This window comes from Pelodiscus sinensis, chromosome 20, assembly GCF_052426305.1.
Source record: "Pelodiscus sinensis isolate ZL-2025 chromosome 20, ASM5242630v1, whole genome shotgun sequence".
NCBI classification, from domain to species: Eukaryota; Metazoa; Chordata; order Testudines; family Trionychidae; genus Pelodiscus; species Pelodiscus sinensis.
This window is the reverse complement of record NC_143071.1, coordinates 17705104-17831048: the sequence shown is the minus strand read 5'-3', so window position 1 is coordinate 17831048 and position 125945 is coordinate 17705104. Positions and strand designations below refer to the sequence as shown.

The window sequence follows — 125945 nt, the reverse complement described above, 5'->3', positions numbered from 1 at the left end:
GTTTAAAACTAATAAGCGAAAGTTCTTCTTCACACAGCACATAGTCAACCTGTGGAACTCCTTGCCACAGGAGGCTGTGAAGGCTAGAACTATAACAGAGTTTAAAGAGAAGTTAGATACATTCATGGAGGTTGGGTCCATGGAGTGCTATTAGCCAGGGGGTAGGAATGGTGTCCCTGGCCTCTGTGGAAGGCTGGAGATGGATGGCACGAGACAAATCTCTTGGTCATTGTCTTCGGTCCATCCCCTCTGGGGTTCCTGGTGTTGGCCGCTGTCGGCAGTCAGGCTACTGGGCTAGATGGACCTTTGGTCTGACTCAGTGTGGCCATTCTTATGTTCTTATGTTCTAAGCTCAGGGCTCAGGGTCGGGGGTCTCACTGGACCAACTTGATTTTCATGCAAACCTGCTCCTGGGTTCGCATGTGGCTTTTGGTGGCCAGGTTGGCAGCTATCCTGCCCTAGATGGCTGCATTCCTGTGCCTAGTGCGGAGATCATGGACGTTGGAGGCCTCCACCCAAACCTCGATGAGGTCCACGAACTTGCCAGCTGTCTACACTGGCCGCTTGAATTTCCACAAGAACACTGACGATCTCATGTAAGAAATCAGTGCTTCTTGCGAAAATACTATGTGGCTCCCGTTCGGGCAAACGTCCTTTTGCGCAAAAGGGCCAGTGTAGACAGCTCAGATTTGTTTTGCGCAAAAAAGCCCCGATGGCAAAAATGGCGATCGGGGCTTTTTTGCGCAAAAGTGCATCTAGATTGGCACGGACGCTTTTCCGCAAAAAGTGCTTTTGCAGAAAAGCGTCCGTGCCAATCTAGACGCTCTTTTCCGCAAATGCTTTTAACGGAAAACTTTTCCGTTAAAAGCATTTGCGGAAAATCATGCCTGTCTAGACGTAGCCCCCTAATTTAGGTGCCTCGTTCCCACTGAAATCAGAACAACTAACTCTGCTGGGCCAGAGAAATGCAAATTCTCAGAAAGCTGCCCAGTGATTTTCAAGACAATGTGGGAAATCCTGTGGATTTCAGAACTCTTAGAATAACCAGCTGTTATACCGTAAGCAAGTTACAGTCCTCACTCTATGGGGGTTACCAATTCCAGTGTAACAACCAGCTTGGAGATACAAATCCATCTCTTGCTTGATGAGTTGTGGTTCCAAAGAGTGCAGCTTCTGAGGAGGGGAAGAGCCATTGCTTCATGCTGGTCAGCAATGCAGAAGTAGGGACCCTGTGAAGTGGTTTGGGACACATCTGAAAGATGGTTAAATCAAGTTCTGCCAGTACCAAATCTGGGGTTGATGTTAAAAATCAAAAGTTACTGCACAACATGGCTGTAAATGTCCCGGTAAGAAAGAAGGCTGAGTTCAGGCTAATGGATGTGTAAGAAGCACAATGAAACTCCAAGCAGAAAAATTACTAGCCTGAGAATAAAATATTAAAGGACAAATTAGGGGCATCATGGAGGCAAAGGAGAAGGTACAAGGAGTCTCATCCTCACTGGTGCTTCTGCTCACAAGGCAACCATAATTTCCCAACCTGCCCCTGTTGAGAATGGGAGTATGGTGCTAGTGCTGGAAGCACTTAGTAGCCCAGAGGGGAACAGGGCAATAGCAGAGGGGGCAGGAGCCTGTTCTCTTTCTGCACCCACAGGCCTATGGATGATGGTACTGGAGGGAGGGCCTGGGCAGCTAGTGGGTATGCTCTGCTCTGCGTCCTTGGTCCTGTTATGGATGCAGTACTTCTTTGCAACACTGCTTGTGTAGTAGTGTCCCTCCTCCCCGCTCCCAAATGCAGGTCAGGCTTAGTTGGCTCCTTACTTGGCAATTAAACACCAAAGGATTTAGAGAAAAGAACTGAGGGAAATTTTTCCCAAGATCTGAAATGACTTCGGTTCCTAAGTCCCATTTTTAAAAATGACTGAAAGGCTCAGGAGCCTGAGTCTTACTGGAAAGTCTTTGAAATTGAAAGACGTTAGATACATCAGTGCTTTTCAAAATCCCACAAGGCACTTATCTGCTTCATTAGGGGCCTAAATTACCTTTAAACGCCTGTCCCTTATTGAAAATGTTACCCCGTTGCTCTGGTGCTATTGTAAAATTGATTGTTCCCCACAGCATGCTCTCCGGTGTTTTGTCCTGGGAGCTTAAATTCATAACTCTGCTATACACTAAAAATCATGGCTGAATAGAGACACTGATTTATGGCTTTTTACAACAATCTGTAACCTGCTGACCCCTATTTTTGTCCTATGACTGCAGAGTTATTAATGAGCCACTCTGCCTTGAACGGTCCCTTCCAATGCATGCACATAATCTGTTCCATTTTGCATTTTGTTGTGATGTGGGGTGCACCTTTCTAAGACCTGAAAAAGAGCTCTGTGTTGCAGAAGCTGCACTACACTGCATACAACTCCTGTTCCAGAATGTACAAAAAGAGGAAGATACTCACCTTGGTGCAGTAACAATGGTTCTTTGAGATGTGTGTCCCTGTGGGTGCTCCACTGCAAGTGTTGTGCTTGTCTTGGCACCACAGATCGGAGACTTTTAACGCATGCACAGTCAGCATCTTGCAACATTCACACCCTTTTCCTCATGTGCGCGGTCCAGCTCCCACCAGTTCCTCTCATCTGCTTGAGTATCTGAAACGAGAAATTTACTAACAGAGATTCCGGGGCAGAGAGGAGGGCGGGTAGTGGAGCATCCCCGGGGACATACATCTCGAAGAACTGTTGTTACTGCACCAAGGTGACTAACTTCCTCTTCTTCTTCAAGCGATGTCCCCTTGGGTGCTCCACTGTAGGTGACTGTGTAGCAGTACTCAGAAATGTCTGGATGGTGGGCTCTGGAATCAAGGTTTGTTTGATGTTGAAAGTCCTGCTGAGGTCAGCATGGAGTCTGCAGCCAAATGCTGCACGATTGCATAGTGCTTTATGAACGTGTGGCTGCCCGACAAATGTTGTGAAGGGGAACTCCCTGTAAAAAGGCCATGGATGTGGCCACAGCTCTTGTAGAGTGAGCCTTTGGTTGTGATGGAAGTGGTCTATAGCGGATGGAGTAGCAAGTGGTGATGCACGAAACTATGAGTTTAGCGATACGCTGGGATGACAGTGTCTCGCCCTTGGATCGATCAGTGAGAGAAACTATCAAACGGTCTGTTTTACAAAAATCTCAGGACCTATCAATGTAGAAGGCGAGCGCCCTGCATACGTTGAGAGTGTGGAGGATTGCCTCCTGTGGTGAAGTGTGTGACTTAAGGTAAAAGGAAGGGAGTATGATTGGCTTGTTAATATGGAATTCAGAGCAGACTTTGGGGATAAAGTCTGGGTGAGGTCGTAATACCACAATATCCCTGTTGAAAGTCATGTACATTAGCACTGACACTGGGGCGCAAGCTCACTGACTCTGTGGGCAGATGTTATAGCAAGCAAGAAGACCACCTTCAGTGTCAACATTTGGAGCGACGTAGTGGCTTGGGTTCTGAGTGATGCACTTGAGGTGGTGGGCTTTGTGGTGGTGGCAGGGTGGTGGTATGGAGGCAAGTGGGTATCTGGGTGACCTATGGCAACACAGGGACCCTCTCCTTGAATGTGACTGATGGTGATGATAATAGGACAAGTAGTGAGGTGTGTGGTCGTGATGGTAGATGTGCTAATGATGTGGTCGCCCAGGCGAGGACCGTCTAGAAGAAAATGCACTCCTGTGCTCCCCCAGTACGCAGCATGTGGTGACAGTATTGGGGAGTGAGGAAGGATTCCAGATCCTCTCGATGAGGGGGGTGGAGAGAGAGGGGTCTCACGTGGTAGCAAGAGTCTCTCTGCAGTGCCTCAGGGTACGGGGATGGAGACCTTCCTGATTATGAAAACTCCTCCGGTTCCATATGGGGAATGCGCAGCACCAGCGACCTCAGTGCCGGTAAAGAAGGTGCTGATGTCGGAGAGAACGTTCGGGAGACAGAAATAGGGCTCGGGCTCCGATGCATGTTGTTCTTTGCAGACACTTTTCTTGGTGCCGAGAAAGCGTCGGCCCTTTCCAGTGCCGGATTGGATTGCGGCACAGATTCTGCAGCAGCAGGTGCCAGCGGTGCTGCTGGAGTCGGCGTTGATACTGGTGCAGGTGTCTTACACGATGAGGCTATCGGTGCCAATGTTGATCTTGGTGCCATCAGTGCCCGTGCAGTTGGCACCGAGGGTGCCATCTTTTTAGGTCTTGTATGCAAAGAGGCGGTACCGGACATTCCAGGTTTATCTCCCGTGCTCACCCTGCTCAGCAGGATCGGCGGCAGAGAATGTGCTGGTGGAGCCTGCATCTGTTTTGCAGGAGCTGCCCTTGGAGAGGACGCTTTCTGTTTCTGTATAGTAGCAGGGTCTATTGTAGCCACGGACGCCAAGTCAAACAGGATCATCTGAAGGCTCATTTCACTATCTCACTGGGCTCTCGCCGTTATCCTTGATCAATGGGTGCATTTCTGAGGCGCATCAGCCTTGCCCAAACAGCAGACACATGACGAATGGCCATCTGAGGCTGGTGTGGACTCACAACAAATGTCACATTTTTTAAAACCCAGAGAACCTGGCATCATCTGTTTGAGGGATGGTCTTTTTTGGGTCAGCATCCTAAAGGCTGATGGAACAAAGAAGTTTTTTCTTTTTTGAACTATGAACTATAAACTCTAACTATTAACTATAAATTGGCTATTAACAACAACAATTAACTAATAACTATCTATGCTTCTCTGACTAGACGAAGTTGGAGAGAAAGAGAAAGCTCCGTCTGCAACCGAGGGCGGTTGGGAGGAACTGGCGGGAGCTGGACCGCGCTCATGAGAAAAAGGGCATGAATGTCACGAGACGCTGGCCGCACATGCTGGTCCGGCTGACTACGTCTGTTAAAAGTCTCTGATCTATAGTGCCGGGACAAGCCTGATACCTACAGTGGAGCACCCATGGGGACATCACTCGAAGAAGAATTACCTGTTACTGATAACAAGTGTGAGTAGCAGATGCTGAACACAGCACAATTTGCAAGCATAGCCAGGCAGTACCCATGCTCAGTACTGTGACAGCTTTGACTGGGACCATCATCATCACAAAGAGCAGCGAGGGCTTGAATATGGAGGTTTCTGAGTAGCAGTGGTGATGCTCAAAATCACACTCTTTAAAAACATTTTGTCTGGTAGTTGTGCTTAAGCGACAATAGGAGTTGTCTGGTTTGTGGTGAGGCAGACAATGTAAATATACTTACTATTCAATGCAAATACATCCCACAGGGTAATAAAGGACACAAAGCTCCATATTCCTATGCCCCAGCCACATAAATTGTCTAGCCTTGGGGTGTTTATCTCTGGGTCGGAGGACATTCTTATCTGTCAGGCCTTCTTTAGAGAACATATTCTGGGAACGTATTCTGGGCCTCAAGGCTATTTTTCTGTTAGAAGTAGCCTCACAAAGGACTAACTTGTGTTTCTGTAGATAAAGAAAACTCAAATAGCAGCAGCTGTCATGGGTAGGACATTGGGGCAAGTATGAGAGCTAGCTGGCTGATGCTCAATCCAGATAAGACTGAGGGGATACTGGTAGGCTAAGTGACATGGTGTCAAGGCTGTTCCCCACTTTGGCAGGATAAATGCAGAAGTGGAGGCCCCCTAAAGTACCCCAAAACTTTCTCTCTCCAGGCTTTGGTATAAAACTTCTCCCCCAAATCCTAAAAACCTAAATTTTGGGGATAAAAATCTGCTGCCACCATCATGTGCTTTTGAACCCACAAACAGGGATGGATACTTGAAACCAACCCCCGGGTTACCCCAAGCTCTCTTCCCAAAAGAGCTTGAAAAAGAGAAAAGAGAAAAACAACCTTCAGTCTGTGTGGCTGCCCCTCTGTCGGGCAGGTACAGATATACAGTAATTCCTCATTTAACACTATAGATATTTTCATAAAATGATCATGGTAAGTGAAAACGTGTTATGCGGGGTCAATTTTCCCATTGAAGCGGTGGTGACTGTTGGGACCGGGACATAAGGTTGGGGGAGAAAGGGGACTGGGTTACAGCAGGGAGGGGAGGTGTTTAGCTCTGAGGAAGGGAAGGGGAGGAGAGGGGAGGAGGATTGGGTTGGGTGTATGCCCCTGTGACGGGTCTGCTGGGACCCGCACTGCGTCCGGCAAGCGGGGGGTCGTCGGGGAACGGCGCGGCAAGCGGCGAACCTTCCGCCGCTTTGCAGGGAGGCGGGGGAAGCCCCGCGCAGCCACCAGCAGTGGGCCGGCTGGGGAAATCGTGTTATACCAGGGATGGTTGTGTAATTCAAAAAATGTTCCCTAAAAAAAAAATTGTGCTATCTCGAAAATGTGTTAAGCGGGCACGTGTTAAATGAGGAATTACTGTACACACAGACCTTCTAGGACACAAAAAAGAACCAATACCGGTTACTTAGAAAAAGAAAATAACCTTTTATTACCAAAACAAGATTACAGTTGCAAACATGATTAAGGTGACTGTACGGTAAGAGTCACAAATTAATAAACTCATCGGGGAGTCCCATGGGCTCAGGACTTAGTTACAGAAGGGAGAAAAAAACATTTCTAACAGAACAGATCTTAGATCAGTGGTCTCCAACCTTTTTACACACCCAAGATCACTTTTTAAATGACAGACCAAGCCAAGATTTACCGCCCTGCCCCTTCCTTGAAGCTCCGCCCCTTCCTTGAAGCCCAGCCCTCTCTATTCTTCTCCTCTCCATCACTTGCTATCCCCAATCCTTATACTGCTGCTTTTTTAAAAAGGTTTTTCAACATTTGGAAGTGGTGCTCAGCCAGGGTGCACCACGCTCCAAGGTGCACCACGCTCCAGCACAGCTGGAGCTAGACACAGCCTCCCTGGGCTGAGCGCAGGGCAGCCAGGCTGGAGGGAAGAGAAGCGGCTGCCCGGCCAGCTGGCCATGGCACTCAGCCAGGGTGCACCAAGCTCCACGTGGGCAGGTGCAGAGGAGAAGCCGCCGATCAGCTGGAGTGCGGGGCAGCCTCTTTCAGCTGAAAGCCACAGTCAGCTGGCTGGGGTGTTTCAGCCCTCCCGACCTCCCAGCTCCCACCATTCCTCACAACTACTCACCTGTGTTGTTGCTCGGAGAGTAGCTGCTCCTCAAATAAGGAAATCTAATGTAAATGTACTGCACAAGCGCGCAGTTCAGAGAGGGCTCAAGAGCTACTCTTAGAGCCCCTGAGATCTACTGGTAGATCGTGATCTACCGGTTGGTGACCACGGTCTTAGATCCAAATTCTCAAACCAGAAAACAATAAAACCTGATGGATTTATCTAGACTTTTCCCTACTTACAGATGCTGAAGAGTCTTTTCTTGGAGAGAGACAAGTCCTCTGTCCCCCCTCAGAGAGTCAACTGGCTCAGAGACAAAGGAGGGGAAAATTAAAAATTCCTTTGTCTCGGTTTGAAATCCCTATCTGCATTTCTATTGGCTGAGCAGATACCTGGCTAGGTACAGGGACATAGTTAACCTCTTAATCCCCAAGCTACTGGCCATCTCTCATGGTCATGACACACCCCACAAATCGCAGATGGTGCTGGACAGCTTGGCTACGTCTAGACTGGCATGATTTTCCGGAAATGCTTTTAACGGAAAAGTTTTCCATTAAAAGCATTTTCGGAAAAGAGCGTCTAGATTGGCATGGACACTTTTCCGCAAAAGCACTTTTCCGCAAAAGCGTCCGTGGCCAATCTAGACGCGCTTTTGTGCAAAAAAAGCCCCAATTGCCATTTTCACGATCAGGGCTTTTTTGCGCAAAACAAATCTCAGCTGTCCACACTGACACCAGGGTCCTCTAGAAGATTATTTCGAATTTACTAAATTTAACTTCTGGACTCACGATTTTACAAATTCGAACTTGTGTATCCTCAAGATGGGGAAGAATCAAATGTAGTCCAAGGTAGGCTCTGTTAATGTGGATGCGCTACCTCAGACTTAGAGCCTAAGGAAGCACTCTGGGGAGCTGCAGAAGGCCTCCTGGAGGCCAATTAATTTGAAATAGTGGCACCGGAATGTCCACACTAACATTATTGCAGACTTACAAGTTCAGAATTAGTGTTATTCCTCATGAAACACAGGAGTACAGAGTTTGAATTCCACAACCCCTTATTCCAGAATAACGGGCTAGGTAATGTGGATGCCACTTACAAATTTGAACTTGGGGGCGTATTTCGGACTAAGGTATTTCCTAGTGCAGACCAGGCCTTAGAGAGCTGGTCCAAAATAGCCCAGGTCTGTAGATGACCTTCAAAGCCTGGTGCAAGGCACATGTGTTTATATGGGCTGCTGTGGCAGTGAGCCATTGAGAGAAATCAGATGTGAAGGAGAGAGGTTTGAGGATCTGCAAATATTATGTGTCCCCCCTGTAAATCTGGCAGGTGTGCCTAGAGTTTGGTTTTGTAAATAAATACATAATAATAATAATAATAATAATAATAAAATATCCTAAAGGCCAGTGGAGTTTTGCCATTTACTTCAATAGGAACAGGACTAAAATAAGGACCTTAAATAATTATATGGACTGATTAATCATGGTATATTGCTTTGAAGATGGAACATTCTATCCTTAAAGTCCCTGGGAAAGAGATCACAACCAAGTCATATTTGTTACTGAAGAAAAAGTCTTATGTTCTACACCTGCGGTGTCCAACATGCTAGCTATTAGCCACATGTGACTATTTGGTTGGTTGAGTGTGGCTATTTGTCTGGCTGAGTGCCTTCGGCATGTCAGCATTGCAGTAATAATGTAGGACTCTGCATTTCTATAGCACTGTCAGTCTAAGGCCGTGGTCACCAACCAGTAGATCACGATCTACCGGTAGATCTCAGGGGCTCTAAGAGTAGCTCTTGAGCCCTCTCTGAACTGTGCACCTGCGCAGTACATTTACATTAGATTTCCTCATGTAATGTAGACGGGGCTTCAAGGAAGGGGCGGGGCAGTAGATCGCCTGTTCTGAGACTTAAAAAGTGATCTTGGGTGTAAAAAGGTTGGAGACCACTGGTCTAAGGATCTCAAAGCCTTTTACAATAATAATGAATTAATCCCTGGGGGCCTGAGGTACACTGTTATCCCCATTGTACACATTAGAAAATAGAGGAACACAGAAGTTAATAGACATGGTCAGTTATGGAACACAACCCAGACCCCAGAGGCGCTGCATTACACAGCTAGGAGGCTTGCCCAAGGTCAGACAGGAAGTCAGTGGCAGAGACAGAACCTCAGTCTAACTCCCAGCCCATGCAGAGGATTCAGGGACTGTGTGATAGGAGCTGTGCTGGGACCATCCAGATGACCCTTCCCACGGGGTGGGGGGAGGAGGAGGTAACAGCCTGTTTGGGACCAGTGGCCTCTGGCTCCTTCTCCTCCCAATGTGCCTGGCCTCCCGCCTCTATGGTTCTTCCTAGCAGGGATTGGTTTGCAGACACTGGCCCCCTCGCGCTCCAGGCTAGGGGCGCGCCTAGCTGTGCGCGCGGGAGGATAAACCATAGAGACGGAATGCACAGGCCGGGAAGGGGCGCTTCCTCTCTATGCTGTGGGCGGTGTTCTGACTGGGCGTGGTTAGGCTAATTACACGATCGCCTTAGACTTGGTGCTTGAGTACGCGGGGGGCGGGAGCTGTGCGCCAGGGGCCGGGCTATGCTAATAAAAGGGGACGTTCTGCCATGTGATTGGTTACGACTGAAGCGGGGCGGAGCCTCGGCCTGGAGGGTGGGAGTGTGGAGGAGGCAGAGCGTGTCCGGCGGGCGGGGGTGTTCCCTGCGCGCTCTCAGCATGGGGCTGAGCTGCGGCCTCGTCTGCTGGAAGTGGGGGTCCCCTCTCCGCCGCTGGCGGCCTGACGGCGGCCTCGCGGGTAAGGAGGCCGCCCGCTGGCGCGGACCAATAGGGGGCGGGGATCTGGGGGGGACCGGACCAATGTGGGGGCTGGGAGCCGGGCTGTGCGGGGACCGGGCCAATGGGGGGTGGGGATCTGGGGGGGACCGGGCCAATGGGGGGGCTGGGGACCGTGCCAATGGGGGGCGGGGATCTGGGGGGGACCGGACCAATGGGGGGGCTGGGGACCGTACCAGTGGGGGGCGGGGCTCTGGGGGGGACCGGACCAATGTGGGGGCTGGGAGCCGGGCTGTGCGGGGACCGGGCCAATGGGGGGCGGGGATCTGGGGGGGACCGGGCTAATGGGGGGGCTGGGAGCAGGCCTGTGGGGGGACCGGGCCAATGGGGGGTGGGGATCTGGGGGGAACCGGGCCAATGGGGGGGCTGGGAGCAGGGCTGTGCGGGGACCGGGCCAATGGGGGGGCGGGGATCTGGGGGGGACCGGGCCAATGGGGGGGCGGGGATCTGGGGGGGACCAGGCCAATAGGGGCGGGGATCTGGGGGGGACCGGGCCAATGTGGGGGCTAGGAGCCGGGCTGTGGGGGGACCGGGCCAATGTGGGGGCGGGGATCTGGGGGGGACCGGACCAATGGGGAGGGCCGGAAGCCGGCTGTGGGGGGGGATCGGACCAGGGAAAGGGCGGTGGGGAAGGAGAGCTCGCTCATAGGGTGAGTGGAGTTGGCTAGAGGGAGCTTGACTGGGGGGTACCAGAGAGCTGGGCATGGGAGCCAGGCTATAGAGCTGTGTCCCTCAGCCTGTCCTCTACTGTGCTCCTTTCATGTCTGCTATGCCTTGGGTACCCCTAATTACACCCCACTTAAAAACTGCTAGTTTGTAAACTCAAACAAAGTGTCACAGCACACTTCTACTGATACATGGCTCCCTTGCTTATTGCTACCATTACAGCTATAAAATAAATCAATTGGAATATAACTGTACTTACATTTCGGTGTGTTATCTATAGTGCAATATAAACAATTCAGTGCTGTATGAAGTGTTAGTTTGTACTGACTTATCTGGTGCTTTTTATGTAGCCTGCTATGAAACTAGGCAAATCTATAGATGAGTTGGTGTACCCCAGTTGAGAACCACTGCAATAGATGGTCGGGAGAGGGCAGGGAAATGGGAACTTGGCCTCAGTGGTGCTGGAGAGCCTTAGGGCAGGGGTTCTCAAACTTTGTGATACCATGACCCCCTAAAATGCTAATGTGTATGACCCCGCCCCACCCTCACTGCTCTGGGTCACTTCCTCCCCCCTTCTGACCAGACTCCTTGCCCTCCTGGGGTTCCTTTAAGGTGTTTGTGGTCCTCAGCTCCCCCCCCCCTTTCTCCTCTGTGCCTCTTTTCTACTCGGTGTCCCTTTAGTTCCTTCTCTCTCTCCTCGCCTCCATCCTCCACTCCTTTCCTGTGTCTCCTCCTCTGACCCCCATGTGCCCTTATTTACCTCCGGGTCCTCTGCCCCAACCCAATCCCCCAGCCCGCTGCCTGAGGGACCCTGCCCTCTCCCAGCTGGGGAAGCATTCGGTTGCCCGGCAACCATGCCCCAGCCAGCCCCTCTTGCATCCACTCCTGCGCTGGCCTCACTCTCTTGCCGCCTTGCCTCCTGCTGCAGCTGAGCCGTGGTCCTGGAGTCCCGCGGCCCCAGCCATGCTGCGTGGCTTGCCGGTGGCTGCCTTAAACTGCCCTGCTGCTCATCGCAGCCCAGGAGAGAGGGGTCGCAAATGGAAAAACTGAATCCCCTCTAAGTTGCTCACGACTGGTTGCGACCCACAGTTTGAGAAACGTTGCCTTAGGGAATGAAAAATGAAGTGGTAGGAGGTGTGCTGTGGAGGCAGTGGTTGGGGTGTAGAGGAATGGGAGCTGTGTCACTGAGGAAATGCAGGGAGCAATATGATAATGAGATGGGAATGAGGTGAAGGAGCCAGCTGATTCTTCAATGTCCACATGCTTAAGAACAGTAACTGGCCATGAAGCCTGTGCTCACAAAAAGAGCTTGGCTGTTTGCAAGGATCCAGAGTCTTCACTCACAGAAGTGATAGCCCAAAGGAAGGACTATGCTACCTTGGAATAGGCCTACCCTGAAATGGCCAAAACACCGTTCCTGTCCCACAGATGTTGTGCCCTGGAATCTGCATTGCAAGGGCTTCTTCTGGAAGCTGCTTTCTGAAAGAGTGAATAAAACAGAGACCCCTAGGAATCTTTGGGCCTGATGTTTTTGGAAGATGAACACCTGTGTGGATGCTTTATTCTGAAGCACCATGTGTCTCAAATTGAGTTGAGACAATCTCTCATGGAAGTGTGATGCTAGGTGATGTAGAAGTGATTGGTGAGACAGCTGATGACATTAAATTGGTTTGGCTGATTTAAAAATAAAGCAACTAAAACCACTGCAGGTGAGAGAGATTTGGATGCAACAAGGGAAAAGACCAATGAGAGAGCAGAGCAAGTTCATCTGGCTACATATATAGCAATGCAAGTTGGTAAAACTACTTTAAACTTTTAATCTGCTGTTAGGCTCTGAACTTGCAAGATTTTTTTTCCAGAAAAAGAGTTGGAAGTAAGCGGCAAGAATGCCATGAAAATATCTGTCCTGTATTTAGTGTCAGTCTGAGATGCTTGGTGGCCTCTGGAAGGGAGGAGAAATATTAAAAAAGATGAAATTTTTATCAAATGGTGCAGCCTATGGAGTTAGCCTTAAAATAGAGGCATTTGAGTGAATATGACTCACTTTCAAACTGATCAACTTTTCCTTTTATTCTTGTCATGTAACTTGAGTGCCTAGGTTCATTTTCTTCAAGTAACACTGTTCAATACAATACAGTGTTGTAAATAAACCACTGATTTCCTGATGTTAGTAACTTCTAGGGTGACTAGAAGTAAAAGTACCCTGCAGCAATGCCTGTTTGGAAGACTCCACCATATCAAAATGCAGGACAATGTAGCACTTTAAAGACTAACAAGATGGTTTATTAGATGATGAGCTTTCATGGGCCAGACCCACTTCCTCAGATCCACTTGCTTCAGCTACCCCAGACTAACACGGCTACATTTCTATCACTATTCCACCATGTCAGTTAGCATTTCAAGAGCTAGAGCCCCTCTCTTTGTTAAATACATGTACATTTGGATGTAGGATTGTGTGCCTGGGAGTGTTGTTTGTTAGTGTCTTCAGAGACCTGTTGGGTTGCTGGTTTAAGCACAAATCAGTAGCGACTTTATTGTTGCCTGCTGACAGGCCTCAGAAGAATGAGCTGGTTTAGTCCAGTATGTGATGAACAAATTTCCATGTCTAAAAAATTGCCCTCATGGTTAATGCTATTTTGGGGGCTTGGTTGGCAGCCTCAGTAGAGGCCTAAAGTCTGAATGAACCATGGAAACTCAACTATTTTCTGTCCTCCGAGGTCAGGGTAAGTCAACTTTTTGGAGTGGGAAGGGGAGGACTCTTGCATTGCTATTGCCTGTACCATAGCTGTTCTGGGAAGAGAGAATTTCAGTCTCCGAGGATGTCCAGCTGCCACCGTTCACCAAGTGTAGAGTCACTAAAAATTATCCCCCACCCCATGCGCACATATCCTCTCCCTTTCAGAGGAGGGAGGAAAATCTGTTCCTGACTTGTACTTCTATCATGTCTTTCCTTTGGAGTCAAAGTGCTTTAATTAACATATTAATTAATGAAGCCCCAATTTCCTTGTGAGGTAGGTAGGAATTTCTGTACCTGATTTACAGGTGTAATGGTGGCATCAAGAGGTGACTTCCCAAGGCCAGCTACCTTCGGAGTCTGGAATGGAATCATGACTCCTACTCCTCAGTGCCTTCCCCAGACACGCTCCATTTCTAAGAGTCCAATTGACTCTACAGGGACAGTGGAAGTGGAGCTGGGTAGCTGCTTCTAAAATACACATATCAAGGACACTTCAGAAAAATATCAGGGTTTGACAGGGAGGGGTTGTTCCTGGCATTTGACCCCCATGCATTTTTCTTTGAATGCCTTTGTACTTAGAGGAATAAAACTTCTCAGCTGACTGGCAAGGTCGTGCTGGGCTATGGCTGAAATTGCTCTTTTGTCTCTGGCCCTTCCGATTGCTGTTTAATCGGATCACATTAAAGTTTATTGATGGCCTGTTCTCTGAATAGCCTGCACTGTGGGGAACATGAAACACTAGATTACCATTGCAGCAAGGTCTCTGGTTGGGCTTGTGTCTCAGGAGAAAAGTTTCAAGTGGGAGGGGGGCAAGAGAGTAGCACAGAAAGGGACTTAAAAAGTAATCCACAAGGAAGGTTGTCTTATGCCGTGTTTCAGCAAAGATTCCCTTCCAAAGGGGAAGTCTGTTACCTGGCAGAATCCCTGGGTATTTCAGAATCCCTGATATTTTCCTGTTGGTGGCTTGGCTATCCTTTCCTTTCCATGGTATGTACACATGTTCCTGAGGGTAACATCCATCCCTCTGTTTCAAAGTCCTGTGCTTCTCAAATACAGAAGAACTAGCTCTTAGAAGCCATTAGCATCCCTCCCAATTTCGAGGGCCAGCCAGCATGCGTGGGAAATCCTAGCAGGAGAAAAGGTATTTGTGTCAAGGGTAGTATTTTCTCTGCTCACTGACTGCTTTTGTGCTCTTTGCTCAGGCTTCAGCAAACTGCTTTCTACGGCTGCCCTTGCTCCTCAGATATGTATCGTGGGGAGTGGACCTGCTGGGTTTTACACTGCCCAGCACCTCCTGAAGGTAATTGGTTTTCCTTCAACACGAGGGGAGATTTTTCAGCCTCTTGCTTGCTGACATATGGGCTGTAGCCATCCTGCAACAATTCTGGGGGGATTCTTCTGGTGCCTGTATTGTGCTGGGTTGCCATAGTGGTTCTGTGCTGTCCCCGTCAAGCCAGGATGAAAAGCGTGTGCAGCGATGGAGTTGTATTGCCTATTGCTGTGGCTGAGCTGGCTTGCATGGTGAAGTGCAGGCACCACTGGGGAAGCTTCAGTAAACTAGAGCAGCCTCTGATCTGCTGAAGTTCTGCATGGAGCCAACTTGGTTCCCATAGCAGTCTGGGATCAGAAGCGTGCAAAGGTGGTTTAACATTTGCATCTATTCTAGTGGACTGCCCATCTGTTAGGTGCAGCACAACCTCTAACTCAGCTTCTTATGGACAAATCATCACTATAAATTAGGACAAAATTATGAGACTAGATTGCAGAACCTGCTGAGGATGCTGCTAATGAATAAATCTCATCCACAGGTGATTTATCAAGTGAGGTTACCTGCTTTTTGCTGTCTCTGAAGTACTCTTGAGCATGCTTTGGTATAATACTCTGCATTTTAGCCATTAGTGAACTACAAGGACAAATTTCAGGGCTATTTAATCTCCACAGGTAGCACAACAGAGACACTGTCTCAAAATAACTGCTGGCAAAGTACTTAAAGCAAAAAGTCTGTCTCTAAAATACATACAAGTTGCAAACCTAAAATGTCTTTAATCAGCAGCAAGATTTCAGAATCTTGGCTGGCATCATTAACTGATCTTTCACCCTATATATGTCTGCACCAATTGCTTAAATGTCCTGTGCCATACTCTCCATGATGGGCTGGTCATACATGGATTTCTGCTGGCAATGTTTTGCAGTATCTCGTATTCCTTTCACTGACCTAATGGGCATGTTCTAACATAAAACAGTTACTGCACAAAAATCAAACAGGCCATAGTCTCTAGCTCAATATGGTGCTCCTATTGGTACAAGTTAATGAATCCTCAGGTCAGAAGAGAGATCCTTGTGTAAAGTTTCTTTAAATAGTTCCTTTCCTCTTACTATTGGGGCAGGCTGGCAGAATCCACTGCATTACACTCTAGGGATGTAAGCGAGTAGTTGAGTAGTCGACTACTTGCATTTCCTTCTCCCCCATTGCCTCTGTATCAGAGACAGTAAGGGTGTGGGGGGGAGCTGGCACTCCATGTGGGTGAGGGGAGAACAGGGGACGCTGCCACGAAGCTGCCTCAGCCTGCAGCCGGCCCAGGTTCACTGTGAGCACAGGCTGCTCCGCACTGGCTGCTGGAGACGGGGGCCTCTGCCAACAGGGGCTGCAGTAGGGGTTGCTCCCGGACCCGGCATGAGCTGGGACTGGTCTGGGACCTACCCCCGCTGCAGCTCTGCAGTTTAAATGTAGTAGGAATCACGCTGTCTGTGTGCCTGGCTATTGCTACGCTTAAACTGCAGAGCTGCAGCGGGGGGTAGCTTCTGGACTCATCACGAGCTGGGACAGAGCGCCTTCTCTTATGGGCTACACGATCAGTTGATACAAATTGTGTTGACTACACGATTAGCCAATTACCTGCCTCTTAACATTCTTATTCCACCCTGATAATATGGTTTAGCTGAACGCAGGAGAGTTTTGCTATGGAAGTGCATACAAGCCTAAAATGCACAATATTGTACATTTCTAGTGCATCTGGTCCCCACATACTAATTTTTTAAAACGTTAATTGAGGATGGGAGTAGTCTGGCCAGCCTCTTTTCTTTTATTCCAAGCCAGCATTCTGCATACATCAGTTTACTTTTATTTTGGTGACTGACCAGAACATGTGAGTACTGTTAGGACAGCTAGTCTTTATAAGATCAGACAATTGTTGTCACCATTGTATGCGCCTCCTTACTATCTGAACACAACATCTTACAACCAAAATTAAATTCAGACAGCTTTGCTGATGTAAATATTCTTGCCCCAGCTGGACTTACCAGATGTTCTGCGACCTGTGCATTCAGAGGTAAAAGCAGACCCTTGATAAAGACTGTAGGGACACAGAGGATAGGCTATATCTTGCCTTCCGTTCCTGCATGATGACCCCAGTGTTCAGGAAGTTTATATGGGTCCCTGTGAACTACAGACTCCCCGCACGCCTACTCTCAGTTTTTGCTGTGCCTGCAGATTCAAGAAGTTCAGTGACTCTTGATGCACAGCCTGTTTCTGCAGCAGAAGGTTGATGCTGGTGCCTGTTAGCCGTTTAGCTTGTGTGTTTCTGTTCTGTCTTGGTTGATTATATCATAATTGTGAACTTGCTTTTCTCCTCTAGCACCACCAGCTAGCCCAGGTGGATATTTATGAGAAGCTGCCGGTTCCTTTTGGCCTTGTTCGTTTTGGAGTGGCACCAGATCATCCGGAAGTCAAAGTGAGTATTGGCTTTTCCATTGCCTCCTGGGAGGGATGGTGGAAATGGAGAGTCCGTTTCAGAAGCTTTGTCAGAGGGGTGAAATGGGTGTTCTCAGCTCAGTCGCATAAGCGGACAATGAGTTGTACATCCTCTCAGGTCTCTCCTCTTAGTATAAAAATTCTTAGGTGCAGTTCTTGTTGGTAGGGGATTCTCTGTACAATGGGGCCTGTTCTCTGTGGCCAGACCAGGTCTGGTCAGGCATTTGAGGCACTGAAGTGGTGTTTGACGAACAGAAAAAGGTACTGGAAGGCAGAGGCATTGGAGACTGACATGGGGGAGGAAAGCTTGAAAATGAGGGAGGTGCATATCAAAATTGCTGCACAGTCTGGTTTCAAGAGGAGCTTTTATTTTAAAACTTGGGAGAGGAAGGCAAGGACACTTGCTTCAGAAAGTCAGCGCTGAAATTATTCAGTCGTATTGGTGTCTCAGGATTTCTCCTTTAAGGAAAGGTGTTCTTGCTAGTACACTGCAGCAGCATGGTCTGTGATAAACCAGGGAGTGACCGGACCTGTCATGAAGGGTCAACTTATTAAAACCAGTGAGGTTCTTACTGAAAAATGAAAGAGTGCTTCTAAATGAGGCCCCCAAAATCCAGCCAGACTCTGGCCTTCTGTGCTGTGCCGGCTGGAACTTTGAGTTGCTCCTTTTCCTGCTTGTTTTGACTGTTCCAGGGACAAAAATTCAACCTAGCAAAACTTCCAGCCAGGTGTTCTCTTCAGTGGGGCAAACTCACACCAGCCGTAAATGGATCTTGTTCCTGCTTCTTGCCCTTTGCAATACCCACTAAAAATTATCTATGCTTCCTTTCGACAGAACTGACTGGTGTGGTGCCAAGCCATGGATAGCTGTGTTTATTTTAAAATGAAATATTCAAGCTTTTCTCAAAGAAGAGCAACACATCTCGGAGCAGCCAGTGTGAATTAGGGAAGGAGACGCTGACCTATAACTTCAAGGCTGTGTGGGGGCATTGAGGGCGTATTCATCCAGGGACCATGCCTCTGTCCCATCTCTGGCTGTGCTTTGCTGTTATATTTAAACCCTTTCAAATTTCTTTTGACCCAACAGAATGTAATCAACACATTTTCTCAGACGGCGCGTTCCGATCGCTGCTCCTTTTATGGGAACGTCACTATTGGGAAGGACGTGATGGTGGAGGAGCTGGAGCAGGCTTATCATGCAGTGGTTCTGGTGAGTTACTGGTTCCTGTGTCTGTGGGGAAGGGACTGGGAAAGATCCAACATGGTTTTGGGGGTATCTGCTGGATCTGTTTAGCCCGTTCTGTGACGTTTGGTTTTTAATGGGGAGGGAATCTGTCTCTCTCTTAGGTACTCCGTCACTATAATGTCTGAGCACCTCGCCAACCATTTTTAACTATTTCTCTACAGCACCCCTATATGGCAGGGCAGGGTTGATGGGAAACCAAGGCATGAAGCGGCTAAGTGACTTGCCCAAGGTCACTTGAAAGATTGTGGCAGAGCAGGGAATTGAATCCACATCTTCCCAGTCACAGATTGGTGTTCTAATCATTGAACCCGCCCTGTCTGCTGAGGATGAAGTGAGCCCTGTTGGGTATGAGTGGTAGGGGATGATTTTTGCAGCTACAGAAGATGGTGTTTGGATCTCTGAGTAATCTGTGCTCTGAGCTGGTGAATATTTGCTGTTGCCATTCAGCCTGATGTGCGCATCCCATAGCAGGTTGCTGACCTGGGGACCGTTCACCTCAGTGCTGGTTGCAGAGAAATGGCTGTTCCTTGTTTTCCATTACAGATTGGACTGGGACCCCTTCTGACTGGAATCATCATTCCAAGTCTGGTGCCTGACTCAGTTGTCAGGCTGTGGGTTGGCAGAAGGCTACAGCCTTTGACACTCAGCCAGGGGAGAACGTGTCTATGGCAAAGTCTCCCTGCTGAGCCGCTTGAGGAAATAGCTGTTGGTCTAAAAAGGGACGGGCTGTATGGTTGTTTGGGGACTGAGAGGAGATGCACAGTTACCATTTCTCCAGTTTTATGTTGCCCCTGCCCTAAAAATGCAGCTTGAAGCCCAGCTCTCCCTCCTCATGTCCTTGTGTCTGACATAGCCCAGCAGGGCCTGGACTAGTGTGGTGAGCAGGGATTCCTGCCGGCCAAGAAAGGAGAAGAGCCAGTAACTCCACAACTCACTGGGCAGCGATGAGTGACCCGGCTAGTGAGTGGGCCACATGAGCGGGCCCACTTCATCCCAATGCAGGATGGTCTCCTGGGATAGGGCAGTTTTGCTAACAGCACTGGAATCTGCAGCACCTAGAATCTGCAAGCTGTGCGGATTGAACCGTAGCAGCACTTGGACTGCAGAGAGTGCACAGATTTGTGTGCAATCAGCAGGCACCTCCCTTCACATGTCCTTGCTTTACAGGTTTGCCACTTGGGTAATCTTGGTTGGGGGGGAAAAAATGATGCAGACAGAAACCAGCAAAATCTGGTTACCCTGTGCATGGACAGTGGTAAACAATGTCTAGTGGGCCACACACAGAACCCCTGATGGGCAGCATGTAGCTCGTGGGCTGCAGGATGCCCACTGATACTTTAGGATCTTTGCTGTGCTGATCTACTACCCCGGCCAGTGCGCAGATAGTATGGTGACTGGCAGCAGTACAGTGTCCAAGAAATGCCACTGCAGAGCATTGGCTCCTCTGTGATGTGTGTAGTTGAAGACTTGCCTTGGGTCTGATATGTATACCCCCATGTAGCGACGTGTATATGACTATGGGAGTGTTGATTCTGTCTCTGCAGAGCTATGGTGCTGAAGACAACCGGATTCTGGGCATTCCAGGGGAGAACTTCTCGGGGGTTTATTCAGCCAGAGCGTTTGTGGGCTGGTACAACGGACTGCCCGAGAACAGAGATGTAAGGGTTTGTTTTTTCCTCTCTAAGACTTTGTACTCTTCATGCATCTGCATGCAGCCAGCCAGCTCCGGATTAGTGCCTGCCTGAGAGGCTTGCAATTGAAAAAGATTAGCAGATGCAAAATTAAATCCTTCTTAGATGTTAAAAATGTGAACAATTTTCACGTCAATAAGAGAGGATTAGCGAACTCTGTAGGTTGGCAGCGCTTCTTGGAGAGGACGTAAGGAAGCCCGAAAGGGACACTTTTAGGGCTGGAAAGATTACGCTGGTTTAGTAGATGTTCATAGAGCTTCCCTACAGGAGATATGGGAATCCAGGAGACCTAGAGGAGTGGGGGCCCAGGAGATACTGAAAGATTTGCCAGTTGGGAAAATAACTGAATGTATTGCTAACTAGTCTTTCTGACAAAGCCGCACTAGGCAACTGCATGAGGAGGAGTGACTGTTCGGCCTACCTGGGTCCCATTATCTGGATTGGAATGGCCACTAGATAGATACAGGAGGCTGAAGAAACTTCTGCCTTTGTATGTAAAAAATGTACAATAATAGTAATCAGGTAACTGACCAAAAATCGGTCGGTTACATGGTTAAATGTTTTACCTGAGGCTGTAGGGAGGGAAGAGTGCTAGAGGGGTGCCCCTGTGCTTAGGGTCCTAAGTGCCAGTCCCTCACTGCAGGCTTTGTCGTCGGCAGTATCCTGGCTGCAGACTCTGCTGCAGGTAGCTTCCAGGCATGCCTGAGGTCCCAGCTGCCAACCCCTCTCTGGGGACCCTAGTGGACTTTAACCATTAACCTGATGCTTATTAGTTTCTATCATCATTTAGCGGGTTGAACTCTTACATCCACAGAGAGAACTAGTCTTCAGTGGGGTAAAGATAACAGGGTCCACCAGCTGTTGAATGTGTTATTCAGTGGGTGTCTCTCTCCGTACAGCTAAAGCCCGACCTAAGCAGCGAGACAGCTGTGGTCCTGGGGCAGGGGAACGTGGCTCTGGATGTTGCCCGAATTCTGCTGTCTCCACTTGATACACTCAGGGTGAGTTGAGGCCGGTGCTGTAAAATATAGAACCCAAAGTGCAGTTTGTGTGTGAAGGGCTGGAAATTGACTTCAAATTCATTAGGGTTTGCTGGAAAGGGAAACTCAGACAAAAGAGCTAAATGAAACACCCCCCCCCGAGCCTACTGCCAGCTCTCTGGAGGATTCGGCTTTTGGGTTTTGTTTTCAAACAGCGCCTTTCTCCCTCACAGCCTGCTTCCCCCCTGCTCTTCCCGTATTTCTGTTGGCAATGCTCAGGCATTGCCAGGGGCGTGATTGGAGGAGGTGCGGATTCAGCATTACTCTTCTGCTGATGGGTGGAAAAAGCATATTTGGTGCTTTAAGAAAAGTCAAGGGCAGCACCATCCTCCAGTCTGTTCTGCCGTGTGTTAGAGCTTTCTCCAGTGTGAAATGTTCTAGGGAATACAGAAATGTTCTAGGGAATGGGGCTGGGATTCTCCCAGAGCCAGGGCGTCTCCCCTGTAAAACTCAGGGCCCATCCTGGCATTTCATTTTATCCCACACAACATCAAACTCCCTGAGTTCTTTAAAGACATTGACTAAAGCTGGGCCCTTTCTCCTTGCAAGGGCCCAAGCAGGAGCCGCTGCTTGCTGGAGCTGCTGGCAGGGCAGAAGTTTAGCATGAGTTTCTCTTTTGGAAAGGGTGCACCTCTTTCCCAAGCAGCTCTGCTTCCAAGGCTCTTAGCAGTAGCAACACCTTATGTACCTGCTCCTCAGCCTGTTAGATCTCTTCTCTGCTATGCTGGTTTGATAGCTGGGGCCTTGTTAGCAGCAGCTGCTGTCTACAGCTGCTGCCCCAGATGTTAGCACCAAGGGCCTCCCAGAGCTTACTGTTGCTCGGGAACTGAAGAGAGGCTGATTGAAACTTAACTACTACCTCCAACATTAATGGCTAAATTTAAGAGCTTGGGCTTTAGCCAGGTTTTAGAGGCCTTAAATAGTAAAACTGATTGGGAATTGAGAGCTGTGCTTCTAGCCATGTGGTCTTGGGGACCACAGGCCTTACTCAGCCAGAGCACAAAAGGGAATGGCATATGTCTGAAATGCAGTGTTCCCACAGCCAACTCTGTGCCTTAGATTTGCACCCTTTTTGTGCTGAATGTAGGTTCTTCCCTGCTTTTCTATCTCTGAAGCTAATCCAGCTACAAGCAAGTGAGCCTGGAAATGTGTTTGCACCTCGGGCATTGTTAATAAAGCTGTCAGCCAGTTCTGATTGCAGAATCTTTATCTGAAGGGGGTAGGAAGAGGCAGGACGGGGCCCTGCTGGGCTTTTCACATTGTCTAGCTTGCGATGCTGGCAGTTAGGAAAATCACCTTTTGATTTCTGAACTGAGCAAATCCGATTTGGATCCCTCTGAGGTACCGTCCAGCTGGAATCTCTTAATTAATCTCATCCCCTGAGTGAAACTGCCCTTCTCGTTTCCTTTCTGGTGTGTACTGGAGTCTCCTTATGTTTTGTTCTACTCCCCACCCCACGGCACGTTTTCAGTGGTGCCAGCATAGATCCCATCCCAGCCTGTAGGGAAGTTTCCTCAGCAACGAAGCTTCCTCTATTGTAGGGAACGGCAGAGGAGCCAACAGCCTTGTTGGGTCCCTGAGTATGGTGGTGGGGAGAGGAAGGCCTGCTCTGTGCTCCCAAAAGAATCACAGCATGCCCTCCCCCCAGCCCTCCACGCCTCCTGGAGTGTAGCACTCTGATTTAAAGGTCTCTGAGCTATGGGACCTTTTGACTCACTGGGCCCTGGAGCAGTTGTCTCCTTTGCACCGCCCCCCCCCCCACTTCCCACTGGCAGGCCTGCGGAACAGTAAAGGGACAAGTCATCAAATGCCCCCGTGTGCACCCCTACAGCAGAGGTGGTTAGAAAGGTGAGGTTGCTGTACTGGCCCCAGGATTTAAATGACTGGTTTGGGGCTGTGTGGGGCTGGGTTTCTTTTTAAGCACCATCTTCAAAGGCCTTTAAAGAAGGGAGACTTCCCTTTGAGACTGCTCCCTAAGATGTCACTGCTAAGGCTTGTAGCGCGATTTTCACTCAGTGCTTTAAGGCATTCGCTGTGAACACCACTTGTGCAAAAGGAAGGGGTGGTGCGCATGTGTGCGCGTGCGCGCAGGTGCCCCATTGTCTTCACCTTCCTCTGTCTCCCTCCATCTTGGTTCATTGTCGCATCTTTGTCTTGCAGAAGACAGACATCACTGAAGGCTCCTTGGCAGCCATTGCCTGCAGCAGGGTCAAGCGCGTGTGGCTTGTTGGGAGGAGGGGGCCCCTCCAGGTAGCTTTCACCATAAAGGTAAAACTGGCTGGCTTGATCTTAAGGATGTTGTATCGTGACAAGTTTTCCTGCGACTGTAACCCTGTGCCCCTCTTGCTATGGGTCTAGTTAGCGCGACGTGAGCTGTTGAAGCCGTTAATTGTGGCTCTAAGGGTCTGCCAGAAGGCATGGAAATGCAGGTGTCTCGGCTACTGTGCCCACCTGCTGAATGCTGCCTCCTGCCTGTAGGCATTGCCAGCTTGTGTGGTGAGGGTGGCTTCTCTTTTGGCTCTGCATTGTTCTTACAGCTTCTCTGTCTCCTCCGTACATGGGACAGCAAGGTATCACCTCTTCCTGTCTGACATTCCCAGGAGTTGCGGGAGATGATAAACCTGCCTGGAACCAGACCTCTCCTGGACTCTGCCGACTTCACAGGCCTGGGCGATGCTATTAAAGGTGAGGGAAGTGCTCAGTTGGAAATTGAGATTCCCGTGGCGGGGCGAATTCCCAAGGGTCCTGTCTGAGGGAGCTCTGAGCGGCGAAGGACGAGGTGATGGGGCCTTACCTTGTTTTTCAGTCTGGTGGCTAAACTAAAACAAAGCCAGTGGGCAAATGACTCTGCCCTCATTGCCCTTGTCTCTTGGAATCTAGTCTCTAATTCCTGCCTTCTCAGGGTTGTAATGAGACAGCTCGTTCCTTCTTCCCCTTGGCCTTCATTTGCTTGCTTGGCCGTAAGGCTCCAGAAGAAGCCCTTGCAATTCACTGATTGACTAACACATGAGTTCCACCTGGCTAAGCCACTGCTGACAGAGCAGGTAGCCCTGGTGGCAAGCCTGTAAGGATGGCTAGCAGCAGGAGAGCTGCAGCCCCTCTGGTGCCTGGAAGAAATGGACATGCTGCCAGTAAGGGCTGGATGTCCCAACCTAGCTTGCCTTCTCTGGCTTGTAACAGCATTACGTGGCTGGGTGGGGGGCTGGGATTGGGGAGAGCTCATCCAGGGCAGGATCAGTGACTTCAGTGAAGGCGAGTCCAGGTCTGAAAGCCGATGTTCCCAGCTCAATTGGAAAGAGTTTGGTTCTAAGGTGCCCTTGGACTTTCTACTCACATTGAGTTCAGAGACTGGAACAGCTTTGTCAAAAGCCACAAAATCCCATTTGTGCAGCTGTGCCAGGCACAGCTATCTGCCGTATGCATGCTTAGAGGCTTGCAAGGCTTGACTTCCTGTAACTCCTTAGCATTAACTGGATGCTGGTCCTTACTCTCCTTGTGTGGTCCCCCTCTGGAGACTGCCAGACCTTTGTTCAGGGCTCCCTGTGCTCTTGCAGTGCTCTTGTAATTCTAGATGTTCCCAGACCCAGGAAGCGTCTGACCGAGCTGATGGTCAAGTCGGCTCTGGAGACACCTGGTGAGAGAGAGGCTGGTCGCTGGGCATCCGCAACCAAAGAGTGGGGCTTGAAGTTCCGACGCAGCCCGCTGGAGGTCCTGCCTGCTGCTGACGGGAAGCAAGCAAGAGGCGTACGACTGGCCGTCACCAGACTGGAAGTATGGACTCAGAGTTCTCTTTGTAGCGGATTTGCCTTCCCCATGCTAGGCTCTCTGTGTTGCTGAGAGATGAGTAAAAGTCTGTTGCATCCACTTGGATCTGGAGATCTCTGGGGAGCCCTTCTGCGTTAATCTAAAGACAGCTTGATACTCCTGGTCTAATTAGAAGCAGCAGAACTGCCTGCTGTCTGAGCAGCTGGACTGGCAGATTCTTGGGAAGCCAGCACTGGGTCTCCCCCAGGAGCTGTTTCTGATACAAAGACAGCGTTTTCTTTCCCTTGGCATTGATCGCTGCAACTGGCGAATGCTCCCACGAGCCAGCCTCCTAAATATCCAATAACGGGATTGCCAGTGAATCCGGGCGGTAGAATGGAGATGTTGCTGCTTCTCTTGGGGTGATAAGACTTGACTGCATTTGCAGTGCAGGCTCTTTAACTATTTGCTTTCTTCCCATCACTCCCTGTGTCATGTAGGGTTCGGGCGAGTCTGCCAGAGCTGTCCCCACCGGAGAAATGGAGGAGCTTGAATGTGGATTGGTCCTCAGCAGCATTGGCTACCGGAGCCTCCCGCTTGACCCTTCCGTACCATTTGACCCCAAACTGGGGATCATCCCCAACAGCCTGGGCAGGGTCCAGGGGGTACCAGGTCAGTGTGAATGCTCAGGGTGCCATGTTTGGGTAACACCGCTTGTGTGTGGGGGACAGGCTTTTAGGAAGGTTGAAGAGGAAGTGGCCTGGAGGTTTGTGTGGAAAGGAGTGAATGGGAGAGTCTGGGCTTGTGTAAAATCGGGATCAGGAAACCAGTGTTCCATCCCTATCCAGTTCCTAGGCATTCTTTGTGACCCCTCTTGGGCAAGCCATTTATCTGTGCCTCGGTTTCCCCATCCATACAAGTGCTGTAATACTGCCTGTTTTAAAGGCGCAGTGAGGCATCATTCACCAACGTCTGGAGAATGTTTTAACATCCTTTGGCAGAAGTTGCTATCGAGGTATCAGGTAGCGTAGCAGCTGGACCATTTTGTGTCCTTGTTATTAAAAAAGTTAGTTTTAAAGATTTGTCCCACATTTTGGAACATTAACAGCTCAGGCACACAAATCAGACGACACAAACTAGCAGGTAATTATTAGTTTATTAAGGAGAAATGGAAGCCTGCGTTCATGAGGCACTGTAAACTCCTGTAGCAGCTCTGCACTGGAAAGGACAGTGCAATTAAGACAATGCGCACTCTGCTGTGGGGAGAGTAGATACTACCCTATTACGCATCACAGATCAGATGCTCCAGTGGGCCTGGTAGTGATCCATGTGATGTATCCTAGTGAAAACTCTTGTTAAATGTGGTTAACTGCATCTGAGACAGCCTGGGCATGAAACATCAGTGGGTCAGGACATGTAGATCTGTAGTTAATGCCCCCACAGGGACTCAAGCATTTGCTGGACCCTGTCCATACACGTGCACTGGGGATTGCGTAAGAGCATGTCAGTATTTGTCTAACATGCTGTCCTAGGTCTGTACTGCAGCGGCTGGGTGAAGAGAGGCCCCACCGGCGTGATTATCACCACCATGAGCGATAGCTTTGACACAGCCCAGTCCGTGCTAGAAGATCTCCAGTCGGGGGTGCTCAACCTTTCAGACACCAAGGAAGGCTTCAAGTCCTTGAGAAGCGTTCTCCACAGTCGAGGTTGGTGAATGTGCATCCATGAGTCCTTGTGTGAGAGCACCTGTAGCAATGAACAGAGGTGTGGTGTCAACCAACCTCCTTCTAGCAAACTCATGCAGAAGTTCTAGGCTGAGACGTTGGGTTAATGAATGGTCTCCTGAAATCTGGAGCCTGGGTTCTAATTTGACAAGGAAAAGGGTTTGATTTTTGTCTGTCTGTAGCAGACATTCCTCTTGCCCTCATTTCCTGGTGGGTGGTGGGAGAGGAGGAGAAAACGAATGTCACACATGCTGTTCTGTCAGTCTCTGTACAGACAGGCTCATGGTGCTGAGAGTGAGGATTGAATTGCACAGGCAAGCCTGAGTGGGCAAAACTTGCACAGTGCACTCTCTGCTGTTCCTGGTGTGTTCACTTGTGTGGACGCTACCCGAGCTAAATTCCACCCATCTTTCTAACATTTGATTTTGGAAAGCCTAGGTTACACTTTGGCTGTGTCTAGACTACATGGCTCCATCGACGGAGCCATGTAGATGAGGGTTGTAGGCAAAGGGAAATGAAGCGGCGATTTAAATAAAGCCCTTTGTCGGCAGGGGAGCGTCCAGACTAGCGCGCTGAGCCGACAAACAGCTGATCAGCTGTTTGTCGGCTCAGCGCGGCAGCCATGTAAGTTTAAATGAAGCGGCGATTATTTAAATCGCCGCTTCATTTCTCTTTGCCCAATAAATAAATCTACATGCCTCCATCGACGGAGCCATGTAGTGTCGACGTACCCTTTGTGTGCTGATTGGACACGGGAAGCCGTTCTTGCTTGTCTCTGACTTTCACTTTTTGCCAGGAACACTGTCTTTTTAAATTAAAAAAAGGGTGAAAATTATACAGTGCCTTTGGATTAGGGATGTAAAACCCTATTTAGTTAGTTAACTGGTTAAATGTAAAGTTTAATTGGCTAATCGATTAAAGGGGGGTTAGCTGGGCTAGAGCAGCTCCCCCACCGTGGACAGGGGCTGATCTGGTCTGCTGCTTCAGCCACCACCGATTAACCAGAACCAGTAAGTCTGACCTGTTGAGGGTGAGGCTTACCAGTTAACCATTCACATCCGTACTTTGGATTAGTTTGCCACAAACTCACCAAAGCAGCAATAAGGTGGAGTGCTGAATAGAGAGCGACCGAGTGCTATTTTGGGCACCTCTGCTCTGCCTAGTCTCTTAATGTTATCATGTGGAACCTTGTATACAAAGCTTTTGAGTGGTTACTGTGAACGTATTAGTGACAGGCGGCTGTCCAGGGTCTGAGATGGTTACTCGCTGCTCTGTTCAAGGACAGCATGAGCTCCTCACCAGCAGGAATTCTGAGCCCTCTCAGAAGGAGTCACAAACCAGGGCCCCCCGCCCTTACCCAGAGAAACCCTGAGCCCCAGCCCTCAACCAGGAGACCCTCTAGTGCAGTGGTTCCCAAACTTTTTGGCATCACGCCCCCCTTTTTCATTTTTGAAAAACCCTCATGCACCCACCCCCTAAAGCAGCAAAAATTGTTGAGCAAAAAAAGAACGGAACAGGGCAGCAAAACTTGATTGGGGGGGAGGCTGGGTCACCTCGCGCCCCACTGGAATTTCTTCACGTTCCCCCAGTTTGGGAACCCATGCTCTAGTGGGTCGCTGCGTCATCCACCCCACCTGCCTGGAGGTGCCCTTCCACCCTCCTTCCTTGCTCTGCCTCCCTCCCCCCCAGCAGTCCTGTGCGCCCGTCCCTCAGCTTTTCTCCCAGATGTCCCTGCCTACTCATGCTTGCACCCCTCTGCTCTTTTGCCTTCTCAGCCCGGTTCTTCTGCATGGCCCACCTCCCCATCCTCACTCCCTGTAGTCCCAGGCCTGGCTCTACCCCTAGAGCTCAGCTTCCTTCTCAGCCAGCTCTTCCCTACCCATTCACTCTGCCTCATTTCCACTGCCCTGCCGCACTGTGGACCTGCATGGGGGTTTTAAGTGACAGAGATCTCCTGCTTTCCACCCTGTGCTGCCTGCTCTGCTGATTTTAGTGCAAGGCTTAAAGGGGCAGGGAGCTCTGGGCCCACTTCTGCCCTGCTGTTCTGCAAAACTGAGCTCCGGGTTTCACCACAGCTGCTGCCTTGCTGCTACAGCACCGCTATTTAAAAGGACCAAGTCAGGGCTGCTGCTTAACTCCACCAGGCCTCTGTGCAATTTCCCCCTTTGCTCCCCTTGTTGTTGGGCCTGCCCACCAGAGCTGCACTCCCACAATGCCTCAGTCCTAACCTGGAAGAACCACCTCCAAGAATGTAAGAGACGATATTTCCATGGGCAGCTAAACCCTTGGTACTGCTGCTGAGGTAGCCACGAGGGTGCCGGTCATGCTGGTAGATTCTGTAGTGTGAACACAAGGGCTCTGTCGTCTGTGATCAAGCTCATTTAACAGATGATACTCAATAGCTCTTGCTTTCTACTAATCTGATCCATATTTAAGTCCCTGATTTAGAGAGACATTTCTACCCGGTTCACCCCTGGAGGCGGCCTGTTCTCAGAGCCTTCCCTGTGATGAATCTCTCCTTGAACTCTGCACTTATAGGCTCTCAGGAATTAGCACAGTCAGAAAACACCAAGTGGTGCAAATAATTCCCTAGTGGACAGTTATGGAACAGCCTCTCTGGATGGAAATTTTCTTCCTAACACTCTGATTTAGTGGTTAACTTATGCCCTGAAGCATGAGGGCTACTAGCCTTTAATTTTTGTATCTTGCCTCAATCTAACTGCAAACCATACTCTTAGCCCCTCTTGCCAGTGGTTTGCACAGGCTGTGGGGAGCAGAGTGTGTAGCATCCAACCGCACTTTTTGTTATGGAAAAAACCACCTTTCTGGTGGGACTGCAATTCTCCCAAATGAAATGCAATTATTAAGGTGCCTTCAAGACTGCACGGCAGGGGCTAGGCAAGGGCCATTTAAAAACTGCAGTGTCATGTCAGTTGCATAAATGGTGTGGCTACTGCTTTTGAATGGCTTTCATAGAAAATCCTTCCAGGCACGTTTGGGGACACATTAAAACGCCCAGGAGGGTCATTTGTAGCTGCTGTATTTAAAGGCTTTCAGTTAAACTGTGCTTCCCTCCAACAATTCAAAACTTTAACTGAACCAAAGCCGTTTCCCTGAAGCAAGTGCTGCACTGAATGTTGTGACTCTCAAGTGTGTCTGATCAGGCAAAGTTGACTGGCTATCTGCAATCTGCCCTCCTGCAGAGTTCTGGAGGCGCCTGCGTTTGCAGGGTTCTGGGTTTTCTGTGTGCTTACATGTTTCGTTCTTGTTCATTTGCGAAAGATGGGCCTGCACTTTCTCTTGCTGTCACACCAGGGGTCCATCCGGTCACCTTCTCCGACTGGGAGAAGATAGATGCTGCTGAAGTGGCAAGAGGCAAGTTGGCTGGCAAACCTCGGGAGAAGATAGTGGATCTTCAGGAGATGCTGCAGTTGATCGGTCACTGACGAGGCCTGTGCACAGCTCCCTGGGTGTGAGGAAAGTGACATATCCATGGTGTATCCTTTGCATTTCCTCAGCAAGTCCCACTTGCTGCTGGGAGTGTCTGCCATGGAGAAAGGGCACAGTCAGATCTGATTGCTGTGCTTGGCTGCATGGAAGAAGGTGGGTGGCCTAGGCCTAGGGACCTTTCGGGTACTGAGCTGGAATGGACTCTGGAGTCTCAAAGCAGATACGAGTTTACACAAGGCCATGTATTACTGACTCCAGCCACCTTCCCTTCCTGAACCAGTCTTATAGGTGGTCGCTGCAGAACCTGGAAACTTGCTATAGACTGGGTCACTTGGGCATAAATGTTTGGTTGGACCAGATGCCGTGTAGGGGGAGAGGCCCTGGCTTGCTGATCTCCTTTGACCATTAGAGAAGTTTTACGGCACCTGTAAAGCCAGTGAGAGAAAACGGGCAACCGTCCCCTTTCCATCTACACCAACAGCCTGAAGCCAAATGGCTTGATTCCTTTGTAACCTGTCACAGTCTGAGCAAGTTATTTTCTCTTTTAAATCCCTTTTAAATAAACCCTTTCAAGAAGAGGAAGATGAAGGGGGAGCTACAGTTTAAAACTCCAACCTTTTAATCTGTGTCTGCGTTCATCTAGGAGCTGGCGGGCCGGCCTAGGGTTGCAGCTAGCCGTGAAGCTGATAAATGCAGGGCAGTGGTTCTCACCCACTGAGTGAGTGTTGCTTTCTGTCTGTTGCCAACTTTACTAGGCAGCCTGGGTCAATAAGCCTTGGAGAGTCCCGATCAGCACTTCATGGAGGGACCCTACACCGGACTGGACTGATTCTGTTTTATTTTAGCCTGTGGAGCAGGGGGAATTGATAAATATATAATTGACTTGTCCCTGAATCATCCGTGTACTGGTACTTAGAAGCTACAGCCAGTCCTGATTGGGACTAGTGGCAGCCTCTTGGCTGTCTACTTTATTTGGTAGACTGTGTATTTTGAAGATTGTTAAACACTCTTTGATCACATCTATCATGTTTTAAATGACTCCAGATTTTGCTGATAAACTGTGAGCCCCTAGAGACTAATGTCCTCTCTTTTAGTGACAGAAGAAGTAGAGCTATAAGGGCTACCTGTCTGGCTGTGACTGCATCTGTGTCGCATGTAAACTGTTCAGATCCCTTTTCTATGTGAACACATGTTTTAATGACCACATCTGCAGAGTTCCCCCTCCCCCATCAGGTAAATGTCTACCATCCACCAGGTCTCTGGTGTTTGGGGAGTTAAATCTCTGTCCTTATGCAACCCTTGGTCCCTTTGCTGACATTGTCAGTTTGGGTGCTGTTTTGTTGCGTCGTGGACACCTGTCTGCTGGGAGGTTCCAGATTGTATTTCCATGCTCAGCATTTAGTCCGGTTGTAGACGAGACAGATCTGGGCCTCATCTCTTTTAAAATCTCATTTGCAAACTCATTAAGAAACTCAGGAAATGCGATGACTGCTGGAAACATCTATGCAAATGAGCAATAAAGCTTGCTGAACAGCTGTTTGTGCGACGTGACTCGTGTTATGTCGTAAGGATGATGCATTTGTAATGTTAAACTCTGAGCTGGAGATTACGTGGACTCTGGATTTGGAAAGGTGATTAAGCTTTTTTTGGTAATGCTGTCGACTACAAGGGAATGGAACTGTTCTGCCCTGCTTTGAGCCTGGGCATGCAGAAACCTAAGAGTAGAGGAAACTATTACAATGCATTCTGAGTGATGTATTTGCCCGCATCGTGATGTGATGGGCTGGACCTTGCTTGCTTGTAGTGGGTGGTGGTAAATGCTTTTTTGCTTCTCCCATCAACAGAATTCACCTTGAATGTTAATCCTAAAGCGCTTTGCTGGCTGTGTACATGGCATGAGGAATACACACTTACACGTTGGATGGGTTGCAATAGTCAGTTCTGTACCAACAGGTCTCCAGGCCAGGTTTTAGGAAGGGACAAATATTGGAGGGAGATTTTAGGCAGGCAGAATGCTATTACTTAGATGGCCCTGGTGGGAAGTGCCATAGGACTATTAAGGGCACACAAGAGGTCAAGATCTAGATTTTAATAGTTCAGGCAGATGAAGGACTTTTATTGAAGATTATGTCAATTCCTCTCATGTTCGCAGTGCCTTTGAACTGCCTGTTCCTAAGCTGGCTGCACATCATCTGTCCCTGACCAAGTTAATTCATTGCAAGGCGGAGAGCTGGCTCTTTCCCCTTATCCTCACGCTGCTCTTTCATCTCTAGTGACCACAAGCTTCAGAGGGGTGGCAGAGTTAGTCTGTAACTGGAAAAACTTAAAAAAGCAACGAATAGTCTAGTAGCATCTTAAAGACCTACAAAACATGTAGAGCTTTCATGGGCAAGACCCACTTCCTCAGATGACTAGTGACCAGGGCAATGAAACATGCCTGGTAAACTTTATTTCCCACTTGCGCTCTGTCCATTAGGTGGTGCTGTGGAGCCAACACTGTAACACCTAAGAAGTGCAGCAGTGTCACTTTCTGGGGCTGAGTGACAGCCTGCGTTTGGAGTGGTGCTGCCTGGCCTGAAAGAGCAAGCGGCGTATTTAGCCGCCTTTTATTTCTACTTGATTTCTGCAGAGGTTCCATTCTCCTGCAGAAATGGCCAGTCTGAGAGATGATTCACAGATTTTTCCTGTGTGTGAGGTGGCAGCATCCTTCCGTCTGAAATGATGTCCGGTCCGTTGCTTTCCGCCCCCACGTTTTTCAAGCCCTGAGCTGCACAGAGATGAGTGCTGCACTTCAAAGGGTTGTGGAATTCCTATCTCTGAAGTTGAAGAACAGCTGGGACCAACACCTGTCAGGCAGTGTTTATTGTGAGCTTGTGTGGCCACTCAAGAGAGATTCTAAAGCCATCCAGCTGATTCATTGAGTGCCCACGGCTTAGTTTGTCTCTCTCCGGGTGGTGCACATTCGCACATGCCTTGGTGCACGTAATTTATTTCGCACATGGATGGAAGAGATTAGAAGGAATGTTGCTGTCAGGAATGGTCTAGGTTCACTTGATTCTGTGGTATTATAGGGGCTGGACTTGATGACCTCTCCAGGTTCCTTTCAACCCTCCCATTCTGTTCATGTTTCAGCTGCCTCACTGCAGTGCTATTCCCAACTATGCATGATATGAGCACTAAGAAATCCTGCTGCTATGTTTGAAATGTTTGCCCAGCAGGTGGCAATGGTGAACATCACTAGACCAGTGGTCTCCAACCTTTTTACACCCAAGATCACTTTTTAAATGACAGAACAAGCCAAGATCACTGCCCCATCCTTCCCCCAAGACCCCACCCCTTCCTTGAAGCCCTGCCCCGCCCTCTCTATACTCCTTTCCATCACTTGCTGTCCCCAACTCTTACACTGCTGCTCCCCCCCCCCCCAGTTCTTCTGTAGGATGAGGTTTTTCCAACATTTGACCTGTCTAGACTGGACCAAATGTCAGAAATCCCTTCTTTTGGAAGCCCCCTTATTCCTCGTGGAAAGAGCCATATAGGGTGACCGAAAGATCATGTTTGCTCTTCCACTAAAAAGTGGAAGAACAAATGCATCCCTGGATGCAGAAGACTTTTTCTGGGTTATCTCAAGGAATCCTGAAAAACTGCAGTCTAGCTGTACCCTCACTAGGTTGAGACAGGATGTGTAGGCTCTGGGGTGGGAATGAGGGATCTGGGTGTGGGAAGGGTTGAGGTGTGCAAGCTGTAGGAGGAAATCTGGATGCAGGAGGAGGTGGAGAAGGGGACACTGGCTCGGGAAGGAGGCTCCAGGCCAGGCAGTGTTGGGGTACTAAGCAAGCCACAGACTTCTGGATATGAGGGTGCAGAAATTTGGGTTGGGGTTTGTGCGGGGCTCAGGGCAGGGTGTTCCAGTATATGATAGGCTCAGTTCTAGGGTCTAGGTGTGTGTGTGTGCTGGAGTGTTATGATGCTGCAGCCAGATGGGGGCTTGGCTCCAACTGGGGGTTTGTGGGCCAGGCTTCATTTTTTAAATAAAATACTATGTCAAACACACAGTTTCTGCATTGTCTTCATTTATGAGAAGGGCAGGGAACCTGTTTTGAGTCGGTCACTGACCCACAGAAAAATCAGTTGGGGCCACACAAGTGAGATGCTGGGGGAAAAAAAAACCCTCCTCCAAAAACCCCTCAAGCCTCACTAATGTGGCCCCAACTGTGCTGTTGGGAGCAGGGGACATGGTACTGGGGAAGGGTGCTAGTGGGTGCTGGGGCAGGGGACAGGGTGCCAGTGCAGGCAGAGTGTCCCTTGCACCTGCCTCCTCCCAGGACCTCCTCTGCCTCCTGCCCGCTCGCGGAAAAGGGAAGTCCTGTCATGCGCCCCCCTCCCCCAGGGCTGGCGCATGCCCCCCACAGAGCAGGGAAGCCCTTGTCACGTGTCCCCTCCAGGCCTGACTCCCCCTCCCACGGAGCAGGGAAGCCAGCGCACATGCCCCCCGCCCCCCGGGACCAGCGCACCCCCCTGCGGAGTAAGAAGTCCTGTCGCGTGCCTCCTCTGAGGTCTGCGTGATCCTCCCGCAGAGCAGGAAAGCCCTGGTTGCGCGCCCCCTCCGGCCTGACTCTCTTCTCTTCCGCCCCCCCCCCCCCCCAAACAGAGAAGGCAAGTCCCAGCGCGTGCCTCTGGCTACTCCCCCGGTAAGTTCCTGGCATGCCACAGACCTGGCATTCCACCAGCGCATTTCCCGAACCCCTGGAAGTCACGTGCAGCTGCAGGACTTCCGCCCACCCCATGGGAAGCTGCCACTATCTCCATTGTCGCTGGAGACAGGGAGTGAGGGTTCTTGGGGGTGAAGAAGAAATGGAGGGCCCGGAAGGCCTCGCAATCGACTGGTTGAGGCCTCGCGATTGACCAGGCGATCGATGGGTTGGTGACCATGGCACTAGAGAGTTGCCCTATCCTTGCTCCTCAGTTAAAAAGTGGCGCGGAGGATGGTAAGAGAAGTTACTGGTATGCGAAGTTTAGTTTCCTTTGTCATGGTCCTGTGTGGTGGATAAGAAATCAGGCAATGCAAAGCTGATGCAGCTGCCTTTCCTCTCACGCTTTTGATGGGAGAGAACAGAAGAGCTTAAAGACAGCACTTGACTAGCCTCTGTTAGTGCCCTGTGCTGCTGGCTTGTGTCACAGCTTAGCTTTAGTGAAACAGTATAAAGCCACCAGTGCACCCTCTAATTTTTCTATCCATGTGCAGACTAAATGTAATATGCACCCAGGCATGTGCAGATGTGCACCACCAGTAGAAATATATACTAGCAGTGGTGGGCACTTGGCTAATCAGCTGGGTGGCATCTGAATCTCCCTTGCGTGGCTGCTCAAACGTTCAGTTTACAGCGAACACTGAAAGCAACAGAGGCCAATACAAGTCTAGAATGTGGTGAGGAATATTCTTTATTTTAAGAGTCTGTCTGCCAGGTGCCCTTGCCCAGTTACACCACATCCACTGTACTGTAGGTAGAGCCTTGGCCCTGCTCTGGAAGCTGGCTAATACTTGGGGCCCTGTCTGAGCTTTAGCCGGGTTACACGGGCCAGTCACATCAGCTGTACATTGTCATGGTGGTGCAGTCTGGTCCCCTGACTCAGCTGTGTTTTGGGATGTAGACTGGATAATGCCACTTCTCTAGTCCGGGAGACAAGCTAGAGCAGGTCGGGATTGCTGGCTGCTCTTTCTCGGTGCTCCTGGCAGTCAGAACCTTACTGTGCCTCTGTTTCCTCATCTGCGAAGTGAGGAAGCTGCTATATTTCCCCTGCCATTTGGCGGCATGTAGAAGAGGGCTGTGTTCTCTAGCAGCCCATGCTTTCAGGACTCTCTGGCCGTGTCTACAGTGGCGTGATTTTGCGCCAAAGCGGCCACTTTTGCACAAAAACATGCTGCCTGTCTACACTGGCGGGGAGTTCTTGCGCAAGAACACTGAGGTTCTAATGTGTGAAATCAGTGCTTCTTGCGCAAGAACTATGATGCTCCCGCTCAGGAATAAGCCCTCTTGTGCAACTGTTCTTGCGCAATAGGCCAGTGTAGACAGGCAACATGAATTTCTTGCGCAAGAAAGCCTGATGATTAAAATGGCCATCAGAGCTTTCTTGCGCAAGAGAGCGTCTACACTGGCACGGATGCTCTTGCACAAAAGCACATCTCTTGCACAAAGGCACATGCCGCTGTAGATGCTCTCTTGCACAAATACTTTAATGCAAGAACTCTTGTGTTAGAGTATTTGCACAAGATCATGCCAATGTAGACGTAGCCTGTGGTTCTGATGGCATTCCATGAAGAGACACTGTCACCACAGGCGGTGCCCAAGAAGTAACTCCACATCCCACGTAGGCTGTTCTTTCCTTTGCCATAAGCTGCTGGGCAAGATGATAAAGATGCAGCATAGGAAAAAATCCAAGTAGCTGCCCCTCCTGCCCCTGTTGGTTGTGGTAGCACTCCTGCCATTCCAGGGTGGTGCTGTTCCGTGGCGGGGCATGGAACAGTCAGCTGGCACTTAAGCCTATTGCTTTTTTAGCATTGTGTTTATAAACACATTGTCTGTCTCCTGAGCATCAACTGGGCAGCCTCCTGCCTGCTTAACTCACACACTGTTTATGGAAATATGTATTTAAAGTGACTGAACCACCTGAGGGTAATGCTGTCTTGAAATCTGGTTATTTAATATCCATTACCGGCAAAGGGAAAGGTCCTGCGTTACATTTGCAATCCAGCTGGGAAGAGGAAGGCATGATTGAAGAGCGAGGTAGCGGAAAGGCATTGTTTAAAAAGCTATTTGTTTAATGAAATCATAAAAATGAATTTAGATTAATTTCCCCAATTATTCTGTCGGCCGAGGCAATAGCCCGCTCTGAAAGTTCCCCGACGTTAACGCATATGAATCACCCAAGGCGGCATTCCTTCTCTGTGTCTGCGTGACTGTCTTTAATGGCTGTTTGGTCTGGGAACAGATGGCACCAGAAAGTGCTGATACCAGCAGCAAAACTTTTGGAAAACGTTGGGCGTAGCCACAAAGCCCTCCTTGTCGTCTTGGAACGTTGGGGGTCAGCAAAAATAATTTGTGGTGCATGGTGCATATCCCCCTCAGGATATGGGGCATGGGCTGGCCACAGTGGCCCTAAAATAGGTTTCTAGAGACCCTGCCCACACTTGTAGGCTGCGTCTAGACTGGCATGATTTTGCGGAAATACTTTTAACAGAAAAGTTTTTCTGTTAAAAGTATTTCTGCAAAAGCGCATCTAGATCGGCATGGATGCTTTTGCGCAAAAGCATCCGTGGCCAGTCTTGATGTGATTTTGCGCAAGAAAGCCCCGATCACCATTTTAGCCATCGGGGCTTTTTTGCGCAAAACAGTTCTTCCCTGTCTACACTGGCCCTCTTGCGCAAGAGGGCTTTTTCCCGAGCGGGAGCGTGAAAGTATTTGTGCAAGAAGCACTGATTTTGTACACTACAAAGTCAGTACTCTTGCACAAATTCAAGCGGCCAGTGTAGACAGCTGGCAAGTCTTACCAGTCTAGACGCACCTGTAATGTGTGGCCATGGCCTGCTTCAGGACTAACAGGCAAAATTTTGGTGCAAGGGACAAAGTCAGTTTTGAATTAGTGGTGGGGGGAGAGGAAGGCGGGAAGATTCCACTTTCCTTTGCACCCTCCTCATTCAAATCACCAATTGGCCCTGTAGCAGATGCCTGTTGTTATCCTACTAATAGAGATGTAGCCGTGTTAGTCTGGTCTGACACTTTACAAATGGGCCTTAACAAAGATGCTAACTACCTTACCCATTACAAAGATAGCTTCCCCAGTTATCACCCCTAACATCATTATCTCATAGACATTAACCTCCTCCCTACACTCCCCCCTCTGTTCTAAAATCTGATTTGTCAATTTTATATGTGTTCACTTTTTTTGGATTGTATCCCTTTGGTATATATGGCCATGTCAATTTTCTTCCACAATTTGATCTGAGGAAGTGGGTCTGGCCCATGAAAGCTCATCACCTAATAAACCATCTTGTTAGTCTTTAAAGTGCTGCATAGTCCTGTCTTTTGTTGTTATCCTGTGACTGTTGCACAGAAGCGTTTCAATTCGTGTCAGTGTCTCCTTTATGCTGCTGAGGAGGTTACAAAGTCCATCAGAATTTAGATTACAGAATCAGGTTACAGAATTTATACCATACACCAAGGGTGAAATCCTGGTCCCATCAGATTCAATGGCAAAACCCCCTGTTGACTTCAGTGAGGCCAGGATGTTACCCCTAGCAGTGGCGAAAGTGGTCAAGGGTCACTAACCTCAACCTACCCCCCATGTCTTCTCTAGTGTAGCTGTAAGTCAGCACCTTTAGCCTCCGGTTAGGCGGTTGAGGATCATTCTAGAGGGAGGCTTAAGCACCCCATGTGTAACGCACCTGTAACGCTAATGAAAAATTTTAACTTTCCATTATGAAAACATCCCTTCTGTAGCTCCGCTGAAAGCCTCTGTCTGATCTCTGTGTGTTTGGTTCTAGGCACGCTGACGCCCAAAGTCCTCCATCCCCTGTGCTCGAAATCTCTCTCTTGGAGCAATCCAAAGAGGAAGAGAAAGGGGGCGCTCTTGCCTCTCGGGTGCAGGCAGGTGTGCTCTGCAGCTCCAGTTTTCATAATTTGGTTGTAGGGTGCTTTTTTTCCCTTCGCTTGTGCTAATGACTTTGGCATAACAGAGCCTCCTGAACAGGTTTCCTGGGGCTGGAAGGGGAATAGAATAGAATGAGATGTGAACCTGCAGCAGCTGCTTTGAGGAGCTATTTAGGGACGTGATGAAAAGCAACAAATAAAGTCGTTCAGGTTGGAATAGTTTGTTTTTGTTTTGAGTAACCTCCATGGGCAAGTTCCCTTAGTGTGATTTTCTTTTCCACAAGGTTTCTAGCTGCCTCTTGCCCAGTGAGCCTGTAGGCCAGTGTTTCTCAACCAGTGGTATGAGTACCCTTAGGGGTACTTGAGATAAGTCTGGGGGGTACGTCAACACAACTGAAATTTGGAGAAAACTGAATTTTTGTTTTAAGGTTTATAGCGCTTTATTATTTTTGTACTTTTTTACACCCAAAAATTTCATCGCCTGTCCGGCTACGATTAAGTTGTTTAAACAAATGTGTTGCCACAGTAGGAAAAAAAAATGTCTCTGAAAACTGTAGGTACTGGGGGTACTTATAACTTTTTAAAAAGGGGGTGCTTTAAAAAAAAAGGTTGAGAAACACCGCTGTAGGCGACTATCAATGAATGCAGGGCACTGTGTCCATTGATCAGATGGTCCCACCCTGTTCATTTTGTGGTTTGTTTGTTTTTTAATTAATGCAAGTGGCTTCTGCATTTCCAGCATGTGCCACAAGGAAAGCACCATTCCAGAGCTAAGAGTGTGGCATGGGGGCATCGGCTTTATGCTGCGAGTACAGCTTTAATGGACACACTTACCCTTCAGACTTACTCAGCTGCGCGTTTCTTTTTGTACTTCATTTTGCCACGCGTTGTCTCTCTCCTGGGTTTCTGGACTACAGTTCTATTACGTACTCACCGTCCGTACTCTGCCTGCCTGCTCACCTGCTAACGCCAGCTGGTGCTTCCTTCATGCTATGCAGAGTGGAGGTTTGTTGCAGCCAAGCTGTTTGCTGGGGTTATGGACAATTTACTGAGTTTTGGGGCGTGCAGGAGCCATAAACGAGGGATACTTATGTAAGTGTTGGCCCTTTTGTACGTGGATCATCCTCCCTCACTTAATCACACATGAGCAGCCCTAGCATATTTGCGTGGATTTGGTGGGAGACTAGGCTACAGGTCACACTTGTCTCTTCAGGAGCAATGACTGGCTATGGGGTGAAATCCTTGTCCCCCATTGAAATCAACAGCAAAACTCGTATGGATTTCAACAGGGCCAGGGTTTCACCCAGCATGCTTTGTGTGATGTTGTGCCAAAAGTTTGGGTTGGCACTGATGACTCTACAGCATCATCCTGACATTCTATCTCAGGGTGACAGGGTCGGGGGGAGGGGGTATCATTGTCTCCCATCCCTGCCAGTGAAGGAGGAATCAAAGGAAAAGGATTTGACAAGCTCCCCGTTATTTCCATTAGGACTCAAGATGGCACTTAGAGGCATGATTAAGGATTGGCAAGTGTGAGGCCATGCTGTTGTAAGCAGCAGTTCACAGCCAGGAAGGTAGGATATTTTAAGGGGACGCTGCCCAAGTGGGGGCTCTGACTTGGAAGCATTTTTGCCTACAGAGCCTTCTATTAACAAACATCTTCAGGGGGTTTGTTTTAATCAAAAGGATTTTTTTTAATGAATGCTTGTCGGAATGGAACACTGGGTGCTTGTGCAGCTGCTCAGGAGACATTCAAATGCTGCCCAGCTAATTAGCAGAGCACCCAAACTAGGCTTTTGTTTCTGCAGGTGGTGCACATCCGCCTATGCATCGGTGCACATTAGAGAACCTTATTTCGCACATGGATACAAAAGAGCAGAGGGAACATTGAACTGAACACTAAAGCGACACTGAATATATGGCTTAGCTTCATTGTCCATACTGAATGAAGTGCCAAAGGCAAACAAACCATATTGATGATGAAATATTAAACTAGACTACACTTTTTATCTAGTTTAATTCTCCAGTGTTAGGAACACAGGCAAGGGCAATGGCATTTTGTTTTGGTTTAAGCCTGGAGCCAGATTCTCAGTCCCAGCAGCGTAAATCCAGACCTTGTTGGACCTGCAGCAAGGTGGGAGGGAGGGGCGGAGGAAGGGGTACTTCAAAGTGGCAGCACCTGGTACCAGACCCTGAGCTCCGCACAGTGTTGCTGCTTTAGAACACCACATGCAGCCCGGGGCCAGTGGGGGAGTCCCCAGCTGGCCCCGGGCTGTACGCAGTGTTTCAAAGCAGCAGCGCCGCATGGAGCCTGGGATCAGCTGGGGACTCCTTCACTGACCTCAGGCTCCATGTGACACTGCCACTTTGAAACGCCATGGGGAGCACGGGGCCAGCGGGTGATGGCTTAAGTCCCCCACTGGCCCTGTGCTCCCCGTAGCGCTTTCGCTTTTGAAGTGTAGCACCAGCCCAGGGACTGTTGCTACACTTCAAAGGCGGAGGTGCCCTTATTGACTAATTGAATAGTTGATGCAAATTGCATTGCCTATTCGATTAGCCGATTAATCTGAATTGAACATCCCTACTGCAGCTGTAAAATATTACTTTATCAAGTCGATCCCTGGTTTCATCTGGCTGAGGCAGCTAAACTGGAGATGGAACGGCTTCCCCAGGGAGGGATGCTGTGCAGAAATGCAGCCCTTCCGCATTCGGCTGTGAGCTGGCTTTCATTAGCGCGGTGGGGCTGGGATGGTACTTGGCTGTCAGGCTTTTGGGAAGACTTGTCAGGTTGCACTCTACCCTTGGAGTCAGTAGTGGATCACACGCCACCACTGCATTAGGGAACACTGCTGCCAGAGCCGGAGCGTTTCTGACATGATACAGCAGCTTGACTGCTTGCTCTAATTGGAGCATCCCCGGGCACTTCTCAGACATTGTATGAAGGTTAAGCTGGGTCTCCCGGCCCCATTTCTAGCATGGGCAATTACATCCTCCCTACCCTCCCTCAGCCTGCCTGTGTATCTTCAGGTGAGTGAAGTGTCTTTATGGTCCTAAACTCTCCTGTCCTGGGTATCAGCCACTGCTTTCCATTCCCGACGTGGCTGCGTGTCAGTGCGCTCTGTTATGCTCTTCAGATGCTGTTGGCGTCTTCTGGATGAAAGGGAATGTCAAAGACGTGAAAGGAGGAGCTGTCTTTTTGGTGGAACCTTTAGAATAATGCCCCTCCCTTTTTTTTTTAACTGAGCAAGAAGGGCAAGGAGCCCAGGCATGAATGTTTTACCACAGTATCTAAATACTTGTAAGCTAGGACCTCCCCCTTCCAACTTTCTCTATCTTACTGGACAAATTTCGGATGGTGACAGAGCCAAGACTTCAAGCTATAGAGACCCTCTTCAAGGGACCCAGATAAGCTTGTCTCACTTGCCCACAAAGATTGGCTCAATAGACTCATAGAATACTAGGACTGGAAGGGACCTCGAGAGGTCATCGAGTTCAGTCCCCTGCCCTCATGGCAGGACCCAGTACTGTCTAGACCATCCCTGATAGACATTTACCTAACCTGCTCTTAAATATCTGCAGAGATGGAGATTCCACAACCTCCCTGGGCAACTTATTCCAGTGTTTGACCACCATGACACTTAGGAACTTTTTCCTAATATCCAACCTAAACCTCCCTTGCTGCAGTTTATGCCCATTGCTTCTTGTTCTGTCCTCAGAGGCCAGGAAGAACATGTTTTCTCCCTCCTCCTTGTGACACCCTTTTAGATACCTGAAAACCACTATCATGTCCCCTCTCGATCTTTTCTTTTCCAAACTAAACAAGCCCAGTTCTTTCAGTCTTGCTTCATAGGTCATGTTTTCTAGACCAGTGGTCTCCAACCTTTTAAAGCATGAGATCACTTTGGCTGTGTCTAGACTGGCTAGACTGGCAGCTACTTTTGCGGAAAACTTGCCAGCTGTCTACACTGGCCGCTTGTATTTCTGCAAGAACACTGACGATCTCATGTAAGATTGTCAGTGTTCTTGCGGAAATGCTATGCTGCTCCCGTTCGGGCAAAAGCCCTCTTGCGCAAATGCTTTTGCACAAGAGGGCCAGTGTAGACAACGCAGTATTGTTTTGCGCAAAAAAGCCCTAATGGCGAAAATGGCAATCGGGGCTTTCTTGCGCAAAACCACGTCTAGATTGGCACGGAAGCTTTTCCGCAAAAAGACGCACTTTTCCGCAAATGCTTTTAACGGTAAACTTTTCTGTTAAAAGCATTTGTGGAAAATCATGCCAGTCTAGACGTAGCCTTTTTGAATTCAAGTGCATTCTGAGATCTACCTCAAACCCAAATACCCTGGCCCCGCCTCCTTTGTGCCCCTTCTCTGAGGCTCCTCCCCTTGGTCACTCCATCCTCCTCCCCGCCCCCATCCTCCCTCACTTTCATCAGGCAGGGCCAGCGGGTTGGGGTGCAGGCTCTGGTCTTGGATTAAGGGATTTGGAGTGTGAGGGGGGGCTCTGAGCTGAGCTCGGGGCAGGCAGTTGGGGTGCTGGAGGGGTTTCTAGGAGCAGGCTCTGGGAGGGCATTTGGATGCAGGGGTGCTAGGGGCGGGGCTTGGAGTGCAGGAGGGAGTTCATGGCTGGGGTGGGGTTTCAGGCTTTGGGCTCCAACTTGGCACTGTATACATCAGGTGGCTCCTGGGTGGTGGTGCAGTGCAGCTGAGGCAGACTCGCCCCGGCCCTGGCCCTGCACCACTCCTTCCCAAGTCTTGTTGTGCCCCTACTCTGCTCTGTGGAAATAGTATAGAGGGTGGGAGAGGGGGCACTTGACATCAGCACCCTTCTGCTCCCTCCCCTATCCTGCACAGCAAGCAGGAGGCGCCCGGGGATGAGGGGGAGGCAGCTCCAAGGCAAAGGGCAGGAGTTGCCGGCAATGGGAGAGAGGGGCAGCTGAAGTCCCAGCACTTGATAGCCTCTTGGCCAAACCTCTTGAGATCACCTGTCAGAGGCTCCAAGATCTCCTAGTAGATCCCTATCTACTGGCTGGTGACCACTGCTCTAGACCTTTAATCAGTCTTGTCACTCTTCTCTGGACCCTCTCCAATTTCTCCACATCTTTCTTGAAACGTGGTGCCCAGAACTGGACACAGTACTCCAACTGAGGCCTAACCAGCACAGAGTAGAGCGGAAGAATGACTTCTCGTGTCTTGCTCACAACACTCCTGTTAATGCATCCCAGAATCATGTTGGCTTTTTTTTCAACAGCGTCACACTGTTGACTCATATTTAGCTTGTGGTCCACTATGACCCCTAGATCCCTTTCTGCCATACACCTTCCTAGACAGTCGCTTCCTAGGCAGTCAGAGGTAACCCTGACTGCCCCTTCCCCCGTCCTTGCATCTCCAGTGTTCCTGGGACTTTTGACCCCACTACAGCGCTGCATACCTAAGACTGATTAAAGCAGTTAGAAGTGCCGGCTACTGACAGAAGACTAGATTCACTGCAAGTGGCAGCAAAAATGCAACCCCCTGTAGCTGCAAAAGCAGCTGTGCTAGGGGGGTTTCACTAGGAAGGCAGGTGCAAGCACCCTCCCTCATCTTACCCCAGGGATGCTGCAGAAAGGGGGGGGCTTGGAATTCCAATGGGAACCCCTTGCATGAAAAGTGCCGGGGAGCTGTGGTGAAAAGACATGCCTTCCACCCGCCCTGATCCTACCCACTTCATAGGCTGCAAGGGCCAGCCCCAGCACCTGCGGGCAGGGGGTATAATTCACCCCAACTCCTCCAAGGCTTTCATTCCTGGGGAGTCTGACCTGGGAGAACCTGGCCTGTGGAGGGGCCAGAGAGCTTAGGGGACGGGAAACGTGCAGCCTTTCACAGTTCAGGGGAGCAACGTCTCCCAGTGCAGCAGAGGAAGTAGCTGAGGTAGTAACTGAGCCGGGAGATGAGAACTAAATGCTGCCTTCTTCCTTCTCTCTCTACCTCCTGGAAATACTCCACAGTGAGCTGGCGGGCGGGGGGTGGGGGAAAGGCTGGGGAAGGCCTCTGGATCCTAATGGGCCAAATCAAGGTCTGCCAAAAGCTGCCTGTCCTCTGGCAGGTCAGCATCACTTCAGGACTGCTGGATACAGGTTTCCAGCTGGCTCTCAGGGAAGTGATTTGGGGTAGGGGGCGGGGGTTCAAGCTGAATAAAACACAAGTGTTTTGAAGGGCAGGAAATGAATCTCTCTGCCTGTCTCATGCACACAGAGAAGGGAGCCTAGGCAGCAGACAGTGAGGGATCTCCTGCTGGGCTGGATTTGAGGGGGTGCTGGGCCTTCTGGGGAAGAGGTGGCTTTGTGCAGGGGTAGGTGCAGGAGTCAAAGAACTGGAAGTCCCAGATTGTCTCCTTCCATGTGCCATATGCTTGGGGCAAGATGCATTGCCTCTATTTCTCCATCTGTGAAATGGAGACAGCGATACCCATGCTGGTGAAGTGCTTTGAGTTCTATGTACCTGCAGAGAGTGGATACCACCATGTGGTTCATGTCAGGGATCAATCTGAAACCCTAGGCCTGGGAGCACGTCAGTAAAGCCAACGGGGACAGCAAACACAGCACCACCTTGGAGGAAGAAAAGTTTCAGAGGGGTTGCCGTGTTAGTCTGTAAGGGTGTGTCTAAACTACATGGCTCCATCAACAGAGCCATGTAGATTAGGCTGATCAGCAAAGGGAAATGAAGCCGCGATTTAAATAATCGTGGCTTCATTTAAATTTAAATGGCTGCCACACTGAGCTGACAAACAGCTGCACAGCTGTTTATCGGCTCAGCACACTAGTCTGGACACTCCCGCGCCGACCTGAAAGCCCTTTATCGACCTCCCCGTTATGCCTCGTAGGATGATGTTTACGGGGGAGGTCGATAAAGGGCTTTCATGTTGACAGGGAAGCGTCCAGATTGCCCCAATCTGTCGACAAACAGCTGATCGGCAGAGCAGGGCAGCCATTTAAATTTAAATGAAGCCGCGATTATTTAAATTGTGGCTTCATTTCCCTTTGCCGAACAAACAAATCTACATGGCTCCGTCGATGGAGCCATGTAGTCTAGACGTACCCTTAGAGAAAAAACTTAAAAACCAACACGTGGTCCTGTGGCACCCTAGAGACTAATAAAAAATGTAGATGGTGTCATGAGCTTCCATGGCCACAGCCTCTTCATCTGAAGAAGTGGGTTGTGCCCATGAAAGCTCATGATACCATCTGCATGGTTTGTTAGTCTCTAAGTGCTGTGGCACAATTCGTTGTTTATGGTTTTTCTTGGAGGAAGAAGCCATTGCACGCCAGGGCTGTGCTCCATAGAAACTCTTACATGGCTTGCCGCCTCGTGCGCAGCTACAATGCCTTGGAATGCTGCGTTTGGTCTTGGCGGTACGAGCCCTTCCCACTGCAAGCTGGTCCTGCCTCCCCGGGGAGAGCACGGGAGAGCTGTTGAGTCATTAGTTCCTAGGCAGAGAGGGCGGGAGCCATACTGGGCGATGGAGGCCTGCATCATATCTGCCTTTTAGCCTGCTCTGGTGGTGGGGGGACATCTCCCAGTCATCACAGGGTCCCATCGATTCCACGGGACCATTGTGATCATCGAGTTGCCAGTCCTGGATAACGCAGGCCACAGAGCTTCCCCGGAATCATTCAGAGAGCAGAGCTTTTAGCAAAACATCCTGTCCTGGCCTTGGTTTAAACACTGTCAGCGAGGGAGAACCCAAGAGTACTTGTGTGAAGACTTCCAGCCTGCTGAACTCTGAAAGTGATAGATTGTGACTGAAAGCAGCTCGATGGGTTTTTTTATTACATTCCCAAACCGAGTGTGGTGTTCTCGCACCTCCACCATCCTCATCCTCCCCCAGCTCACACAGAGCAGCAGTAATTAAAATTCAAGTCCTCTGAATTCTTTGATGGACTGTTGAAGGGACTCTGTCCCTGTGTGCACATTAAGGCTATGTCTGCACTGCACATTAAACTCAAAAGAAGATACGCAATTTGCACTGTGCAAATTGCATCCTTATTTCGAGGTTATTTTGAAATTTGAAATTCGGTGCTGTCTACACAGCACCAAAGTTCAAAATAAAGTGCCGTTTCGAGACATCCCTTAACTCTTGTGGAATTAAGATTACTGGGATGCCAAAATAGCACGCCCGTTATTTCGAAAAATATTTGTAAAGATGTAGGGTAGCTATTTTGGGATACCTCTGGCATTCCAAAATAGTTTTGATGTGTAGACATACTCTAACAGCGTGAAGGGAGTGCTGTGAGAACAGCAGGAGAGAGGCTGTTAGAATCCCCTTCTAAAAATCACACCTTCTGAGGGCTGATGGGGGACAAGGCTTTGCAAGCAAGGGGCATATTTTCCTCTTGGTAAGTGACTGATGCTGATTGGGGATACTGGGAATGATGCAGGGTCCGATTCCTGATTGCCCTGGGGTCTGGGTCTATTTCCAGTCTGCAGTCTACGGCCTGATTTTATTTTTCTTCCACCTTTCCCTGTCTGTTCTTAGGCCATGTCTGCCCTACAAAATAGTGTCGACCTAACACATGCCAGTGTACAGCCTCTGCAGTTATTAAATTACTGGTGTTGCTGGTGCACGTCCTCAAGGAGAACTTGTATCAACCTGGCTGTCAGCGTGCGGCATTGAGGGACGGCCCCTAAGAGCTAGTAACCAGTCGGTGCAAGCAATGAAGGCTCTACACTGATACTGCATCGACTTCACGCTATTGACCGTGACTCTATGCTGCTGGGGACGGGGGTGGTAAATTGGCATAGAAAGGCCCTTCTCAGCTAGGTCAGTGAAAGGCAGCTTGCATTAACCTAATCACGCAGCGTAGGCCAGGCCTTCGTTTCATTTCTCCTGATCTCGCCACACCCCTTTTCTCTCTCCAGCCTATCTTGTCATTTTCCGTTGTCTGTCCAGTTGCATTAATCCCTCAACTTCTCCATCTTCTTTACCTCATTGGCCCTTGCTCCTTTATTTTCTTTCCCGCCCTTTGGTCGCGTCTGTGAATCTCCTTCCCTCTCACTCTGTCACTGCTCCCCTTAAACTGACCCTGTTCCTCCCTTCTCCCCCAGCTCTGTCCCTCCCTGCCCCGCCAGCTTGCTTGCTGGGTGCTGGAAAACAATGTCCCTTTCAGCACATTGGCTGCTGAGTATCCTCCCTGACGCTTTGCTGCTGCACCTTGAATGTGGGATGCACCTCCCACTTGCTCCCTTGAGTACATTGCCTGGGGCAGCTGCTGTTTCAGCCCTTCCTGGGGGACTGTACAAGGGCCGCATGGATAACTCTCCCCATTTTTATCCAAAGTCTTGTGGTATTTGAGGGTCGTCTCTTCTTGAAGCTGCAGCTCCAGGAGTCATGTGACTATGTGAACACCTCAGCTTGCCTCTTATTTTTAAAAATAAGTTCCCCGCTCTCGTGATGGGGAGAAGAGTTGGTAGCTGTGAGCCTGGAGCACCCTAAAGTATTCATGGGGCAAAGAAAAGGAACCCCAAATGAGATTGTTTTAAAAAAACAAATCTCTTGAGTCAGTCCCAGGATTGTATGGAGGGCGGTGATGGATGTTGGAACAGCTGGAGTTGGCAACACAGCAGAAGAGTCTGTTTTCAACTCTAGCAAGGTCAGCGGCTGGGCAATGTAGGGGGGAAGAGACACCAGCAGTAGCTGGGCAGTGTAGGGGGGGCACAGACACCAGCAGTAGCTGGCCAGTGTGTGGGGGGGGGCACAGATACCAGCAGCAGCTAGGCAGTGTAGGGAGGCACAGATACCAGCAGTAGCTGGCCAGTGTAGTGGGGGAGCGGGGGGGGGGGCACAGATACCCGCAGTAGCTGGCCAGTGTAGTGGAGGAGCGGGGGGGGGGGGCACAGATACCAGCAGTGGCTGGGCAGTGTAGGGGGAGGCACAGATACCAGCAGTGGCTGGGCAGTGTGTGTGGGGGGGGGCACAGATACCAGCAGTGGGCAGTGTTGGGGGGGGGGGCACAGATACCAGCAGTAGCTGGGCAGTGTGTGTGGGGGGGGCACAGATACCAGCAGTGGCTGGGCAGTGTAGGGGGAGGCACAGATACCAGCAGTGGCTGGGCAGTGTGTGTGTGGGGGGGGCACAGATACCAGCAGTGGCTGGGCAGTGGGGGGGGGGGCACAGATACCAGCAGTAGCTGGGCAGTGGGGGGGGGGGGCACAGATACCAGCAGTAGCTGGGCAGTGTAGGCAGTGTAGGGAGGCACAGATACCAGCAGTGGCTGGGCAGTGTGTGTGGGGGGGGCACAGATACCAGCAGTAGCTGGGCAGTGTAGGGAGGCACAGATACCAGCAGTAGCTGGGCAGTGTGTGTGGGGGGGCACAGATACCAGCAGTAGCTGGGCAGTGTAGGGAGGCACAGATACCAGCAGTAGCTGGGCAGTGTGTGGGGGGGGGGCACAGATACCAGCAGTAGCTGGGCAGTGTAGGGAGGCACAGATACCAGCAGCAGCTGCGAGCGCCAGGTGCCAAACAAAGGCCTCCGACTGGATCTGAGACACCCCGGAGCCCTTCCCTCCACTCTGCAGCTCTCTTTGGAAAGAACAGAGGGACCCAACCCGCCAGCAGCTGCCAGGGCCAGTCTCTTGCAGCACAGCCTGGAAGGAGCAGAAGCCAGAGAGGGTGCAGCTGAGGAGGGTGCTGGAGGATGGGCATGGGTGCCTGAGCGTCTCCCTGTCCAGACTGCAAAGCCACAGTGCACGGTGTCCTGAGGCTCAGAGGAGGCTCCTTGCTCTTGTGCTCCTGCCTCACCTGTTGTCCCTGCTGCTGTGAACTCTACAGCAAAAGGATCCAGATGAGGGGAGGTTTTCCCCCCCAGCCCCTTAGTGTGAGGGAAGGTTGGCTTCCTTCCCCTCCCGGGAGGGAAATCATCCACAGGGGAGACCCCCCCAAAGGGTGGAGGGGAAAACAATGCTGAGAAGGGGGCAATGGCGTAGGCACAAATTGCCAAAGGAAGGGAGATCACTGGGCATGTAGGATGCACGGAAGGATGTGGAGTGTGGGGGAGGGGGGAAAAGGGGTCTCACATGCATTTGTTTGGTAATGACTGGACCTAGCCAGGACATGGCTCTCCCGTCCTGCGAGAATTTGAGATTTTAGGGTTTTCATTTCTATCCTGAATCCAGAGAAATCCATCTTCCGTTTTCATCTGCTGAAGTCTCCCTCCCCCACCCGAATTTCAGATCAGACCATCAAAATATCGGGTGGCAATTTTGACCTCTTTGTTGTAGCTGAAAACCGGGCCCTTTTTTGTTTTGAAAATGTCCAAACCTTCTGTTTTGGCAACTTTGAATGTTTTTAGAAGCAAGATTCGTTGAAACCAGCCCTTTTCCACGGATGGTTTTGGTTCATTAGCATTTTCTGATTAAAAAAAATGTTTTGGCTGAAAAATTCCTAACCATCTCTAGTAACTAAGCCCTTTAATTGTTTTTTTAATTGCAGTGTTTTACTGTGGCACTCACAGACATGCAAGGCTGCACTGGCTCTCTTGCCAGTGAACTTCTTACTTCTACCCCAGGGCTCCTGATGGACACTGGCCCCATCTGAGAATTTGCCTGACATCCCTGTGTTAGGGGGAAGACTTTGCAAGAGAGAAGCGGTGACAATGAATTTTGTTGCAGCCTTGGTCTCCTCCTACAGCTCTGTTCTACAGAGGTTCTTATACTGTGATCATCACTGTAGCATGTGAGTGCCTTCCATTCCTTTGTTAGCAATGTGACTAATAGCCGTGACGTGGCTTGTTTTCTCACCCTCTGCCTAAGGGGAATGGGTTGGACCGTGGGCTCTCCTCGCAGAGCTATACTTTGGGTCATATTCTCAGCTGGTGTAAATTGCTGCCTCTGTGCCAAGTTGCACACGCAGAAAATTTGACTCTTCCAGATCAGCTGAGCTCTTGCGTTCTGAGCTGCACCGAATCTGCCTCTCTAAATCATATGCAGGTAGATGGAAGTACTTCCCTTGAATGCAACATAAAGGCTGGGAAATCAATAAAGGGCTGGGGAGTCTAAAATTGCCCGTGATATTAACTCTGCCATGGGGCAGCACGAGCAGCTTTTCCTGTACCTGTTGTGCTTTTTGAAATGCAGCCCTTCGTATACTATTGTTTTTGATGGTTTGTGCCTTGCATTCTCAAACAGGGGCTGGCAAATGGGTGTCAAAGCATCACACCCCACGCTGCTAAATGGTGAGCCAGGCTTTCTGGTATAGAAAAGGGGTCAGTGGGGTGGAAAAGGTAAATATCTGGCAAGTACTAACAGCATACAGGTGCTAGGATACGTTATTTGGGAAGGTTAAAATGACTCCCCTCCCCTGTGTGTCTGGATTGTAAATCCCACAGGGAAGTGCAAATCCAACCACAACACTATGTTTTCATTGAAAATAAAATAAATCAAGAAACGATTTCATTGTAAAACCCTTTACCTGTGCAAAAATGTTAGGTACCATTGCTGACCTTTTTAAGCTTGTTCCCTAGCACAAGTAAGAAAGAAAATACAGTGTAGCCGCATCAATTCATCTGAGCATTTCATGGTTTGTTAGAGGAATCCAGACCTATGCAATAGCCAGTTATAATATGCATAACAGGCTTCTATATTCCTGCCACTTGCTAAAGTGAAAGAATTTAAATTTGTCCTGCTCCATAACTAGGGCATGGGGGGGAGGGGGGTGGCACAGTAACACAAATCATCAGTGAGTTTGGCCTAAGTCAGGGCCCAATCCTGCAAATGCAACCAGGCGCCCACTGACTTCACTTTGCTTTCAATTGGATCAAGCCCCATGAGCCAGGGTGCCAAAGGAATTTAGGCACTTACCGATGCCTAGTAAGATGTTTTACCTAGTTCCAGCACTGTGGGTTTAGGATGGCGTCAGTGCTATTTCTTTGGACTTCGATGTTTTTAGCTTAGAGCTTTTAATGCCACAGTCACTGTTTTTAACTTGTCAACTAATGTGAAGTCCTAAAATTATTCACGGGTCGTTGGGGGCCAGTCATAGTTCCTCCAGCTGTTTAAAACAGTTTTATAAAAGCAACTGCCCAGAAATAGGTTGTCTCCCACTATTAGAGTGTCAGAGTATAGTTTAGACAGCGAACAGTTAACTAACAAAGTGAGGGTCATTAAATAAGTGGCCATCTCTCTCTTGAAATGCCAGGTGTCACTTTTCAGGAGTCGGTGATGTTCAGTCGTCTTCTCTCAGTGCTTTTCTTATCAGTTTCAACCAGAAGAGAATACCATGTTTATGAAGTGGTGCGTGGCTGAGAAATGTAAGCAGAGCAAGGCTTGTGCACAATATCAACTGAGCTTATGAACCTGATCATATTCCATTGTATTTGTACATTTTTATTGTCACAGACTTCACATACGTGAGAGAGAGGGGTGGGTGGATAAAAAAAACAACAAATACAAGTATATTGGAAATCTTGGTACATCTGTTGCTATATTAAAATGTTCTTTCAGTGCTTCAAGGCATTAACCTGTTGTTTTAGCCTTCTCTCCCAGAAAGACATGGTCTATTAATGGAACATTTGCAGGCGAGGAGTCCCTTGTTGTGCTAGGTGTTGTACAAATACATTGTCCCAGCCCCAAAGCACGTACAAATCTAACTTGACAAGACAGACAGAGGATGGCCCTCAGATGGCTCGTCTGCAGCCACACAGCAGGAACTCTGCAAAAGTAGCCAATGACCCTGAAACACCTTAGTTCTAGGCCAAGACCTCAAGTGCACAACTGAGACCCTTTTGCAGGCTGAGTTCCTAGCTGGAGCAGGAGGATCCTAAAGTCTACGTCCTATTGTGGCTAGGATTCACTGCAAGCTGATCCTGAGACCCTCCGATCCTGTGGGGATCAGCACCACTAAGTGTCAGGCCTTCTGGGAACTGGTCACCTAGGACCAGCAAGATGCTGACACTAAGGGGGGCAGGACTGGCAGGATCTGGCCTGCAGCAGCTCTCTGTCTCACTGTTCCAGCTTCCAGGGTGGGAAATAACCCTGGAGGAGGGGAGTGCCCTGGAAGCTTTGCAACAACTGCCTTTCCTAAGGCTGGCCCTGCCCCTTCCACAGGAGCAGGGTCTAGCTTATAACCTAGGGCGGCTCTTTTACAGCAGAAAGATGGACAGAGTGATACAAACCCTGGGGCTGGGAAGGGATCCCTTAAGCCCCTTCCCCATGGCTTCTCCCTTCCTTTGCAAGTCCCCCCCCCCCCCCCCGGCCCGTTCTATGGTTTCGGGTTTTTAAAAAAATATTCTCTGCTAAGCACTCCTGGTCAGCTGACCATTAATACTGGGCCCAAGCGACAGCTGGTGGCTGCTGACTGCCAGAGCTTTGCTGCCTGTCGTGTGTGTGTGTGAGTAAGCGGTGGGGTGTGTGTGTGTGGGGGGGGAGGTCGTCCAAGCCCCTCCCACTAATTACACACACCCCCACAGCGAAAGGGGAAGGGGGCTCCCTTAAAGGGCCAGGCTCCTGCCCTCTCGCACTCCACGGGGCTGGAGTTTGGGCCAAAGCTGGAGAGGGGCGGGAGGCGCTGGCAGCTGAGGGAGGAGACAGGTGGAGGAGAGGGGAGTGATGAAAAGGGGGGCGGAGCTGGAACAGGGGGAGGAGGAGGCATGGGGGGGCGGATCACCCTCCCAGCCCCCCTCGGGCTGGGCTGCTCCCACCGACGACACGCCGGGACGCCACGGGGCTGGGCGGGCGCGGGCCGGTCACGCGGGGAGCGGGTCCCGCGCAGCGCCGAGCGGCAGAGGGCTGGGGCAGGGCTGGAGGGAGGACGTGAGCCAGCCCGGCTCGGCTCGGCTCGGCTCCCCGGGCAGCGCGGGGCAGGCTCACCTGCGGCAGCCCCCTCCCGGAGCGCGGCTGCGGGCGCTGGAGCCGGGGGGGCTCCCCACCAGGAGCCGCCGCCCCCCCGAAGGATGCGCCCGCTGCCCAGCCGCGAGGAGCCGGCAGCCCCAGCGCGCCCCGCCGCCAGCCCGAGCCCCTGCCGGCGAGGAGGGACGGCGAGCCCCGCTCCCCGCCGGGGTCCCTGTCCCCCAGCCCGGGAGGAGCCGAGCGGGGAGCGCCCAGCCCGAGCCGGGACCCTGGAGCGCCCGCACCTGCCGTGAGGAGCCGGGGCTGCAGGCGGCCAGCGGGGACCCTTTAGTGAGTAGCCGCGGTGCCTTCCCGAGGGCGCGGGCGGGCGGGGAGGCTCCTGCCCGGTCAAAGGGACCCGCTTGGGACGTAACTTCTGTAAGCGGCCGCTCCGCGGGCTGCCCCGGCCCCCCGCCCGCTCCCCTGCCTGGGGGACCCGGCTCCCTCGCCGCCCCGGCCCCGCGCTGGACGTGTCTGCCAGGAGCGAGGAGGGGGAAGCGCATCGGTTTGTATCCTGCGCCCGGTTAGCCCGGTGCCCGCAGCCCCAGCCCGCGCCTTGCGTAACCGAGCCGGAGGCAGGGCGCGCCGCATTTATTTTCGGTTAATCCAGAGCTGACCTTTTTAAGCTGCATATTTCTGTGCGCGCCCGAGCCACGCGAGGAGGCAGGGCTGAGGCCTCGGGGAGCGGTGTGAGCAGGGGGCTGCTGCCCTCTTGCCATGGGCCTGGGAAGGCTCGTTCGAGGGGTTAACCGGGACCGCTAGCTTCCCCCTCGCCAACTGTTGCTGCCGGAGGAGCGAGGCGAGAAGAGGGAAAATGCATCGGGATCAAGGTTGAAAGGGGGCAGCTTGACTGAGAGGAGTCTTAGGGGTTGCAACATCTGGAGTCCCAAGAGAAGGAAAAAACAAAGGCGGGGGAGAGGAGAAAAACAGCAAAGAAAGTCCGGGGGGAGTGATGGGGAAGCAGGAGGGACGTTGGAATAGCTCCTTTTGGGGAGCACTTAACACTCCATTGCAGCCTCTTCCTCTTTTTGGCTCTGTCTAGATTCCTCTGCTTGCTAGATCCCTGCTTCCCATCCCTGCACTGACCAGTATCTAGTAATACCTCCCCTTCCTCCTGGCTTTCCCCTCTCCTCCCCCAGTCATGCTGCTGTTGAATATTTCTCACCTGAGATTTGCATTGATTTAATGACTTTAAATATATCAACAACTCTCTCTTTCCTGCCTCCAACGCTACACATTTTTCACTTGCCTCCTCAGGTTTGGAGGTTTCTTTAGTTCAGATTTTTTTTTAAGCAACTGGACCCCTTTTTTCATGTAATCCCTAAAGTCAAAATACCTGCAAGATCTTTTCTCCATGGCAGACCCTAAGATTCAGCTTTCGGGGTCAGAGGGGACAGCAGAGAGGCTTAAAATACAAATAATATTCACCCATCACATCAATTAAAACAACCCAACCAATCTGGCTCTCGGATGTGGAAGGGTAAGAAAAAGCTCAATAGGTTGTTGCTTTTTAAATGACATTGGGCAGGCGTCTAGTCTCAAACAGGAAAGGAAGATATTTTGTGTTTGCCGTTAGTTTAAAAGCAAAGATCAAAGCACTGAAATATTTTATTTGCTACCCCCTTCTCCATTCATCTGTTTCCATTTATACTGTTGCAAATCACCCTCTTTTCTGACAGGATGGTAAATACCAGTTTTCATGGCAGACCCTAAGGAAATAACCATTGCGGACTTTCAGCTCAATAATGTGATCATAAAACAACTGTTTGCATGAGTGGGTTGGAAAAATGTTTGGAGCCATATTGTTTCTTAAGGCAGAGCTGACAAGGGAGCCAATGCGACACCTTTTATTGGATCAACACATAAAGCAGAATAGCTTTGGATCTCCAAAGGCGCCACCAGTACCTTAAGCTTGCGTGTTCATGGGTCCTTGGTATTTATATAGCGGTCATCCTCTTCAAGGGGCTTTGCTTTAAGCTCAGTCTTTTTGTCAGTGGCAAACCTGTTGTTGGCACCCATCAGAGTGGACTCTAGTCCCCACCCCTCACAGGAGGGGATACTACCCCAGTTTTACAGATGGGGGCATGTATTCCTTGGCATCCCCTTCTCTAACTTGTCCACAAATAGGCCACCTGTTTGAAAATGCTTTGACCTGCCATCCATCCCACAGCAGCAGCCAGCCTCCCTCAGGCTGGTAATCTGCCTTTTAAATAATTTCCCTAAATAAGTACTTATGGGATGCTTATTTGGGGGCTTTTAGAAATGCGGATTAAAGGGACTGTAGTGTGTGTAGGGGGGTGGTTGGTACTAACAGAAAATCCGTAGCTTGTACTGAATAAAAAACTAGTCAACTGAGCAAAGATGGTCCTTTGCTTCTCCCCGTCTCCCTCCAGTGTAAATAGCCATACGGATGCGACACAAGCTGACCCAAGACGGGAAATGCTATCCTTTGAGTTACTATTCTATGCAGAGGGATGCAATCAGATCTATCTGGGATGTAAATACCCAAGCACTGGGACTTGCCAAAGAACAGAACCTGAACAGTAGCTTTTCATTTCCTGGGCTTTGCTTTGCTTTGTTGAATTCCTAGATGTTGCTTTGAGACAGATTTTTTTTTTTTGCTAGTTTAGTTTTGTTTTGCCTGATTTTCCCCCTCCTTTTTAGCATCAGATTTTCTGTTTGCCATTTCTGATGTCTTTTATTTTTCCTCAGCTGCCAAGAATATCCCCTCCCCCCCACTGGGGTAAATACCACTAAAATTAAATCAAATGAAATGGGTTTGAACGCTTTCCTATTTAAAATATAATTTGCATTTATTTCACTCCTTATAAGGAGACTCTCAGAGCACTTTACGATCATTAAGTCTCGCCATATCCCTGTGAAATAGATAGGTACATGCTGCATTGATGGGATGAAGATATCTAGCTTCTCAGGACAGGGTCTGTCACATATGTTGTGCGGGGATAGTGCTTTGCACAAAGGATCCCTAATTCAGGCCTTTAGGCAATAGTGAATAACAACAGATTGAAGTATAATTATGTCCATTTTACAGATCAGGAAACTGAGACAGCAACACCATTAAGTGAACTGGCTAAGATCACACAGAGAGTCAGTGGCAGAATCGGGCATAGAGCTTGAATCTTAATTCCTTCCCTTCCTGCCCACCAAGGTCAGAAGGAGATTGTAGAGACTGATCTAATTGACTCCTTTTGCTTAAAAAGCATTTTCCCTGGGATACAGATATGGCATCTGCTAAATTTATATAAAGTTGGCTTGGGCTGGGAGTGGGGAGAGGCAGGAAAGCGTGTTTGGTACCCTAGTCAGAAATGTAAGTATCCCCTGCTTCCCAACGCCTTCCTCCGCCTTAGTGCCCTGTTAGGCTGGTCCTGCTCGCCCCTTAGCACTGAAGTGAATGTAGCTTATCAATGCAGCTACTGTATCACCCAAAAGAGTGTCTGTTAAGCAACATCAGCCAATCCCCTGCCCCGGGGGACTCAATTTGTGCCTCCATAGTCCCCCTTCCCTCCCCGAGCCATTGGCAGGTGGCACATGCTTTGGCTTTTTGTAATGACTACATTTTCAGGCGAGGTTTGAACAAAGTGAGGTTAATTTTGCTGGCGACGCCTGTAAGATCAGCAAGGAGAAGCACCCCTATGAGACAAGCTACAGTCGGTGGCTCCTGTTGGTCTGGCTGGAGGGGAAGCTGCTTTTTGGCTTATGTGGGAGAGCTGCTGCCTCCAGGCCGAGGGAGGGTCTCAGCTGCAGTCCTGTGCAGGTTTCATGCCTAGTGCCACCCCTGGCTGGGGGAATGGGTCCATTGGGTGAGCTCCTTCCCACTTGGCAGACACAGCCAACAGCACGTCTGCAGCCTGGTACCTGGCCACTTCTCCAGAATAGCTGCATGGCTGTTTCCTCCCTTTGAAGGCCTGTATGTCATCACAGACTCCAGGGAACTGCAGGAGCCACTGGCTGAGAAACCGCACCATAAGCTAAAGATGCTCCCCGGATAAAAGGGTGTGTAGGCATTGGGGGAGGTGACATGGGAATGTTGCTATAGTGTTTACATTTTCACTATCAGACCCTTGGTAATAAGGTCCTAGGGAGTTCTGGCAAGCTAAGCAGGGTTGGCCCAGGTCAGGATGTGGAGGGAACCCTCCCCTGGTGATTCATAGGGAGATGCTCCTCTCCCTTGTGCAGCTGAGCTAGATGGGGGTGAAATGGCTTGTGTAGTGGCTCCTCCACCTGATGGCTTAGCTCTGCCTGGGACGTGTTCCTGATCAATCCATTTCAGCTCGTCCTCCAGGCACCGCATCGCCCACTATTGTCCCTCTTATGGGTGTCCGGAATGTAAGGTGGGGGAAGGCTCCGCCTTCCCAAAACACCAGGCATAGCCCCGCCCCCAGAACACCTGCAATAGGCATTCTGGGGTGGAGTGTTGCTGCCCACAGTGCCCGCCTGCTCTGGGGCTGGAGAGGTGGGGCTGGGCCAGGCCACGTGGCACATCCTCCTCTGGGGTTGGGGTAGCTGGGGCCATGCTGCGCACTCTCCGACCTCCCCAGGACTAGAGAGGCTATGGTGAGCGCGTGCCTGCCTGCTCCCCTCTTCTCTCTGTGGTTGGGAGGGGGAGCGTGTGCATGGTGTGCTGCCCCACCTCCCAGTGGGGGTACGGAAGAGGCGGGGCCTCAGAAGAAGGGGTGGGGCTGGGGGCGGGGCTGGGGGCTTGTTTCCTCCAGCCATGCCTTCACCAGCTGCCCATGGTCCCCAAGCATTCAGAGACTCTTGATGTCCCAGCTCCAGAACCGTCATTGGGAAGTCAGGGGCTTGAGGGGACTTCTAAGCACGAGGCACGGCTTTCGGAGGGGAGTGGCGGAAGCAGGGTAGCTGCAGGCGTCGGAGCAGGCTGCTCATGCTGGGGAGATGCCAGTGCAGGCTGCACTGGTTCAGCTGGGCCTAAAGGAAGAACCTTCTCCTTGCCATTGAGGCTGGACGGTGCAGCCAATGGTCCTAAAACTGGGATGGCAGCGACGTGGTGTTGCAAACTCAAGGTGTTCCAGCCAATGGACCGATTTCGAAGAGGGAGGTGGCATGTACAATTCCCCTGTGCTGGAGCAGGATCCCAGCGCGGTGCCCGAGATCCTCTCTTTGCAGGGGATGCAAGCTGGAGCGCCTGCAACTAGCGATTCCGTAGCACTTGCCTTGGAAGAGGAAGGGTCTGGCCACGTTCCAGTTGGAATAATTGTATTCTGCTGACCTCAAATTCCCCCTGCAGTCTGAGCGGGCGAGGGTATTCTCAGGCAGAGTGTGTCCTTGGCTTTTAAGCTGCTGCTGCATTCCAACCTAGCCCTGAATGCATTTCAGCAGTAGGTAAATTAATTCCCATGTTTGCATCCCTCTGTCTACTTTGATGATCCTAGTCAGGGTGCTCGCTGTAGGGGCATGGGAACAATTGCCACATTAGGGCTCCATCCTGTGGGATGCTGCACACTTTGGACCCAATCCAGCAAAGCACTTTAGCACATGGTTAACATTCAGCAGGTGAATGCTCCCTTGGAAGTCAATACTTAGCACACCTGCTTACGTGCTTTGCTGGATTGGGATTAGAAGGCTTAGCACCTTGAGGCATTGAGCCGTTGGCTAGCTTGCCAATTAGGATGGTGGCTTTGGGGAGGATGCTGGAGCAACCAAAGAGGGGTCTGTTACCAACTCAGCCAGGCTATCCGGAGAGAGAGAGAGGTCTCCTTCCAATAAGCCAGCACACTGGATGGAGTCTTCCTTGGACCAGCTGTGGAGCTGCTAATGGCTGAGCCATGATGAGAAGTTGATTATGTGTTAGTGATGTGTCAGGGCTGGTGCAAACAAATCTGATCAGCAGCTGTGAGGACAAAGTGCTGCCTAAAGTATATTTAAATGTCCTTGAGGAGAAATTAAGCCAGCAAATCACTGTTTTAAGAGAGGTTTTTTCCTAGTCTCAGGTAGTTGATGCCATATTCCCTATGAATTATTTATTGCAGGACTAAAAATACTTGGCAATTCAGAGCAGGCATGTAAGAGATTCTTCCTCCCTCCAGCCCCAGTGCGTGTGTGTGGTGTGCTAGGCTGGGGTCAACTATCTCTTTTCCGGTGGCCTGGAATGGAATGGTTTGCTCTGGATCTGTGGGAGAGCCCTAGGTTTCCATAGCTCAGTACTATGGGCAACATTGTGTTCCCGCCTTTCCTTCCACTTAACCAGCACAGCTCAGTAACAGCTGGGGGGTATCTGGAGGGGGTCTGAGGAGTCAGTCCAGCCCTGGCCTGAGTATGAGCAGATGCTGGAGAAAGCTGAATGGGCAAGTTGGTTGTCCTGTTGGCTTTGACCGAAGCCTCTCTTTCTCCGAGGACACAAGGTGGATTTGAGGCAGATTGCTGTTCTCCATGAGCTCTCTATCAGGAAGAAAACCTCAGGGCCTTCCTGGTCACTGGAGGGGGGTTAATCAATAATCAGCAGAGCTCACATTTTGTCTGTCACTGTAGTCTAAGAACCTGAGCAGGACAGAATGTCTGGCTTCCCATCTGTTCTCTTCCAGGCTCTGAGGTCAGGCCATGTGCTAGCTTGGTTCTTTACACAGGACTGTACACTTATAGCAACAGAACTCAAGGTCCCCCTGCTAGGTCAGGAGGACGGGGCTGTGACTGTGGAGACTGCTGCAAGGGTCACTGTCTGGCTAGTGCTTAAAGTGCTGGACTAGAACTTTTGGGCTGTGTCTAGACTGGCCAGTTTTTCTGCAAAAGCAGTTGCTTTTGCGGAAAAACTTGCCAGCTGTCTACACTGCCTGCTTGAATTTCTGCAAGAACACGGACGATCTCATGTAAGAAATCAGTGCTTCTTGCGGAAATACTATGCTGCTCCCGTTCGGGCAAAAGTCCTTTTGTGCAAAAGCTTTTGTGCAAAAGGGCCAGTGTAGACAGCTCAGATTTGTTTTCCGCAAAAAAGCCCTGATCGCGAAAATGGCAATCGGGGCTTTTTTGCGGAAAAGTGCGTCTAGATTGGCACGGATGCTTTTCCGCAAAAAGTGTGTAGCGCCCCTTCTCCACCTGGTTACCTTCTTTTAAAGCCAATCTCCTTTCAGGTTTGGATGGATAGGTCTGGGTTCTTCTGGATCCTGCCACCCACTCAATTTTATTCTTTCTGATTGATGTACTTGGCGGTGCCTCCACCCCCCTCACTCCTTCCTAGCAGGGTCACCAGGGCAGCTTGGGAGGAAAATTCTAGCCCAGGATAATCCCCACGTATTCGCCAGATAGTTGGAGACTCCCAGAAAATAACACAAACACATACACTATAATAAACACAATTATATTAAACAGGAGACAATTATAACAGAACAGGGTAAAACATTATTTTTAAGGTCACTGGTGCCCAGCAACTGTGAGGTTAGTGTCCCGTTGGTACGCGTACTTTGTTGGGGCCCTTGATGACTGTTGACTGCAGTGGTTTAGCAGTGGAGCTGACTAGGTCCAGTACAGCCCAAAGGACTCACACATGGGAGAAGGCAGCAAATCCCTCCACAGTTTAATATGCTGCAGGTAATAAAATCCCCAAACAAATTCCCTGACTTACTAACTAAAAATTGGTGCACTCACACACTCCATGAATGAGCCTCAGGTTGAGAGATGACTCAGTCTCTGCAAAGGGCTGCTCTCTTGTCACAGGGGTCCTCTTCAAGCAGGAACCAGGCTGCTTCGGTCCCAGAATTTCCCCTCACCGCGAAGGGGTGCAGGGCTCAAGATGCAGACCACACAATTGCACCAAAATTCAAAACTACAGCCTCCCAGCCCAGCATTCAGACCCACGCAGCAGGCAGCAGCCCTGAACTTGCTGCTAGAGCCGAGCTGACCATGCGGTGACTCCTCTCACCCAGGGAGCTGGAGCCAACTCAGCCTGGCTGGGGAAGCCTCCCAGCAAACTCCACAACTGGGAATCAACAGTGGAGACATAAACCCAGCTGAGGGATCCTGCCTTCAGGTCCCTAGAGGCTAGTTCTCAGGGGGAACCTGCATGCAGGCCTGGGGCTTACTAGCTCCCACACAGCCAGGCCTCCCCTTGCCCTGGCTGGCTCCAGACTCCCCTCAACAATGGTCTCCCCTTCTCCCTGGGGGGGGCATCTCACTCCCCATGGGTTGCTGGGCAGACTCTGGCCCTGGTAGGGAGTGGGAACCGAGGCAAACTCAGAGCCTCTCTCTGAGCTGCCAGCAGACAAGGCCCTGGGAATCCAAGCAATCTCCTTGGGGGTTACAAGTGCTTTTGTGGAAAAGCATCCGTGCCAATCTAGCCACACTTTTCCGCAAATGCTTTTAATAGAAAACTTTTCCATGAAAAGCATTTGCGGAAAATGATGCCAGTCTAGACGTAGCCTTGCAGTATGAAGCAAGTCAAATCATTCTGTAAGAGCTGGAGATGAGCCCTGCTTTAGCCTGCAAAGAGAGAAGGAAGATGAAATCTCATCGCTGCGGTCGTTGTTACCGTCAGGTCTCTGTTGTGTTAGGTGCTGGACAAAAACCAAATAAAGATGCCACCTGCCCCAAGGAGCTGACAATCTTGACCAACAGACTGTGTGGCAAGGGTGAAATTCCCAGCTGAGCAATGAGTGTCTGTGTAATGGGGCTAGACCCTAAAGCCAACAGGGCCGTAGAGAAGTCCTCCAGGAGGCTAGAGCAGTGGAGGAACCAGCCAATCGGGAACCAGGAGGGCCTACAAAAGTAGCTGTAGGCCTAAGGGCAGCTCAGTTACTAGTCCAGACCTGGAAGGGAGAAGGTCAAGGGGGATGACTGGCTGGCAGAACCAAGGCCAGCTCCGAGTGGGAAGTTATTTCAGACACTGTCTGCAGAAAGAGACCTGGAGGCACCACTCTCTTACTGCATGGGGAAACAGATTGAGTGACCTGACTCAGAGACATTCTACAGAGGACACTGGGATGGGCCCCTGTTAAAGGTATAACCTGGAAGGAATTGTAACTGCACATGAGGCTGTGAGACTCAGCGGGAGGGCTGAGGAGCTGCAAGGCTTTTAAAAGATAGAGGTAGTGCGGGGACTCACACTTGACCAAACAGGGGTGCTCGTGGGAGGTGAGTGCTGACTCTATTACAGTCCCCATTAAAGATGGCTCCACCTCCAGCTAGAAACCTTCCAACTGTCTTCTAATGAATTATTATTATTAATAATAATAATATCTATAGCAATTATCTGGCACTCTTCTACAAATTGAAATCCTCCCAGCCAGCCTCTGCAACTTGACACATCCCCTTAGCTAGGAGGAAGTGGAGTTTTGCATAGTGTTATTCTACAGAGGCGGAGCAGAAGTTAAGTGACTTACCCAAGGCTGCTGGGAGAGTCAGTGTCAGAATTAAGAGTAGAACTTGTTTAAGAGTAGGACTAGGTCTGTGCTGTAGCCTGCACTTGCTGTCTATCTCAGCAACAAAACGAAGCAGGGATTGAGTGCAAAAGGAGGGGAGTAAAAGCGGGAGGAGAGGGAAGTGTGATGTAGTGTTGGTACCTTGCTGGTTGCTATGCTGGGGCTGTGGGTGACCCCCACTGGCTGCTGGCTGTAGCACGGCACAGCAGGACAGGGGATGAGTCACTAGGCAAGGGTCTCCCAACCTGTCCGTCCAGTTGCCTCCCAGGGAGAGAAACAAAGGAAGGAGGGGAGGCCAGCCCCTGGCTGGGGGGCAGGGCTGAAAGAGAGTTTTTAGTTTCTGTCTGGTATCATGGAGGAAGCAGCCTAAGCAACAGGCTGGGATTTAGGGGCCCAGTCTCCCCCATCTCAAGGGGGGCTGAGGCATCCTAGGCCTGCCCTGTAATCAGATTACATCTTTGCTGTGCTGTATCCTGGAGAAGCAATAAACTGATCTGTTCGTGCCACTATGGGGGGTGCAGGAGGTGAGGGAACCCCGATGCTCCGCCACAGGAAGGGCTTGGGATGTGGAACAGCATGTGCAGCCCAGCATGCTGCAGGTCCCCTGGTGGGAGTTGCAAAGATGCATTTGGAATTAGCGTTTAATTACAACTGGCATTTCCAACCCTCCTGCTGGCAGCCACCATCTTGCTGCATTGGTGCCAGGGCAGGCCGGTGTCACCACGTAGCGGAACCTCCCTCCTGCTCCATTCCTGCTCGTGATGTTGGAGAACAGTCAAACATCTCCTTTCATTGCTCTACCATTGACAGCGCTTTCTGGATCGGTCTGTCGGCCTGCATGTGGGGGAGAGAGGTTCAGCGGGGCCGCCTTGCACTTGAAGCAAAGGACTTGGAGTCAGGGGTGTCCCAGACCTGTTGGGTGGCTTGGGACAGGTCAGTTCACTGCCCCGTGCCTCGGTTTCCCCCTTTTGTGTGAGGAGGGGGATATTCCTGACTGACTTTGTGGTGGAGTGTGAGAGTCTTAGCCAGGAGTTCTTAACCTGTTTATCATTGTGGGCTGCATATGGGCCCCACAAAGGCTGTGTCTAGACTAGCCAGTTTTTCTGGAAAATCAGCGGCTTTTCTGGAAAAACTTGCCAGCTGTCTGCACTGGCTGCTTGAATTTCCGCAAAAGCACTGACTTCCTACTGTAAGAAATCAGTGCTTCTTGTGGAAATACTATGCTGCTCCCGTTCAGGCAAAAGACCTTATGCACAAAACTTTTGCGCAAAAGGCCAGTGTAGACAGCTCAGATTTGTTTTCTTCAAAAAAGCCCCGATCGCGAAAATGGGGATCGGGGCTTTTTTGCGGAAAAGCGCGTCTAGATTGGCACGGATGCTTTTCCACAAAAAGTGCTTTTGCAGAAAAGCGTCCATGCCTATCTAGACGCTGTTTTCCGAAAATGCTTTTAATGGAAAACTTTTCCGTTAAAAGCATTTCTGGAAAATCATGCCAGTCCAGACGTAGCCAAAGTGTTTTCTAGGTCAGTGTTTCTCAACCTTTTTGTTTATAAAGTACCCCCTTTAAAAATTATAAGTACCCCCCAGTACCTACAGTTTTCAGACACACAATTTTTTTTCTACCATCGCAACACCTTTGTTTGAACAACTTAATCGTATCCAGGCAGGCGATGAAATTTTTGCGTGTAAAAAGTACAAAAATAATAAAGCGCTGTAAAACTTAAGACACAAATTCAGTTTTCTCCAAATTTCAGTTTAACATTCCCCCCCCCCCGACTTCTCAAGTATCCCTAAGGGTTCGTGTACCACTGGTTGAGAAACACTGGTCTAGGCTGCGAGTTGAGAACCACAGTTCCCCACCACAAACGACTGTGCTCAGTGCTATCTGTCCAGAGACGGGGCGGGAGGCAGCAGAGCGGGGCATGGAGAAAGCAGCAGGGATCCCTGACCTCGTGGCATGGGGCCAGACAGCAGCCTGGAGCCTGACACATGGGGCCAAGGAGGTGGCTGGTAGCCCAGAACCCACCCCTGCTGGGACCCCAAAGTCTGCTCTGTGGGGATGAAGGGCAGCGGGCAGCCCAGCCCCCAAATCCCACTGTGTGGCAAGGCACTCGGGACCCGGCCGCGTGACCTTCAGCGCATGGTTGAGCTGGGCCCAAGCTGCACGCTGAATGGGCCGTGTGCAGGCCACGAGTGGAGAATCACTGGCCTTAGCTCGGGTTTTCAAAGCACTTTGAGATTTTCCAATGGCAAGTGCGATAGGAAGGCAAAGAGACTGGAGCCAGGTCTTTTGTACAGCGCCTAGTGCAGCGGGGTCCTGGGCCAGACCTGGGGGGTCTTGGGCGTTATCCCGACATAAAGAGCCCAGTGATGGATTGGGATCCAAACACTCTGTTGTGTTGGGGGAGGTGAGGATGTCTGGCATCTAGATCCCAATCCTAACTTTGCTCGTGGGCCCACGCAATGTCTGGGTGCAGAGAATCCCAGGGCGGGTGCAGTGTTGGCAGCTGGGCCTATCTTTAGTGTAATGACCGTGGGTTCCCTCCATAGCTGCCAGAGTCCCTAGCTGCTGTTTGTTGTTTCTCTTGGGGTGGGTGGGGGGCTGCAGGTCACAGGCCGGGTTGGGATGAGCATGGGATTGGGACATATGGCAAAGACTGTGCTGGCCCCAAGAGTTCAGTCCCTCCATGGGGCCATGGCTCAGCAGGCTGCACTGGGGACGCCTGTGTCACCATGCTCCAGGCCAGACGCCTGCAGTGGGAGCATAAACCTCAGCAAGAATCTCTCCAGTTGTCGTGTTGGGGATGCAGGCTGGGAGCCTCTGCCCCCCTTTCCCAGGATGGGCCTCCCTTGGGAGCCACATGGAGCTGGGGGGAGGAAATGGGTTAGGGGAGATGGCACTGGAGATCCAGAGCCCCTCAGTTGCTCCCCTGCAGTGCAGCTGCATTGCATCGTGCTGCCAGCTGCTGCCTTTGGGACCCCCATGAAGCCCCAAGTCTACCAGGGATGGTGGGTCCCTGGAGATGTAATGCAGCCTCCAGCTGGGGAATTCCCATACTGAGCACTGAGAGAGACCTGGCCTAGGGTCTGGGCAAAGGGGTGGGTGAGCGGGCAATGCTGCATTTGAAGTTCCTTGCTGTTCGAGAGGTGGATCCAGGCATGGAACCTGGAGGCCCTTGGGAATTTAGGACCCACCCCTGTTCCCATTGCAAACCAGGTGGCTTTTCTGAAGTTCACCTGCTGCCCAGCATTGTTCTATGTCAAATACACTGCCCAGAGCAGCTCCCCGCCTGGAACTGCTTGAAGTGGGGGGGAGGTGCCATCACCCAGAGATCTCCCCACACTGAAACCGCCACAGAAGCTTTGCTGGTTTGTCTGCGTGACCCTGGGGGCAGGGAGCTGGGCTTTGGAGAAGAGTTTGAACAGAAACCCTGGAGCCCCAAGGACAGCAGGCTCAGATTCTGATTTCTTTTGCCTCGCCCTCATTTCTCACCTAATGGCTCAGACGCTGGCCCCTGGGCTGAGGGTTGTGGGTTCTAGCTCTGTATAGAGGGGAAGAGCCTTTAATCCAGAGGTTCTTGGCCAGGACCCCACTGTGTGGGCCTGATGGCCACTGGCTGCCCAGACTCTGACCATGCTGCTTGGAGCCAGGGAGCAGCCAGGATCCTCACCCTGCCCAGACCCTACTGCTTGAGGCCTGGGGGTAGCTGGACCAGGACACCACTGGAACCCTGGACCCTGCTTCTCAGGGCTAGCGGTGGCCAGGCCTGGGGCTGTCCAGATCCTGGGCCCTGTTGTGGAATATTGGGCAGCAGTTGCAGGAGGCAGCCTGGAGCTTGGTGCATATGGGAGCAGTTGGGAGCCCTGAGCCCACCCGGTGGGGCCAGCAGCAGCCTGCAGCCTTTAGCGCACATCTGAGTTAGGCCGCATGTGGGCTGTGTGCAAATTGGGCCACGTGGGCTGAGAATCCCTCTTGTGCGCACACTGGCCTTTAAGTGGCAAGGCTAAGAAGAAACTCTCCCTCCAGCTCAGCCTCACCACTTTGGAATTTCTTCCTCGAAAGTATCTGGCTACTCTCAGCAGGGAGCATGCACCGGGCTGGCGCTAGCTGGCTAAGTCCCCTGGGTATGAAGTTCCCAGGAATCCAGATGGGGCTTTGTCACATGTCATCATTGCACGGGATTAGCTGCCTAAACCTCTGTCTTCTCCAAAATACTTACAGCTCCTTGTGAAACGAGGTGTACCGGTAGTTCGGAATAGGCACCCTACTCCGAACTACCTAGTTCGAGCCCCGTGTAGCCGCGCTACACGGGGTTCGAAGCAGCGGGGATTTAAAAATGGCGGCTCCCCGCTTATGCTAATGAAGCCCGGGAAATTCAAATCCCGGGCTTCATTAGCAAGTGCGGTATGCATACATTACCCTCCTAGTTCGAACTAGGAGGGTAGTGTAGACATACCCCCAGAGAAGAGCTTACACGAATGGTAAAAAGCTTAGCAGAGGTCACCCCAATTCCAGCCTAAGGTAGGTGTCTTTCCTTCAAACCCCACAACTTGGTTTTCCCTGTGGAGGTTTGACTCTCTGACTCAGAACCAGAACCCGGGCCGGGCAGTTCTGCTGTTACTTCTTCAGCAGAGGCCTTTGATCCTGTCTCCGGGATCAGATCATCTGCAGGCAGGGATCCGCTCCTCAGAGCACGGCTTCCAAAGACCTAAATGGAGGTGGGGGAATTTGCATTAACGTCTCCCTAGGCATTCCCCAGAAAATCCACTTCATGCTTATTGTCCCCAAAGTCCTTTCCTGTCCGGCACGTTCTCAGGGGTATAATCTTTTGAACTCCCAGGTCTCACCTCGCACTGCCCCAGAGAGGTCACATGCAGATCAGGCTCACAATGATGCACAAGCTTTGCGGTTAATACAATGGGCACCAAAGAGAGTTGAATCTTAAACCAGGATGTGCAGGAAATTGCTCTACCTCTTAGTGGGTTTCTAAGCTGATCTTCCCCTCAGTCTAGTAGAGGGGTGGGGAGAAGCCCCAGCACCTTGTGCCACTAAGGGAGCTGTTCCCCTGCCAGCAGCGGCGGCGAGTGCGGAACGTGCCACAGAGACCCGCAGTGCAGATGAAATTGCCGCTAGGTGGGTCAGATGGGAGAAGGTTGACTTTAAATCCTGAAAGGCATTGTCAGTGTGTGAGGAGCCAGGCAAGGTGGCTTCCAGCTCTGCGCATTGTCTGCCTTGTTGTCCACCCCCTTGTTGTGTGCGATAAACCAGAGCTATTAGAAACTGGGGAAGTCAAAGGAACTAAAAAAGGGCTTTCATGGCAATAGTAGCTTAGAAAGTAGCTAGGCTGCCTGCACCCAGAGTGAAAGGACCCAGCAAACATTCGAGCTAGAGGGGAAAGGGTGGAGAGAGCACATGGCAGGTGGGCGATTGGGGGGGCACCGGGGTGGGTAGATGATTAGGCCAGGGGAAGTGGTTGGAAGGCGGGGGCACTGGGGTGGGTGTGGGGTTTGGCTGGGGAAGTGGTGGGATGGGGGGGACTGGAACTGTGGGGGTGGGGGGCACTGACACAGGGTTGTTGAGATGGCATCTGCCCCATTCCCTCCCTGCCCAACCCCGGGGCTGAGCTGCCAGGAGCCCTCAGGAGCTGCCTCCAGGCCTGTGGCTGGTGGGTGGGGCCAGCCCAAAGAGGGGCCTCTGCCGGGAACGCTTCAAGCCAAGTCCTGGGCCCTGGCTTGGACATTTCTGAAGGATCCAAATTCTCCTGGGCTTGGGCTCCCGTAACATGGGAGCTGCTCCTTGCAGGCGGGGCATGGGGCTGGGGAGAGCTCAGTCAGCCGGCTAACTGGTCTATGCAGCGAGCAGTGTGTGTGTGTGGGGGGGGGGGGCAGGGATCAAAAGCCAAAGGTCACCTGGCAGGCAGGTAGGAGCTGTCAGACGGATGAGCAGGCGAGGCAAATGGGGATCGCTGTGTGCCCAGCTTGTTTCCCCACTTGTTCCCGAGAAGCAGCAGCTGATAGCATGGGGTGATGTCCTGGAGTCTATGGAGCTGTGGGGAGAACAGGCCTCTGAGGGTCAGAGGGGCACAGGGACTAGCCATGTACCTGGCCTGGTTTGCTAGGCCTTCTGCCTGCCTATAAGCCCTTCTGAGAAGTTCTTTCTCCCTACTGCCCCCAGCCCCTTGGTTAATCCCCGCCCCCCTCTCGGAATCCAGTTGGCCTCCAGCCCCATTTCCTCTGGGCCTCCCACCCCGTCTGCACTCAGGTCTGTCTGTTCCTACCCTGATTTCTGTTTGCTTTTGGGTTTGCAGGGACTCGGCGGTGGACATGGGCAGAGCTTTGACGCACACTCTGGTACTGTCCATGGTGCTGGGCTGTTCAGCTGTCCTAATGGATCTCCTGCTGTCGAGCCCAGAGGAGCCAGTGGTAAATGTGGCTGTGGTCTTCGGGGGCTCCTCGTACCCTCTGCACATCCGCAGCCGGCTCACTCATCAGAGCTTCCTGGACCTGCCTCTGGAGATCCACCCGGTCACGGTGATTGTGAACGACACCAACCCCAGCACCCTCTTGACCCAGATCTGCAACATCCTCACCAGCACCAAGCTCCACGGCATTGTCTTTGAGGACAACATCGGCACAGAGGCCGTGGCCCAGATCCTGGACTTCATATCCTCCCAGACGCAGGTCCCCATCATCAGTATCAGCGGGGGCTCTGCTGTGGTCCTGACTCCTAAGGTGAAATCTCTTGGTTAGTTATTTCTGGAGATGGTGAGCGGGGAGACCAGGGGACTCATGAAATCCTCTAACTATATGGGCCTGAATCCCCAGCTAGTGTAAATCAGCACAACTCCACACAAGACAACCAAGCTGCGTCAGCTGGGAAACCGGCTCATAATGTGCACAAATACATTTCCAATCCCTTCATTTGCATTCGCTACCATGTTGTCTAATGTGCCTGCCATGCTCAATAGGCAAGACGCTGTGTTCTTAACAATCTGGTGACGGGAGGGGGGGGGCTCTTTGCTGGGGATGTTGTGAAGGCCAAGACTATAACAGGGTTCAACAAGTACTAGATCAGTTTATGGAGGCCAGGCTGTTAACCAGGGTGGGCATGGATGGTGTCCCTAGACTCAGTTATCTGATGCTGGGAGTGGGTGACGGGATGGGTCACTGGGTGATCACTTGTTCTGCTCGTTCCCTCTGGGGCACCTGGCATTGGCCACTGTGGGAAGACAGAACACTGGGCTTGACGGAGCTTTGGTCTGACTCAGTCTGGCCGTTCTTATGTATTTTAAGACAGGGAATGCAGACCAGGGTTTGAATGCCTGGGCGAGCAAGAGAGCGTCATGGTGAATGCAAGAGAAGATCTATTCCTATTGGTGATTCTCCACTGCAGACAGTGTGCTCTGTGAGCTAGCTGCTCTTTAGACTGTCAGAAAAAATGGTCCCAGCTCCAGTTAGCTCCCAGTCTAGGGAATAAGCATCTATGTCAAATGCCATTGTTCAGTTAACTCACTGTCCAACCCCTCCTTTGAGTGCCACTTCCCCCCCGACAGCTGTAAACGTCCCTGCTTTCTCTTGGGTTTGCACGGGAGCTCCGTTCCCTGAGTCCAGCTCTTCATCTTCAAACCAGAACGCCTGCTGGGAAGTGACAATTGCCCGGGGACACCAGCCTCGCTGCAGTGGAGACCGTGAGGATGTTGTGGGGGTCTGTTAAACCCAGTTCTGGGAACTCCTTTAAAATACAGAGACACGCACGTGCTCCTTCAGTACGGGGCTGCGCCTCGGAATGGAACGCACGCAGTGCAGGGACCGCAAGGCCAGCGTGGAGCCTGGTGATAGCTCCTCTGCTCAACATGGGAAAGTCAGGGCCACCCCTTCTGACGCTGAATGAGGGACTCCACTGAACTAGCGCAGATTTCCTTTGGGACACTCGTGTCCCTAGACTCAGTTATCTGATGCTGGGAATGGGTGTCCGGGGATGGATCATTTGATCACCTGTTCTGTTCATTCCCTCAGGGACACCTTCCGTGGGGTTCTGTGTAGATCACGACACCCTCTTGGCCTGGGTTAAATGTGGGAACGTCAGCACCACAGCATGAAGCTCCCTCGACTGAACTGAAGGAGTAACTCAGTTAGCTGGCAGCAGTAATAGGCTGGTATCCTCTGTGGGTATGTTGTATCCTCACTGCTGCTGGGCAGTGTAATTCCCTGCTCAGGTAGGGGTAAACACGGTAGCTCTGCCTGAGCACAATTCTACCCCTCTAGGCATGCCCCGGGTGACTAGCCTGAGTCACCACGTAGTCGGGGCAGCCGCACGGCTACTTCTAACATTGGTGCAAGTGAGTGGGTCTCCACCTGCCTGGGCACCACAGGCCCAGCAGAGGTGTAGACCAGGGATGGGCAATAATTTTTGATGGGGACCATCCCAAGGTTTTGGTAAGTGGCCAAGGGCTGCACTTTTCTGGGGAGGGGCGAGGGTCTGGGATGGAGGTTGGGTGCACAAGGTAGAGACTGGGGTGCAGGAGAAGGTGTGGGGTATGAGCGGGAGTCTGGGGACAGGATTCCAGGAGGAGAGATGGGCACAGGAGAGGATTCTGGCCTGGGGAGAGGTATGGGGGGGCAGGGTCTAGGAGGGAGGAGGTTGCAGAGGGTTTGGGTGGTGACCTGTGGCAGCGAGTTGGCGTGTGGAGGGGCTGGAATGCCAGAGGCAGGTTCTGACTGGGAGGGGCTTACCTAGGTGCCTCCCGGCCAGCAGCCCTGTGAGGCAGGCTCCTTGTGTGCCAAAGTCCCAGGCTGCTCAGAACGGTTGGCTGTTCCATGTGGCTCTCTGCTCCAAGTGCTGGGGGGGTGGGGAGGCTGTGCGCTGCTGCAACCCTCCCCCAGCACAATCCCTCAGCTCCTATTGACCCGTTTCAATCCAATAGAAGCTGAGGAATTGTTCCAGGGCCGGCTCACAACATTTTGGCACCCGAGGCGGGGAGCTCAAATAACGTTCCCATACCCCCTCACTTGGGCCAAAACTTTGAAAGGTCTCTTGAGCCCTCCTTCCTCCAGCATTGCACTCCACCCTCTCTGTGCATCTAGAGCAGAGAGGATACATATGCACCCGCAGCAGACACAGTTTTCTACACTCTGGTTTCCAGTGGTGTCCCCTCCGTGTCTGGCACCTGAGGCAGCCGCCTCAGTTTGCCTCATGATAGGGCTGGTCCTGGATTGTTCTGGAGGTGGGGGCGGAGTGTAAAGCCTCCCCTACCTCCCCCAGTGCCCGGAGACGAGAGCCACAGGAGCAGCCAGCTGCTTAACACACCATGGGGCTGCTCTGTGCCCGAGGGTCCCGGCGGGGCAGCTCGTGGGCCTGATGCAGTGACTCGGCTGGCTGGATTCAACCCACAGACTGTATCTTGCCTGCCCCGATGTAGACTCATGTGATGTGAAGAGGGATACACGTGTGACATGCCATGGGAGGGGGGGGGGGGAATGCACTGAGAAGGCTGGGTTCACTGGAGGGGGAGGAGGAGAGCTGGGGGGTGGGACCTGAGGCTCTGAGTGACAAACCAATTGGTAGGAGGCAGGAAACGGAAGGTGCTGAGTAGAGCTGCATGAAAACAAGGCCATCCCTTGCCCCTGCTGGATCTCTGCATCCTGGGAGCCAGGGAGGGCAGGACAGGCCCAGGCCCTGGTCCCTGAAGCTCTCCTGCCAAGATCCTGGTCCTGGCAGGTGCTGAGCTCACCCTGCTGGCTCCAAGGGGAGTGAAAGGTGCAGGATGGGGTCCTAAGTCACCCCTGTCAACACCATGGCTCCCAAGACGGACGGTGTCCCCAGCAGCCCCACTGGGATTCAGCTTGGGCTGGGGAGGATGGAATCCAGCTCCATGTTTATCTCAGTCAGTGGCGGTTGTGTCTTAACTCACCAGCCAGGCTGCCTGGATGTGCGTTGCCTGGGATGCTGCAGGGCGCTCTGGTTTCTTACAGGTGTACGGCATGCTGGGTAATTATTTTTAGCTTGGTTGCCCGTCACTGGGTGTCAGACGCGGTTACTGTCACCTGCTCGCAGGGAAACAGGTGACGATTTCCCTGAGCCGCGTGCCTTCCTTGCGGACGTTTGATGCCAGGTTCTCACGGGCGGTTTATGTAATCGGCAAATCGTTACAATCCAACAACCCCTCCTCCCCCCCGGCCATGTCTCCTTGAAGGGCTGGGAGAGGAGGAAGAGCTTGAGGAGAGACTGTGCCCACATGATGCTTCGTGGGCAGCACAGTCCATTATGGGCACTAGCCTGGCTTGCCCAGCCGCCCTTCCTGAAAGCAAAATCTGGAGCCTCTGCCCCAGCTCCAGTCAGGTTGGTGTTAACATGCCCTGCTCTGTCTGGGAGGATCCGCAAGCCAGCTCGGGAGAGACGGCAATGAGCTGCCAGGATCCCTGCCCAGAAGAATTGGTGCTATAATGCAGGACCTTAGAAGCAGGGAATAGATTTGGGGGCTGGCTAGGGTATGTAGGAAGAATGCCCCCCCTTCCGGTACAATTTTTATGGGGCGATCCCAGCGAGTTAGCAGTGTTGTTATTTGGGGCAAAAGACACCCCAGCCCAGCTCTCAGCACTGGCTCTGTGACTCCCGCAGTCAGGGCCTGGGGTGCCGCAGAGGGAGGGGGGCAGCTAGGTCCCCTCGCTGGACCCTACTGACACTGGGTTTTAAGGAGCTGCGCTGACGATATGAATGGAGTCCCATCGAATCCTCTCCATTGGGATTTGATTTCCAACCCTTCCCTGGCCCTGCTCCAAACTGCCGCCTGTACCTTCTCTCTAATGACCTCTGTCCCCCCGCTCCTTTTAGCACCCGCCTCTCTGCTCCGCTGCATGCAATCCGGCTGCTCTTGGTGCAATAGTCTCCTTCAATGGTCCTTCTGTGTCAAGCAGTCTCCTTGCATCGCTCTGCCTTGTCTGATCGCCGACTGATTTCACAAATCCTTTCTCTGCCGGCTGCACCTCTTAGCCCACCTCTGCTCATGTTTATCAGACCCCTAGAGCTCTGGAAAGCAGGTTGGGATGCAGCTGGTGTGAAATTCTTCTCCGTGAAACCTGGGTCCTGATCCTGCTAGTTGTCCACAGGAGGACTTCTTGTTGACTTCAGTCGGAGTTCTGGGCACAGAGAGTAGGCAGGATTTGCCCCTAGAAATGCATTGTGGTAAGTGGGGGACAGATCACGGCAGCCGGGTCTGGAGCTGTTCTAAACCTTCATGTGTTTTGTTCAGCTGTTTGGAATCTCCAAGAGCTTGTTGAGCTTGATGTTCCAAAGGGCCTTTGCCCATTTTGCATTTCTGTGGGTGCAGATTTGTACCTGCAAATTATACTGCCTGAAATTTTGCACCTGGGGCCAAGTGATTGTTTGGATGTGTGGCTTTGTGTTATGTAACTTGCACCTGCAGTTAACTGTAGTGCAAACTTGTGCCTACAGTATCAGCAGTTGTTGAATTCGATAGGCAGAGCCCTGCAAATCCACGAATATCCACAGGTATCCGCATCCACATCCATGGCCATGGATATCCACAGCTCATTTTTATAGGCATGGATGTGGATACAAATGTTGTACCCTGATCCCTGCAAATTTGAAGATATCTGCTTTATATCTGTGGGTATCTATAGATGTCAACACAGATATCCGCAGCTCATTTGTGCAGCTATAGATGCGGATACAGATTTTGTATCTGCGCAGGGCTCTATCGATAGGACTGTTATAGTAAGGTACTACTTGCAGCTTAGGGTATGAGAATCAAGCTCCCAATGTTTACAGGTAGGCCTTGAATTTGCTGTGCTCTGTACACTGGGAGATCAGCACTTTCTCTGCTGCTTCCCCTCTCCTCCCAGCAGATTCCCTTGATATTTTACATAGGGTTTAATACCTGCCGCAGTTCTCGCTCGTTTGCAGGGCGGTCCTCCATTTCCTCCTTAGAGCTGTGTCTCTCAAACTCCTCCACAGGAGACGTCTCAAATCCAGAATAATCTCCCACAAAACAATGTATCTTCCTGACAACTCTGAGTTCACCTGTGGATTGATCTACTGGGGGACTGATCAGCGTTGCCCTGGGAAAACCATACGGGAAAAATTATGACAGTTTGCATGAAAAAATCCCGCAGCCTTCTCTGTGACCTTTTGTAAATTTCATTTTGAAATCATTGATCATGGGATCAATTAAGACTTGCCAGTGAGAGGGACAGCTGGTTGGGATGGTGTGGCAGGGAGAGAGCTGACCAATAAGCTCCTTGAGATGGTGAGGTGGGTATCAGGCAGCTGTAAGTGAAGTTTAACCCCCTTAGCCCATCAGGCAGATTTTTTTTTACTTAAAAGTTTTTTTTTTTTCATAATTGCAAAGGAAAACGTCGGTCTCTCTCTTTTTGAAGTTGCAGAAAAATTAAATTGCGGATAAATTTTGATCAAAGGAAGAGTTCATCACAGAAATTAGGAATCAAAAAGGTCATTTCGCCCATTCCTCTCAGATGGGATAAAGCATCAGTGACCATATTATAGGGAGGAATCCAAAACTGGCTTATTTTATATATCCCAAGCAATGGGGTTTTCACACATCTTGGCCCTGCCGAGATGATCTCTTCAGATTAGCAAAGTGAAATACTTATGCGATCATAAGTAAAAAGTAAGGTTTTGGAAGGGGCAAGCCAGGAAATAGAGGGCCGGAAATGGAAGGGCTCAGAATGTACGAGTGAAGAATGAAAAGGATTTGGGAGCTGGAAATATGAAAGTCTGAGCTCCCTGATCCCATGGTTGGCTTGGGTATTCGGCATCCAGACTCAGGAGAGGAGATGAGTGATAAGGCATGAAAGAGATGATCTCGGGGACAGGTACATAAGGACTGGGCGGAGCAGGGGTGGGATAAGACCCAAACTGTCCTTTATGAGGTCCTCCCTTGCTTGGCAAAAAGAAGCAATTTGAAGACCCACTGAGATCTGGGGCTGGGGCAGAGAGAGGACGGGGAGTGGGAAAGGATAGAGGAAAGGAGTGTTTGATGCTGGACTACAAAGAGCAACAACAATTCTCTTTGGAATGTAAGTAGCACTTCCACAAATGTTCATTCATTCATCCTCTTAGCAGCCTTTGGAAGCTACGTAGCTGGGGGTTACCCCAATTTTTCATCCTGTGAGTGGGGGAGAATTGAGACACTTCATAGAGAGGTAATTTACCTGAGGTCAGGTGGAGCCAGACCCTGGTTTCCTGGCTCTCGTAGCCCTGAACTTTGAGCAGTCGTAGGGCTGGGATTCTGATTGGTGGTGACCTCTCCAGCTTGTGAAGGTTTCTAAGGGCATGTCTAAACTACATCCCTCTTTCGAAATACCCGTTTTCGAAAGAATGCGCGGCTGCCATTATGCAAATGAAGTGCAGGAAATTCAAATCCCGGCTTCATTTGCAATTTCGATCTGTCTAATTTACATCCCTCTTTCGAAAGTGAAACCGCCATCCAGATGCGGTTCTTTCGGGAAGAAACCCTTTTTCGAAAAATCCTGTACGCCTCAAAAAATGAGGATTACAGAATCTTTTAAAAAAAGGGGTGTTTTTTTTAAAGAACTGCGTCTAGACGACGGTTTCACTTTCAAAATACTGTTTTTGAAAACCGCGCGGCTACCATTATGCAAATGAACTGCGGGAAATTCAAATCCCGGCTTCATTTGCAATTTCGATCTGTCTAATTTACATCCCTCTTTTGAAAGAGGGGTGTAGTCTAGACATAGCCTAAGAGAGGAAAGGGGAGGAGATGGGCACCATGGGGCTCTTTGCACTTGGCCAGTTCCTAATCCATTGTCTTCTCCGTGGCGGGTGGTTCTGTCTTCCAGGAGACTGGCTCTGCCTTCCTGCAGCTGGGAGTCTCCCTGGAGCAGCAGATCCAGGTGATCTTCAAAATCCTGGAGGAATATGACTGGGGCTCCTTCGCGGTCATCACCAGCTTGTACCCAGGCTACAACATCTTCGTGGAGGTTATCCGGTCCTTCACGGACGCCAGCTATTTCGGCTGGGAGCTCCAGGATGTCCTGACCTTTGAGATGACCCAGGATGGGAGTAACTCCAAAACCCAACGGCTGTTACGGCAAATCGATGCCCAGGTGATGATTGTGTACTGCTCGCGGGAGGAGGCTGTGTACCTCTTCCAGGTGGCAGAGCAGGCAGGCTTGGTCGGGCCTGGCTACATTTGGATTGTGCCTAGCCTGACGGTGGGGAACATGGAGCTCCCGCCTGTCTCCTTCCCCATCGGCCTCATCAGCGTGGTGACGGAGAGCTGGAAGATGAGCCTGAGGCAGAAGGTTCGGGATGGTGTGGCCATCATCGCCATGGGGGCTGAGAGCTACTTCAAGACCTATGGGAACCTCCCAGAGGTGGGCAAGGACTGTAAGACGCCTCCTAGCACCACCACCAACAACACGTTCTACAGGTCAGCATCCGAACGCTGCTGCTGAGTAGCCGCCAGCAGGACTTGGTCGTTTGCATGGTGGGGATCAGGTCAGGAGGGGATAAAGCTCTCAGAGAGAGGCCCGGAGGCACCCTCCCTTGGACAGGGGTGGGTTGGCAGTATCCACTCGGAGAGACTGGACTCCCCCGTTGATGAAGTCGCCCCTTGATCTCCTGAAGGGGGGGGGGGGAAGAGTTGGCGGTTCTGTCTGGCGGGGCGGGTTTGTGGGTGAGGAAGCATGGAAGTGTCCTGGCCCCGCCCCTTCTGTCTGAGGCCCCGCCCTTCTGGGGCAGCCCTGGCCCACTTCAAAAATCTCTGAAGGGCCCTCCCCTCCCCCGGTCTGAAATTATTGCCCACCCTGGTGTAGAGTGAAAACTTTCTCCCTTCCTTCAAGGGCTCGCTCAGGGCGAATGCAGCAGCATGGCCACCGCTGAGGCGGAGGGTGGAGCAAAGCGGGAGGACGACAGAGAGAGGGAAAGCGCAGGAGGCAGGGAAGGACAGGGAGCGCCAGGCTACAGAGCCTGAAGGACCCATCTAAGTGCAACGGTTTTTAATTAACTCTCCTGAAGTGTGACCCTTGGCTAATTGAGCAGGGGGCTTGGGCTCTGGGTTTGGTAAATCTTGTGTTGCTTGAGGGATACAGTCCCTCTGAGTCACTGCCTCACGGGGCGGGGGGACGGGGGGAGGGAGCCCGGGGGCAGATGAGAGAGGGGAGGGAGCCGGTTGGAAGGAATGAGACCGAGGGTGAGTGAGGCCAGCCACCCTGCTGCCCTCGTGCGCTGAATATGCCAGCACCTGGCTCGCACGTGTGGGCCTGGCGCCAGCCCAGTGACCTTGCTGCTGGTCCCTGCCCAAATCTTCCCTCCCCCGACATGCCCTGTTCAGTGATTTGGAATGTTCTGCCTGTTAGCTCGTTAGCCTGTTCACAGCCCCCCCTTCCCGGAAAATAATGCGGAGTAAGATCCTGGGGTGTCAGGTACATTTTGTGTGTCTCTAGGTCACCAGGGCCTGTCTGACTTTGCTACCGTGCCTCTTGCTGGTTCCTGGTGTGGAAGGGAGGGAGGAAAGCTTGGGTGGGGCGGGAGGGGGGGTTCTTGCTCAGTCACTAATATACTGCCAGTATCCTGCTGGGACTATGGTGACAGGCTTGGTGTAAAAGCCTGAGTCAGGTGGCGCTCTCCTTCATCCCTCCCACACTCGCCAATCCATGCAGACTCCTTTCCTCAGTTTCCCTCCAGGTTGCTTTTCTCTGGGAGCCATTCTGCATCCCAGCCCTGGGACTTGTGGTCCCTAGAGAGGAAAGCATAACAAGCACCTCCCTGGCATGCTGCTTTCCATCCCTAAATCTCAGTGCATGCCGCCCAGAAAGGGTCTCATAACCCCCTTTGACAGGTGGGGAAACTGAGGCAGACAGCAGAGAAGTGACTTGGGTAGTCAATGGCAGAGCCGGGCATAGAGCCCAGATTTCCTCAGCCCAGGGCCTTGTCTGCTAGACCCTGCAGCCAGATGGTCGCGGGTCTGTGCTGGGGAGAGGCCAGGCTGGAGTGCGGGCGCTCTGCTTAGCCCATGCTGGCGGGGGCGTCTGTGGGAGGGAGAGAGGTTGCTCGCCCTGCTTGGGAAGCTGCCACTTTCCCTGGCCATGGTGCTCCTTGTTTTCCCTGCAGGCACCTGCTGAATGTGACATGGGAGCACAGGGACTTCTCCTTCAATGAAGGTGGCTACTTGGTGAGGCCCACCATGGTGGTGATCTCGCTGAACCGGCATCGGCTCTGGGAGATGGTAAGGGCTGCTTTCCCCTCCCGCACCCACCGTGTCCCCCTCCCCACTCAGGGCACCTCCCCTGCAAAGCCCAGCAGCCACCAACACCAGACGGGGCCGGGGAGAGAAGAGGCTGCCCAGGGATAACGCCCTACTAAAGAGGCATGTAGGAACCACCACGCTCTGTTGCTGCGCCCCTCCCCCACCCCCGCTCTCTAGGACTGCCAAGCCCCCTCTTGTCCCGCTCTGAGCCAGACTCCTCTCCCTCCCTGGATGTCTTTGGGGAGCACTGGGATTGTCCAGAGTTCTCTGCTCCTGTCTCTGGATCCCTCTGATCTCCCTTCAACCTTCATTCCTAGCCTTGGTTTTTCTTTGATCCTCTGGATTTAGTTCATGCCTGGGTCCTTTGGCTCCTCCCCTTATGGGGCGGGGATTTTAGCAATGGGGGGCTCACACCTGCCCAACTCCAGGTTCTCAGTAGGTCCAGCCTCTGTACCTGATGGGCTCTCCCTTGAGGTTCCAGATCTGTTTGCGTTTCTGCCCTTAAGACCTGTGACGAGCTCCCCTCCATTTGCAATCTGTCTAAACCCCTTCTTTAGGCACCTATATGCCCTTTCTGCCCCCATTCCCATGAACACCCATATGCCCTTCTTAGGACCAATGTTCCCTCTAATTTTTTCCATCTATGTGTGGAATAAATTTTGCTATGTGCACCAAAGCATGTGCAGATGCGCACTGCCAGTAGACCCGCATGCTGCCAACTGTGAGTGCTCTGCTAATCAGCAAGGTGGCATCTCAGGATAGGTCTAGACTGTCGCCAGAGGCATGTAGTTTAGGTTACCAGACATAGGAAAATGAAGCGGCGATTTAAATAATCGCCGCTTCATTTAAATTTACATGGCTGCCGCGCTGAGCCGACAAACAGCTGATCAGCTGTTTGTCGGCTCAGCGCGATAGTATGGATGCGCGGGTGTCGACATCAAAGGTATTTGTCGACCACCCAGGTAAGCCTCCTGGGATGAGGTATACCTGGGTGGTCGACAAATACCTTTGATGTCGACACCCGCGCGTCCAGACTATCGCGCTGAGCCGACAAACAGCTGATCAGCTGTTTGTCGGCTCAGCGCGGCAGCCATGTAAATTTAAATGAAGCGGCGATTATTTAAATCGCCTCTTCATTTTCCTATGTCTGGTAGCTTAATCTACATGCCTCTGGCGACAGAGGCATGTAGTCTAGATGTACCCTAAATCTCTCCTGAGCAGCCGCCAAAATACTCAGCTTATGGGGAGCACTGCTTAGGACCTGCCTCCATATGCTCTGGCGACTGCCACAAACTAGCCGCCAAGCCCCCTTGCTGCCTGGCTCCTCCTCTTGGAGGCTTCCATGTGCTTTTACTTCTCCCGCAGACTCTCAGTGGGCTCCTACACCCTTGTGGCCCCCTTTGGAGACTTCCCATATTGCTGTTAGATACCCCCGATTGTCTCTCCATTGCGCCCCGGGTGCGCCTCTTTACAGACTCCTCATACTCCCTGTAACTACTCCCCGTTACGTTCCTGCAGCCTGAGATGCCCATTCTCTGGTTGCGTCCTCTGATGGCTTCCCCCATAGGTCTCCCAGACCCACCCCCAGTCCCTGTGCTGCTCTTTGTAGTCGTATTTTACACCCGCCAGGGTACGGGGGAGATTCTCGCTCTGAACTTCAGTGTTTAAAATCAGGCTCCCATTTGACGTGATTAGTATTGAGAGTTGTGTTCCCAGCATTCAGGGGTTGGGCGCGCTGGAATGTGTTTGCGCCTGGCTCTGATATTCTTTTAGACAGGCTGCTTTCTTCTGTGAGCGTGAAAAGCACCAAGGTAGGAAGCAGCCCTCGGGCAAAGCAGGCACCAAGGTGTCACGGTGAGCTCCAGGGGAATGACCTAGGATTAGAGCTGGAAATGGAACGTCTTAGGAAGACTGAGACGCTGCAGTAAGTGGGGTTAGTGATGGAGGAGGAGATGTTTTCCCTCTGGGTCATTGCCCCAGCATGCTGTTGGGGAACACGCAGTCTTAGGCATCAGCTGCATAACAAAGGACCATTAGTGACCACTCAAGAGCCCACAGATTTTTATTGCAAGAGCCAGGGAATTAACGTTGAGCTGCTGAGCGAATGTCGCTAATTGCATCCAGCCTGCAGGATAATGGGATGTGGTGGTGCCCGCCCTTCCTGTTAGGTAGTGTTGCTATGGTTGTGTCCCACCCCAGAGGTGGTGACTGATGCAACTGACTGGTTGGTAAAGCACCTTTGGGTGGAAAGTTTGATAGGTGCAGTGCTGGTCCTAGTGAGCACAGGAAAGACTGCAGTGTGCCCCCTTAGCAAGGCCAGCAAATTCCAACCCAGGAATCCAGGGCTGACCCTCGAGGCTCCTGGGCACAGTGTGAACTCGGCGCGTGCAGTCAGCTGTTGTCTAGGCTAGCAGGCCAACTTGAATGCCAGGCGAGCTGTTGGGGAACAGTGACCTGTGAGTTACTCAGAAGCGTTGCGACATCCACCTCTTTGGTAGAGCCGGGCCAATGCTGCAGCTAAACGAAACCAGAAATAGGCCTGTCACCGTGTGATCACGTTTTTAGGCAACTTCCCTTTTGCCCGCACTGCATTCGGTGGCTGTGCGTGGCCAAGTGACCTGAGGGGTCGCCAGGCTGGCAGTCCACCAGCACAGAGAGTTTTAAGTGAATATTGCAGAACTCTTGTGGAAAGGACGGTTGGAATCGGGACTTGAGTGTGTGTAGCAGCAGAGAGATTCTGTGATGGCGCGTTGGAGTTTCCCCCGTCTCCTGCACCCCGAAATGGCACAAACAGACTGCACCAGCCATGGAATAGCGGAAGTTTATTGCCTCTCCAGGATACAGCACAGCACAGATGTAATCTGGTCACAGAGCTGGGCTAGGATGCCTCAGGCCCCCTTGAGATGGGGGAGACTGGGTCCCTAAACTCCAGCCCCTTTCCCTAGGCTCTCCTCCATGCTTCCAGCCCTGCCCCCCAGCCAGGGCAGCATTCCCCCTTCCTTTGTTCCTCTCCATGGGGGGTGTCTGGCCACTGGTTTGCATAGTGACTCATCCTGTTTTGCTGGGTCGTGGTACCCACGGCAGCCAGTGGGGGTTACCCCAGAGCCAGCAGCATAGAAACCAGCCAGGTACCCCCACTACGTCACAGATTCTAAAAGCAATTCTCATCCAGTCGGGGTGGAGAGAAACATACCATGTGACCGGTAGGCCCAGTCAGAGCAGCTTGACTCTCAACGAGCGCAAATGGCTGGTGAGAAACCAGTAATGGGTCGGGGGATGAGCTGGCAAGTCGCTCGGCAGAGTGGATCCGTCCGAGAGGTCTGGATCTGCTCGCAGGCAGAGGGAGAGGCAAAAGGGGGGATGTTTGTTAGGTGCTGTTCACTCATCAGAGCTCTACCATCCAGGCAGGGGCAGGCAGCCCTGATATCCAGACCTAGCAGTCACTGTCCTGACCTGCTGTCTCCTCTTCTAGTGGAACAGCAATGCCACAAAGATGGTGATTGTGGGAACCAAAGGGCCTGCACTGAGCTCCCTCCCTGGGAATAACCTCACCTGCCCCATTGCCAGGCCGCCGCGGGCATCTCCCCTGGTTGTGTGGGCAGTGACACTGTTCTCCGATCTCGGGCAGGTGGGGAAATGGGAGAAAGGGATCATCCACATGAAGTACCCAGTGTGGCCCCGCTACGGCTCCTTCCTGCAGCCCGTGTCAGACAATCGCCACCTCACCGTGGCCACCCTCGAAGAGAGGCCCTTTGTGATCGTGGAGAACACTGACCCGGCCACTGGCGTCTGTGTGCGTAACACCGTCCCCTGCCGGAAGCAAACCAACACCACCGACAGGTAAGCGGGCAGGCAGCTGGATGTCCCGCCGCACCATCCCTTCCGCTCCTTCCGGTGTGCTGGAGCGGGGTTAGACAGGGACGTGCTCTGCTTCTCGTGAAGCCGGGAGAAGGGAGCATCCAAACCCTGCCCAAGCATAAAGCAGAATGGGGCAAACTGTGGCCTCTGTATAAAACAGGGATGTAAGCGACTAGTCGACTATCTGATAAGCAACAATTTATGGGATTGTCGACTAGATCCTTGACAAGACGCATCCTCCTCCTTGCTGCCTCTATAGAGGCAGGAAGGCAGGGAGGAGCAGAAGCTGGTGCTGGGAAGAGCCGACTTAAAAGCCAGTTCCCTCCAGCACTGTCGCTGGGGGAGCAGGGGAGGCAGGGGGGTAGCGGGGATCGGGCACAAGCTGGGAATCAGCTGATTCCCAACTCACATACAGTCCCAGACACTGCGCCTCTGCTTTTTAAATGTATCAAGAACCTATCAGCTCTTAATGCATTTAAAAATCAGAAGCGCAGCGGGGGGACTCAGTGCAAGCCAGGACAGCTGATTCCCAGCTCGTGTCCGGTCCCCTTGCCGCGCGCCAGCCTTTTTACATTTAAGGGCTCTCCGCTTCTCAACAAATTGACTAGTTGATGGAAAATCCATTGACTAGTCAATTCATTGATTAAACTAAATTTAACATGCCTAGTATAAAGCGGTGCTTTCTGAGTGTTTGCGCGTAGGAGTGTGGCTGGTGAGGGTTTACTGTGGTGCCAGGCTCCGGTACAGGAATTTTAGGCAGGATTTCTCACCCTGGCTGTACGAGCTCTGACTTCAGGCTGGATGCTTGCAGCTGGGAGACGCTGCGTAGAACTGGGCTGCAGCCCAGTCCTGATTGTCAGAGCTGGGAGCGCTGGCTCAGGCGAGACTTTCGTTCCGATACAGTGAGACGTCCCTGGAGCAGACTCTTGGGCTGCAGTTCAGTATCTATAAATGCAGTGTTTTCCCACCAGGCTGGCAGCTGCCCTGGCCCATCAGCTAGTTCCAGGGCTGCCTGTGTGAAGAGCCAGCCTGTAGATCCCAGCGCTGCGGCCGAGACTCCCCCGAGACTGAAAACATGGCCACGGAGATTGGCTTGGAAAGTGGCCCTGCAGGGCCGGCCTGGGCTCGCTTATTAATTGCTTGCCTATGGCTGACCTCTGCGACTCTGATCAAGGTTGTGTCAGCCAGCCTGCTGGATCATCTCTCTCGCTTCCCCGGCTGGAGCAGCCCCTCCTCTTGCCCTGCCTTTCCACAGTTCCCTCCTGCCACTTTTCCCTGCCCAAGTGTGGAAGGCCGTGCCCTTCTCCCACTGGGAATCAGGAGGGCTATTCTGCAGGTTTGCTTCTGAACAAAGGGAATTGCAGACGTTACCCAACAGCTGTGGTTGCTCCCATGCGGAGAGACGGGTGCTCTGTTCCCAGCTATTCTGCAGCTATCTCCTTAGCCCTCCTGGGTTGTTAGGGTCTGTCTACACTGCACACTTATTTCAAAATAAGCTATTCCAGAAGAAATAATCTGAAATAGCTTATTTCGAAATAGCACGTCTACACGAAGGGAAGTCTCAAAATTAGTCGGAGGCAGGCTTCCCTAATGTGGATGTGCTACCTCGATTTAGAGCCCCAGGAGGCACTGGGGAGGCATTACTGTGAATGGCTCTAGGGAGGAGCTATTTTGAAATAGCAGCAGTGGAGCGTCCACGCTAACGCTACAGGAAGTCCCCAGGTTATGTACAAGATAGGGACTGTAAGTTTGTTCTTAAGTTGAATTTGTATGTAAGTCGGAACTGGTACATATTGTAGGGGAAACTCTAGCCAAACATTTCTCCAGAGCTCAGTTTTATTCTCCCACACCTCACTTCCCTCAGTGCTTTATTCTCAAGCTGAGGTGTCTGCTGAGAAAAGCCGCACCGTGTCTCCCTGGTCTGCTGGGGGGGGGGGGCGCAGCTAGTGCGGGGTTGCCTCACTCCGTTTGTAAGTAGGGATCCGATGTAAGTCGGATCCATGTAACCCAGAGACTGCCTGTATTCTGAAATAGCTGATTTGGGATGGGTGTTATTCCTCATGGAATGAGGTTTACAGATTTTGAAATAAGCCACCCGTTATCTCAAAATTATTTTGAAATAAATAAATCATTTCAAAATAACTGTGCTTTGTAAATGCTTATTTTTCCAGCTGGTTGGCAAGACCATCTCTTTCCTTATAATGTGGACTTGCTCTGGGGTCCTGATTCCTCACTGCCTGACTGCTTTGCTCCCAACTTTGCAGTGCCCTGCCTCTTGGGCAGCCACGTATGCTGGTGTAAAGTTGAATCCAGAGTGAGTGTAAAATTCTGCCAACTCAGGTCAGACCAGCAGCATATTGCATTTACTTTGCATCAGTGATAGCGTCTACGTGAGGGGCAGGGCAGCGGAGAATCAAGCTGCTTACGTTGGCATTTTGCTCTTGTGAAAAGTGCATCCCTCACACCATGACTGGTGGCAGGGATGGGGAGAAATCTGGCATAGTAGGATTTTACACATGCTTGCAGGGCTGTGAATGACTATCCAACGTGCAGTCCTGGGAGAACCAAGCTCAGTGTCTCTAGTGCAGCTTTCTGAGCTCTCTGTAGGCTAGTCGGGTCCTGCCTTCACACAGAGCGGTATATCAGCACCACAACACCAAGTGGCATAGGTGGTGGAATGACTTTGGAGCTCCTCTGAAGGAAGTGACCTGTGTGGGTGTCGTGTTTTAATCTCTTGGTTTCAGTGGGGAAGGAGCGGTGGACCCCTACACCAAACTCTGCTGCAAGGGGTTCTGCATCGATATCCTGAAGAAGTTGGCCAAGGCAGTGAAGTTCTCCTATGACCTCTACCTGGTAACCAATGGAAAACACGGGAAGATCGTGCGTGGCATCTGGAATGGCATGATTGGAGAGGTAGGGAGACAGGTGTGACCCATTCCCACAAAGCACCTTTTCTTAAGGAAAGGAAAGATCATGTATTTGATACAGTCTCACGTGATCTTCTTATCAATAAACTAGGCAAATACAACTTAGATGGGGCTGCTATAAGGTGGGTGCATAACTGGCTGGATAACCATTCTCAGAGAGTAGTTTTTAACGGTTCACAATCCTGCTGGAAGGGCATAACAAGTGGGGTTCCACAGGGGTCTCTTTTGGGACTAGTTCTGTTCAATATTTTCATCAACGATTTAGATATTGGCATAGAGAGTACGCTTATTAAGTTTTCAGATGATACAAAGTTGGGAGGAGTTGCAATTGGTTTGGAGGACAGAGTCATAATTCAAAATGACCTGGGCAAACTGGAGAAATGGTCTGAGGTAAATAGGATGAAGTTTAATAAGGACAAACACAAAGTATTCCACTTAGGAAGGAACAATCAGTTTCACACATATAGAATGGGAAGCGATTGTCTAGGAAGGGGTACGGCAGAAAGGGATCCTAGGGATCATAGTGGACCACAAGTTAAATATGAGTCAACGGTGTGATGCTATTGCAAAAAAAGCAAACATGATTCTGGGATGTATTAACAGGAATGTTGTGAGCAAGACATGAGAAGTCATTCTTCCGCTGTGCTCTGCGCTGATTAGGCCTCAGTTGGAGTATTGTGTCCAGTTCTGGGCACCAGATTTCAAGAAAGATGTGGAGAAATTGGAGAAGGTTCAAAGAAGAGCAACAAGAATGATTAAAGGTCTAGAGAACATGACCTATGAAGGAAGACTGTAAGGATTGGGCTTGTTTAGTTTGGAAAAGAGAAGATTGAGACGGGACATGATAGGCATTTTCAGGTATCTAAAAGGGTGTCACAAGGAGGAGGGAGAAAAATTGTTCTCCTTGGCCTCTGAGGATAGGACAAGAAGCAATGGGTATAAATTGCAGCAAGGGAGGTTTAGGTTGGATATTAGGAAAAACTTCCTGTCAGGGATGGTTAAACACTGGAATAAGTTTCCTAGGGGGTTTGTGGAATCTCCATCTCTCTGGGTCCCTTCCAGTTCTCGTGTTCTATGATTCTATGCCTGATGTCTGCTAACCACAATGTGTGAAAGCCTGGACCTGACCTAGGGTTCTCCCGTTTGAGTTAAGTCTGAATTTCAGTGTTTGGAGTCAGTTTCTGATCCTTGGCCATGCTTTGCATGGGCACAATGTGATGCTGGAGCTGTAATTGTAAGGAAAGCTGGGAGTACTGCCTGCACTAAAAGCTGCTGAACATTTTGCATTGTACGACCCTGTTTTCAGGTGTTTATAATGTAGCCCACACAGTTAAAGCTTGGCAGAAATTCTGGTGTCCGCCTTATGCTGAATTTTGGGGAAATTTTCAATGTTCCAGAGATTAGGGAAAAACACATTGTTGTGTCCCAGTTTGAAAATGTTTCCAATCCTTGAAGCACTAGTGCCTGCATGATTTGGAGCAAGATATTTGTCCTAGCATCAAACATGGGCCTTGTGCTGTTCCTGTAAAAGTATACTCAAATCTTCAGGGAGATTTGTACTCCACTTCAGGGAGTGTGGCCTTGGAGAAGTGTCAGGGCAGGGGGTGGGGAAAGGGTGTTCAGTTTGCTGGGATTAGAAAGTTGGCAGTTGGATGGTTGGTGGTCCACAGGCAATGTTGGCGAGGAGGTAGCCTGAAGGGAATGCAAACGGAGTGGGGACAATGGAGGAGTAAGATCAGAGAAGGGTTAGGAGTCAGGGTGATATGGGAATGGGGGGCAGGAGTCAATGTGAGGGGATGGATATGAGAGCAGGTAATGTTGGGCTGCATAGGAGGAGAGGAAGACGGGCTGTGTAGAGATTGAGGCGGTTGTCTGTAGAACCCCTGCTGTTTTTGTGGCGGACGTTAGAAGGTGTGCAGTGAATGAGGCAGGGAGCTGAAGGAAGAGAGGCAGGTCTTGCAGTTAAAGCTGTTGAATATGGAGACCTAGACTCTGGCCCTGCCTCCAAGCCACTGACACCAACACGTTCACGATTTTCTGGATGCCCAGCAGGTCATCTGGAATCAGATTTGCAGAAGGGCCAAGCAATCGCAACTACAGCAGAAATAGCATGGTGAATATACAAATTGAGTACTCTGAAAAATCAGGCCCTAGATATCTCAAGTAGGGCACCCAAAATCAGTGGGTGCTGGTGACAATTTTGATCTTAATGTTACTGTGCCTCAGTTCCCTGTTTGAAACATGGGGATTCCACCACTCAGTTGCCTGGAGATGATGAAGATACATTTATTAATGTTTGTGCAGCACTCAGGTACTATGGTGAGAGCACCCTAGTAATGCTGAGGAGAACATTCAATACTTTTGTATTCAGTGTGGAGTTGAAGTAGTGTGCAGTAAACAGGGGCTGGGGCTGCACATTGAATGAGGTTAAAAAGAAATATTGAGTAACTATCTTTTCACCGACTGAGGCAGGGGTTCTGTAGAAAATAGGATATGATCATGTCACCAAGCACAGTATCATAACACATATGCACAAGGGGGTTGAATTATGGTTTCACAGGCAACATTGGCATTTCCTAACTTTTAAGTGCTTGATTTTTCAACCTTAACTTTTGTTAGTGTCTGTGTGTGTTCTATTTACGTTCATTGGGCCAGATTCCCTGGTATGCTCTAGCTGTTTTGCATTGATCCAGCAAAGCCAAGTAGTTGTAAACCTGGCTAACACCGATTATAGCTGATGTGTCTCCGAAGCAATGAGGCAGGGAAAATCATGAACATACTGTGGTAACCAACCTTGAACATTTTGGTGTCCACAGCTTGCTCAGCATCAGAGAGACCGGGACAGAGTCTAGGTCTCCAGCCCATTTCAATTGCTGGTGCATATGGTCTATCTTCTTTCTGGTGCAGTGAGAAAGCAGGAGGAGCTCTGAGGTGGTGATCAGTATACTGAAGCTGACTAATTGTATAGCTTTGTAGGCATGAGTCACTGATGTGTTCTCGTTAATTTCCAGATCAGTATTGTTTTCATGTATTTTTGTCGGTTTTATTGGACACTTTTGTATTAGTAGGAAATAAGTTCCCTTTCCGAGCCGGTTGGGAAAACGATTGTCTAAACAGTTTTGTTGGAAAATGCTGTTTCTGCACAACAGAAATTCTTTTGCAAAATCATGCCAACTTTGACAAAATGTTGTTTAGGAACATTTCTAAACGTTATGTCAAAGCTAAAATTGCATTTCAAAATGTGTTTCGTTTGCTTGGTTTTCCATTTAAAAAATTATTTTGTCCCTATGTCAGGACATGTTATATTATGCACTACGACACCTGGTCTGTCTTGACATAAGGTCAAAATAATAAAAATAAGGGAAAAATAAGGGAAAAGTACAAACAAAATAAATGTTGTAAATGTAACGATGGGGTCTAAATTAACCGTTACCACTCAAAGATCTGAAGTGATTGTAGATAGTTCTATGAAAACATCTGTTCAATGTGGGGAAAGAAAAGCTCACAGAACATTAGGAAAGGGATTGAAAATAAGATAGAAATATCATAATGCCAGTATATAAATCCAGGGTACACCCACACCTTGAATACTGTGTGCCGTTTTTGTTGCAGCACCTCAATAAAAATATATTAGAAATGGAAAAAGGAAAGAGAAGGGCAACAAAAATTACTAAGGGTATGGAACAGCTTCCATCTGGTGAGAGATTAAAAAGACTGGGACTGTTCATCTTAGAAAAGAGACAGCTAAGGTGGAATATGATAGAGGGCTGTAACATCATGGCTACGTCTACACTGGCCCCTTTTCCGAAAGGGGCATGCTAATTTTACAGGTCGTAATAGGGAAATCCGCGGGGGATTTAAATATCCCCCGCAGCATTTAAATAAAAATGTCCGCCGCTTTTTTCTGGCTTTTAGAAAAGCCGGAAAAGAGCGTCTACACTGGCCCCGATCCTCCGGAAAAAAGCCCTTTTCCGGAGGATCTCTTATTCCTACTTAGGATTTAAATATCCCCCGCGGATTTCCCTATTACGACCTGTAAAATTAGCATGCCCCTTTCGGAAAAGGGGCCAGTGTAGACGTAGCCCATGACTGGTGTGGAAAAAGTGAATAAGGAAGTGTTGTCACCCCTTCACATAATACAGGAAAAGGAAGCACATCTGCAAACAACACACGGACAACCTGTGGAACTCATTGCCAGGGGATTATGTGAATAGCAAAAATATAATTGGATTCAAAAAAAGGATTAGATAATTTAAGGGAGAATTGATCCATCAGTGGCTGTTAGCCCAGATTGGAGACCCATGCTCTGGGTGTCCCTAAACCTCTGGATTTCAGAAGCTGGGACTGGACGTCAGGGGTTGGATCATCTGATAATTGCCCAGTTCTGTTTATCCCCTCTGAAACATCTGGCAGTGCCATTGTCGGCAGACAGGATACTGGGCTGGATGGACCACTGGTCTGACCCAGCAGGGCCATTCTTACGTTCTGAATTTTAGTTTCAAAGCAAAAATTCAGTTTTTTAAAAGGAAATTTTTCTACACGCCACTCCAGCCATGATTTAAAGGGCCTGGGGTTCTGACCGCTGTTGCAGCACCAGCTGGGATCCCTGGGCCCTTTTATATCACCGGGGCATCCTTTTATCCCCCCCCTCCCAGCGGCAGACCTGGTGGGGAGGGGCAAAGGCAGCTTGTGCAGGAGCCTTGCTGGCTTGCGGTTCCGCTGGCTGCTCTAACTCTTACGCCGCGCTTCTCCTTGGGGGCCTGGGCAGCAGAGGACAGCTGTTGTGCATCGCGTTCTCACCATGCCCCCAGTCTGCCCCCTCTGTCTGGGAATGGCAACACGGCTGGTTGAGGGGCGTTTATCCCAGTTCTACAACAGCCAAGGGGGCTCTAGGGAGGCTGTATCCACCTGCTCTGTGCTGCCAAAATGGAGTCAAAGGGCCATGGGGTCACTGAACATCAGGCCCTGAGCTTCTTAGGGGCAAATCAATTGGGAAGGGAAGTGTTTTTCTGGGCAGCCTGTCTCTGAAGGTGGGATGGGCAAAGAGCGAGCAGACATGGGGGCCAGTGTCTCTAGGGGAGGTGGGATTAGGCTGAGAATGGAGGTTAGCAATGCTGGGGCTGAGTCCCCTGAGAGTCACCGGCAGGTGGGTTCCAGAGTCACCTGGTTGCTCCTCTGTCATCTTCCAGGTGTACTACCAGCGAGCAGACATGGCCATCGGGTCCCTCACCATCAACGAAGAGCGTTCTGAGATCGTGGACTTCTCCGTGCCCTTCGTAGAGACCGGCATTAGCGTCATGGTGGCCAGGAGCAACGGGACCGTCTCGCCCTCTGCCTTCCTAGGTGAGCAGAGCCAGCCCGGTGCCAGGCTTGGCGTGCGGAGCTGCGGGTGAGCGTGGTGGGTTTGAAGAGGGTAGGAGCACAGGCAGACCCTGCTCTGAAGGCTTCTAGTCTGGGGTGAATTCTCAGTGTGTCTGGACTTCGTGAGGCCATGGGGAGCCTGGACTAGGCTCTGTGTAAATGTGGTGGTCATAGGCTGTTTGCTACCAAGGCATGTGCCTGTCATGTGGACTCAGCACTCAGAATCAAGGCTGAGCTAGAAAGGTGCTTGATTTCTCTGGGATGAAACTAACTGCTGATATCCGTCATGCTCGGGTATCTCCAATCTAGCCTGTCTCTTGCTATATAAGAGGATTGGGGGCATTCTGGATTTGTGGATTCTATTCCTGGCTATGCCACAGACTTGCTGTGTGATCCTGGATAATTAGTTACTCAAACTTGCTGCCTCAGTTTCCCCACTTGTAAAATGATTATAATAGAATCCACCCGAGACTGGGGAGGCTGACGAATAGTGCCCTGCAAATCTGCGGATCTCTGCTTTCTGTCCACATTCTCGGATGTCAAATTCAGATACTTGTGGCTCATTTTTGTATCTGGCTGCAGATACAAAGTTCATATCCGCGCAGGGCTCTGCAGAAGGAACACTTGGAGTTCCTCTGATGAAAAGTGCTATGCAAGTGCAAAGAACTCGCATTACTACTCGTGCACAGATATAGTTTCCCAGGCATTTTTTTGGTGGCTGAGCTCCTTGACAGCTGGCAGCTGAATTTAACATCCCATGATTTTGATGGGCGCTTATGCTGCATTTTCTATGCATGGTCAACAATGAAGGAGTTAACTTACCAGCTGCATTTCATTTTGTCCTAGCAAAGCAAAGAGTGTCTTCTGCATGCAAAGTGGCTGCTTGGCCACACATTGGTTTACAGCATCACTTTGACAGTGTGCTCATGCAGACTTAGATTCTGCATTTCCATCTTCTGCTGGCTTGTGCTCATTTCCTGTACTCCATGGGCCTTCTGCCCTGTGTCCCTCTTGGCTCCCCCTGGAGCCTAGGGATGTTAGCATGTGCCCGTTTACATGATTAACCGTTAAGCCTGGGCTCATCAGTTAATCCTAACAGTTACATGCACAACCTGCCTCCCCCCCTTGCTGCCTCTGTATCAGATACAGCAGCATGGGGGTGGGGAAGCAGGCAGGAGCCAGTACACATGGGAAACTGGCTTTCAAGCTGGCTTCCTGCGTGTACTGGTTCCGCAAAGCTGCCTGCCCACCATGTTGCCAACTCCTTCTGAACATCAGCTGCTGCCTGCCCTCCCCCCCCCCCATGTGTAAATGTGTAACTGTTGAAAAATTCACAAACATTTACAAACATAACTGTTTGTGAACATTCCTACTGGAGCCTAGGGGAGACTGTCTGGAGTTTAAAATTGTTATACCCTGTGCTACAGGGACTTGTAGATGGGACACTGAGCACAAGAACAGGAAACTTTGAAGTCCAATGAACCAGTGATTTTAAAATGGAGCAGATTAGTTTAAGGGCTAAACAGCTATAGAGACTTTTACCACAAGTAAATGGGGGCAGGGATAGCTCAGTGGTTTGAGCAGTGGCAGGGTTGTGAGTTCAATCCTTGAGGAGGCCATTTAGGGATTTGGGGCAAAAATTTGCCAGGGATGGTACTTGGTCCTGCTGTGAAGGCAGCAGACTGGACTTGATGACCTTCTAGGTCCCTTCCAGTTCTAGGAGATAGGCACTCTCCATTTTAGTTTGACTCTGGCCTAGATCAGTGGCAGTCAAAGCTCCCTCACCCGCAAATTGGCACTGATCAGCCTCCCAACTAGTGGTATAATTACAAGCCAAAGTCTGAACAGGCCCTGAAACTGAATTCCTCTCTTGCTCCAAGCAAGCAGCTGAGGTTGTATGCAATAATTATTGTATTGAATTGAATCAGGGGCTTGTTAGATGGAGGCCAGGCTGAGCATGTTCTTGGGCAGGTTCATTCCACAAATCCAGTTCTTGTCTCTTGAGCACTTGAATTTTGTAATTACCATTAAAAAACCTAAGATGATTTTGAAGTGCTTTCCAGAAAAATAACCTGTAGGTTTAAATAAACGTGTGTGTTTAATGCTGTAAGTGTGTGTGTGTGTGTGAGAATTTGATTAGCAGTGCATGTTGCATGTTTGTGATTATGGGAGGATGAATGTGTTGCAGTGCATGCTGTGTGAGTCTGTCTCTTTATGTGTGTGCATGTTTCACATGTGAATATCTAGCTAGGCAGCAGTACTGCAGAAAAGTGATCTCGGGGTTATAGTGGCTCCCAAAGGGAATGAGAGTCAACCGTGTGACGCAGCTAAAAAAAGACAAATGTCGTTCTGGGGTATATTGCAAGGAGTGTTGTACCAAAGACGTGTGAGGTAATAGTTCTGTTCAGCCTTCGCTGGAGTACTGCGTCCAGTTTGGGCCCCATACTTTAGAATCCAATTTGTTCACGTTTGTTAGAGAAGGGCAACAAGAATGATAAAACTTGCAAAAAACACACCCTATTAGTAAAGGTTGCAAACATGCCCAATTCTTAGTCTAGAGAAGAGATGTCTGAAGGAAGACCTGACAATAGTTTTCAAATATGTTAAGTGATGTGACAAAGAGGACAGTGATCAGTTGTTCTCCAACTCCTCGGAGGGTAGGTTAAGACGTAATCAGCTTAGCTTGCAACAAGGGCGATTTAAATTGGATATTAGGAAGATTTTGCTAACAATAAGGAGAGTTAAACACAGGTACAAGTTACCTAAGGCTGTTGTGGAGTCCCCATCACTGGAGGTTTTTAACAATAGGTTAGACAAGCCCCTGCCAGGATGGGCTGGGTTTACTTAATCCTGCCTCAGCACAGGTGGTTTGACTAGATAACCTCTGGGGGCCCCTTCCAGCTTCGTGTTGTTCTGTGTGTGTGTGTGCGGTATGTGTATGTGACAGGCAGGTGAGTGTGTTGCACACGTGTGTGAGTTTGGCTCTGTGTGTGTATAAAAACGTTTGTGAATGAGTGTGGGTGACTGTGTTGCTACATGTATGGTACTTCTGTGGTGGTGTATCAGTGTGCATGTCTTCGTGTGGCTGCATGTGTTTGCTCTGTGTGTGTGCATGCACCTGTTGTATGTGAGTACCCGCTGTTAGAAAAGTATGTGTGTGTGAGCAGATGGATGAATGGCTGCATGTGTAAATTGATCCATATAAATGTACATGTGTGCGTGTGCGTGTCAGCACGCATGTGTGGATGTATGTCTGTGTGTGTCCTAGGGGCAAGTCTAGGAAAGCACATTTGCCTGCTTAGATGTTGGTGCATAGGCCTGAGTTTGTCCTTGTGTTGTATGTTTGCACACATGTTGGCATGAATATGGATCTGCTTTGAATCCCTCTTTAAAATGTGCACTGTCAAGTCAGACACGCCGCTGCTAGAGGCGACGAGCGTCTCCTCTTCCCCAAAGCTTCCTATGTCCTGCGCTGTGGGATTGCAGGAGACACGTACGGGCTCCCCGGCACTGCACAGCTCCAGAGGGAGCCAATGTCCCCACCGTCACCGGAGCAACAAGCCATCCTGGCTCTTTTTCTCGCCCCCTTCAGAAAAGTGTTGCCCTCCCCTAGTTCTCCCAACTCCAGCCGAATAACCCTCTCCCACTTCCTTTACCTGAGGAATCCATTGAACTCTCTGCAGACTCTAGATTTGGGCCGGCTCTTCCTACTGCCCACTCGTCTCACCAGAAAATGCCGAAGCCCCGGGGAAGCCGGGGTCAAAGGCGCCTTCCTCTCCTGCCAGCCCGGCTCCCTCCACATGCTAATGAAATGCATCCGATGCCATCAGATGAAGTTTCTCTCCTCCCTGACAGGGAAGGACACACTGACAAATGGGCCTTTGCTGCTGTATTTTGAGGGCCTGAATTAATCCCATCCTTCAGCCTGCCCTTTAACGACAGAGCTCTATCACTCTGGGTGTCTGCCGCTGTCACCCGGCAACTGCCACGGTCTCTTCCGCTTGGTCTCTTTCTGCCTTGAGTGCCTCTTTCTATTCGCACCTCTTCCCGCTGCCTTGATGTCTCTGTCCTCCCTGAGCTGCTCCTCTTCTTTTGTGCCTGCCTTGTTCTTTCTCCACCTTCCATCCCCTCCCTCTCTGTTCCTGTTCGCCTCGCCCTCTCTCTGTGTCCCCCTGTCTGGGCTCCCTACATCTACACTATGAGTTGTGTCTGCAAAAAATATGCTAATGGCACTCATTTGAATGAGTCGTGATCCCATTTACATATTTTCTGCCAATCGGTTTTTGCGCAAAAACAAGCAATGTGGATGCTTCCTATTTTGCGCAAACCCCCCTTTTTACTGCAAGATTGGTAAACCTCCTTCTTTGGGGCATAAGGATCTTGCAGAAAAAGGGGGTTTTGTGCAAATACTCATCAGCAGAAAATATGCAAATGAGATCACGACTCATGCAAATGAGTCCCTTATTAGCATATTTTTTGCCAAGAAAACTCGTAGTGTCGACATAGCCTTAAGTGAATAATGTAGCTGATGTGTGTTTGGCCTTTTTTTCTGTTGATGAATTTTTCCGCAAGGAGATGGCTGAGTGTTTTTCTGGAATTTACTCCTTGTCTGGAGTCATCCATTCTCAGTCTGCACTTGGGGCGTGAGCAATACCTTGCAAATACTGGCTCCCTGAGTTTTTGTGTTTGGACATGCAGGTTACATGATATGCTCCTGTTCCCCAGCGGGATTGACGCTCCGGTTCTCAAGCTTCATTGCACTGCGACCCTCTTTGCCAACAGAAATGATTGCACGACCCCATGCCATGGGGGAGCCATGAAGCTAAACTGCTTGGATTTGGGCTTCAGACCCATGTGCAGCCCCTCCGATGGGTTGGGGAGGGGAGCAAAGGGAGCAGTTGCTCCACAGCCCAGCGATTCAAAAGGACCCTGGGCTCCAGTTGCCACCCCCTCCCCCAGACTCCTGAAATTGCCATTGGAGCGTGGGGTGGCACTGAGGGTTGGCTGCCCTCAGCCCTGCCCCTTCTGGGTGTGCAGTGCCATCCCCAGTCCTGCCTTGTCCAGGGGCCGGGCAAGTCTGTCTGCTCCCTGCCCATATGGCAGGGCTTGGGGGCTGGCATTAAAGTTGCTGGGGGCACAGGACCAAAAGCCCAGGCCCGAGTCCCCAAATGTGGGGCTGTTGGGAGGAAGCCTTCAGGGCTCTGGCATCAGCTTTTTGCGTGGGCCCCAGCAAGTCTAATGCTGGCCCCGGTGAGCCCATTAAAATGAACTCACAATCCACTTTGGGGTCCCAAGCCACAGCTGAGAATGGCTGGATTAAAGCAACTCTTAGGGTCGGATTTCTGGAGCGGACACTCGTGATTACAACTTTGAAATGCACTTTTCACTCATGTTCTGCGATCATCACTTAAGATGTGTTGTTTCCACAAATGTTCTTGCCTGAAGCTCATGCGCTGGTGGGGCACTGCACACAAGCAGGGTGTGAATGCTGTCTCTTGCATATATGATGCTTTCAGACCGATCTTCAGACAGAGGTTTGCAGTGTTCGCCCAGTTCTAACCTCAGCCTTGGAAGAGTCTGTTTTGCTCAGATTCATTTCAGATTGTGAACTCCCTTTGCTCTATGTACAGCACCTAGTGCTCAGGGCCCTTGAGTAGGGCTTATTGGTCCTATAGTAATAGAAATAATAAGCAGTACTTAAGGCACCACTTGCAGGATGATTGTCAAAAATTGTGGCTGAGTTGCAGACAAGTCATGGAAAATTGCAGAAAAGGAGTAATGGATCTTTTTTATCATAAATACTTGGCCATGACTTTTTGCCATCAGCTGATCTGGGCTCCCACTGTCAAATTGCAATGGAAACCTAATATTGCGGGAAGTGAAATTTCACAAATGAAGCAGGACCTTAACGATACTCCTACTGACAAACATCCGCCTATTCACCTGGTGAATTTGAAAACTTTTTGACGGATGAGGAATGTCCCGTAGTTGTTCTACCACCACTATGTTGTGACCAGGGCAGGTGAGTAGATTTTGTGCCTGGGCTGGTAAAATGTTGATGGCTGTTTTACATGGCTAGTTTCTCTCTCGCCCAGTCTCTCAACCTGCTTGTATTGGGTCTGAATTTGGCTCTTTTTGTGAGTGAGTCACAAGATGCTTCCCTCTCTCTCCCACTCTGAGGTACTTAATGAATAGCAAGACAGGAGTATTTAGCGTGTGCTCGGTCTGTAGATGAGGACACCTGGTGGGCAGCTTTCAGTGTAATCCTGATGCCTTTTCGATCCAACGGCACTAATAGGATCACCACAAATGTATTATGCTGGGAGGGGTAGATTGGTCTCTCTAGGGTAACGTGATTGAGGGGGGTTTTCCCTGAGCCTCTCTATTTGGGGTGTACTATCTTACTTGGCGGGTGGAATCCAGTCGTCTATAGTGACACTTGCACTTGAACGGGCGCAGCGCAGTTGGAGTTGACTGCCTCTCTCTGGCCTTGCAGAGCCCTACAGCCCGGCGGTGTGGGTGATGATGTTCGTGATGTGTCTCACGGTGGTCGCCATCACAGTTTTCATGTTCGAGTATTTCAGCCCGGTCGGCTACAACCAGAATCTAACCAGCGGCAAAAGTAAGTTGCGTACAGGGACCATGAGCAAATATTGTGCCACGGGACGGTGCCCTTGGCCACACACACCCGGCCCCACATGCACTTAATGCAGGCAGCTATAGTCTGTGCGCCCTGCCGTATGCGGGGAGACACCGGAATAATTGTGTGGGTACGAGTCTGGCTTCTTACAGCCCCTCACGTCTTGGGGAAGCATTGGCTCATCCCAGGGTCATGTTTCCAGCTGTATCCATGTGTTACAGGGAGCAGGAGGCAGCTGATTCCCAGCCTCTTTCAGCAGAGCTTCAAGCAGGGCACGTCTAGAGTTGCTTTCACTTTCGAAAGAAGATATGCAAATTTGGCGGGAATTTGTATATCTTCTTCCCATCGCTTTTTCGAAAGAGATTCTTTCGAAAAAGAAAGTAGTCTAGATGCGGTTCTTTCGAGGAAAAAACCCCTTTTTCGAAAGAACCGTTCTTCTTAAAGTGAGGTTTACACGGTTCTTTCGAAAAAGGGGTTTTTTCCTCGAAAGAACCGCATCTAGACTACTTTCTTTTTCGAAAGAACCTCTTTTGAAAAAGCCATTGGAAGAAGATATGCAAATTCACGCCGAATTGGCATATCTTCTTTCGAAAGTGAAAGCAAGTCTAGACATGTCCTCACAAAGCAGCCCCTGGCCTCCATCAACAGCGTCTCATCCGTTCCCCCGGCCACTGTTCTCAGGGGAGGGATGGAGCCACCCTTCTCTCAGCAGGGCCTCTGAGAGTCTCTTTGCCAAGCACCAGATCCCAAAGTGGTGTCTCCAGAATCTTCCATTTCAGTGTCAACCCAGGAAACTGAAAAGCCATAAAGTTACTCCTCCCCTGCAACTGTGTGCAGGCTTCTGCGCCCTCCTGCCATTGCGTGGCCAGACGGGATGCCGGCGAGAGATTCCTCGGGCCATGTCAAGCTGACATATGGGATTTTGCCAGTGCCCATGGTGGACATAAATTCATGAATTCTAAGGCCAGAAGGGTCCATTGTGATCACGTAGTAAAGCCAGTTCCTTCCGGCCCTTTTGTGTCTGTCACCAGCAGGCCCAAATCAGTCAGCTACTCCGCTGTCTGCTCTAGCTAAGAGCTCCCACGTCTGAGCTAGCTGGGGAGAAGATTTTTCTCACATTTGTTTGGAGGAGCTGTCAGCCCCAGGCCAGGGTGCCATCTTTGCCCTTGACGAATGTTCATTAAAGGATATCCATCCTGACGGGTGCATAATGAAAATGCTTTTTCAAGCAGCATCAATGACTCCCCTGTGCACCAGCACTCCTGGCCTGTACCTCTCCCCGCTCTAGTTTCAGAGATCCTGGACAATTTCTCAACATCGACCTTGGAGGGTTCGCTGTTCAGACAGGGTTCGTACGCGGGGAGAAAAGGAGAGCCAGAAGGAAGCTGGTATCTACCAAGAGAGAATAGCCTAGAGCCCACAGTAAAAATACACAATCTATTTTTAGCTTTCATATTCCAAATGAACAAAGGCTCCGGCAGAACTCAGCCAGCTGGAACCCTGCTGCTCTATTCCTCTCACCAGAGCGTGCTGGTTGGTTCTGGAGACTCATTTTTCATTTTGTCTCCTCCTTTCCCCCTCGTTGTAATTTTTTGGCGTGGTGTCGGGAGGTGGCGTGGCAGCAAGATGCATTTCCATTCCACTCTCCTCCAGCAGAGAGAGGCAACCATCCAGTTATTTCCGGAGGTGAGGTCAGAAAAGCTGCTGCTTCGTAGGTCTCTGTGCTGAAGTCCAGTCTTGGATCCTCACCAGACATGGGCCTGGCAGATTTCCTTCGCTGCACAGAACCTGCCCAGCCATTGAGGCAGGGCCATGTGCAAAGTCTGGCAAGATTCCTCTTGTTCTTTCTCCCCAGGACTTTGGAACAAAACAAGCCCCAAAGAGTCGCTCAGGTTTCCATCAGACTCAGTGCCTGGATGCTACAAGGATCTTGGCACAGGCTCGTGCTGAGATGCCCAGTCTATGTGTTCAGACTGTCCCCTGAGACAGATCCGGGTGCTTGTTGGGACGTGGCCCTGAGCTGTTTTAGTTCTAGGTGAACAGTCTGTTTTTGATTGGCTCCACTCAATAAAGCAAGTTGATCTTTGAATTAATAGGAAATCTCTGACCGTCATTTGTCGGTTCCTGAAACACAGCCAGACTCCTTGCTCCGCATTAGGGGTAGGATGTGGGCCCAGAAAGGTGTCTGTCTATATAAACTGGACCCACACATCAATGCAGACCTTAAGGAAGAAACAAAAATAACTGTCCCCAACAGCAAACCCAGGCCCCTGTGTGCTGGCAAGTTACAGATGAAAAAAAGCCGCAGCATAACTGGAAATCCCACTAATCTAAAAGCCAGGAAGAATCGTCCCTAGTCATTTTCCAGGAGACACAAGCTGTGGCGCTAGCAGGGTGTTCAGGGTTAGTGAGATGTTGTGTTTATCCAAATGATTCATTCTGAGCTACCCAAAGCCTCTCTTCTTTTCTCCTCCCAGAGTCCGGGGGCCCCTCCTTCACCATTGGCAAATCCGTCTGGCTGCTCTGGGCCCTGGTCTTTAATAACTCGGTGCCCATTGAGAATCCAAAAGGCACCACCAGTAAGATCATGGTGCTGATCTGGGCCTTCTTTGCTGTGATTTTCCTGGCCAGTTATACCGCCAACCTGGCCGCCTTTATGATCCAGGAGCAATATATCGACACCGTCTCTGGGCTGAGTGACAAGAAGGTGAGGAGGCTTGCAGAAAATCACCTGTCTGGGAGGGGAAGCATGGGGAATAACCAGGGCTGGGTATGGACCACAAAGTGGGTTGGGGGCATGTTAACCAAGTAAGGACTGAAGAGCACAGACCTGCTTTGCCTTAGCATGGAAGCTTGTATGATGCCAGCAATACGGAGCAATGTGTTGAATCCATTAAGCGTGCTCCCTCTGAATGTGTGTGCCTCAGTCTGACGGCCGTGATGCCCCTCTGGGGCAGAGAGGGGCTGTGAGCCCAGGGCGTACAGCCTGGGCAGGACGCATGTGGCGGGGTAAGCGTGTGTTGAGAGAGTGAGGGGAGTGGATGAGGTTAGGGCGCTACCCCAAGGGTGTTAAGTTTGAAGATGAGGAGATTAATGGAGTCACAGTCTGGAGGGAGGCAAGAACTTCTTTGGCCTAAGACTGACCAGACTTGAAGGCTGAATGGTTGGCATGTGGGGCAGGAGGGGGAAGGAACAGAAAAGAGGCTGAGAGAAACCAAGATGGAGAGTGGCCAAGGGAGACTGGAACCATGGAGGGGAGAGAGGGAGCTGCGTTCTAATGCATACGCTGACTGCGGGCTCTATTCTCCCCCCACAGCATCTGAGTATTGCCCACAGATAGGAGTTGCTCATGTGACCCAGTATCTCTTCTGTGTTCCCCGTCCTGCTCCCCACTAGGCCAGACTCTTGCCAACGGAGCACAGGTGGCCTCTGGCAAGGAAAATGCAGGACAATGTAGCACTTTAAAGACTAACAAGATGGTTTATTAGGTGATGAGCTTTCGTGGGCCAGACCCACTTCCTCAGATCAAATAGTGGAAGAAAGTAGTCACAACCATATATACCAAAGGATACAATTTAAAAAAATGAACAAATATGAAAAGGACAAATCACATTGCAGAACAGGAGGGGGATGCGGGGGGGGGGGGGGAAGGAAGGTAAGTGTCTGTGAATTGATGATATTAGAGGTAGGGAGAGTGGGATGTTTGTGAGTTAATGGTATTAGAGGTGATAATTGGGGAAACTATCTTGGTAATGGGTGAGATAGTTCAAATGTTTAAGTTCTTTTGGAAAGTGTTGAAAAAGGACTTAACAAACATTTGAACTATCTCACCCATTACCAAGATAGTTTCCCCAATTATCACCTCTAATACCATTAACTCACAAACATCCCACTCTCCCTACCTCTAATATCATCAATTCACAGACACTTACCTTCCTTCCTTCCCCCCCCCCCCCCCGCATCCCCCTCCTGTTCTGCAATGTGATTTGTCCTTTTCATATTTGTTCATTTTTTTTAATTGTATCCTTTGGTATATATGGTTGTGACTACTTTCTTCCACTATTTGATCTGAGGAAGTGGGTCTGGCCCACGAAAGCTCATCATCTAATAAACCATCTTGTTAGTCTTTAAAGTGCTACATTGTCCTGCATTTTGCTTCAGCTACCCCAGACTAACACGGCTACATTTCTATCACTATTCTTCTGGCAAGGAACACCTTGTAATAAATTTAATGGCTTTGGGGAAAAGGTACCAGGAGAGCGGGTTCCTGCGCTCGGTGGCCAGGACTTCAGGAGGCCTGGGTTTGATTCCCAGCTCTGCCACAGACTTGTGCAATGTTGGCCAAATCCAACCAATTTTGACAAAGTGGGAAACTTTGTGTGGCAGGGTCATGCCATTTTCCAGCCAGCACTGGTGCTGCTACTGGTTGACAGTGACAGGACAGGAACAGAGAGAAGGGGTAGAAATGGGGGGGAAGCTGGGCTCCAGGGAAGAGTGAAAACAGAGCCCAGTTCTCTCAGGGGCTAAGTGGAACACCCAGGAGGCCTGGGGCTCAGCGCTGGACCAGGCAATTGATGTTCGTGGTGGTTGCCGTTCTAGTTCCAGAGGCCCCAGGAGCAGTATCCCCCGTTCCGCTTTGGCACTGTCCCCAACGGCAGCACGGAGAGGAACATTCGGAGCAACTATCCAGACATGCACACGCACATGGTGAAATACAACCAGCGCTCGGTAGAAGACGCCCTGACCAGCCTCAAAATGGGGTATGTCTCCTGTTGAGGGCAATGCTTCTGAAACAAGAGTGCACCTCCTCAAAAGGCCCGGGGTGGGGCAGGAAGGGACTGTCATCCTGCATTTGCATTGTCAGAAATATAGGCACTTGACTTGAGGGGGCTGCTCCCACCACTTAACACAAGCTTACAAGGCCACATCCTCTCAGGCTGTCGGGGGTGGGTCAGCGCCGCAGAAGTGAAAAAGGAGCTGTCCCAAGATTTCCTCTGTATTTTCTATAGCGAATCAAGGAATTGAAGAATTCCCCACCCCCTCTGTCAATAGCCTTTAGCTTTCAAAGGGACGAGAGGATAGGAAGCTAGGGAGTGAGAAACACAGAGCATCGGGTAAGAAATCCACCTGTTTTTGGGGTATCTCCCGTGTAAATAATTCCCTCTAGATGAAAGGGCAGACTGAGGCCCTGACAGCTTATGGTCCTTCCTGAGTGTATGCACTTCTCCTGAGCACAGGAGCATTAATATCTGTATCCTGCTGCTGCCAAATTTTAACTCAGGCTTGTCAACACTTGAGACACTACAGCTGGACCATAGGGTTGCCAGATGGTTTCAGAAAAAAATACCCCCCCCAAAAAAGGACCCTGAGAGTTAAGCCAAAAACAAAACAAAACAAAACAGCATGGCCCTTTAAGAAACATGTGGTGAGGCTTTTTGGCCCTAACAGGCTGCCGGCGGCCACCCACCACCTTGCCTCCCTGCGCGGGGCCGGACAGCTCCGTGGAACCCAGTAAGCACTAGGATTGCCGGGCTGCCTCTGTATTGAGCTGGACAGCCCAGGATTTTCGCCTCCTGGCTGGGAAAAAATCAGAAAGTGCCGGACATTTTAGGTGTCTGGTATTTTCAGATTTTTTTTTTAGCGGACAGGAGATGAAAATACTGGACTGTCCGGTTCAATACCGGACACCTGGGAACCCTACTGGACCAGGTTAGCCCTTCAATATAGACCAGTGATGGGCAACTTGCAGCCCATCGGGGTTCTGTGTGTGGCTCACAGGACACTTTGCAGTGCACAGGGTTGCCAGATTGCATTGGCTTCCACCCACAGGTTTTTTTTCTTCCGGTAATTACTAAAGGGAGACATGCGTAAAGCGAGGGCACGTGATGTGAGGTGCATGCTGAGTGCACCCCGCAGTGACTGTGAGACCTGTGCGCTCCCTCTGCATCCAGTCAAAGCGCTGCTGCAGTTCAATCGGCACAGCCCGCAGACCCTATCCTCCGAAATCGTCTTAGTTACGACACTCTTGCAGCCCATTGAGGTGGAGGGCCACGCATGTGGCCTACTCACTAGCCTAGGTTGCCGGTTGCTGGTGTAGACCCCACCCATGGCCGGGGGCGGGGCTCTCCCGTCTGCATAGGTAATCCACCTCCCTGAGCGGCAGCAGCTAGGTCAATAGAAGAGTTCTTCCGCTGATCTAGCACTGTCCACACAGGGACTTTGGTCAGATGAACTGTGCTGCCATAGGCGTGGCTTTTTACACCCCGAGGGACACATCTCGTTTTCTAGTGTAGACCAGGCCCCTATTGGCTGGTGGACATGTCTACACTGCAGTTAGAGGTGTGACGGTGGCATATGCAGACACACCTGAGCTAGCTTTGAATAACAATAGCAGAGAAGTCATGGCAGAAGAGCTGTATGTACCTGGGACTGGGGTGTGTAACTCTAGCCGCTAGCCCCTGCTGCCTGTTGCATTCTGATTGTTCTTCAAACTAGCTCGATCAAAGCTAGCACGGGTCTGTCGACACTTGCTACTGTCATATCTCTGATTGCAGCGTAGCGCTTCCCTGGATCCTCTCTTCAGTTTCAATGGAGGCTTCCTTTTCCTTCGCTTTGTGTCCTAAATTCTTGTGGCAATGTTGCTATGTCATGTTAAACAGCTGCCATCTTTTACCCCAGCGGCGGCTGCCTTTCAGTGGTGTAGAGCTAGATCGCTGCCTTTCAGATGAATTGGCTGGTGGCAGCCTTCTCGCGTTTGGAGCCCAAACTTGTGCCTGGGATTGTTGACTCTCTAGCTGATGAGCCTCGAGACCTTCAGTAGCTCCTCTTCCTTTAGAAAGGGAAGTGCCTAAGTTTCCTCCCTTGCTGCTGAATCCAAAGCCCTGGGGATACTTTGTTCTCTTCCCCCCACCTCGTATACCCTACCTTTTCCCTGCCCCAGCTGCTCCCTTCCTGTCTCCTCTGCTGCCGTCCTTGCCCTGAAATCTCTGCTTGGTTCCAGGAAGCTGGATGCCTTTATCTACGATGCTGCTGTGCTGAATTACATGGCTGGCAAGGACGAGGGCTGCAAGCTGGTGACTATCGGCAGCGGGAAGGTCTTCGCTACCACTGGCTATGGCATTGCTCTCCAGAAAGATTCCAAGTGGAAGAGAGCAATTGACTTGGCCCTGCTGCAGTTCCTGGGAGACGGTGGGTATTTCTTTCCCCGGTCACAGCCCGGGGGCAGTGTCCCTCCCCTTTCTGGGTGAAATGTTTATCCTAGCCCTTCCCTTTTCGCACGTCTTTCCTTGGAAAGCTGGGGAAAGAGCGTTACTCAAGAATCAGGCTACGTCTAGACTGTAGTCTTCTTTTGGAAGAGATCTTCTGAAAAAACGTCTTCCAAAAGAGCATCTCCGCTGCATCGAGAAAGCAATCTGCTTTTTTGAAAGAGAGCGTCCAGACTGAATGGAGGCTCTCTCGCATGGAAGCTGTGATTGCTCTGGATGGAACGGCCACCAGGGCACCTGTGATTTTTCCTCTTTTCTCTTATTCCAAAAGAACTCCCTCTTCCCCATCCACACATGCCTTTTTGTGAAAGAGCTATTTTGCAAAAGGGCTTCTTCCTTGTAGAATGAGGATTACCAATGCTGGAAAAACCCCTCTGTTCTTTCAATTTTCTTGTGGAAGAATGCGACTGCAGTGTGGATGTTCCTCAGGTTTTGTCGGAAAAATGTCCAAACTCTGTAGTGGAGACATACCCCCAGAGACAACGGTGGCTCTTCTATCTGTCACCTTTCCTTACGTGGTTGATCATCTCTTTTCCTCCCCTCTCTCTCCTTGGTACAAACACGTGCCTCTTTTATTTAAATATGTGTTTGTCTGTTAAAACTGGAAGAGGCTCTGACAGCCCATCAGAACAAGGCACTTACTTTGTGAATTAACCCAGACATCTAGAGCTCCATCCCTATAATCTAGGGGTCAGACCTGCAGCTGATGTAAATGTATCCCAGCTGGGAATTTTACTCCTCTGCCCGCTACATGGAAGTCATCGATGGCACGTAGCTTTGAGTCTCTTGGTCTCCTGATGCTCCTCAGCTGGACTCTGTGTAGTCAAGCAGGCAGTGTGCCGTCTGAGCTGTGCATTAGGGGAAATATCAAGAAGGATTCAGAAAGCTGTTCCTCTGTCAGGTTGTGTGCACTTAACATTAAATTGGGCCCCGCCTCTCCTGCCAGAGGTCTGGACATTATTCTGTCTGCAGTTTCTCTTCCCACTAATAGACAATGAAACTCTCCCGGCAGCTTGCCCGACAGATCACTTATGGTCTCAAAGTATAAAGACACGGGGGGGGGGGGGAAGAGGAATAAGACATAACGGAGTTAAGGGGGGAGGAGAGAGGGAAAGAGGCAGATCAGGACAAAGGAGGAGAAATATGGGGAGAAAAGAGATGGGTGGGAAGGGGAAGAAATTAAGCAGTCAGGAAAAGGCCATTGCATGTCCAAATCTAGGAGAGCTTGGGGAAAGCACCAACTGGGGAGAAACCCTAAGGGTGAATAGAGGAGAAAATCCTCTCTATTAATAACTCTTGGGATGCAGTGGATTGTTTTTTGTCTCCCAAGTCAACATGGACGTCAGACTCTGAGGTCAGTGCCTGGCTAAATCTCAGTCTGTCTGTGTGTGGAACTGTTTCTAGGGGAAACCCAGAAGCTGGAGACTGTGTGGCTGTCGGGGATCTGCCAGAACGAGAAGAATGAGGTGATGAGCAGCAAGCTAGACATTGACAACATGGCCGGAGTCTTCTACATGCTGCTGGTGGCCATGGGGTTGAGCCTACTGGTCTTTGCCTGGGAGCACCTGGTGTACTGGAAACTGCGCCACTCTGTCCCCAAATCACACAAACTTGACTTCCTGCTGGCCATAAGCCGGGTAAGTGCCTTCCCAACATGCTTGCGCTGCACGGCCATGCTCCCAGCAAGTGGCTCGTTCCTGAGCTGATGTTCTGGGGGGCCCTATCTGATCATCAGGAGCAAGGGCTGGCGGCACGTCTAGGGATGGGATGCTGAGAGTGTTATCTCTAGGCCAGGGGTGGGCAATAATTTTTGACCAGGGGCCACTTCTGAAATTTTTGAAGTGGCCCTGGGACACCCCAGAAGGGGTGGAGCTGCAGGCAGAAGGGGCGGAACCAGGACACTTCTGTGCTTCTTCACCCACAGACCCTGATTGGGGAGGGCTAGCTCAGTGGTTTGAGCATTGGCCTGCTAAACCCAGGGTTGTGAGCTCAATCCTTGAGGGGGCCATTTAGGGATCTAAGGCAAATCTGTCAGGGGTGGTGCTTGGTCCTGCCATGAGGGCCAGGGACTGGACTCTCAAGGTCCCTTCCAGTTCTATGAGATAGGTATAGCTCCAGATATATATATAAAGGTCTCCACCTCCTCTCCCCCAGAGAACTGCCAGATGATCTGAACAGCTGTTCTGGTGGTTTCCTGTAGGTACCTGTGCCCCTGGTGGTGGGAGGAGAATTTGCGTGCTCCCCTGGCTGCTCCCCCAGGTCAATCAGGGCCTGGGAGGGGGGAGCACATGAAGTCTCCTCCTGCCCTGCCAGGAGTGTGCCCTGCCAGTGGTTCAGGAGTGTGCAGTGGTTCTAAGTGTCTTGCAGGGCAGGGGCACAGGAGGGAGGAGACTTCACGTTCCCAACCCCCCCCCAAGGCCTGATTGGGGCAGGGCCTCTGCGGGCCAGATCAATTCACTTGGCAGGCCAGCTCTGGCCCACGGAGGCCCTTTTGCTCTAGCTGCCGAGCAGAATGTGGTCTGAGGAGTCACCACAAGCAGGCTGGCTCTTTGGGCAGCTGCGGGCGGGGGTGGGGTGTGTGGACTGGGCTCCACTCCCTGGGGGTAACGTTCTGAATAAAAGTGCCACTTTCACACCGCGCCTGAGGTCTGTCTGGGCCTCTCCTCTCATCTCCTCTCCCCTTAGCGAGGCCCTTCCCAGTCAAGCTTTGCGCTGGTGGGACAGGAGGGAGGAAGCTTGTGCTGCCCAGACCGTGTCCGTGTTCTGTGGACTAAAACAAGCTGCTTGTCTGAAGGGCTGCGGGGTTCCCTGGCAGGAGCCTTTTCCCAGCCCTAAATTCCCACGAAACCATGGCGCACCAATTCACAGCACACCAAGGAACCGAGTAATGAATAGCTGGGCCGGTCCCTGGCCTTGTCACGCTCACAGTCCCAAGACAAGGCACTTGAAATGCCTCGTGCGCCCACAAGCCCGCGCCTCACCTGGCGAAACCATTCTTAATGGGCCCTCTGCCCAAAGTGAGGCAGCTGAGCGAGTGGGGGGGTTGAGGGGAGCTCTGGCTTTCTCTAGGCAAGAGCAACCTTGGGGTGCCATTGTGGAGACCTGCTAGCTGGCTGGAGAGGGGATGGAAGATGCTCTGTCCTCGCGTTCCACTCCCAATCAAAGGGCTCGTTCTCGGATGAGTCTGCTGGGTTCCTCGTGGGAGGAAACTATTCGGGGGGAAAGGGAAGATGTTAATGTTGGGGTGTTTGGAAGTAATGCAGAGATTATAAGAACATAAGAATGGCCATACTGGGTCAGACCAACGGTCCATCCAGCCCAGTATCCTGTCTGCCGACAGTGGCCAATACCAGATGCCCCAGAGGGAGGGGACACAACAGGTAATCCTCATGTGATTCTCCCCCCCTCCCCCCGCATCACCCATCTCGGGAGAAACAGAGTCTAGGGACACGATTCCTACCCATCCTGGCTTATAGCCGTTGATGGACCTAACCTCCATGAATTTATCTAGCTCTCCTTTGAATCCTGTCAAAGTCCTAGCCCTCACCACGTCCTCTGGCAAGGAGTTCCACAGATTGACTGTGCACTAAGTGAAGAAAAACTTCCTTCTGTTTGTTTAAAACCTACTGCCTATTCATTTCATTTGGTGACCCCTAGTTCTTATGTTGTGGGAATATGTAAATAACTTTTCCTTATTCACTTTTTCCACACCATTCATGATTTTATAGACTGCTATCATATCCCCCCTTAGTCTTCTCTTTTCTAAGCTGAAAAGTCCAAGTCTTTTTAATCTTTCTGCATATGGGACCCGTTCCAAACCCCTAATCATTTTTGTTGCCCTTTTCTGAATCTTTTCCAGTGCCAATATATCTTTTTTGAGATGAGGCGACCACATCTGTACGCAGGATTCAAGAAGTGGGTGTACCATGGTTTTATATAGAGACATTAAGATATTTTCTGTCTTGTTCTCTATCCCTTTTAAAATGATTTCTAACATTCTATTTGCTTTTTGGACTGCCGCTGCACGCTGAGTAGATGTTTTCAGATCTTTGCACTAGGGATGTAAATAACCATTAAAATAGTTAACTGGTTCAACAGATAATTTTATACCGATTAATGGTTAACCATTAACAGGAAGATCCTGCCCAACAGCCCAGCCTGCCATTCCAGTGCGGCTGGGGTCCCGCTGGCCTGCTTGGGTCACTCTGGCATGGCTGGGATTCGTCGTGACCACCTGGGCCATGCTAGCTCAGCAAGGACAGGGGCCTGACACAGGCTCAGCCCTGCCTGGTGCTGCCAAAGGGCCAACTGGTGTTTGCCAGGGCTGCTCCAGCATGGCATGATGGGCCATCCAACCGGTTTCCAGTGAGTGTTCCAGTAAGCCTAACACTTGCTGGGTAGCCAGGTAAACTTTTACCTCCCCCCCTGCACACAGGGTTGCCCTGGTCACTTTTTCTCTCTCTGCTTTCCAGGGCATTTACAGCTGTTTCAGCGGAGTCCAGAATCTGGAGAGCCCTGTGCAAGTGCGCACCCCTGACATCACCGCTAACTCCGCCCAAGCCAACGTGCTGAAGATGCTGCAGGCCGCTAAGGACATGGTGTCCACAGCCAGCGTGGGGAACTCCCTGGAGAACGCCACGCGTACCATTGAGAACTGGACCAACCGGAGCGAAACCCTGCAGCCCACGTTCTCCCTTCGAACACCTCAGCTGGTGGTCCAGAACACCAGCGTGTCCAACAGACCAGCCTGCTCCTCCAACATGGCTGCCGCAGAGAAAGTCGGGCGGGTCTGTGCCCAGCGGGTTGCTCCACCACCCATCTCTGAGCCCCAGCAGCCCTTTGTGGATTCCAGGCTGCCAGCTAGTGACAACTGGAGGGCAGGAAACGAGCAGCCACCAGTACTTCACCCCCTAAAGCTTCGAGGAAGCTATTCTGGGGATAAAGCTCTTCCTGGTTCCACTGTGGGGGACTTTCCCCACCTCTTGGTGAGGACCATGCCCCCAGCCCATTTCAGGAGCCACGTGCCCTTGGGAAACCATCTGAGCACTTCCCTCTCACCGCTGGAAACTCAAAGGGAGCTTCCCCTCCCGGACATCTACAGAGAACATAAGCACCCTGTGTCCAGGGGAGAGGGAAAGGAGAAGCTCTCCCCAAATGTCCACCTGGTGTATGGGGAAGGAGGACCCAGGGGCCCAGCCCCGCTGGCAAGACTGTTCTCCACTTCCAAGAAGAGCCCTTTCTTGCCTCCCGACTGTGCGCACAGCTCCTTCCTGACCACCAACAGGCCTTGCAGGCCCTTAGTGACTGTGTTCAAGGAAGCAGAACCCATAGCGCTGCCCCTTCTGGGAAAGGAGAAGCTGAACAGGAGAGCCAACCTGCTGAGGTCCTCCTGGGAGCAGAATGGGAAGCACCGTTCCCTAGGCATCCGGCAATACGACGGCAGGTCTTCCGCCCAAGGGGACCTACCAGATCTCTTCCCCAAAGCTGGCATGGCACTGAGGCCGGCACCAATGCACTATCCCACCGAAGCCCTCCGGCCCAGTGCGATGTGCAACAGAAAACGCCTGGAGACAAACTCCAGGCTTTCTTGGAAAGGACAGCAGCTCCTGCACTCTCCGGCAGCGAGGCTGCCCTCCTACGGGGAGGCGTGCCTGCAGAACTCTAGCGGCATGCACCGGGCCTCTTCCACTGTGGTGCACAAACAGTACGCCTACATGAACTCCTATACGAACCTGCCCATGTACCTGGGACAGCTGTACCAGGGGCCTGCCCCACTCTGCGAACACTCCAGGGCCAGCCAGCCCTGTGTCGCTCGGGCTCCCTGGGCACCCAGGAGCAGGGACTACTTGGTCCACGAGGACAGCCGGAGGACCATGTACTTCGACAGCATGTACAGAGACTGTACAGAGCGAAACCGCGCAGAGCCGTCCTTCCTCCAGATGGTCAGTGCCGAGAGGGGGGACCTGCTGGCAGCCCAGAGAATGAGCAGTCCTTACGCTGCCCGGTCCTGGAGGCGAATCTCTAGCTTGGAGTCCGAGGTGTGAGGGTAGAGAGGGGGGCAGGGTTAGGGCCGTTGCTACTTAGCATCTATCTGTGTTACTGCTCTCACCTGCCCATTGGTGATTCTGGGGTGACTCTTGAGGACTGATCCCATAGGGGAGGCTCTAAAATCTCAGTCCCTGGGTACCAGCAGGAAGATCTTGTCCCATTTCCTCTGCTACTGACGGACCAAAAAAATAGCAAAGCAGCAGCTATTTGATACTGGGCACAAACCTAACTGTAGAAGGGACTTCCATGTATGAATTCTGAAGTCTTCCATTGCTGGGCACTGGGACCTAGCACGGGCTGTGTGGTGCGCTTGGCTGTGTCTTGTCCAATTGAAATGCTCACAGTCATATGTGGTCAACTATAAAGTATCCAGTATGATGTCAGTCCTTCATTTCTGGTTCCAGTTAACTTGGGGGTCCATGCCCAGAGCTCTGCTTTCTGTGAAAGGATGGGGGACATCTTCCAGCCCTGCTCCCCCCAAACTGTAACTCTCCTGCTTCTACAGTTGCACCACTTTAAATGGTCTGCTAATGAATGGGGCTGCCTCGGGCACAGGAAGATCCGGGGTCCCTAAGATATTTTCAGTAGTTTCCTTCCCCTTTTGGTTTCTTAAAGCAAGACTCACAATGCCATGCCCAGGTCATTAAAGAGACATTTTAAATCTTGCTTTTCTAATTCTGCCATCATTCTGCACCAGACTCTGGGGTTGCCAAGGTTTCTTCTGTGCTCTAACACGCAGAGAGCTGCCTTCCATCCTGAAGATCTACAAAGGGTTAGGTAAGCAAGTCAGATTCTCAGCTGGTGCAAATGTGTGGAGCTACACTCATGCACCCCGGCTGAGAATCGGACTAGAATCCTGCATTTGTCTCTCCAGCCAGGCCCTTAGGCCTTCACCCCCCTACCGGGGCTTCAAGAGCAGGGACAAAGTCTAAGGTTTAGGGGACATGGGGGTGGGAAATGGTAACTGGGCACTGATGTGGTAGCTGTCCAACAGGAAGCTGTGCAATAGTGTTGACGGGTGCTACTTGCCAGATCTGGACTCGCTTGGTAGATCTGCAATTAGTGTCTCCAGAGGAGGTCCCCTACACTGGGGCCAGGTCTTCACTAAAGGAGAAGACCAAATTAAGACAAGCAATTTCAGCTACATTAATTACATTGCTGGAGCTGATATACCTTAATTCGAGTTTCCATGCGGTCTCCACAGTGGGTCTCCTACTCATCGCAGGAGTACCTGCCGGCAACAGGGGCGCACCATCTGAGTTTGATTTAGTGGCTCTTGACTAGCCATGCTAAATTGAACTCTGGAAGCTTGATCGTGGCAGCATTGATCTTCTGCTTAGTGAAGAGATGGCTTCAGTGATGGGTTTTTAACTCCATACCAGGTGTGGGCAATTATTTTTGATGTGGTCAAGGGCTTTACTCTTCTTTGATGTTAATGGAGGAGTTACAAGGTCTGGGATGGAAGTTGGGGAGGTCAGGGTAAGGGATTGGAGTGCAAGGGTCTGGGAGGGAGTTTGGTTGAGAGAGGGGGAGGGGATTGTGACCTGGGGCAGGGGGTTGGGGTCTGGAAGGGGTTCCAGGGTCTCAGATGGGGGTATGGATGCAGGAGAGGATTCTGACTTGGAGGAGGGGGTTGGCAGGAGTGCAAGAGGAGTTGAGAGGGTCTGGTTTGTGACCTGGGGCAGGGAGTTGAGGTATGGGGGGGGGGTGGGGTGTAGGTCTGTTTGGGTGGTGCTTACTTTAGGCAATTCCAGGCTTGCAGCCCAGCAGGACCTGCCTGTCCCCTCCTCCCCCCCCTCCTCCCCCCCCGCATGCTGCTCAAAGCAACCAGCTGCAGGGACCATGCGTGTGTCTGAGTGCTACACGCCCCTTGGGGGGGCTCTCCATGGAAACTGCCAATGAGGACTGTGAGATTGTGCTGGGGGAAGGGACAGTGAACGAAGCCCCCCAGGGGTGTGCGGTGCACAGAGAACACATGGCCCCATAGGTGGCTGTTTGGCCCCGTAGGTGGTGTGCGGGAGCGTGGCAGGCAAGGAGCCTGCCTGAGGCTCCTGCTGGACTGCGGGATGATGGTGGGAAGTTTCTGGCAGTTTGGAGGGCCGTGTCTGGCCCACGGGCTGCATTTTGCCTGCCCGTGGTCTACACCAGGCAGCTTTTAGCCACACGGCCATGTGAAAGCCCCGTTTGTCAGCCCTTTTGCCAACAAAATACGTGCACCGCCCAAGAGCAGAGTTCGGGTCTGTCCACACCGTGCAGCTTTCAGCAACAAGGCCGTGTCAAAAGTCCACGCGTGGGACTGCTCTTTGTCAGCCCTCTTGCTGCCAAAACACTCCTCTCCCCCTGCGCAGCTTTTGCTCTGTCCGCAGGAGAGAGCCGGCGTTCGCACTGGCCATGGCAAAACCTTTGTCCATCATTGGGGGGGCGGGGGAGGGGAGATTAGCACCCGTGAACAACAAACGTTGTGGGGATCCAGTGCAAGTGCAGACCTCGCCTTCATGCTGTGGGCAGGAGAGTGCTCCTGCCAACAACAAGCTACTTACACTGCCACTTGCCGGGGCAAAACTTGCATCCTTTGGGGTGTGTGCACATGCACGCGTGTGTGTGTTTTCTAAGCACCTGTGAATGATAAAAAAATTGTCATTCAATGTAGACAAAACCTCAGTGCAGGGGTGGGGAACCTCAGGCCCAGGAGCCAAATGCGACCCCTCCCTCCCCAACTTGCCTGGATTGGCCCCTGAGACTCAGGGCCCCCCAACCATTGGGAAGCCTGTACTGGTGCTCCAGTGCCTATCCCCTCCCCCGCTGTCCACCTGTGGGGCTGGAGTGCACAAAATCTAGGTGCCTGGGCCCCCCTAGGCTCTGGTGTGTGTGAGTTGTCTGTCTCCTTCTCAGTCAGGGGCCACGTCAATGAGGGTTTGTGTTTTTGTTTTGAGTTTTGCTTCTTTCTTGTTTGTGGCCCCTGACTGATTTTTCTGTGGGTCAGTGGCCCTGACCCCAAAAAGTCTTCGCCTCTCCCCTCCCCCTTAGTGTAAATCCTCACAGGCAGCCTATTTGCCCATGTTTGGTTAACAAGGTAATTCAATCCAGCCTCTGCCTGGCCTTTTTTCACACCCAAACAAGGTTTGATAGGAGGCGAGTTGAGCGGTTGAATAGAAATCAGGAGAAGTGTATTTAACATAACTCCAGAGTGTTTAGAGAAAGCCCTTTGCGGGGTCTGTATCTTATTTCTATTAACTCCCTTTGTGTTCAGTCACTTGCTCTCATTATAGTCACAGCAGGATCAAAGGCCTCCGGAGGGGACATCACCTACCTGCTAATTTTTCATTTACTGTCAGAAGATAGCCAGGGGTTGGCGTGACTAATGTCTTTCCTCATTTGCCTCCTCTTGCTGGGCTGCAACCTCTCCCATTCCTATGGGCTGCGGGAGCACAGAACCCCCCGCTCTGGCCCTGGCAAACGACCAGAGAGGTGTTTGTGTGGAAAGAGATCACAGCTGCTGCTCTTCCCCAAGGCTGCTGCTGGAGAGGATGCTTCAGGCGTCGTCTGGTCCCTGCCTGTGTGGTTCTCGCACTAACGTCATGGGACTAACAGGGAGGGTTCCTCGCTGTGTGCCCTGTAAGCTGTGCACTTAGGCAGCTGCACAGGAGCGATTCAAATGCCACCCAGCAGATGAGCAGAGTGCCCCCTGCTAGGTTTTCTGTTTCTACTGGTGGTGCACATTTGCTCATGCCTCGGTGCACAGAAAAAAATGTATTCTGCTCATGTATGGAAAAAAATCAGCACACAGATAGAAGAGGGCCCATAGGCTCCTTAGGCGCTTGCTGTGCTAGGAAACAAACTCTTTGTACATAATAAATGCAGCTTGTATTGCGACCTCTTCAGCAGTAGGTCTGTGGGGCCCTTTCCTAGACAGAGAGGGGAGGTGTCACTGGCAGAGGCGGGAATCGAACTCAGGAGTCCGAGCTCTCACCCCTGTGGTGAGCTGCAGCTGGTTTAAAAAACTTGGGGCACATTCAGGATCTCCCCAGTTTATTCTTCACTTGCTGATCTGCCTGTCAGCTAAAGGGCTGTAAGTAGGGTTGCCAGGTGTCCAGTATTGAACCAGACAGTCTGATATTTAGGCTTTATGTCCGGTAAACAAACAAATGTCCAGTATTTTCTAATTAAGGGTAGTGGCTCAGACCATTTGGGCCCGTACTTGTTTTTCTAGCTGTGGCTACTATCTGCTTAAATACAATACAACGAAACTAGCTCAGGGAGCTAATGTGCAAACAAAGATACAATCAAATGCTGTGAAGGAAAAATACAGGATTGATAGGAGCCTCTAGGACTTAAGGGATGTGAAATTCAATGCAGCCTCTTTCCAGTCCCCTCAGACACAAGGCCCCACCTTGTCACTGGAAATCTAACTTTGGCTGGGGGCAGAAATAATGTTCCCTCTAATATTTTCCATCCATGTGCGGAATAAATTCTGTTATGTGCACTGAGGCATGTATGGATGTGCACCACGAGTAGAAATGCAGGCTGCTGGCTGTGGGTACCCCGCTAATCAGCTGGGTGGCATTTGAATCTCTCTTGAGTGGCCGCCTGGGTGCCCAGCTGACAGGGAACACAGGGCAGGAGGACAGGGGGTCTGAGCTCTCTGCCTGCTCTGGGCATCCTGCATGGACTGTCCTCTCTGCTGAAACAGGAGCACATAGCACTTAATTAACTGTCCTTGGCAACAGCTGCTGTGCCGTGGGAAGGTCTGCACACACACAAGCCAAGAGGGAGATGTTCTGGTTGGTATTGTTTGCTAGGTTCCCAAGCAGGGCTGTTGTCCTCCTGCCAGATCTCCCCACCATCCTCCTAGGAGCAACCGCCGGAGGCTTCTGACCTAAAACTGCCGACGCTTCGTTTCTTCAGTTACAAATCAATCGTGCTGGGGTTGCAGCCAGCTGCAGTGGTTGCCACTCAAGGTTCTTTGCCTGGGCAAGGACACCGGTGTGCAGAGCTGCTCTGGCAAGGCGGACGGAGAAAGGGCAGCACCTGGGGGAAACTCTGGCCCTACTGAAGCGCCTGAGCCAACCCCACTAACTCCACATTTCTCTCAGGCTTCAGATTTTGTGTTTGTGGGTGCCGGAGAGACGTTAGACCCTTGCTGTCTGCGGGCCCGTTCTGAGCCACGCTGCTGCCCTGGGCCCTAGAAGAGGTGTCTGACTGCTGGAGAATTGCCTGGGGCAGGGCCAGATGCCTCTGCCAGCCCCTGGTGCAGGAAGCTGGGCAGGAGCATGGCCAGAATATATAGGGTTGCCAGATACCGTCACAAAAAAATCCCGAACATAGCGAGGAAAAAAAACTGGTTGAGGGGGAAAAAAAAAAATACTGCACCTTTAAATTCCCATGCTCCCTTGCAGCAGGGGAAAAATGTCCCTGCCAGCCTTCCATCCGAAACAGAAAATACCGGACATTTTGTGTGTCGGGTATTTTCTGTTTTTTTTTTACTGAGCAGAAGATGCAAATACAGGACTGTCAGGGCAAAAGCCAGACACCTGGCACCCCTAAGAATATAGCTGCTCCTGTCATCTACCTGGGGCCCTGGGAAGCTGAGTAAGCGAGAGCAGCTTGTGAGGGCCTGGTCACAGGGTCCAGGGTGAGCCAAGGTCTCTCAAAGATGCTTGTCTCCTGTTCCTGCCTCAGAGGAGCAGAATGGCCTCACTCCCTGCCGTTCCATTCCCCTTCTGCAGAACTCCCCTCTGCGCTGCCCACGGGCTGCTCACCTGCTCTGAGGGAACATCCCCCTAGCTATGCTCCTGGGGGCGCGGGGGGCGGACAGCTTTCTCGGCCCTTGGGGAGGGTGGCTCCATGCCCCTGAAAGGCGCGAGGCCTCAGGTGGAAGGGGCAGGGCTGGGGCCAGCCAGCCCTCAGTGCTGCCTGGACCACGGCACTGGTCCTTTCCCCCTCTCCCTCACCTTAGAGCTGCGTGGAGCATGTGCAGCAGTGCTCCCGCGGTGATTTAAAGGGCCAGGACTCTAGCCGCCACCACTGCTGCAATAGTCGTGGCAGTGGCCGGGAGTTCTGGCCCCTTTAAAGTGCCAGGCCCTGGGGAAACTGCCCCTTTGCCCCCTTCCCCCAGCGGTGGCCCTGATTTTCATTTATGCTTTAGCCCCCTCTCATAAACCACCCCCCGGAGCCATGGCACAGTCTGGCCCTTGGAGCTGCGGCCACGTGGGCATGGGAGTGACAGCGGAGGCTCAAGACTGGCTATACCCTCCCCGCAGCCCCACACCGGCGACACACCTTACAGCCCCTTGGGGGCACTCACGGCAGCCAGCGTAAAGCAGCTGGGGAGGCGGCCTGTGGACCAGCCGCCTGAAGAAGCTGCTCCTACGCGCCAGATGCTGCTGGAGGACCGGCCCGGCGGGAATTCCCATAATCAAATCGTGGTCACAAGGGTGGCTGTGGCAGCGTCGTCAGCAGCCAGCCAAATAAGGGGCCAGCCTGGGCCGATTACAGTAATTGCTTTGTGCCGGGCTGACGCAGGGCAGCTCGGCAGGGAAAGGCCCTGATGCTGCCCGGCCTTACCAAACTGAGTGGGGCTCTTGACGGCACTTGGCTACTCACGTGAGTCGAGGTAGCAGGCCTGAACCCAAAAGGCTGAACATCCCTCGTGCCCTTCCATGTCCTTTCAGCAAGTGGGGTGCTGGGGACTGCGTGTGCAGCACGGCCATGGTGAGCTGGACACAGAAACACACGCTGGCCCATGCATGAGGCCAAGCCTGCAGAAAGCTGGCATCATTGTTCACTCAGGCCCCCTGGGCCCAAGAGGAGGAGAGCAACCTGATGTCATGGGCTCGCAGGTTGGGTCCACACATAGCCCCCCCCCCCCAAGGGACTGTGCAACAGCCCTTCTCAGGGGATGCCCTTTCTCTGGGGGGTTAACCCCCCTCTGTCTCCTGGGATTGCACCTCCAACATGCCTGTCTCTCACCATGGGCCTCCCTCGGGCCCTCCACTCGCTCTGGAACCCCAGGGCCTCCATACCCAGAGGGAATAATCGAACCCTGTTCGCTAGCCCTGAGCGACTCTTGGCCAGCATAAAGCAGCAGGGCTTATAGAGCATCTGAGCACAGCACAGCAACTCTCAGGGCCTGTAGGGCTGGTCCCCCTCAGCACAACACGGCTGAGTCTCCCCTGCCTCCAGGTGGGCTCTGCTGGCTCCCTCTGCCCAGCCCAGAAGACCCCTCCTTCCAGCTGAGCCTCCATATCCCGCCCCAGCAGCTCTGCCTCTGTCCTTTGTCTTCTGTGCAGGTAAACAGGGTCACCTGGGCCCTTCTCTTCTCTGCCTCTCCTCCCTCCTTTGTCCTCCAGGCCACTGGGCCCCTCTCCACAGCCCATCGTCTTCCCACTGTCCAAGCTGGACTCTGTTCCTCAGGCCACTGGCTGGGATCCTGAGTTCTGTGCTGGTCCCTGTACCAACAAACACCCTCTCCACTCACCTCCTTAAACCGGGCACACCCAGCCACTGCCACCCCCTCTGCAGGCAGCCCCTTCAGCCCCACAGCGTGAGCGGAGGGTGGGCCTGTGTTCAGGCCTGTTGGTAGACTGGGACATCTGGGGGTCAGGCCAGCAGCCCCGGGGGGGTCAGGCCGGCCAGCGGCTGCTCTGACTAGCCCAGTGTGCACGTTGGCCGAGCTGGTGGCCCTGGGATCAGCCTTGTGGCTGGGGCGAGGAGGGAGGGGCTTCCAGGCCTTGGAGCAGGTAGGAGGTCAGGTCTCTGGGGACAGGGAGAGAAGCTCGGGGCGGGGTAGACCGGGGGGGGGGGCAGGCTCCCTCCCTTGCGCTCTCTATGCTAGCATATTGCTCATTTTCTTCTACGCACTAAGGTCCAGAGCCTCAAGGTATTTAAAGAACAAGCTCTCCCCCCGCCCCCCCCCCCCCCGCTTGAATTCAAATACCTAAATCCCTGGGGGAGTTGATAATGCTCTGAAGCTTATTTATCATTCATACACTTCTTGTGCCACCCCGGGGACTCGCTCTGCCTGGCTCCCAGAGCTGGCAAAGGTGCCGAGTGGCAGCCCTATCGGTCGTAGGCTGGGCGAGGCAACAGCTTTCACTGGACCGTGAGTTGGTGCACGAGACGAGCGTTCGAGCTTACCCCGAGCTGTTCCTCAGGAATGTTCTGGAACGTGCCTGGGTGACTTGGGTCTCCTCTCCTCTCTGCCACTCCCCAGGCAGCTCCCGGACACTGATGTGAGCCTTTCTCCCCACAGACTCGCGCGCTAGGCGTGGCCCCCCCCGACCAGCGATGGGTTTTCGGGTGCGCAGCGCAGCGCTGCCCTGGGCCGGGGCGTTGAATGGCATCTCCCTTAGGTAGCTGGCGGGACTCCCCACGCCACAGCCCACGGTATAGTCCATGAGCCCAGTGCCCTGCCCTGTTGGGAACAGTTCGCCCAGGGGCTACGTTAGATTGGGTTTTGTTAATGGTCAGGGCTGTGATGCTTCAGGCTCATGGGCAGGGCCAGATTAAGGGTGGGGCTAGCTGGGCAGCTGCCCGGGGCATCAACCTTTGGGGGGGGGTGCCTGATGGCAGCTGTAAGGGGTGCCACGTGCCCATGTGCCATGCGGCCGGGGGCGGAGCCGTGCATGCGTCGTGCACCCACTGCCCAGGGCGCAGGAATGGCTCGAGCTGGCCCTGCTCACGGGTGGCAGGTGAGGCGGCCCCTTGGGGCAGCTAAGCCCCCTGCCCCATCTTTTCCAGCAGAGCCCCCATCCCCTGCTCATTTCGCTCAGGCCCCCCCCCCCCCCCCCGGTCCCATGGCCCTGGGCAGGGCCGAGTGAGGGGGACTGGGAGCCAAGCTGCGTGCAGGGTCAAGCTATCAGCCTCAGCATAGCTCTCAGCGCTGGCTGAAGCCTCCCCTCCCCCAGCCCATTTTGCCCATAGCACTGCCCTATTCCAGCCCCAGGCTGCCTCTTCCCACGAGGCCCTGCTCCCAGCTCACTCGTTCCTCTGTCCGCTGCCCTGGCTGCAGCCCTGAGACTGGAAAAGCTCTGCCCTCCCAGCGCCTGCAGGACACCGCGGGGGGGGCGGGATTTTCCCAGGACCTAGAAATCCACCACAGCCTGCCCACTCCCGGCCGGGCCTGGCTGGGGGAGGCTTAGTCTGCATCGTGCGCCGCATGTGCACTAGGGTTCCCTTCACGCCGCCTTATTCCTACCGCTTCACACGGCCGGGTGCTCTCGCAGGCCCCCGCCGCGTGTGCTCCTTCCTTTGCGCGTTTGCCCTCGCCTGCCCACGTGCGATGCCCACCAGCCCCTTTCCGCAGGCCTCCTCCTAGGCAAGGCTAAGCCATGGCTCACTTTGCTTCCTGCGCCATCACGCAGCCCCGGGCAGCCACCTCATAGCGCACGGACCATTGGCTCTGGCAGCACGTCGGGGGAGCAGCTTCATAACGACCAGGAAGCAGACGGGTCCTACCTGCCAGGGCGCCTGGGATGATCCATCAGAGCTGATATAGTGGGTTATTCCTCTCTCCATGGGAGCATAGCACCTTCCTCCTCCACTGGCACGATCCAGCTAGTCCTTCAGTTAGACGAGGAGCCAGGATCAGCCTCAGAGACGTGTCAGTGCCACGGAAGTACAGGGGACGCTAGGGCCGGGGGGGCGAAGGGCGAAGCAGCCGGATGCGAGGAACAGCACGATCATTTTGCCGAGCATCCCAGTGTATTTCCTGAGTCCCACAGATGTCCTTGCTCCCCCCATTGCGCACTCCTACCTTTCAACAGCTAGCCCAGCCTCTCCCCGGCGCACTGTCCCTGCGGGAACACCAGGAACAGAGTCCACACCCTGATTCCTATTCAAAGAGGGCTCAGCTGCATCTGGTTAGAGAAATGGGTGTATTCCCCCGGGGGTATCTCAGGGCCTCTCCTTCAGGCTGGGGAGGTTAAATAGCGGTTAATTGAATAGGCGAGTAACCTCATGAATTCTTATCAGTTACTCGAATATTTTATAGGCCCTGACGTGGGGCCAGCAGCTAGTTCCAGCCCCATGCCCAAGGAGCCCTCTGCACTCTACGCTGCTGCCTCTGTATCAGAGGCAGCAGAGTGGGGTGCCAGATGGGAGCTGGTCCACAAGAGGAGCCAGTTTAAAAACCAGCTCCCTTTGTGGACTGGCTGCCTGTCACCCAATGCTGCAGCCTCTTATAAAGATGCAGTGGCACAGGGTGGCAGCAGCCCCCATCTGGGGGACGTCTGAGCTCCCGGACCTGGCGTGAGCTGGAGCTGAGCTGGGTTGCCTGCCCGTGCGGCTCCTAATATACTTTAAATGCAGCGCCACGGGGGGTAGGTCCCAGACCCGTGGCAAGCCAGGAGTGAACCAGGCTGTTGACCAGTCTGCTAAAAAATGTACTGGTGGGGGGAGAGGGAAATGCGTGTCATCTATAGCAGTAATGCTTTTGCTTACCGGTTAATCAACTACACAATTACATCCCTACTTCAGGCCGTGGTTTCTATTTCAGACCGGCCCCGAGGCTAGGTTGAGGCATCCTCTGGAAATCCCAGCCCTGGACTGGACATTTGAGCCCAACGTGCGCTGACAACTAGGGAAGGTGCTTGTGCGGTGGAGTGAACACCAGGTGACGACAGCCCTTGCCAGAGGGAACGGGGCTGTCTAACTCCAGATCAAGGCCGGCTGAGTCCATCTCTGCAGCTGCATCCAGGAGGTTTCACCTCAGGCCGGGCGGCACGCACAGCGCATCAGTTTGCTGTCAGCAGCCTGATCTGTGCGCGCGCCCCGTGGATGCAGCAGCAGCCAAGGCTGGGGCAGTACGTTTTCTGTCTGTAATTATGCTGCAATAATATTATCCAGGTGGTGAAGGCCACAAAAGCGGCTGCTGAGCTGGAACGGTGGGTGGGGGGGCTGAGCGGAGCGCTATGAACCTTCCCCTGAGTTTTAGAGACGGCAGGAGCTCGGGGGGCGGGGGACTCTAGCTGGGGGACATGCAAGCTTCTTTCGGAAATGATGATGAACACTCAGCCCCAGCCAGCCTGCCGGGCTGTAAATCCAAGAGAGTAAGTAAGTGCTGGCTCCCAGGTGGCACCAGAAGTCATAAACTGAGAAGAGGAATGAAGCAGCAGCCGCCCTGGGGGAAATGATGGGGCAGGTGTCGTGTGGGCTCGGGAGAGGACATTTCTGAGCTCTTTGGGAAGGGGAGGGGAAGCTTTCTGAGGGAGTCAGCGGTTTCCATTTTACACTGGCAAGGAAACGCATCAGGGACGGCGCACGCCAAACTGCTCTAATTTTAAAGACCCACTCTGAGAACAAACCGCTCGGCCCTGATCTTACGTTTCCAGCCTAAGACGGAGCAAGTGGCCTTGTACAGCGATACAGGAACACGCAAGCTACCACTGAAATAAAGAGTGCCGTGCCCCACTCTTGGACAGGCTGTGACACATACTACGCCCAGCAGGAGGCGACAGAGAGTGGCGCTGAAGGCAGGATGGACTCCTCTGTATTGGAGTTCAGGTCACTGGAGTCAACACTCCTCTTACAAATTGTCATCAGCACGGCGGTGACCACATATGGTTGGACCCTCCAGCCTGAGGCTCATCTTCTCCTCCAGCAGGCGACTAGTCTGGACACTTGGCTCTGGCAGACTGAGGAACAAGAAAGAGGTGAATCGGCAGCACCGTTGGCTCCAGCAGCTGGATCGACCGTACTCCCCCAGCTCAATGCTCATGGGAACAGACGGGATCCGAGCCTAAGCTGGCATGTTCACTTTGAGCATGTGTGTGACCTAAGCAATCAACTCTCCTGCTCACCCCCCTGGCAGCTTTAGTAAATCACTCAGCAGCGCTGACACGACTGGTTCCATCTAAGAAAACACATTTTTCACCCTCAGTCCTCCAAGGAAACCTCCAGCAAAACAGGGAAGCTGGGACTTAGCAGTCCTGCTATTTCTAAGTGTCAAAACAAAACAAGCAAACAATTTTGCCGTTCTTCAGCTCCCCTCCCCTCATGTCACTTTTTATCGTGATCTAAACAGACGCTATTGAGTGGCATGTGCCTCAAAGCTGGAAATGAAATCATTCTGGTGGGAGGCGGCCTTGGGAGGCGAAATAGAGACTTTATTTTTCATTTGTTACCATCCATCATTCTGCCTGAGAGAACCTCATAACAATACCCTGGGCCCCTTTCCCCCGATGGGTTCCCCTCGTCCATGGCTTGGCACAAAAGGTTAACTAATGCAGGCACTCACCTTTCAAGCTGTCCAGCCTGGGCAACCGTTGAGGGCCAGGTGGCTCCATAAAGGCACGAGGGGCGTGCTGCAGCAGGCTGGCTCACCGTGTGTGAGGGAAGAGGCACAGATGCCTTCTGGCATCCTGCCTGAGACCCAGTCCAAAGATGAGCAGATTTCACCACAAACAAAGGGAGAAAAAAACACACCAGCTTTCTCAAATGGGAGTGGACCAGAGGGGTGGGCGAGGTGCCAAGAGGCTAAGGCAAACGACAGGGTGCTCAGGGTTGCCAGGTGTCCGGTATTGGCCTGGACAGTCCAGTATTTGCAGCTTCTGTCCGGTAAAAAAACAACAGAAAATACCGGACATTTTATTTTCTGTTTTTCTCGGACGGAAGGCCGCTTGGGACATTCTTCCTCTGCCGCCTCTGGTGAGGGGCGGAGGGAGAGTGGGGATTTGAAGACGCTGTGACTCTTTTTTTGTGTGTGGTTGTTTTTTTGTTTTTTGCTCAACCAATTTTTTTTCCCCCATCATGTTCGGTATTTTTTGTGAAACTATCTGGCAATCCTAGTGCTAACAACTAGATGTGGGCCCACAACCTGGTCTTTGGCTGTAGAACCAAAGGTCTTCCAAACGTATAGGGGGCAGCAGGGACTTGATATTTCGGGGTGCCCTGTGTCAGAGATGGGTCAGACTAGGAAATTGAAGTTTACAGTCCCAGGAGGAAATGGGTGGCTAAGCAGCTCCCCTCTCTCCAATTGCAGCAAGCCTCAGGGCTAAAACCAAGTAGCACCCACCCTTACCATCACCCCAGAATCCTGACTGGCCCCCACAGCCTCACTGGGCCGGTTTGTGCCAGCTCCTGGTAGTTAATGCGGCTGTTACTTCTCTGCTAATGCTCTGCAAAGCTCCTACTTCTTCTATGTCACCACCCCAAGCAAGTCTGTGAGGGAGGCCGGAGCAGGCTAATGCCAGGCAGGGAATACACACAAAGCCGCGTTATTATTTTAAAACACAGAGGGGCACATGGCCCATCCAGCTCACGCCATTAGGAACACGTTTAGCATCAGCTAACTACCTAAGGCATCAATTCAGCCAAGCACTTGAGCACCTTTTTAACAGGACACGGGAGACTAATCCCCCTTTCCTCTTTACTCGGCTCTGGTGAGGCCACATCTGAAGTATTGTGTCCATTTCTGGGCCCCCAATTTCAGGAGGGGTGTGGATGCATTGGAGAGGGTCCAGCAGAAGGCAACCAATATGATTAGGGGGCTGGAGCATATGACCTATGAGGAGAGACTGAGGGAGTTGGGTCTATTTAGTCTACAGAAGAGAAGAGTGAGTGGGGGGATTTGATAGCAGCCTTCAGCTTCCTGAAGGGAGGTTCCAAAGAGGCTGGAGAAAGGCTGTTCACAGTAGTGATGGATGGCAGAACAAGGAGCAATGGTCTCAAGTTGAGGTGGGAGAGGTCCAGGTTGGATATTAGGAAAAACTATTTCACTAGGAGGGTGGTGAAGCACTGGAGGGTGGTGAAGCACTAGGAGGGTGGTGAAGCACTGGAATGGGTTACCTAGGGAGGTGGTGGAGTCTCCATCCCTAGAGGTGTTTAAGTCCCGGCTTGACAAAGCCCTGGCTGGGTTGATTTAGTTGGGACTGGTCCTTGATGGCCTTCAAAAGTCTCTTCCAGCTCTATGATTCTATGATCTTCAAAGCGAAACCTTTTAATTAATGATTTGCACTTTTCTTACAGTTCACACCTCAGCCAAACGGATTTGCAGCGTATTTTATTAAGCAGACGTTGCTCTGGGGCTCAGCCCATGGCAGCCACGGCCAAACCCTGCTGGCTGTGCCACGGGGTGAGTCCAGAGCCCCGCTGTGCCGCTCCATCGGCTAATGCCAGGTTTGCTGGGGCGAGGGTGAGCTCATCTGGCTCTTGCAAATCTGCCAGGGGAGACTTTTTCTTTCCAGGGCGAGAACCACCTTGAAGATCAGCAGAAAGGCGCATTGGCCCCAAGCCCCAGCGCCCAGACGGCCGTGGGTGGAGCCTACACATGGCCCTCGCGGCTGCTGGCTGCCAGCATGGCCGACTTGGCTGCAGCGTCCCCGTCACCGGGTGGCCAGGCAGCCGGCTTGTTGGGGTGGTGACAGAATAGTAACAAAAGACTTGGACTGGAGCAATGCTGGTGTCATTTGCATATCTTATTTATATGCTAATTGGGCCTGGAAGAGCAGCTTGTTTCCAAGTGCTCCAGTCCTTGTGAGTGTCTGATAATTAACTTCATCTGGGCAAGGACGGGAATGGATGAGCGTGAGCTGCTCTGGTCCCCGCTTGCTTCCTGGGAGACCAGCGACAGGCAGTTTTCTTAATCCCCCCTTCATCCCTTAATGCGTTTTACTTCAATTAATGGCTCACCAGGCTACCAAGGAGCTGCTATGCACACTGGACAAGGAGACGGCTGCTCGCAGTGCCTACTGCACATGGGAATTCAATGGGGAGCATGAGCTACCTCGGCCCCAAGAAAC

General features: G+C 51.5%; 2 protein-coding genes across 2 annotated transcripts; both read left to right on the top strand.

The window, feature by feature from the left end:
* The first annotated feature begins 9725 nt into the window (after positions 1–9725).
* Positions 9726–31503, top strand: FDXR (ferredoxin reductase). Its single transcript, XM_075903706.2, has 12 exons — positions 9726–9880; positions 14524–14621; positions 16957–17052; positions 18160–18282; positions 19863–19976; positions 20909–21010; positions 23210–23317; positions 23650–23734; positions 24621–24820; positions 25294–25465; positions 26326–26499; positions 29833–31503. Exons 1-12 carry the CDS (start codon positions 9802–9804, stop codon positions 29961–29963), a joined length of 1482 nt encoding a protein of 493 aa, XP_075759821.2. The 5' UTR covers positions 9726–9801; the 3' UTR covers positions 29964–31503.
* A 21742-nt stretch (positions 31504–53245) lies between these two features.
* GRIN2C (glutamate ionotropic receptor NMDA type subunit 2C) lies at positions 53246–111420 on the top strand. Its single transcript, XM_075903712.2, has 13 exons — positions 53246–53761; positions 69167–69590; positions 76698–77290; positions 78973–79087; positions 82737–82948; positions 85711–85879; positions 91083–91236; positions 97751–97876; positions 100372–100601; positions 102494–102654; positions 104895–105082; positions 106564–106796; positions 109632–111420. Exons 2-13 carry the CDS (start codon positions 69183–69185, stop codon positions 111201–111203), a joined length of 4161 nt encoding a protein of 1386 aa, XP_075759827.2. The 5' UTR covers positions 53246–53761; positions 69167–69182; the 3' UTR covers positions 111204–111420.
* Positions 111421–125945: the final 14525 nt, after the last annotated feature.

Bases quoted from the DNA above. Each gene is read 5' to 3' on its own strand.
- FDXR (XM_075903706.2), top strand. From the start codon at position 9,802: ATGGGGCTGAGCTGCGGCCTCGTCTGCTGGAAGTGGGGGTCCCCTCTC. The intron at 21,011-23,209 runs GTGAGTTGAGGC...TTTGTCTTGCAG, and splicing joins CTCCACTTGATACACTCAGG to AAGACAGACATCACTGAAGG. The intron at 23,318-23,649 runs GTAAAACTGGCT...TGACATTCCCAG, and splicing joins AGGTAGCTTTCACCATAAAG to GAGTTGCGGGAGATGATAAA.
- GRIN2C (XM_075903712.2), top strand. From the start codon at position 69,183: ATGGGCAGAGCTTTGACGCACACTCTGGTACTGTCCATGGTGCTGGGC. The intron at 97,877-100,371 runs GTAAGTTGCGTA...TTCTCCTCCCAG, and splicing joins GAATCTAACCAGCGGCAAAA to AGTCCGGGGGCCCCTCCTTC. The intron at 102,655-104,894 runs GTATGTCTCCTG...GCTTGGTTCCAG, and splicing joins CTGACCAGCCTCAAAATGGG to GAAGCTGGATGCCTTTATCT.